Source organism: Grampus griseus (genome assembly GCF_964374135.1).
Source record: "Grampus griseus genome assembly, chromosome: 8".
In the NCBI taxonomy this organism is placed as follows: domain Eukaryota; kingdom Metazoa; phylum Chordata; class Mammalia; order Artiodactyla; family Delphinidae; genus Grampus; species Grampus griseus.
The window spans coordinates 57,954,231-58,098,409 of NC_139002.1; the positions used below are offsets into that span (position 1 = coordinate 57,954,231).

The 144,179-nt window shown below is 41.3% G+C and overlaps 3 protein-coding genes and 1 pseudogene across 8 annotated transcripts in view; 3 read left to right on the forward strand and 1 right to left on the reverse strand.

Annotated features, from left to right (window-relative positions):
- The first annotated feature begins 6,368 nt into the window (after positions 1-6,368).
- Positions 6,369-72,692, forward strand: RAB6A (RAB6A, member RAS oncogene family). Its single transcript, XM_082659934.1, has 8 exons — positions 6,369-6,925; positions 34,655-34,713; positions 44,458-44,511; positions 46,082-46,187; positions 48,003-48,114; positions 53,106-53,199; positions 69,554-69,620; positions 70,634-72,692. Exons 1-8 carry the CDS (start codon positions 6,856-6,858, stop codon positions 70,696-70,698), a joined length of 627 nt encoding a protein of 208 aa, XP_082516060.1. The 5' UTR covers positions 6,369-6,855; the 3' UTR covers positions 70,699-72,692.
- Positions 31,281-32,263, forward strand: LOC309825617 (zeta-crystallin-like; annotated as a pseudogene). The gene has a single exon. The product of its transcript is annotated as a zeta-crystallin-like (transcript).
- Positions 72,693-93,013: 20,321 nt separating the features above from the next.
- Positions 93,014-106,512, reverse strand: PLEKHB1 (pleckstrin homology domain containing B1). Of its 2 annotated transcripts, XM_082660571.1 has the most exons (8): positions 106,392-106,512; positions 105,101-105,176; positions 103,578-103,730; positions 102,863-102,965; positions 101,712-101,751; positions 98,965-99,069; positions 94,942-95,038; positions 93,014-94,339 (listed from the first exon to the last, which is right to left on the reverse strand). In XM_082660571.1, exons 2-8 carry the CDS (start codon positions 105,135-105,137, stop codon positions 94,203-94,205), a joined length of 672 nt encoding a protein of 223 aa, XP_082516697.1. In that variant the 5' UTR covers positions 105,138-105,176; positions 106,392-106,512; the 3' UTR covers positions 93,014-94,202. The 2 variants fall into 2 exon arrangements, with proteins under 2 accessions (XP_082516697.1, XP_082516698.1); XM_082660572.1 differs by lacking the exon at positions 98,965-99,069.
- A 31,321-nt stretch (positions 106,513-137,833) lies between these two features.
- Positions 137,834-144,179, forward strand: part of FAM168A (family with sequence similarity 168 member A) — a 228,392-nt gene continuing 222,046 nt past the window's right edge. For all 4 annotated transcript variants that reach the window (XR_014297086.1, XR_014297087.1, XR_014297088.1 and 1 more), the window contains exon 1: positions 137,834-138,026. The gene's annotated coding sequence lies outside the window, so the exon portion shown is untranslated. The remainder of the gene's footprint in view (positions 138,027-144,179) is intronic.

The following is a 144,179-nucleotide window of genomic DNA, read 5'->3' on the forward strand; positions in this document are numbered from 1 at the left end:
CTCCCAACTTAAAACATTATGGGTCTGGGTTAGAGATGTCACAGCCAGAGTTTGCGTTTTTACTTTTTCTTCTTGTTTTGGAACAATTTCAGAAAAGGAAGGAGGCAGAAACTCCTTTAATCTACCATCCTAAAACTGGAAGTTTGTTCAATTTTTCGGAATGGTGTTGCAGCTTATTGTCTCACTGGATAGTTTCAGCTATAAGCTACCATAATGATTTCAATATCTTTTGATTTTTATTTAAAATTCAAAAATCTGAAGAAATGTTCACTAATAGATGGTTTCTCTTAGCATCTTAGGCAAGTTACAATTTGGCCGTACAGTCTGTTGGCATTTCAGTGCAAACAGCATTGGTCTCATTTTTCTTTCCTAAGATGCTCTGTTCTTTACATAAACAGCAGTAGAAGCAGTTGTTCTCTTCTATTGTGAGAGAGATTATCTCTTAGTAGCAAGTGGAGTGATTCATTCTCCGGCACATCTTAGGGGAAACTTTATTATTTGTGGGGGTTAGAGTGTGGGGAGAGGAGAGTTCCAGCAATGTGTCAGATATTACACATTCTGGACCTACATAAAAAGAAGCAACCTCGGGGCTTCCCTGGGGCTTCCCTGGTGGCGCAATGGTTGAGAGTCCGCCTGCCGATGCAGGGGACATGTGTTCGTGCCCTGGTCCGGGAAGATCCCACATGCCGCGGAGCGGCTAGGCCCGTGAGCCATGGCCACTGAGCCTGCGCGTCCGGAGCCTGTGCTCCGCAACGGGAGAGGCCACAACAGTGAGAGGCCCGCGTACTGAAAAAAATAAAAATAAAAAAGATAAAAAAAGAAGCAACCTCTTCTCCCACTGCAATTTCAAAACCTAGAAGTAACACCTCACATCTAAGGCTCTGAGAAATCACATTATTTATAACAAGGACCATGATTCACATGAATGGAACAAAATGGAATTATCAAAAATAGATTTTGTAGATCATTCTGCAGCGAAAATATCTTGTAACATAGCTTATAAATTGGCCATAAACATAGGTAGAACAATTCCATTGAAGTTCTAACCGCCTTCTCCTCCACCTTGACTGAATAACATTTATACTTATACCATGGCACATCCTTGAATGTCAAGGTATTTGGAAAACAGGTTTTGACATGAGGCCTCCTATGTCTTTTTATTTTTTTTAATTGTAGTCCTTTTGAAATGAGACTTGCTTAAACATACCTTGTGTTAATTGTGCTTATTTAACTGGTCACCTTGAATTATTGGGCATTTGTCATTTTTATGCTTTGTGTATTGACCCACTATTATTTTTAGTAGCAATGATTCTAATAACTTGTGGAGTAGGTTAGAAGGGCTTCACATTTGATGGAATTTGAATTCCTGCCAGAGCTATTATTTGTCTCAAATATGAGCAATATGATTTCAGTCCTTTTACCTGGGCAGTTTTTCTCCTTTTATTGATTTCCTGCCTCTCCAAGAGTAATAAATCCTTTTTAGGGGGTAGTAAACAGAAAAAGACATTACAGTTTGGTAACCACTACTGTATTTTATATATATATATACACACATATATATATATACACACATACACACATGTATGTATACATACACACACACACACACACACAAGCACACACACACAGTATTGAGTGCCTAATGTTCAAGGAGTTGTGTGAGGTGTTTTAAGGGATCTAAAGATGAGAATGTCAGATGCTTTCAGCTGCAAGTAACAATGACAAAGACATATTATGAAGACATTAATACATATAAAGACATTTATTATTTTGCTAAAAAAAGTCCAGAGGAAGTCCAGTTCCAAGGTTGGTACAGTGGCCCAATGATGCCTTTTAGCTTTTTGCTTAGCCATCATCAGTGGTTGGCTTTTTTCTTCAGGATTATATATTAATGTTCACAAGATGTCTTTGCCCTAGATATCATGTCCTTATATAACCATATCCAATGGCAGAAAAATGGCAGTTTTTCCTCATCTATCTGTTCTCATCAAGGAAGAAAATTTATCTCAGAAGTCTCTGGCACATTTCCTTTGTATCCCACTGGCTCAGATCAAGTTAGGTGCCTATAGCTTAGCTGAAGGGAAGCTGGAAAAGTATCTGTCATTTCCAATATATATTGTGGAAATGTGTGTGTGCGTGTGTTTGTTGTTGGATAGGCAACAAATACTGTCTGTCATCAGGGAGTAAGATGAAATCTCAGTCCTCCCTCAAGAAGTTTTTTGTCTCTGGGGCAGAAAGTCAAGCTGTAATTATATTACAATTTTTGTGTGCTAGATTCCTGCTCATACTCATGGGCTTCAAATTAACAATCCCTTTTTTTTTTTTTTTTTGAGGTATGCGGGCCTCTCACTGTTGTGGCCTCTCCCGTTGCGGAGCACAGGCTCAGCGGCCATGGCTCACGGGCTCACGGGTTCACGGGTTCCGCCGCTCCGCGGCATGTGGGATCTTCCCGGACTGGGGCACGAACCCGTGTCCCCTGCATCGGCAGGCGGACTCTTAACCACTGCGCCACCAGGGGAGCCCCAATAATCCCTTTTAAACTGATCAGAAAAACAGCTCTAGGTACTTCCCTTTGGAGCTGCCAAAGCCGTCCTCTCCCATTGTCCCCAGTTTTTGGTTATGAGATCTGATCTGGGCATCTTTTTCATAAGTGTCGTAAAGGAATGCAGTATCAATTTACATCACATGATTTTAAGCGATGTTCTCTTTCCCCAAAACGCTCTTGCCCTTCCATCTCCACATGCTCAAATCCCATTCACCTTTTGAAGAAAACTAAAAATAATCTCTCTCATTTATTTCATTTATTCAGCAAATATCTGTTGCATGCTTGCTGTGGAGCAAGCACTCTGCAAGTGCTGGGGATACAAGACATGAGTTTTGACCTCATGAAGCTTATAGTCAGGTGGGGAAGACTGACAAATAACAAAAACAATTAAGTGATGGGGAAGAATAGGGTACAATGGGAAGACAGGCAGGAGTACTTACACTCTGTTGGAATTCGAGCAGACAGAGAGGTCTTTTTGAGGACTTTTAAAAGATGATACCTAAAGAATGAGTAGGAATGGGGACGAGGGAGGGAGGTGCACGTGTTCAAGATTAAGAGAAATCATTCAAGTGGAAGTGCTGGTGAAAGCACCCTTGAAAAAGGCCTCTTTAATTCCTCCTTCTCCCAAGTAATTTCTCCGTTTGATGAACCCCATAGCACATATGTAACTTTTAGACCATAAGATCTCTAAAGATAAAACATATGACTTACACAGAGCACTTGATAAATATGATTTTGGCTTCAGAGGAGAATGAGGCATTATATGTGTCAACGCAAAATGCTAAGTTAAAACATTAAAAACATCTGAGGTAAGAGGTGGATTATATCATATCGCTCTTCAAAATGATAGGAATAGCCTCACCTACCTAGGTGATTACAGAGACCAAAGCAGCAGGGAAGAATTGGTTCATAAAGTTCTGGAGGAAGTACAAAGTAATTATAGTTCCAATCCTCAGATGTTACTTTAAAGGCTATTTCAGGAAACATAATGAAAACCTGGTACCCATCAGAAAGAAAAAATAGCCACTCATTTTTGTTTGCAGAGCTTTTCTTCTTAAATATTGCCTTGGTATTGGCTGCTCTTTGTGTGTACTAGGGTTTTGGGTTACTGGTGGGGCGAGCCTTATCAGACCTGACAAGCTACTTTTAAAATCAAGTATTAAAAAAGAAAAAATCAAACATCCATGTCACAACTCAGGTTTCTACTGTTTCATTTTAGATGCATGATCTAAAATCTTTCTGCTGCTTGGCTGAGGGGAACTAGAAGTTAGTAAATTTTAATAGAGAAGTAGATTTGGGGGTATAGCTGTTGTCTTGATAGGCCAGAATAAATGAATATTTAAGAATCTCTTTTCCTCCCCTTAATTTATTCTAGTTCATTCAGCAATTCATCCTTGGGTTTGAGAAGGCACTTGTTTGATCCTGCCATTTCTACAGCTAAGTAAACAATAACCCTCAAATAATGAGAAAATGTACTTAAGTGTGTTTTGTGAATGGTAAGGCTCTATACACAATTTTAAGGACTTACTTTTTATTATTAACTTGGAACTATTTTTGATACCAATTTTTAAAAGCGTCCTTTTCAAGGCCAAGGATTACTTTTTCCAATGCTGTCCTATCGTATGGTGAGTTGTGGCTGAAGTATGGTAAGGTGTGGATTACAAATTCTCTAATTTGATAATTCTTAACCTTTATTTACCTTTTATTAATAGATCTTATTTTTTTAAAGTTTTAGATTTACAGAAAAATTGAGCAGGCAGTACAGAAAGTCCACATATACTTCTCCCCATCCCCAGTTTCCTTTATTAATATCTTACATTAGTACGATACATTTGTTACAATTAATGTACCAATATTGATACATTGTAATTAACTAAAGTCCATATTTATTCAGATTTCCTTAGTTTTTGCCTAATGTCCTTTTTCTGTTCCAGGATCCCATTCACCTTTAAACTTACCAGTTTAGTTATGTTAGTTATATCCACATTACTCCTAGTTGTCACGTATTCCTGAGCTCCTCTTGAGTGTGACATTAACCTTCATTTTTGGGTCATGAACTGGGTTGAAAATCTGATGAAAGCTATGGATTCTCTCCACAGAAAGATACACATGCTGCAGATGTCTGATTTAAGGGAGGCTCCCCCACAGCAGATTCAGAAGCCCTGCTTTAGAGGGAATGGGTGATCTTTTTTTTAAAATTAGTTTTTATTGGAGTATAGTTGAGTTACAATGTTGTGTTAGTTTCTGCTGTACAGCAAAGTGAATCAGTTATACATATACATATATCCACTTTTTTAGATTCTTTTCTCATATAGGTCATTACAGAGTATTGAGTAGAGTTCCCTGTGCTATACAATAGGTTCTTATTAGTTATCTATTTTATATATAGTAGTCTGTATATACCAATCCCAATCTAACAATTTAATCCTCCCCTCCCATAAACCATGTTTGTTTTCTACATCTGTAGAAAGGTGATCTTTTTATTTTATTTTTTAATATATTTATTTTTGGCTGCATTGGGTCTTCGTTGCTGCACGTAGGCTTTCTCTAATTGTGGCGAGCAGGGGATACTCTTCGTTGCAGTGCGCGGGCTTCTCATTTTGGTGGCTTCTCTTTGTTGTGGAGCACGGGCTCCAGGTGCGCAGGCTTCAGTAGTTACGGCACATGGGCTTCAGTAGTTGTGGCTCACAGGCTCTAGAGCACAGGCTCAGTAGTTGTGGCACATGGGCTTAGTTGCTCCGCGGCATGTGGGATCTTCCCAGACCAGGGCTCGAACCCATGTCCCCTGCATTGGCAGGCAGATTCTTAACCACTACACCACCAGGGAAGTCCCCAGGTGATCTTTCAATGTCCACTTCCCCACATCAGGGCCATGCTCTACCTCTAATTTGTTGTGTGACCTTTTTGCAACCCCATTTTCCTACCTGGGCCTCAGTTTCACCACCTGTGAAATGAAGGGTTTAGTTTACCTGACGTCTAACTCCTTTTCTATCACAGTAGAAGGTGGGGGTCACTTAAAACTGTCCATATCTGAGGAACAAATGTTGGTAAGAGAAGACCAAAGCAGGTCAAGCTAGGGAAGTGGATGGGTTTATCAACGAGGAGGTTGTGGAGGTTCAATTGGGGGAAAAGACAAAACCTGGGTTCCACTTTATGGCTCTGCGAATTTTGTAAATCATTTCCTTCCTGTGACCTTTAGCTTTCTTGTCTACAAAAATGTGGAGGCCCTGCTTCTGTTACGAAACTCCTGGGAGCAACAGTACCTAGTAGGGTATCGTCTGAGGAATTATAAGAAAAAAGATGGAGAAGGTGGGTGCAGAGGTGAAGGGCGTATCTGAGGACTGTGAGGCAGAGCTGAGGGCTGAGGAAAGAGGAACCTTCTGTACACCTTAGGGCCTTCCGACTTCACCCACACTTGGGGTCAGTTCCGCCTCCATTCTGGCCCCGTCTCCGCCCCAATGCCCTCCCCTCCCCTCAGGTTGCGACGAGTCACACTTCGCATGGCCGCCACGGTGAGACGCTTTCCACCGCAGGAGGGCAGCGCGCGCGCTCTGGCGCTGCCACCTCACTCGACAGCTCTGCCCGCCCTTAACCTCTTCCGATTGGCTCAGCCCGTAAGTGACATCAGTGCTCCTTATTCTACCCCGTCAGCTCCCCCAGGCTCCACCCCACCATCTCCCGGCTTCTCCCGACGCGAAGGGAAACGTAACCTCCCCACGTCTCCTCTGCCTGGGCGGAGCCGGGAAAGCAGGCTAAACCAGGAAGGCGCTGGCTGTGGCGCGCACGCGCTCGCACGCACGCACGCACGCACGCACGCCGTGGCTGGCTGGGCGGCAGGCTCGCGCCCGGGCTCGCCCCGCGCTGCGCCGCGCCACAGGCTCGCGCACTCAGCAGGTTGGGCTGCGGTGGCTGCAGCTGTGGAGCTGGAACGCTACGTGTGAGAGGTCCCAGACACGTCTGCGGCTCCGGCTCCGCCACCCTCGCCTCAGTCTCGGTGCCGGGTGCTGAGAGGGGAACAGCTCTAGCCTCGGGACCCCCGAGCACACCCCTGGCTGCTTCCGACACCGCCCTCCTTCCTTTCCTAGCTGCGGGCCTCGCTCGGTGCTAGGCGACTCCGAGTAGAGGCGGCGGCGACGGCTGCCTGTCTGTGAGAGGAGCCTTGTTCTCCAGCCTTGCTCCGCTGCCGGGCCCTGCAGGGGCCGAGAGAGCTCGGCGCCGACCCTTCCTCTATCCTCCCCGTGAACCGGTTGGAGCGGCGTCGGTCTGGGAGGTCTCTGGGCTGAGGCGGCGGCAGCTCCTCCGGCTCCATCATGTCCGCGGGCGGAGACTTCGGGAATCCGCTGAGGAAATTCAAGCTGGTGTTCCTGGGGGAGCAGAGCGGTGAGTGCGCGGCTCCCCCACTCCTGGCAGCTGGCAGTGGCTTCCCCGCACCGCCCCCAGTGCGGCCCTTCCGTCCGCGGAGGCTCCCTGCGGGCCTCGCGGTCGCGCTTCCTTCCACCCCCTAGCCCTTGAGCCTGTTTGCCGACCCCTGTTAGCCACGCATTCCTCTTCGCCATGATCCGTCGATCGGATTCTGACCCTTCCGCCCCCCACTCCGCCCGCTCCTTTCCCCGCCGCCCGGCCCTCTCCCGTGGATCTGCCCTCCCCACTCCTCACCCCGCCCAGCCCCAGCCTCCTGTCCATCCCTTTCTTCCTCCGGTCTCCGTCGTCTCACCGACGCCAGCTCCCTTCCTTGAGCCCCACCCTTGTTCCTTGCTCTGATCCCAGTTGCTCAGCTCGATGAGGCCCACCTGGGAAGCCCCACTCCGGGGAACCGGCCCTCTTCAACCTTGCGCCGGGAGGGTGGGATCTGGGCGTTGTTTTCCCCAGAGGCTTGGCCCCGAGAAGCGCGGATCTTGTGGAAGGCGGGGGGGGGGGGGGAGTCCTAGGAAATTCTTGGATTGTTTTCACCTAGGTGGGGAATGGGTCTGGGTTATAGAGGATACATATCTGAATTGGAGGCGACTTGATGGAATGGTTGGGGAGTGAGGGAGTGGCGGCGGCAGTAGCGGTTTTTGCCCCTTGGGTTAGGCTGTGGCCTGTTGGAAAACCTCGTTTTCTTCTCTTGACTTTCATCCCTGGCGATTCTTTTGGCTGTGTTCATGCTTTTCCAATCTCTGCCAGATGCTATGTCATGATCGTTTTACTTGGAATTTTTCACATCTCACCTCTCCTTTTTCTGCTTCAACACGAAGCGCAGTGTCTGATTCTCCTCACGGCGGTGCAAACAGGAATTACTGGAGAAATGTTAATTCCATTTCTTCTTGAGTATTTTCCAATTATATATTCAGGATTCCTTAGGGAGAGAAGGCTTTAGAATAACGAACATCTTTGTTTTGTAGGGTTTCCTTTGCGGATAGGGAGTAACAGAGTAGAGAAGGGATAGATTGATCATCCAGTTATCTAAATTCGATTCGAATATGTAATACCATTTTGGCTAAATGATTCTTTTATGGTTAATATTCCATAGTATCTGATGAGTGAAATTATTATCTCATATACTTGGTCAGGCTCCTGCTGTCGTTGTACTTTGTGTTAGGTATAAGCTTCTAATTTTCTGATGATTGTCTCTAAAAATTACTTCTTGTGGTAATTCCAATTTTATGCTGTATTATGCAAACTTCACACTCTGTAGTTTAGAGATTATCATCCTCCATTATTTTTCTCACACTTTTCCTATCTTTAAAATTGAGACATTGAGAGATTAGTTCCGAGTCATCAGACATTGAGTTACATGATAGGTGTTTTAGGTTAGGCTATAGAAGACATTTATTTCTTTTGATTGGAAGGAAAATAACTGATATAAATTCAGAGCTCTTATTACTGCTCTTAACTATTTATACTAATTTGTGTGGCATTAAAGTAGGTTAATAATAGTTGCAAAATTGCTTCCAGTTAGACCTGATAAATTGTTTTTCTCCTTTCATACATAATCTTTTCTCCCTGCCCTCTTACCAAGTCTCCTCTTTGCTTTTTTTTGCTATACAGATATAAACTTGTTTCTTCAAGTGACTTAGTAAGACCTATGAGATTGATCCCTGTCCAGGTATTTTATGACAGTTTCAGGACAGTGACATACATAAAATACAGCCTATTGGTCATTATTGATAAATAGGATCTAAAGTGCTTATTGTGCACTCAGGGATGTTAATGCCTGCCTTACATTGTGATGCAGAGCTATTTAGTTTGCATGAAAAATCCATTAATCTCTGTCCTAGAAAGTTTTTAGTATGAATAGAAATCATAATTTAAGTATCTGCAGGTTTCCTTTGAATTTCTTGGGTATTTATATTCTAATTCACATTGCAGAGTTTTATGGCTTCTCATTTCTTAGTTTCTTCAAGTCTTTACTAACTCCCCTTCCTTCCACCATAATTCCTGAAGCCATCTTAGATTTTTTTTTAAGTAGACTTGATTTTTTAGAACAGTTTTAGATTTACAGAAAAATTAAGAAGATCATGCAGAGGTTTCCCATATAGCCCCACCCAATATCCCATATTATTAACATATTAGTAAGGTACATTTGTTACCATTAATGAAACAATATTGATACATTATTAACTAAAGTCTATAGTTTACCCAGATTTCCGTAATTTTTATCTTTTTCTGTTTCAGCATTCAATTCAGGATACCACACTACATTGTTTGTCCTGTCTCCTTAGGCTCCTCAGTTTTTTTTAGTATTGTGTTTACATGCTTTTTAACTCTGTGGAACTGTGAGCTAAATTATCTTTTGAGGCTACTACATTGCTAAGTAATACCATCCAGTAGCTTTGGAAAGACGGATCTCTGTTTTCACAGGCAGTGTCTGTAGTTTTCTTATGCATTAGCAAAGGTCTGTAGAGTCAATGTCATCTTTTTTTCTTTTTTAAATTAATTTATTGATTTTTGGCTGAGTTGGGTCTTTGTTGCTACGCGGGCTTTCTCTAGTTGCGGCGAGCAGGGGCTACTCTTCATTGCGGTGCGCAGGCTTTCTCATTGCAGTGTCTTCTCTTGATGCGGAGCACCGGCTCTAGGTACACGGGCTTCAGTAGTTGTGGCTCATGGGCTGTAGAGCACAGGCTCAGTAGTTGTGGCGCATGGGCTTTGTTGCCCTTTGGCATGTGGGATCTTCCCGGACCAGGGCCTGAACCCGTGTGCCCTGCATTGGCAGGCGGATTCTTAACCACTGTGCCACCAGGGAAGCCCAGTCCATGTCATCTTGATTTAACTCTTAATGAATTTTTTATTTTTAGGTTTTAGAATTCTACAATTCAGCTTTCAAAGACTAATCTGTGGCAAAGCCTTGTTTGTTTCCTTAATGGCATTGACCACATTTCTATTTCTTACTTGTGTTTATGTTTGTCTGTTTCCCACAGCAGAATGCAGGTCCCATGAAGATTAAAAATTATTAATTTTTTTGTTCATTGTATCCCCAGTGCCTAGAATAGTGCCAGGCTTGTAGTGGATACTCAGAATGAATGATGGTTGAATCTAATAGTAACCAAAGCTAGTAGTCATCTTTGTTACGGTGAAGTCTACATTTTTTCCTTGCACATTTAATAGTTTAACAATAACTCTCTTTATTGGCCCCACATGCAGCTTGTGGGATCTTAGTTCCCCCACTAGGGATTGAACCTGGGCCCCGGCAGTGAAAGCGCTGAGTACTAACCACTGGACTGACGGGGAATTACCAACAATAACATTTTATACTTACATTATTTGATTGTATATAGGGATACTCCAGATGCTCCAGAGCAGGGATTACAATAATTTATATATAACCTTTACGGTGTAACTAAAAAAAACCAAAAAAACAACTGACCAGAATTTTATACTTTTGTTTTTGAGTTGAACAAAATTAGTTTTGTTAAAGTTATTGTTAAATTATTTGCTATTAGTATAACACCTAAAAGTATGTCAAATGATTATTAAAGACATGTTCATGGAACAGATTTGAAGTTAGGTAGACTTTTTTATTTAGCTTTTCAAAAACAAGGTTCTGGGACCTCCCTGGCGGTCCAGTGGTTATGACTCCACGGTTCCACTGCAGTGGGTACCGGTTCGATCCCTGGTCGGGGAAATAAGATCCTGCATGCTGCATGACACAGCCAAAAAAAATAAGGTTCTGTATTCTATAATGAAGATGAAGTGTTTCAGTGTATGAAGCCTCATATTGAATTAATGATATCAGTCTTGGTAATCTTCGTGTAAATTCTTAACAGTTTCTTTATATTTTAGTAGTATACATGCTTTAATAAAGAAATGTTGAAATACACAGCTTGAACCTGAAGTTTCTTTGAGCAACCTCTTTTGTTACCACCTTTGGCTATTGTCTTGAAATACAGAGGCAATTTTAGGAATGGTTTAGAGTAGAAGGTAATACTTACAAACAAATGTTATGAGTACAAATTAGGAAATGTAATTTCAAAAAGAAACACATACCTGGCCTGGTACTACTTATTTTTTCACTTTTTATTACCTTTTTTACATCAGTTCTTTTGAATTATAACGTGCTGTGTTGGGAAAAAGTGTCTTAATGTCAGAGACTAGGAACACTGAACAGTTTAGATTGGCTAGATCAGTGATCTTAAACTTTTTCTTCTCAAGAGCCTCTCAAGATGCTCTTACAAATTATTGAGGCTTCTAAAGAGCTGTTTATGTGGTTTATATCACTATTTACTGTGTTAAAAGTTAACTGAGAAAATTGTTTAATATTTAATTCATTTAAAAAGAGTAGTGTTAAATCCATTACATGTTGACATAATTTTAGTGAAAGAAAACTATTTTTCAAACAATAATTTAGTGAGGGAGTGGCATTGTTTTACATATTGGCAAATCTCTGTAATGTCTGATGTATTAAAAGTCATCTGCTTCTCACAGCTGCTTCTGCATTCAGTCTCTTGTAATATCACACATCACATAGGCTCTGGAAACTCCACTATACACTCATGAGAGAACAAAAGTGAAAAAAGCCAAATAACATCTTGATATTATGAAAGTGGTTTTGACCCTCAGGAGAGTAGTGGCCCAGCCAAAGGGTCCTGGGGATCCTGGGAGTTGGTGGGCTGCATTTTGAGATCTGCTAGTTTCTAGATGATATTAAGCCATTTGTATCTTGTAGCTTCATATTGCATTTATTTATTTTTTTAACATTTATTATTTTTGGCTGCGTTGGGTTAGTTGCGGTGCTTGGGCTCTTCATTGTGGTGCATGGGCTTAGTTGCCTCTGGGATCTTAGTTTCCCAACCGGGGTTCGAACCCACGTCCCCGGCATTGGAAGGTGGATTCTTAACCACTGGACTACCAGGGAAGTTGCCATATTGCATTTAGAACAGTCAAAAGGAGTTTATTCCATATCTTGTTTTGAAGTCTTAAAACTAATCAGTACAGCTAGTGATTACGAGCACAGAGTCTGGGTTTTATATTTTAGCCCTGCTCACTGACCTTGGGCAGATTATTGACTTCTTTATGCTTTAACTTCCTTATCTATAAAATAAATAATAGGACCTATCATATAGCGCTATTGTGAAGATTAAATTAGTTAATAAATGTAAAGCATTTAGAAGAGTGCCTGGCACATGTCTACTGAAAACTCCTACTCTGTCAATTATCAATAGTTTGATAGAGCCTACTCTTAAGAAATATACATTTCATCATGGAAGAAACATATAATACCTAATACAATATAGTGCAATGAGTGCAGCTGCTTTGAAAAGTACAGTTAAAAGATACAGAGAAGTGACAGGGGAGCATGGAGTTTCAGGGAAGGTATTGATACATTATAAATATGACTGACTAAAAGTTTAAGGATCTTCTAGTTGAAATTCTTGAATTAGAGCATTCCAAAGTTGGAGGAGACTTGAAGAAGTCACCCAATCCATTTCTCTTAGGGCTTTAAACTGGATTGCTGTTTTTCCCCTCTAACTTTATTTTTAACAGTTAACACAATCACATAGTTCACAAATCAAAATTATGTAAAAAGATATACTTTCAGAAAACTTACTGCTACCCCTGTTCCTGTGACCTCATTCCCCACCCCCTCCTCTATTAGTAATTATATATATATATACCATTATGTATATTCTGGGATTTCTTTATGCAGACACAAGCAAATATGAATACAATTTTTATTCTTCCTTACATACGAGGTATCAGATTTTATTCTGCATCTTGCTTTTTTTCGCTTAACAATAATTCCTAGAGATGTTTTCACATTAGTACTTAGAGCACTTTCCCATTCTGTTGTTTTGTTTCTAAATACAATTTTTTTCATTTAGAATAGTTTTAGATACACAGAAAAATTGCAGAGATAATACGGAATTCCTGTATACTCTACACCAGTTTCCTCTGTAATTAACAGCTCATGTGTACATTTTTCACAACTAATGTACCAATATTGATACATTATTATTAACCAAAGTCCATATTTTATTTCGATTTCTTTAGTTTTTTTCCTAATGTCTTTTTTCTGTTCCAGGATCCCATCTAGGATACTACATTTGATTTAGTTGTTAGAGCTCCTTAGGCTGTTCTTGTCTGTGACAGTTAAACTGGACCACTCTTTTTTGTTTGTTTGTTTGTTTGTTTTTTGCGATACGTGGGCCTCTCACTGTTGTGTGGCCTCTCCCATTGCGGAGCACAGGCTCCAGGATGCGCAGGCTCAGCGGCCATAGCTCACGGGCCCCGCCGCTCTGCGGCATGTGGGATCGTCCCAGACCGGGGCACGAACCCATGTCCCCTGCATTGGCAGGCGGACTCTCAACCGCTGCACCACCAGGGAAGCCCTGGACCACTCTTAAATTACTTCATTCTAAGAGATCTCCAGGAGAACATGTTTTGTAATTTTTAGTATTAAACTTCCCTGTTCTGAAATTCTCAAATCTATTCCCTTACTATTGTAGTTAAGTTTTTTCTTCTTAGGGAGGCAATATATACTGATAAAGACAGCTCTAGAGACAGTTACACTTTGGTTCTAATCTTGAAGCCCGTGTTTACAGTGTGATCTTGGACAGTTTATTTAACCTTTCTAAATTCTTTTCATTTCTGATATGCAGTACTAACCTAGCAGTGTTGTTTTCCCCATTCTCTAAATATAGATATTATACATTTTGGTTAGATCAGTATTTAATCTTCACATTATTGTTATTAGGTAATGGTATTCACAGCTGAGCTGTGTAGTATACTGATTTATTGTACTATATTTCATATATTTTTTTTGTTTTCCTTTGTGTCACTATTTGACTTGCTTTTTTCTTAATTATCCCCAAACTCTTTACCAGTAGTGTAGATCTCAGTTATTTGAATACATCAGGTTTGCCTGGGACATCTCTCCCAGAACCTTCTGACCTTGAGGGTAACTATTGTATAATAGTTACCCTCCAGAATTGATGTACAACTGTCAATGTGTGATCTCCTTTACTTTCATTTTGAGGGTTTCCTTCTCTCTTGTGTTGGATGGATCCCTTGTTTCTCAGATTACTTTTTTCTTCTTTGTTTTACTCATTACGTTGAATGTATCCACCAGTAAGTAGCTTCCTAATAAAGGGAACATGGGAGGAAGTTTTTTGAGACCTTGTATGTCTGAAAATGTGTTTGTACAACCTTTACACTGAAGTTTGGTGGAGTTTAGAGATTTGGGTTGGATATATTCTTCCTTCAGAAATTTGATGACATATATTGCCTTGTAGAGTCTAGTATTGCCATTTATGACTCTTGGTGTTTTGATCTTTCATAATGATGTGTTTATTTTCATTTTATGTGCTGAGTAATAGGTATAAATATTTTCAAACTGGAAACTTAAGTTGTTTATCTTCAGGAAATTTTCTTGACTTAACTAGTATGATATTCACCTCTCCATTTTCAGTTCTCTCTGGAATTCTTATTAGACCTCCTGGATTGATCCTCTAGTTGTATCTTATCTTGCCCCTTTTTCATTTGTTTCTGTTTTAATTCTTAAAAAATTTTCTCAACTTTCTTTTACCCTATTACGTTTTATTTCTGCTATCGTTTTAATTTCAAAGAGCTCTTTGTTTTCTGATTGTTTCTGTCTATAACATCTTTTTGATTCTAGTATCTTCTCTTGTTAAAATTTTTTTTAATTGAAGTATAGTTGATTTTCAACATTGTGATAATTTCTGCTGTATCTCTTGTCATTTTGAGGATATTAAAGAGATATATGGCTTTCTTTTCAATACTCAGTTTTTTGTAAATTGCTTTTCACTTATGTTTATTCTAGTTTCTCTATTTCTTGTTTGATGTGGTCCTCAAAGAACTAGTATTCTTAACTGTCTCCTTTTGTTTAAGAGTTGAGCACTAAAAATTTGATTTTAAGCTCTTTTGTGGGTTTATTGGGCTTCTCTGTAGGACAGTCTGGCTGAGTTCTTTTTGGGGGAAGAAGTCTCTGATGTTAGCTCTTTTAAGTCTTTTTGCCAGTCACATTTCCTTTTTTTTAAAATTAATTTTAATTTTTGGCTGCTTTGGGTCTTCATTGCTGCACGCAGGCTTTCTCTAGTTGCGGGGAGCGGGGGCTACTCTTGTTGCGTTGTGCGGGTTTCTCATTGCGGTGGCTTCTCTTGTTGCACAGCACAGGCTCTAGGCGCATGGGCTTCAGTAGTTGTAGCACGCAGGCTTCAGTAGTTGTAGCTTGCAGGCTCTAGAGCTCAGGCTCAGGAGTTGTGGCGCAGGGGCTTAGTTGCTCTGCGGCATGTAGGATCTTCCCAGACCAGGGCTTGAACCCATGTCCTCTGCATTAGCAGGTGGATTCTTAACCACTGCACCACCAGGGAAGTCCCGCCAGTCACATTTCTTAAAGAAGAGTTGTCCAGTGTCCTGCTGGAGAGGATAATATTGGTTGCCAGCTTTCTTGGAGCTGAATGGAGACAGGGTTTGAAGATAACATTAGAGTATATGAATTTAATTTACTTTGTTTTTTTTTTTTTTTTTGTGGTACACGGGCCTCTCACCGTTGCCTCTCCCACTGCGGAGCACAGGCTCAGCGGCCATGGCTCACGGGCCCAGGCGCTCCGCGGCATGTGGGATCCTCCCGGACTGGGGCACGAACCTGTGTCCCCTGCATCGGCAGGCGGACTCTCAACCACTATGCCACCAGGGAAGCCCTACTTTGTTTTTAATACAGTTTGTACTTCAGACTTCGCTTGACTCTTGTATTCACCAGTCCAGAAACCCTCTATTTTCCTTTCTCATAGCATAATCTATAATCTTCTGATGAAGTGGGAGAGGAACCTGGCTGTGTGGAATAGAGGAGGGGATGTGAGGGTGTCAGTCTCCCTTTTAAACAGATTTTCATCCATTCCTTTCATTTTTAGCACCACCTTTACCCTTATTTCTAGATGTACTTGGTGCCTACATTGGGGGGGTTCTCTGGCACAAATCAGATTGTTTCTCAGCTTTCCCCATTGTCAGTTTAAAATTGATCTTTATAGAATCTATTAGGTCAGGTACCACTTTGCATTTGCTTTCTAGCTTCTAACTGATTTTCTGAGAATCAACACATTTCGACATTTAGAATTGCTTAGGGTTTTCAGTTTCTGTTCTTTATTTTTCTCTTTTTTAAAAATAAATTTATTTATTTTATTTATTTTTGTCTGCACTGGGTCTCCGTTGCTGCGTGAGGGCGTTCTCTAGTTGCAGTGAGTGGGAGCTACTCATCGTTGTGGTGCACGTGCTTCTCATTGCAGGGGCTTCTCTTGTTGCAAAGCACGGGCTCTAGGTGCATGGGCTTCAGTAGTTGTGGCACGCGGGCTCAGTAGTTGTGGCTTGCGGGCTCTAGAGCACAGGCTCAGTAGTTGTAGTGCGCGGGCTGAGTTGCTCCATGGCACGTGGGATCTTCCTGGACCAGGGCTCGAACCCGTGTCCCCTGCATTGGCAGGCGGATTCTTAACCACTGCACCACCAGGGAAGTCCCTCCTCTTCTTTTTTAAAAGTACATTTTATAAAATTAAAACCAACTCATTTATATCCATGTTTATAGCAGCATTATTCACAGGAGCCAAAAGGTAGAAGCAATCCAAGTGTTCATCCATGGATGAATGGGTAGACGAAACATGGTTCTGTGTATACATACAATGAAAACTGATTCAGCCTTAAAAAGGAAGAAAATTCTGACACATGCTTTAACATGGATGAACCTTGGACATTATGCTAAGTGAAATAAGCCAATCACAAAGGGACAAATACTGTATGATTTTTTAAATTAACTGATAATAAGCATTACTGTTATCTCAACCTGCCATTGTGAGATTGCATAAAACCTTGCCCATACACCCCGCATAGACTTCTCTTTGAGATGAAGTCCAAGCTCTTCTGCCCTAGTCAGACCCTTTCAGAGTCTGGATTCTACCTTCCTATCTCTAACCTTATTGCTAGAACTCATCTTTACCTATTACTGTTAGACAGGTTTTTGTTTTTTTTTTTTAAGTTAAAAAAAATCATCATTAAGGTGTTACGTGCTGTACAGAACACACATCTTTGCATTTTAAGTTTTCTGTTCTAAGAATCATAGAATCTTACAGGTCATTTATGTATTTAATAGATGTCCACTGTGTGCCAAGCATAGAGCTAGGTCCCGGGAAATGTAGTTTTTAACAGATCAGGTATAATCTCGTTCTCTTCTTGTTTATGGTCTAGCAGGGAGCAGTAAAGTAGATTTAAATCTTTATATTTGTACCTTCCAACCTCTGTTCTTGGACCTCCCCTCCAATCCATCCTCCACATTGATATCAGAGTGAACTTTATAAAAATGTAAATCAGAGTAACTTCTTACTAAAAACAAAAACATCTTGACTGTGCTTAAAGCCACAGAATAGTACACTTAAAAATGGTTAAAATGGTAAATCTTATGGTATAGTTTATCACAATAAAATTTTTAAAAAATTGTAAAAACTCAAAAAAATCCCCACCTTTGCAGTTTTTTGGGGGTTTTTTTGCTTTTGTTTAAATCACTCTTAGAATAAGATCTTTCCAAATGATCTACATTGCTCACACTGAATTTTTTGGCTCCTCCCCATCCGTCCATTCTTGAGCATATCTCCCACCATCTCTCTCTGTTTCAGCCATACTGACCTTTTTTTTTTTTTTTTTTTTTTTTTTTGCTGTACGCGGGCCTTTCACTGTTGGGGCCTCTCCCGTTGCGGAGCACAGGCTCCGGACGCACAGGCTCAGCGGCCATGGCTCACGGGCCTAGCTGCTCCGCGGCATGTGGGATCTTCCCGGACCGGGGCACGAACCCGTGTCCCCTGCATTGGCAGGCAGACTCTCAACCACTGCGCCACCAGGGAAGCCCCGTACTGACCTTTTTTAAGTTATAACTCTTAACCAATCTCCATCTTGTTATATATTCCCTCTTCCCCTTTGTCAGATTAACTCCAGCTTATCCTTTAGCTTCAAGAAACTTCTTCAAGGCTTTGCTGACTTCCTCAGAGTGGTTTAGTTTCCCATTCTTTATAGCCCGTCAACACTGTCCTTCTCCTTGCTGCCTTTAATACAGTTGTAATTATTTGTCTGTTAAAATTTCTGTTTTCCATTTGTTCTGTAAGTTCCACAGAGGTAGCATTCATGAATTTATTGTTCATTGCTGTATTCTAAGCACCATTGCATAGTGCTTGGCATATAGTGGGAGCTCACTAAATATTTTCAAATAAGTGAATGATTTCTGATTTTTACCATACTTAGTTTCAGAAAGGCTTTGAGGTAGCTTGCTACCTCAAAAATACGCATAAAAGAGGATAATTAAAAGAAAAACAGAATAAGACAAAAAAACCTAACGTAGGAGAAAGGTTTGATATGCCAAGTATCTGGTATGAATCTGAAGAGTCAGTGGCTCAAGATGAGGAAAATGATAACTCGGAAAAGGCTATTGGATTTATCAAGAACTAATTGCTAATTTTTAAAAAGTGGTCTCAGTAGAGTTTTGGAGAGTCAAGAAGTCAGTCGTTGTAAATGGCATATTTGAAGAGTGAGTGTGATTTAACCAAATATGTTTTTGGGTTCTTAAAGTATTATTTAACCCCTTTATTATGGGAAAATTTAAACATATAAAAAAGTACAGAGAATAGTGTCATGAACCCCCATAAACTCGTACTCAGCTTCAACAATTATCCGCCACATACCAGAGTGAGTTGAAGAAAATCCCGTATATCCTATCATCGCAAATATTTTTGTATGATTGCTAAAAGATGAGAACTTTCTTATTGGTATATTCTTGACATTCATGGATATAGTTGCCCACAGAGGCCTTTATTTTTGGGATACTTTGCATTACATGGTTTGAGACTTAACATTTTAGGATGTCTAAATCTTTGCTATCAAATTGAACTTTCTCTGATGGAGGAACTGTCCCATATTTGTGCTGTTTAATATGGTGATGGCTACAGTGACTGAGAACTGATTTCAAAATTTTATTTCACTTTAATTTCAGTAGTCTCATGTGGCTAATTAACCCTTTATCTGTCTTTAACCATCCTCTTAAAACTGAAGAATATCCCTTTCAGAAATCTGTGCATGTGTACTTTAAATTATTTACATAATCAAGGTGAGTTAAGTTGATTATAATAGGGAAATAGAGCATGTGATGACTCATGAATTTAGACAGATTTTAGGCCACCTCTGGACTAAAGATATTTTGATCTGTAGTACTTAAGGCTGCATAAAATCCATTCTTAGATCTTTTAAATCTCTGCCCTTGGTGTCTAGCATAATGTCCTTCATACAGGCAACCATAAAATATTGAATCTGTCCAGTCATTAGGAATCTGAGTAAACAGGTCTTTCTTCTTTAAGCAGGTGACAGAAGCACTAATATATTGACATTAAGTAAATAGGACAAAACTAGATGGCTATTGAAGTTACTAATTTGCAAACCTTTTATGTTTGTTTATCAAGTTGTTTAATATGGAATGTTTCTTTCCTTTGGCCTGTGAAACTTCTATAGTTAATGTGATATGGGGGAAAAGTTATGGGGCAGGAGTTAGGGATACTGAACTGTGGTCTTTGCTCCGCCACCTTATACATTATGAGCCCTTAAAGCGTTCATTTTAACCTCTCTAGGTAAAATGAGAAGAATCTACCCATATAATATGGCCTGCATAGATGGTCCTCTGTAGGCTCCACCCAGGGACTTACTGTCAGCACCCTCTCATATATTCCTACCTATTTAATGCTCTCAGAGCTTTCAGAAATTGAGAGTAGTTCCTCTTCACAGAAAGACTGAGTACGTTTAGTTTTATTTATTTATTTATTTAAAATTTTATTTATTTATTTTTGGCTGTGTTGGGTCTTCATCGCTGCTCACGGGCTTTCTCTAGTTGCAGCGAGCAGGGGCTGCTCTTCATTGCGGTGCGTGGCCTTCTCATTGCGGTGGCTTCTCTTGTTGCAGAGCACGGGCTCTACACACGTGGGCTTCAGTAGTTGTGGCATGAGGGCTCAGTAGTTGTGGCTCACGGGCTCTAGAGCACAGGCTCAGTAGTTGTGGCTCACGGGCTTAGTTAGTTGCTCCGTGGCATGTGGGATCTTCCCAGACCAGGGATCGAACCCGTGTCCCCTGCATTGGCAGGTAGATTCTTAACCACTGCACCACCAGAGAAGCCCCCCCTTTTTTTAAAAAAAATTATTTATTTATTTTTGGCTGCATTGGGACGTTTAGTTTTAAATAAAGCATTCCTTTTGTTCTTTCAAAATTCTTTAGTTGAACTTTCCTCTCCAAAATATTGTACATTTGTTTTCAAAACCTCTGATACTGCAATAATTAGTCTTCTATGTGAAAACAATCTAAATAGTTATTTCAACCTCAGTCTGATTGATATTATTCTAAATACTGTGATGATTTATTTTTATTTTTCAGAATTTTTTCATTTGTGCCTGGTTATGGCTTGAAGTGTGTTCTTCCCAAATTCGTATGTTGAAGTTTAACCTCTAGTACCTCAGATGCAACTGGTTAAGGTGAGGTCCTCCTGGGGTAGGATGGGCCACTATACAGTATGACTCGTGTCCTTAAAAAAAGGGGAAATTTGGACACAGATATATACAGAGAGAATGCCGTCTGAAGGTGAAGGCAGAGATCAGGGTGATGCTTCTGTACACCAAGGGATGCCAAGGACTGCCAGCAAACCACCAGAAGCTAGGGAAGAGGCTTGGAACAGATTCTTTTCACAGCCCTCAGAAGGAACTAACTCAGCCAACACCTTGATTTTGGATTGTAGCCTCCAGAACTGTGAGACAATAAATTTCTGTTGTTTAAACCAGTTTGTGGTACTTTGTTACAGCAGCTCTAGCAGACTAATACAGTGCTTAATATCACTTTGCAACCAAATATAGAAATATAGCACCTCCTGACAGCTGTAATGGTTAATGTGTATTTCCTGTCAAACTGTCAATACTAGATATCAATTGACATTTGATTACTTAGTACAGATCAGACCCTGTTGTAAGTACTTTACAGTCTTAGCTAGTTTAACCCTTAAAACCAACCCCGTGAGATCTTTGGAGAAGTGGTTGATTTCAGGGCTGGGGCAGGGAAAATACAAAATAAGCTGGAGAGTATTCTGGTGCCAGAAAATAAGGAAGTGTTTATGAAAGGATGGGGGACATGTTGAAAGGGCACAGGAGCCAATGTGAAAGAGCGCCCAACAAGGAAAGTTGGAAATTTTTGAGCAACAAAATAAATAATGGTGATATTGGATTATAACCCACATAATTAAGATATTTATGAATACTTATTTAAATAAATAAATAGATAAGAAAGGACTGCTCTTATAGTAAATAGAATGAGGGAAATAGAAAATCACCGTTGGAATACCACAGTGCTAATTGCTACAGGCGAGATCCATTTGATGAATGCTAAAATTAGAGGGCAAAATTTTGCGAAGACACAGGATATTTGAATAATCTCAAAGTATATTCCTCAAGATATTTATTATTTACAAGGGGAAAAACAGTAACTTATGGTAAAGAAACTCTGTGGAGATTGCCATAATCAAGTGATCAAGGTTAACATCACTAGGAATAAGACATTAATATGACATCATGTATTTCTTTTATGATGCACTGAGAAAGGCACATCAGTTCTGTGGTGGTCTTGTCAAAAATGTATGACCTCGGGCTTCCCTGGTGGCGCAGCGGTTGAGAGTCCGCCTGCCGATGCAGGGGACACGGGTTCGTGCCCCGGTCCGGGAGGATCCCACATGCCGCGGAGCGGCTGAGCCTGTGCGTCCGGAGCCTGTGCTCCGCAATGGGAGAGGCCACAACAGTGAGAGGCCCGCGTACCGCAAAAAAAAAAAAAAAAAAATGTATGACCTCATTCTAATGAGAAAACATTAGACAAATCTAAATTGAGGGACATTACACAAAATAACTGACCAGTTTTCTTTACAAGTGTCAAGGTCGTAAAAACAGGAAAGACAGGAAATGTCACTGATGAGAGGAGACTAAGGAAGTTTGTAACTTTTCTGTAAAATAAAAAGTTGACATAGAAAACAAACTTATGGTTACCAAGGGGGAAAGGTGGGGAGGGATCATTTAGGAGTTTGGGAATAGAAGATACAAACTACTATATATAAAATAGATAAACAGCAAGGTCCTATGGTATAGCACAGGGAACTATATTCAATATCTTGTAATAAGCTATAATGGAAAAGAATATAACAACAACTAAATACATATATATATATATATATATAAAACAATCACTTTGCTGTATACCAGAAACTAACACAACATTGAAATCAAATATATTTCAGTGAAAAAAAGTTGAAATATTCCTATAAGATAGGTACTACTGTTATTCTTATTTTACCATGAGGAAATTCAGGCACAGATAGGTTAAATAACTTGTCTCAGTAGTATATACAGTTAGTAACTGGCTAAACTTGGGTTTCAGCTCAACAGCCTGGTTCTAGAGCTCCACTACTAAGACACTAAACTATACAACCTTTCCTTGATAAATTTTGTATAGGTAGAAGGTGTGCAGGAAGTAAGGATACTTTGGCGTTCCCAAAACCATGAGTGAAAAAACTGTAATCATCTCTGGAAGGTTGAGCTACATGAACTAAATGTTAGATAAGATTAAGTGTTTCTCAGGTATTTTGCTGTATTGGACTTTTGTAATTTATATGACAAAATTCTTAATACATGTAACTTACAGTTAAGTAGAGAGTAAGATAAACAAATTAGTTTTAAAATTCAGTGGCTTTGAGGACTTCCTTGGTGGCTCAGTGGTTAAGAATCCACCTGCCAATGCAGGGGCACAGGTTCGATCCCTGGTCCAGGAAGATCCCACATGCCGTGGAGCAACTAAACCTGTGCGCCACAACTACTGAGCCTGTGCTCTAGAGCCCGTGAGCCACAACAACTGAGCCCATGTGCCACAACTACAGAAGCCCACGCTCCTAGAGCCCGTGCTCTGCAACAAGAGAAGCCACCGCAATGAGAAACCCACACACCACAGCGAAGAGTAGCCCCTGCTCGCCACAACTAGAGAAAAGCTGTGTGCAGCAACAAAGACCCTACGCAGCCAAAAGTAAATTAATTAATTACAAAAAAGACAGTTTAAAAATTCAATGGCTTTGATAAAATTTGCTTTGTCAATGATTGTGTTACTGGCTGACACGTAATAAGAAGTAATAAGAATCACTTCATGTTGCTTATACACAAGGAAAATCATAGGTTTGTTTAATCATGGAATTAAAATGTGACATTCAAATGAGAATTGTCCAGTCACATCAAGAAGGCAAAAGTGCAACTGAAAAAAGTCTTTGGATTTGTAATATCTTACAGAAAAGATAATAGCTTGTTAATTTGCAATTCTAAGATCTGAACAATAAGAGAGGCTTAAGCTGAAACATAGTGAATTTTTTTTAACATCTTTATTGGAGTATAATTGCTTTACAGTGGTGTGTTAGTTTCTGCTGTATAACAAAATAAATCAGCTATACGTATACATATATCCCCGTATCTCCTCCCTCTTGCATCTCCCTCCCTATCCCACCCCTCTAGATGGACACAAAGCACTGAGCTGATCTCCCTACGCTATGAAACATAGTGAATTTAAGTCATATATATGGAAGAATTTCCTGACTAAAAAGGTTGTAGAAATATTAAGAGTGGGTTATGAAATCACCTGGAGATATTTCCTTTTTTAAACAGAGAAGTGATTTCTTGGAAGAGCTAGGCATACTCAGAACCAGGAGTATACCTACAATACTTAACAGATTTCTATTTTGTGTTGTATAGAACCATATTTGTTGATAATTAAATATTCTTGTTAGTTTTAGTTGGTCTTCCTTGCCTCAATATATGCTTCCTTTTATCAGAACTTCTTGATGACTGACTGAATAAATTTATATAATACAGAATAAATTATATGGCATGGGTTGGGAGTGGGATAGGAAGAAAAGTATTAGAACATAATGCTGTATGAAGTTTTGTGTGTATGGTGGCACAGGAGTATTAAGGACAAATGTTAAAATATTGTTGGAAGAAAAATGAATAGCCACAGTGTTCAGGATAAGATTAGTTAGGCTTTGATTGAAATGATCATTTAAATTGCCTTTATATAGGAGGATATAAAGAATGTACTATTAGGGATTTTGAAAACTATTTTGGAGAAATAAGCTTAGCTGAAGAGATTTGAATGAATACAGAAGAAATGCAAATACAGAAGGAATGCTGTTTTAAAATTAGATATGTCTAATCTTTCTATGAAAAGGAGCTATTTTAATTTCCGGAAACTAAATAGCTTCCAGAAGCTATTGATCATAAATGGGTAGTAATATATGAAAGGGTGCTAAAATATGTCTTTGGACAATGTAAAAGAGCCACCTAAGTGGACTATAAGTGGACTATACTCTTTCTCTGGAGTTTTGGGTTACCCTCAATACAAGGAAGATACAACAACTTGAATGCTGACCAGATGAGAGAGACATTGAGATCCTGATCTACTATTTGGAGATTCTGTCTTTTTTTTTTTAATTCATTCATGCATGCATGCATGTATGCTGTGGGTCTTAGTTGCGGCCCACGGGATCTTTTTTTTTTAGTTGCGGCATGTGGACTTTGGGGCATGCATGCGGGATCTAGTTCCCCAACCAGGGATCGAACCCCGGCCCCCTGCATTGGGAGTGCAAAGTCTTACTCACTGGAACACCAGGGAAGTCCCTGGAGATTCTGTCTTCAAAATGAAACAAAACAAAAACTACCTTGAACTAAAATATTAAAGAATTTATCCTCTATACCTAAATGTTATATACTTGTATTGTAAGGTATATGTATTGCCAGTTTTAAACCCCATGAGAGCAAAGACTTTATTTATTGTAATTTTTTAAAAATTGGTATGCTGGGGCTTCCCTGGTGGTGCAGTGGTTGAGAGTCCGCCTGCCGATGCAGGGGACACGGGTTCATGTCCCGGTCTGGGAAGATCCCACATGCCGCGGAGAGGCTGGGCCCGAGAGCCATGGCCGCTGAACCTGCGCGTCCGGAGCTTGTGCTCTGCAGCGGGAGAGGCCACAACAGTGAGAGGCCCGTGTACCGCAAAAAAAAAAAAAAAAATTGGTATGCTGGAAAATGTGTTTTACTAGAGTTGAAGGGAGGGTATTTTCGAGCTTTGTTTTTCTTTCTTGGGTTTTTAGTTTTGATTACTTCATTATTGTATTATTGAGAAATGTTTTTCCAAAGTCAAAACTTATTTGCTTAAATTTTGCTGTAGAAAAGTTAAGGTGCATATTAAAGGAACTACACTCACAGTTCAGAGAAAGACTTTTAATCGGTAACACAGACACTATGATAGTCTTAAACTGTTGCTTCGTCCTCCTTCAAAGCATGTGTCCCTTATTCTCCATGAAGAAAAACAAAAGGTGTATTTTTTTTTGAACAGACCAACCTATGATTGCTTGCTTTTTTCACTCTTAATGACAATTTTTAATGAACAGAAAATGTTAGTTTTAATGTAGATAGATGTATCAGTGTATAAAAATCTGATTTTTATGTCCCATTTTAAGTTTTTCCATAGCCTGAGTAATGAAGATAGTCTCCCCTATTATATTTTAGAAATTTTTTGTGTTTTGTTTTGCTTTGTCTTTCACATTTAGGTTTATAATCCAACTGAAATTTATCTTTATGTGTACTATGAAATAGATGTCAGATTTAATTTTTTTCAGTATGGATATGTAATTATCCGAGCATCATGTATTTAAAAACATTTCTTTTCCTCAGTTCTCTGCCATATCGGTTTTATAATGACCAACTGTCTATAAATTCATTGACCTGGTTCTGGAATTTCTATTCTGCTAATTGCTTAGTCTACCCTTGCAACAATACAAAACTTACTATAACTTAATATAAAAATTACTGATTTACCAGAGAGCAAATCCTCCCACCTTATTGGTTTTTTGTTTGTTTGTTTGTTTTGGGTTTTTTTGCGGTATGTGGGCCTCTCACTGTTGTGTCCTCTTGCGTTGCGGAGCACAGGATCCGGACGCGCAGGCTCAGCGGCCATGGCTCACAGGCCCAGCTGCTCCGCGGCATGTAGGATCCTCCCAGACCGGCGCACGAACCTGTGTCCCCTGCATCGGCAGGCGGACTCTCAACCACTGTGCCACCAGGGAAGCCCAAAGCTTACTTTGATGTTAGTATAGGTATACCACCTTTCTTTTGGCTAATGTTTTCATAGTATTTATATTTTTCTATCCTTTTTAATTAATTTATTTATTTTGGCTGCCGTGCCCGGCATATGGGGATCTTAGTTCCCTGACCTACCAGGGCTCGAACCCGTGTCTCCTGCATTGGCAGACAGATTCTTAACCACTGTGCCACCAGGGAAGTCCCTCTATCTTTTTACTCTCAACATTTTTGTATTCTTATGTTTCAGATGTGGCTTAGTAGTCATCTAGTTAAGTTTTGTGTTTGTCCAGTCTGATAATTGTTTTTAAAATTGGAACATTAGTACACTTACATTTAATATAATTATATATTTGGATTTAAAATAAATCTACCATCTTCTCAATGTGCTTTCTTTTTGTCCTGAGTGTTTCTTTTTCTCTTCTTGTGTTATTTGAATTTGTAGTCTTTTAAAAAAGTATTCCATATTCTTCATTAATTGGGAAGTTATACAATTTTCTTTTCTTTTTCTTTTTGTGATTAGCCCAGAAGTTGTGGCATGCAGCCATGACTTACAAAAGTTTACAGGTAATTGATTCCTTTACCCTTCTGGGCAGTGCAGGGACCCTGGCAGTCTAATTCTACTTACCATTCTTCCTTCTGACTTGACTTACTATGTGTACTTTAAGTGTGTGTGTGTGTGTGTGTGTGTGTGTGTGTAAAACCCCATAAGATGTTATTATTTCAGACAGTGATTATTTAGATTTTATTTTTACAAGGAAAACTTTTTATTGAAGTGTAACATATAGAAAAGCATACGAATCTTAAGTGTACAGCTTGAATGAGAAAAATTGCTAGTTATATTAACCTGAATATTCCCATCGTTACAAAATTATTTCTTACATTAATTAGTAAATTTGGCTTTCTGGTTCTAAAACCTCAGTTCACTGAGTTTTATCATAAGTGTGCCCCTGTGAGCTATATCTACTTTCATTTTTCCAAGAATGCAGACTCTGGACAACCTTAGTGAATACTGTCTACTTGACGGTTTCTTTCATTGATTATTTCATTTAGTGCTAGACAGGGACCAACATTGAGTGTAGCCATGAACAAGATAGATGAGGTTCCTATTCTACAGCTTATCATTTGTACGTTGGGAGAGGTAAACTATTAAATAAATGCACAAACAAGATAATATGAGTTAAGTTCCTTATATTGCCATTTTTTTCTTATTTTTCCCTGTAAGAAGTGGATCATGCTTTTCTACACTTAGATTTAAAAAGGTTTTGAGTAAAGTTAATGCTGGAAAAGCTAGTCTTATGCTAGTACTTATTTTGAACTTCCCACTGAACTGTTCTTTGAGGGTACAGATTATTTTCAAGTTATCTTTTTAAAAACATTTTTTTATTGAAGTATAGTTGATTTGTGTTAGTTTCTGGTGTAGAGCAAAGTGATTCAGTTATATATATGTATGCACGCATGTATGTATATATATTCTTTTCCAGATGGTTTATTATAGGATATTGAATATAGTTCCCTGTGCTATACAATAGGAGCTACTTACTTATTTCTTTACGATTGCATTGGGTGTTCGTTGCTGCACGCGGGCTTTCTCTAGTTGGGGTGAGCGGGGGCTGCTCTTTCTTGCGGGGTGTGGGCTTCGCATTGAGGTGGCTTCTCTTGTTGCGGAGCAGGGGCTCTAGGCGTGCAGGCTCAGTAGTTGTGGCTTGTGGGCTCTAGAACACAGGCTCAGTATTTGTGGCGCACGGGCTTAGTTGCTTCGCGGCATGTGGGATCTTCCTGGACCAGGGATCGAACCCATGTCCCCTGCATTGGTAGGCGGATTCTTAACCACTGCGCCACCAGGGAGGTCCCTAGGACCTTTTTGTTTATTTTATATATAGTAATTTGTATCTGCTAATTCCAAACTCCTAATTTATCCCTCCCCCAGCCCCCTTTCCCCTTTGATAACCATAAGCTTGTCTTCTAAGTCTGTGAGTCTGTTTCTGTTTTGTAAATAAGTTCATTTGTATCATATTTTAGATTCGACATATAAGTGATATCATTTGGTATTTGTCTTTCTCTTTCTGACTTACTTCACTTACTTAGTATGAAAGGTCCATCCATGTTGCTGTAAATGGCATTATTTCATTCTTTTTGATGACTGAGTAGTATTCCATTGTGTATATATACCACATCTTCTTTATCCATTCATCTGTTGATGGACATTTAGGTTGCTTCCATGTCTTGGCTAGTGCTGCAATGAACATTGGGATGCATGTATCTTTTTTAATTAGTCCAGCTCGTCATTTTATCCTTAAGATACATTCATAGATGAATGTTAACTTTGTTGTAGGAATAAAATAAAAGCCCTGCTGCTATCTAAAATACTTCTAGAAATACAATCTTAGGCTGAAAGTATTTTATTTTATTTTATTTTATTTTTTTGTCGCCCTGCATGCCTTGCGGGAATCTCAGTTCCCTGAACAGGGATTGAACCCGGGCCATGGCAGTGAAAGCCTAGAATCCTAACCACTAGGCCACCAGGGAGCTTGGCTGAAAGTAGTTTTGAGAGGTAATTTAGTTTTTCTCTCCTCCAGGCAGAACCACATCTGATACTGAATCCATAAGTTCATAATGTAACCAGGAAAGAAAAGTTCCACAAAACTGGTTTACATGAGCAAAATCTCAGGTTCCAAGGAACCTGTTATGCTTGAAGAATAACCAATAGCTTTCCATCATTGTCAGATGGTATTTGTGTTTGGCAAGGTTAGGAGATGAGACTAGAAAGGCTCAGCTCAAGTTTGAATGCCTGCTAAGGATCTTTAGCTTATGGAGACTGGGGAGCCTTGGAATGTTTATAAATTGTTGAAACATACCTCTGGCAGTATAGAGGATGGATACTTTGTTTGCACAGTGCTTTATTCTCTTGTTCACCCTCTTTCAGTGGTTGTAAACTCCTTTGCGTTCAAGGCCTTACTTACATTTGTTTTTCATTCTCATCCTCCAACCTCCTTGTTTCCTAGCGCTTGGAAGTTTTGGAATGAAGTGAGAAATAGTAGCCATCCAAGCATTAATATATTTGTTTATGTTTTATTCATCTTTGGTAAGAGTAGCCAGTGGGTCATTACCTTTATGTGAATATCTTTTCTGTCTTCACGTTTTGTGTAGTCAAATATTTTTTGTTTTTACTTTGGATGTCTCCATTTCATCATCCTGGAAACTCATATCACAGGTCTGATGCCTTTAACGTAAATATTATTATAAAGAAATAAAGCATATTTATTAAAAAAACAACTTTTGAGCCATAGATGTGAAATTACTTATTCAGCAAATATTTTATACAACCAAATTCATTCTCCCCATTTTTGAATGTAATTGTACAAGTGTAGTTGTAGTTCTCTTCTTTTTTTTTTTAATCATCTTTATTGGAGTATGATTGCTTTACAATGGTGTGTTAGTTTCTGCTTTATAACAAAATGAATCAGCTCTACATATACATATATCCCCATATCTTCTCCCTCTTGCATCTCCCTCCCATCCTCCCTTTCCCACTCCTCTCGGTAGTCACAAAGCACCGGGCTGATCTCCTGTGCTATGTGGCTGTTTCCCACTAGCTATCTGTTTTACATTTGGTAGTGTATATATGTCCATGTCACTCTCACTTCATCCCAGCTTACCCTTCCCCCTCCATGTGTCATCAAGTCCATTCTCTACGTCTGCTTCTTTATTTCTGTCCTACCCCTAGGTTCCTCAGAACCTTTTTTTTTTTTTTTTTTTTTTAGATTCCATATATATGTGTTAGCATACGATATTTGTTTTTCTCTTTCTGACTTACTTCACTCTGTATGACAGAATCTAGGTCCATCCACCTCACTACAAATAACTCAATTTCATTTCTTTTTATGGCTGAGTAATATTCCATTTCTTCGTTTTTTTTTTTTAAGCTTTAGGAAAAATGAAATCTTTATTCAGTTTAGGTCTTTAGAGAAAGGCTACTAGCTTTATGGAACTTCAGTGTTGTTGACTAGGTTCGCTACATTGGAGTAGTGTTAGCTTGGTTTAATTGATTTTCTGTTTTGCTGTAGAATTGCATCACCTAGATGAGATATTGCAGTGAGTTTTGCTTGCAGCTGAGCTTTTTCGCTATGGTCCCTAGGTACGTTTTTCAGGTGTCTTCATTACCATGATGGACTACAGGTAGTGTTGTTTTTGTGTGTTTGCTTGTTGTATTTTTATGCTTAACTTCTAACTAAAATCATAGCGTCTGATTTAAGGTACTGTTATTATCATAGCACATTAATCTTTTATAATGGCTTATTTTTGTGGGGGAAAATTAGAATATATAAATATCTTGTTGTCTGTTTCAGTATTATCTGACCAATATAACTGACCAGATTATGAAGCAGTTCATAAATGTTCATTTATATAGGTTGTAGAATAATTGAGACTTCTCCTTTTATGCAAACATTAGTCTTACAATCTTTGAATCCTAAGTATTCTTGAAGAGTATATTATGTGAGGAATTACTTTACCACTTACAGAAGTTATCTCTTAAATTAGTATACCTTGGTCTTTTAGAGGCCCAATAATTAGTTCCTCTAATCTTTAATAATCAGCCCCTTTTTTAGTTATCTTTGGTGCTCCAGTATTAAAATTATTATACATAGTAAAATTTACCATTTTAACTTATTTCTATGTGTACAGTTCAGTGGCATTAAGTATTTCACATTGTACAATAATCACCACAATGGATTTTATTTATCTATCTATTTATTTATTTATGGCTGTGTTGGGTCTTCGTTGTTGTGCGCGGGCTTTCTCTACTTGTGGCGAGCAGGGGTTACTCTTCATTGTGGTGCGCAGGCTTCTCATTGCAGTGGCTTCTGTTGTGGAGCACGGGCTCTAGGCGTCCCTTTCATTGGCAGGAGGATTCGTAACCACTGAGTCACCAGGGAAATCCATGATAGATTTTTAATAACAGCTTTATTGAGATGAAATCATATATCACACAGCCCTTTTTTCCATGGAATCTGAGGGAGCTCTCGCAGATTTTGATTTCCCACTCTAGGACTCGTATCTAGATCACCGTGGTGACTGAACAGAGGTTGATGAGAGCTATTAGAGTTTTTTAATTTGTGGACCAGAAGTGATGAAACTCCAGTCGGATGTTGCCATACCGATTCCAAAAGACCATCAGGTTCTAATCAAAGTCCAAGCATGTAGTGTAAACCCAGTGGACACACAAATTCACTCTGGTACCTACAGTAGAAAACCACTTCCACCTTATACTCCTGGATTAGATGTGGCTGGGATAACAGGAGCTGTTGGAGAAAGTGTATCTGCTTTCAAGAAAGGTGACAGAGTTTTCACTACCAGCATGATCTCTGGGGGCTACGCAGAGTATGCTCTGGCAGCCAATTACCCTGTTTACACACTGCCGGAAAAACTGGACTTTAAACAAGGAGCTGCCATCAGTATCCCGTATTTTACTGCTTATTGAGCTCTGCTCCACAGTGCCTGTGTGAAAGCTGGAGAAAGTGTTCTGGTTCATGGAGCTAGTGGAGGAGTTGGGATAGCAGCATGCCAGACTGCTAGAGTTTATGGCTTAAAAGTTTTGGGCACAGCTGGTACTGAGGAAGGACAAAACACTGTTTTGCAAAATGGGGCCCACGAAGTGTTTAATCACAGAGAAATTAATTATATTGATATAATTAAGAAATCTTTTGGTGAAAAGGAGTTGATGTGATTATTGAAATGTTAACTAATGTAAATCTTAGCAATGATTTGAATCTCTGTCACATGGAGGACGAGTAATAGTTGTTGGCAGCAGAGGTCCTGTTGAAATAAACCCACGGGAGACATCATGGCAAAGGAATCTAGCATAATAGGAGTTGCTCTCTATATATCCACCAAGGAGGAATTTCAGCAGTTTGCAGCAGCCCTTCAAGCCGGAATGGAAATTGGTTGGTTGAGACCAGTATTAGGTCCTCAGATTCCATTGGAGAAGGTGGCCCATGAAGATGATATGCAAAGCAGTGGGGCTACTGGAAAAATAATTCTTCTCTTAACCACTAATCATTTCATAGATTAATGAATTTCATAGATTAATCATTTAATCTATGAAATGATTAATCATTTCATAGATTTCCTATGGAGTTAGAGGTCTCTTACCTCAGTTTTATGTACACTGCATTTGCTTTAATTAGTATTCATTTGATTCAGTGAGTTTCTTATATTTAAAAAAAAGATTTATAAGGGCTTCCCTGGTGGCGCAGTGGTTGAGAGTCCGCCTGCCGATGCAGGGGACACGGGTTCGTGCCCCGGTCTGGGAAGATCCCACATGCCGCGGAGCGGCTGGGCCCGTGAGCCATGGCCGCTGAGCCTGCGCATCCGGAGCCTGTGCTCCGCAATGGGAGAGGCCCCAACAGTGAGAGGCCCGTGTACCGCAAAAAAAAAAAGAAAAAATAAAAAAACCGTTTCAACAAACAAGCTATTTTGCATTTCTTCACTATATATTTTATTTATAATGAAGCTCCTTTGCTTTTATCCACCACTGTTTCCCCCACCACTATTTTGCCTTTTATCTCTTCAGATTTTTAGATTTACTTTTTAATAGATTCTGATCAGTGTTAAATAATGTAGTATGTGTATTGTTCCTGACTTTACTATGATTGGTTCTAGGGTTTTGCCTTTAAGTACATAGGTATTCTTATATATAAAAAGTATTTTGGAAAAACATATACCAAAGTTGTAATGTTAGTTATGTATAGGTGGTAGGATATATGTAATTTTCACTTTGTTCTTGGTCTTTTCTGTGTTGCCCGCTTTATAACATGCATTTTGCTCTTTTATATAAAAAAGGAGGGACATTTTTCAAAACAAAGTAAAAACTGTATGTACTATTTACTAATGAAGAAATGCGTAGATCTACTCATTGCTCCAAAAAGAGACTTCTTCCCAAACATCAGTTTGCTTTTGACCAGGGTCTAGGGAAACTAGCTTTAGCTGTTCAACCTGCTATTTTAGATTCTTTAAAATAAGATGTTTGGGAGTAGGTGATTTTATGGGATTCTTCCTTCTTTGGCTCAGTTTTTTCCTCAGGTTTTCATATAGCACATGGATGGAGGACATTTTAAGAGGCCGGGATCAGGTCTCTAAAAATCAAAAGTTGAAATCAAAAGTTACTTAAATTCATACAAAACCATGAGTGACTAGGTATTGTTTTTTTTTCCTCCCCAAAGTATTTACATTTAGGAGAGCATTTGAGATATTTATTTGCTCAGTTCTTTTCCAATTGATATAATTTCTTGTATCATTTAGTATTTATTGAATCTATGCCAAGCTACTGGAGATATAGGAAAATTAGATATGGTTCTTGCCCTTGAACACTGTGCCCATTGGTAAGGATATTGGCAGTATACCACTATTGTTTACCTAGTGGCACTTTCATGTGGATTAACTTAAAAATACCAATACAAAGTAGTATGAATCTTTGGGATTGCCCTGCCAAAGAATAGAGATGTGATCCTGAAATGAGTTTCAAAACAATTTTCCATGTCATTTCATTCTTACTCTTAAACAGTCAAGTTCTTGCAGCCCTCATACCCCTCCTAGAACTCTTCATATTTAGTTTTTATGCTTCCCTAGATTAAGCTTTGATTCACTGAATGAAGTGGACCTGACCCTTATATTCCCCAGGTTACTGTCCGGGAAGTTAACTATAATTTCTTCCCAGTGTAATCCTAGTTCTTTTTGTTAGGGGTCAAGTAAATATCTGCTTACCTTTTGTGAATTAGAGATGTCAGCATAACTGATTGTTTTCCTCCATCTCTTCTCTTCATTTTCCTCACCTCTTAACTAAATAAATATTCTTTTACCTGTGCTCTCAGTTTGAGAGATTATCTTTTGTTTGTTTGGTTGGTTTTTTTTTTTTTATAAGGAGGAGGAGAGGAAAAGGAAGGGGGTGGGGAAGAAGAACTTATTTAGTTGTTTTGGCTGGGCTGAGTCTTAGTTGCGGCACACGGGATCTTCGGGATCTTCGTTGCAGCAAGTTTAGTTGCAGCATGTGGGCTTATTAGTTGCAGCCTGTGGGCTTCTTAGTTGCGGCCTGTGGGCTTCTTAGTTGCAGCATGCATGTGGGATCTAGTTTCCCAACCAGGGATCAAACCCAGGCTCCCTACATTGGGAGCGTGGAGTCTTACCCACTGGACCACCAGGAAAGTCCCGAGATTATCTGTTATTAAAGAAAGACATTTCAACAAACTCAGGCCTGTATGGTTTTTTTGTTTGTTTTTTTTTTAGTGGTTATGTAAGTATTCTCTTTTTATTTGTCACATAGGCCTGTATGTTTGTAAATTATTGTTAGTTGAACCATTGCAGATATTTCCCAATGAATTGAATCGCAGTTCTCTGTAAAAAAATTGCTTGAGAACCCAATTTAATGTGTTAACTGAATCAATCTTTTTTTTCCTTTTCATTTCAGTTGGAAAGACATCACTGATTACCAGATTCATGTATGACAGTTTTGACAACACCTATCAGGTATTTTGTTTATGCCAACCTACTAGTTGTCTCTTATGTGTTACAGGTCCTTTTAAAAATTCATTTATTTACATTCAGACATGGATATAAAAGCATTTTCTGTAATCTGTAAAATTCTCTATAAATACAAAGTATAACTGATGATGCTCATAGTCCTCAACTTTTTCATTTGATTTCTTTAGCTTCTCTTCCAAAATCTGTTGAAAGATTATTGCTAATACCATCTGGGATAGAAGTAAGAGTGATTATAGCTATTCTCTTGGAGAGATTTCCTCCAAGTCTAGGATTCTGTGACATTTTCATCTATACTTGAAGTCAAGAATAAGTGAGTACTATAATTAGAAATCATTAACAGAAGGAGATTTGGGAGTTCACACATATATGGAAAATTAAATAACTCATTCGTAAATAACCAGTGGGTCAAAGACAATCACAAGGGAAATTAGAAAATACTTCGAGATAAATTTAAAAAAAAACCCACAGCATACCAAAACTTATGGGATACAGCTAAAGCAGTGTTATAAGGAAAAGAATAGATACATTAAATCAGTAATTTAATCTTCTATCCTAAGAAACTAGAAAAAGAAAAGTAAACCTAAAGCAAGCAGAAGTAAAAACTACTTTAAAATGTAGGTTTTATTATTCAGGTGTGGTGAGGCCAACAGATCAGGAGATGATTGCCATTGTAAAGATAGTTTACTATACTCACAAATTGCAAGAGGAAGGGACACTCCAGGCCATATGAGGGGGGCACATGGAAGAAGTACTGGTATTGGTCAGGAGGTGAAGGGGGGGTGGGCAGGAAATGTAGGCACTAGCCTTTATTGGGATTTCTGTGGGAAGGATGGGTAAGACCAGGTAAGGAAATATAGGATTGCCTACTTTGAGTAATTTCAGTGGTCTCTGGGCTGTAGGGGCTGTTCCTAGTTGTCTGCTACTTGGCCCTAGGGTGATTAGGGCAGGGGAGTAATGACCCTGAGTGTGATAGAGAAGGTGGTTGGGGTATGGGTTTGGATTGGTTGGTTTTCATATTAAAGGCCCTCCACAGGCAAGTTTTACTTCTCTAGGAATTGGCAAACCCTGGGATGGCCAGTCCCTCCAGTATAAGGAAGGCTCCAGGTGTCAGGACAACAAAAATACAGAAAATAAAGACGTGCTTAATTCAGAAGCTGATAAAGATTAGAGCAGAAATATATGGAAGAGAGAACAGAAAAACAAGAAATTCAGTGAAACCAAAAGTGGTTAGAGAAGATCAGCAAAATTGACAAACCTAAAGGTAGACTAATCAAGAAAAAAGAAGGCTCAAACTATTAAAATCAGGAGTGAAGGAGAAGACCTTACAGAAATAAACAGGATTATAAGGGAATACTGTGAACAGTTATATGCCAACAAATTAGATAACCTAGATGAAATGGATAAATTCCAAGAAAGATACAAACTATCGAAACTAACTCAAGAAGAAATAGAAAATTTGAATATACCTATAATAAGTAGATAGAGTTATCAATCAAAAAACTTCTTACAAAGAAAATCGCAGGACTAGATGGCTTCACTGGTCAATTCTATGAAATATTTAAAGAACAACACTAATACTTCGTAAACTTCCAAAAACAGAAGAAGAAATACTTCCCAACTTATCCCATGAGGTCAGTATGACTCTCATACCCAAACCAGGCAAAGACATCAAAAATAAAACTACAGACTAATATCCTTTATGAATATAAACACAATAGTCCTCAGCAAAATACTACCGAACTGAATCTGGTAACTTGTAAAAAGGTTCTATACCATTTACCAAGTAGGATTGGTAGGTTAGTACCAAGATTACAAGGTTGGTTTAACATACAGAAAGTGATGTAATACGCTATATGAATAGAATAAAGGACAAAATCAGGGGAATTCCCTGGCAGTCCAGTGGTTAGGGCTCCACACTGTCACTGCTGAGGGCCCGGGTTCAATCCCTGGTCGGGGAACTAATATCCTACAAGCCACTCAGTGCGGCCAAAAAGAAAAAAAAAAGCCACGCAGTGTGGACAAAATCACACGATTATTTCAACAGACACAGAAAAAGCATTTGACAGAATCCAGTAGCCTTTCATGATAAAAACACTTGGCAAATTAGGAATACAAGGGAACTTTCTAAATGTGATAAGGGGCATCTCTATGAAAGACCCACAGCTAACATCAGACGTAATGTTTAAAGGCTGAATGCGTTCTCTTTAAGATCAAGAACAAGACAAGGATGTCTGCTCTCAGTTGCATATGTATCTAAGTTATATGTTTGTATGTATCTTAGTTTAAAATGCTTAATTGTGAAACGAAAATCAAAGAAAAAGCTAAAACGAATAAATTAGTAATCTTCATACCAGGTACTTTCACTGAGGCCCTAAGCACATTATAAATCTTTTTCTGTATTAACTTTTTTGCTGCACGGCCTGTGGGATCTTAGTTCCCCAATCAGGGGTCAAACTCACGCCCCCTGCAGTGGAAGCGCAGAGTCCTAACCACTGGACCGCCAGGAGAGTCCCTGTATCAACTTTCTGAAATATTCTTATTAAAATTTTTTAAAATCCCTTTTAATTGAAGTATTTTACATCTGTATTACTGTGTAGTTAGTATAAAAACTTGATTTCAATTATTTGTCTTAGGAGTGTATCAAATGTTGATCTGATTAAAGGAATGGTTAATTTCCATAGTAATTAACTGCCTCTGTCTCAATTATGAAACCATTTTTTATTTTTCAGAAAGCTTTTAGGGTAAATATAAAATCTGAATCCTGTCCCTTTTTTAGTATGTATTTTCCCATATTTGAAATATTTATTTTATTTCAGGGATATGCCTTCTGGTTTGAACACTAAGAAAACTGAAAAACTTGGGCATTTGTTTTCTAGGAAAAAGTTTGTCCAAATTTGTACAATTTGTCCAAAACCATCCAACTACTAAATGGTAGAACTAAGATGTAAACAAAGGTTTTTCTAATTGATCTTTGACAAAGGAGCAAAGGCAGTACAATGGAGCAAAGATAGTCTCTTCAACAAATTGTGCTGGGACAGCTGGTCATCCGCATGCAAATGAATGTAGACACAGAGGTTATTCTCAGAATGGACCTAAACACAGACCTAAATGTAAAACTCTGTAATAAGCTACTGGAAGGTAACATTGGAGAGAACCTAGATGATCTTGCATATGGCAGTGACTTTTTAGATACAATACCAAAGGCATGATCCATAAAAGAAGCAGTTGATAAGCTGGACTTCATTAAAATTAGAAACTTCTGCTCTGCCAAAGACAGTGTTAAGAGAATGAGAAGACAAGCCATAGATTTGCAAAAGGCACACATGACAAAAGACTTATCCAAAATATTCAGTGGGATCTTATAATCGATAGTAGTAAAGAATTATTAATTCCTTACATTTTGATAAATTTTGACAGATATGTACACCTATGAAGCTACTACTACAATCAAGATTAAGAACATTTCCATCTCACCCCCAAAGGAATTTGTTTCTAATTAAGCCTTTTATTAAAACCCATAACGATCATGAAACAGGAATGACTAAAACATAAACATGACATTTAAGAAAAGTCACTTCTTAAAAGCCAATGAATATGTATAGTATAAATTTTATTACATTCTTTTGAATATTTCAGAAATGGTTTAGTCACATCTTAAGACACTATAAAAAGAACAAGTTTAGAAATGAAAAAATAGTACAGTTAGCAAGAGTACTTCGGGTTTTTTTGGACCCGTTTATATCGGATATCCTCAATTTTCTAGGTCCCTGCAACTCTACAGCTTATAGCTTCACCTAGATGACCTCTTGCATACCATATTTTGATTCTGAGCAATGGTTCTCTCTCTCTTCAGCAGAGAAACTATAAATACCAGTCTTAGGGACTGAAGAAAGTATTGATGTCATTGAGCCATATGTAGAAAGTTCCTGAGAGTGTTGAGCTCATATCTTTGGGAGTGGAACCAAATACCATACGCTAAAAAATTTGAACTAGAGTCAGAGTCTTAGGCTAAAGAATTATGAGCTAGAGCCTGTAGTTGGAGTCCTCTGAGTATTTCTGAAGTATTTCATTTTACCCAAGTTCTCTGTGAAATTAAGGAGATATTTCCGGCACACCTAAAGTGCTGTTGCTACTTATGCAGTAAGACTATTGCTGCTGTTCATTCAGACATTTATAAGGGCAGTGATGTTGATGGGGTGAGGTTACATAGAATTTGAGAGATAAGGAAAGATTTTGATTCTTTGTGAAGAAGTTGTTGCTAGTGAAGCCAAAATATCATTGTACTTTGGCATTAATAGGAGATACTGATTTACAATGTAAACTACAAGTTTTTGTAAGAATTAGGTACAGTCCGAGGTATTATCTTAGTTTAGCTCTAACAGGAAAATTTGGATAATGTAGCACCCTACATCCTTACCTAGGGAAATCAGCTTGACAGCATATCAAGTATTAACTTGATATATGAAGAATTGACCATATGTCGTTAGCTGCAAACTTAGTTATCAGGTGAAGAGTTGTTCAGTGGATTATTTGAAGATTCCCTACCCCTACCTCCACCATACACACAAGAGAAAGACTTCTGAAATGAATAATTGAAGAGCTAGTCTCATAGCTAGAAATGTATTATTGAGCCGTATGTAATATATATCTGAAACTTAGTGAAGTTTTATTTCACAAAAAAGATAAATTTTATGTAATTCATAATTCATGCCCTATTTATGATTCCTTTGCACTGAATTAATTTCATTTGAAAAAGACTAAACTGGTTGGCCAGAAGAGTCCTTAATTGACCATATTTTGGTCATTATTTCAAAGTAAAGCAAAAAATCTAAGTTATCTGGGAAAATTATTTCTAGTTAGAGAGTCTGGAAGCGTTTCTCTTAAGTTGCTCTAGCATTCACCACTTCTTTTTCTTTTACCGATTATAAACCAACAGATTTTTCTAACAGTTTCAACTATATCAGTTTGAACCATACTACATTGCTATTTTTATCATTCAAAAATGGTATAATATTGGCCATTTTATATAGTTCAGCTTAATGTAAATAAGCTCGAGAAAGATTCCCACAGTTGGAGTAGTTTAATTCTTTTATTTGAGGAAGATTATATTGCTCAGAGTAACCTTAGAGATTACTTTGAATTTAGAGAATTTCTTATTCCAAAGGCTGTTACAAATCAACAGTTAAGTTCAGGACAGCATAGATAAAACAGTGAGTTTTATTTATTTATTTTTAAAATTTTATTTACTTTTGGCTGCATTGGGTCTTCGTTGCTGCGCGCAAGCTTTCTCTAGTTGTGGCGAGCTGGGGCTACTCTTTGTTGCGGTGTGCGGGCTTCTTATTGCTGTGGCTTCTGTTGTTGCAGAGCATGGGCTCTAGGTGTGCAGGCTTCAGTAGTTGTGGCACGTGGGCTTAGTAGTTGTGGCTTGCAGGTTCAGTAGTTGTGGTGCACAGGCTTAGTTGCTCTGTGGCATGTGGGATCTTCCCGGACCAGGGATCCAACCTGTGTCCCCTGCATTGGCAGGCGGATTCTTAACCACTGCACCACCAGAGAAGTCCAAGCAGTGGGTTTTAGACACTCTAATGAACTTGTCCAGAAAGATGGTGGTGGTGAATAAATATATCCTTAATCTCTTTAAGTTAAAGCTCTAGATTATTCTATACAGAATTCTAGATTATCAGTAGAAACAAAATCCTTAACTAGATGGACTGTTTTGCTGATTCTGTGTTTGATTTGTCTTTTTATTTTTGTTTAATTTTTAATGACTTTTTTTTTTTCCTTTTCCAGAAGTATTGTCATTTTATTTGGGGTGGGGGTGAGGTTCTTTTTTTTCACTGTGGTAAGAACACTTACATGAGATTTTACCTTCTTATTAGATTTTTAAGTGTATACAATGCAGTATTGTCATCTACATGCACAATGCTGTGCAGCAGATCTCTAGAACTTGTTCACCTTGCAGAACTAAAATTTTATGTCCATTTTAATGACTCATTTTTAAAATTCACAGACTCTACCTAGTTTCTGTCCTAATTGACAGAAATATAATATGGCACAAAGGTATCTAGGGGGGAAATGTATATACATATATTTTTTCCCACATATGTACATATACGTAAACATATTTTTAAATGGGATTCCCTTCTAAACTGGATTCTGTATCAGCATCTTCTTTCTGGGGTCGTTTTCCTTTCCTCATTCTTTTTATTTATCTCTGTTACTCAATTTTAAATTCTTTTAACTTCCCCACTCTTTTCTTCCTTTGGTCATTGCCTCTTTCAACTCATTATTTCTCTATTTTCTCTTGATAGAGAAGGCAGCAACCAGGCAACAGAGCTTTACGTGTTTGGACCACAGAAGGAAACTGATTATCATTGCTTCATACGGAAGAAAACTTGTTTTCCGTACCTAGTTAGTTTTGTATTGGAAAAATCATGTCCCATATGGAAAATCATAATGTTTATGGGTCTCTGGCTTCTGTGGCATCAGGACAGGTGACAAACCACTATTTATGGAGTCAGACAGAATAGTAGCTTACATCTGAATCTTTTATAAAATAGCTGTAGGGGTAAATAAGCACCATTCTAAGTGGAGAGCATCCAAATAAAATAGCTAAACAAGTAAAAGTTACTGTTATCTTGGCTCCAATATATTTGGATAACATTGTTCAATCTTGAATTGTGAGCTCCTTTTATAAGTACTCAGTTTAATTTGTTTTTTTTTCAAAGCAGACCCCTGCCCCCTCAAAACCAATGAATTAGTTAACATTTAAGATAATATGAAGTTGTAAATTAAGATACATGGGAGAATTTTCTCTTTGGTTTCTTCTGCAGTTATTGCCTTTTGCACTTTTTTAAGGAGATGAGCAAGAAGCAGCACTAATGTCTCATCCATCTTTTATGAAAATTTGAATTAGTTCCTCATCAGTAGCATTCAAGATGCTGGAAAAGCTGATAACGATTAGTTTCCCAGCCATCTCCTTTCTTTTCTTCCTGCTGTTGGCTTAATTCTTACAGCTGATCGACTTCTATGCTGTAGTAGCTCAGCTTGGAATAAAATTAACTAAGAAGAAGAGTAACAACAGGATGTTTTTCAGGTTAATCTTGATCTTTATAAGTTCAGTGGTATAACTGATGCCCCAAAACTAGGATAGTACAGTGCAAGGAGGGGACTGTTGTACATTTTATCATAAAGTCTGACTTTGTACTAATTGTAAAAACATTTATGTCTTGACTGTGAGATCTGAAAATGCTTGTTTCTATTTATAGCCATTAAAAATTATTTGGGGCTGTTTATAACAAACACAAAATAACATTGATAAGTGACATGAGAATTTTTTTTCATGTAAAAGAAGTCTAAAGGTAGTGTGTTTCAGCACTTGCGTGGCAGCTCCATGGTCATCCAGGACCAAGACTCCTTCTAACTTTCTTTTTAACCTGATCTAATATATGACTTCCATATTGAAATTTGCTTCATGGTTACTGAATGGTTCCTGGAGTTCCAGCCTTGGTAGCCACAGTTCAGGAAGAAAGACGGAGGGAAGGGGGGAAAAACCAAGAACGTACCTCCCGACTGAGTTAACCCCATTTATTTAAAGTTCAAAGAAGCCTGGAAAATGTAATTTTTTCTTGGGAAAAGTATGGTTTTAAGTAAATGTTTGATTGTGTTAGTAGGGAGGAAAGGGTAGATGGATATTTGTGTAGGTAACTACCTCTGCCACACTGTCTGAGTAAATGAGGTTCTACTGGTGAGATTTCTTAAATGCAGCTATGCCACTCCTGTACACTCCTGAGGTTTGTCAATTAGATGCTCTTGCAAAGTAATTCAAGTTTATAAGCCCATTGTCCCACCCTATGGCAGATATAATTTTCAGATTGAATGTCATAAGGTGGAATTAGTACTTAGGTTGTGTATTAGTCACATAGTTTGGGATAAAGGAGGAAGCATCTTCTTCTGTTGTTGTTGTTGTTTGTTTTAAAATACAAGTCCATGTGAAAAGGAGATCAACAAAACTACTCAAAAAAAATAAAGGAGACCTAATTAAATGGAGGGACATCCCAGGTAAATAAATCAGAAAACTTAACATTGTTAAGATGTCAGTACCAACCACCCAAAGCAATCTACAAATTCAGTGCAATCCGTATCAAAATTCCTACTGCCATTTTTGTAGAAATGAAAGACCTGATCCTAATTCACCAAGATATTAATAGCCAAGGTATTATTGAAAAAGAAAAATAAAGTTGGAGGACTCACACTTCCCAATTTCAAAATTTCCTACAAAGCTACAGTAATTAAAACAGTGTGGTAATGGCATAAGGGTAGACATACAGACCAATGGAATAGGATTGAGAACCTATAAATAAATATATATATCTCTTGACAATTGATTTGCAGTAGAGGCACCAGGCCCAACCTACAGAATAGGGGGAAATATTTGAAAGTTACATATCTGATAAAGATTTAATATCCAGAATATATAAAGAACTCCTACAAATCAATAACAAAATGACAAACTCAATTTAAAGATAGGCAAAAGACTGAATAGACATTTCTCCAGAGAGGATATACAAATGACCAATAAGCACCTGAAAGCATGAAAAGATGTTTAGCATCATTAGTCATTAGAAAAATACAAATCAAAACGACAGTAACATTTCACTTCACACCCACTAGGATGGCTATTTATATAGAAAAGGGAAAATAGGAATATATCACTAGTGGGACTTTAAAATAGCACAGCTGCTGCAGAAACTTTCCTCACAAAGTTAAGTAGAATTACCATATGGCCCAGCAATTTTACTCCTAGGTATATACCAAAAAGAATTGAAAACAGGAACTCATAGTAGCCAAAAGTGTCCATCAATAGATGAATGGATAAACAAATTGTCATATATCCATACATTGTAATTTGGTATTGCTTAATGGGTACAAAGTTTCTGTTTGGGGAGGTGAAAAAGTTCTGTAAATAGTGTTGACAGTTGTACAGTTGTGAATGTAATTAATGCCATTAAATTATACACCTAAAATAGTTAAAATGTCAAATTTTATGACAATTTAAAAATAAAACCTATCTTTATTATTTTTTTTTTAGAAAGTTTTTTTTTTTTTAATATTTATTTATTTGGCTGTGCCAGGTCTTTTTTTTTTTTTTTTTTTTTGCTGTATGCAGGCCTCTCACTGTTGTGGCCTCTCTCGTTGCGGAGCACAGGCTCCGGATGCGCAGGCTCAGCGGCCATGGCTCGTGGGCCCAGCCACTCTGCGGCATGTGGGATCTTCACAGACCGGGGCACGAACCCATATCCCCTGCATCAGCAGGCGGACTCTCAACCACTGCGCCACCAGGGAAGCCCAGAGTTGGACTTTTATTCCCAACTCCACAGCAGAAGCTTTGTGTCTTTAGACAAGTTATTTAACTTCTCCAAACCCCAATATTGTTATGTATAAAATGAGAAAAATAATGATGCTACTAGCTACTTGTAGAGATGTATTAGCATTAGAGATGATCATGTAAAGGGCTTAAAAGAATCTCTAATACACAGCAAGTGCTCAGTAGGTAGAAGCCATTATCACTGAAAATTTTGTTCATTTTTATTTGACTATGATATGTTCATATGTTTATTCATTATTTCTTCTACAATCATAATTCCCACTTGAACCCTAAACTGCTGACTGCCATTAAACTATTACTATTTTTAACTTCTTTGTTTTGTTTTGTTTTGTTTTGTTTTACAGGCAACAATTGGTATTGACTTTTTATCAAAAACAATGTACTTAGAGGATCGAACAGTGAGTAATGTTTTCAGTGTGCGATTTTCTGCAACACTCCAGGATAGAAAATTATGATCAAAACTATAATCGATGATTGTCACCATAAGAAGTACTTAGCAAAGTTGCCAAAGTTAGTTTACAGGCCTTGAGAAAAACTGTTATTATAGAGTGAGTAGTACTCAGCACTTTGAGTTTTTTATCCCCAAGTAGAATCCAAAGGGGAGAGAAAGCTGTTATTTGTAAAACTCTGATGGCCCTAGACTTGTTAAACAAAATTTTGTCTTGATTTGGAAAATTATAACAAATAGCATTGAGATAAGAATATTTTCAAGAAGAAATTAGAGCTGCTAAAGACCTTTTGAATACCACTCTTGAGGCATTCAAAAAGATTTCATTTGAATATCACACAGTTTGTGAACTTCAAGGTTTTATTTGTCAGAATATGATATGTACCAAAGTGACTATGAATAGAAAAAATTAATGTGCATTTACTTGTTAGATTTTTGTCTTCCATCTTTTGGAATACTCCTTTTAAGTGCAATATAAACCCTGTATTCTAGCCTGCTATCCCTTGAAGAGATTTCTGTCACCTAAACAGTGACTCTCTTAAATGCATTATTTTGGGATCTGTACCCAAAAAAGTTATCTCTAATGCTATTTCTTATAAGTTTGTGAGTTTTTTTCTTTTGTATGTTCTCTTTTATGTTTTAACATATAGCATTCTATTTCTTAAAATTTGAAAACAGAAACGGCTTTATGATGGTAAGAGAACTTAATGCTTGTTTTCAGGCTTTTCTTCCTGGAATGTAGATGTGAAAAAGTAAGAAAGTAAGGATATTTTTACGTAGGGTTGCAAAAAGATATTTCTCCTTTTTGCTAGATTATATACAGTGTTCTAGGAAGAAATGTGTGGGAGAAGCATAAGCACAGTAATCAGAGATCCAATTTCAAAGTGTTCTGAATCCAATAGAGAAAAGAGACATTTTATTTTAGTTTCAGAGAGGCTTGCAGAAAAGGGGATGTTGACAATGATCACTGACATTTACCTTTGTTTTTCCCTTTTATGTTCACTATTTGAACATTAGCAGTCTACTTTTGCTCTCCGGAACATATAGGATTCAAAGAGAGGTTACAGGGAGGGGGAAAAAAAGGAAGCTGTACTTCTGATTCTGTGAAATCTTTCATATTGCCATTTTTTTTTTGCATTATGTACCTTCAGAGCAAGCCAAATTTAAATATTATTCCCTTTTGAAAAAGGAAAGGAGTTTTGTGTTATTTTCATTCCTCACATCCCTGTAACCTTTTGCATGAGTTTCCTTTTACCTCCTTGTCACCCTCCTCCCTTTAAAAACATTATTTCTTTTTAGTATGAATTTGGTTTTTTTTTTTTTTTTTTTTTTTTCCCCCATCCCACAGATCAGGCTGCAGCTATGGGATACTGCGGGTCAGGAACGTTTCCGTAGCCTCATTCCCAGTTACATCCGTGATTCTGCTGCAGCCGTAGTAGTTTACGATATCACAAGTAGGTATTTTGCAACGGGTTGACCTTTCTTATTTTTCTTGCTTGTTTGACTGATTTTATTGTTAGGTACGATTGCAATTATGGGACACAGCAGGTCAAGAGCGGTTCAGGAGCTTGATTCCTAGCTACATTCGTGACTCCACTGTGGCAGTTGTTGTTTATGATATCACAAGTGAGTGGGGGGGGATTATGCATTTCTAATCTTTCAACCTTTAGCTTAGTTGCATGCATGTTCTTGTCTTGTGCTTGTTTTCTATACTGGCATGTAAAAATGAGTTTTATCATAGCAAACCTTATCACAGGCCAGCTAGGTCAGAGTATTTGCTTTGGTGTTTGTACCAATATGCCTTATTTCTACTGTGCCAGGTTTTTTTGCCCTGTAATTTTTCCTTTAGATCTAATTATGAATCCTCTCCAAGGCTTTCTTAGTATCCTATTATCCCTACACCATAATTATGGTTGGAAGAATGTCTCCTTTTTTATTTAACTTGATCTCAGATTTCTCTAAAATAAAATAATCTGCATTTAAGTCTCTTGCCAAGTTCTCCAGATCCTTCAAGGCTTCTGTTGAGACTGTTAAAAGCTTCCGCTAGCCAACTTTTCTCTGCTTTCCCCTTCCAGCCATCCTCTCTCTATAGAGGAAGGCAGAGAAAACATAATATGCAGTTTTCTATTAATCATTTTCATTTGAATGAAATCTGGATTCTCTGACTTATTTACTTGGTTGCTAACGAATTATACTTTCATTTCTCTCCAAGAAAAAAATTTAAATGGGAGACTAAAAAAAGTAATGGTCTTTCTTTTTCTTTTCCTTCAAGACTGACTAATAGTGCCTTTAGCTTTTTAAGTGACTGCAAATTTTGAATGGAGCATTGGTGACTGACAGGGAAATGCTATCTGATTAAAATTGTCTTTGTGAATCAGTTTATGATATATTAGGCAATATTAAGCATCATTCCGTATAGTGCTCCATAATTTATAGGAAGACCAGGATAGTACCACATCTTGGACGTATTTAAAAACATCTTACATAAACAATCTACCGATTTGAGCTAGTAATATTATTAGTATACATTTTTGCATATTTGCTCATCCAGAAATCATATCTACTTAACAATAATTGCAATGGCAGGATTATAAGAGGTTTGCATTCAGAGACTTTTTATTTTGGTTAGGTGCCAAATGCAGTCTTTCTTTTCTTGAAGCTTTTCTTTGGGTTGCTACTTGTTTTAAAAATGTATGTTCATTATTGTGCATTCACAAGTTTTGCAGCTTTAAAATGTTTGTGCTTACTTTAACCAAATCAAGTAAAACCTGGTGTATTTTTCTTTGAAATTTGTGCACATGCCATTAAAATATTAGCAAGTTGTTTTCTTTAGCTGCTGTAAGATGTATTGAAGTACTCTACTTAGAATCCAGGGCTAGAAAAGATGGATTTTGTTATAAATGATTCTGGTACATTAAACTAATAAGCTTCAAGTTAAAGTGATCACAAACTGAATAAGCAATGCAAACAGAGTGGTGTTGAAAGCTATTTAAAGGCTTTACAAATTTTGTGGATGTGTTGGGACTTACTGGCTGACATACTTTTGGAGATGCTTTCTTTGTCATGTTTGGTATGTTTAAGTAATCAAAAAAGCATTGTGGCAACATGACACCATACTATCTGCCATAGCTGTCCTTACATTAAAAAAAATTTTTTTTCAATTATATATAGTACATTATACTCACTTGGTCATGTCCAAAAATTTTAAACTATTATAAAAGATACCTTAAGGACTTTACTGCTGTGATTTGTTTAGATCATTGATATTTATACTCAGATAAAATGGAGTTATGTTGCAGGCACATTAAAAGTGGGTACTAATGTGCCAACCCCCTTCCAACTTCCAGTACTTTTTTCTTTTCCTCTTTTTTCTTTGTTTGGTCCTTCACTTGGAGCACTTGGAATAACACTAATCTCTCTATCCACCCTCCTATATACCAGATGTTAACTCATTCCAGCAAACTACAAAGTGGATTGATGATGTCAGAACAGAAAGAGGAAGTGATGTTATCATCATGCTAGTAGGAAATAAAACAGATCTTGCTGACAAGAGGTATGGAATGATTTCATTTGTATGGAATGTTTGATTTCTTTGTTAAGCAGCCTGTTATTTTTGTTAGTGAAAAATTGCTTTAAAAGGAGACATGTTTAATCCTTAATTTTATACCCCTGCCCCTTTTCTTTAGTGTGGGGACCTGAAATAGAAAGGTAAACATTAAACTCAGTCCCGGGAACTCCCTGGCGGTCCAGTGGTTAGGACTCTGTGCTTTCACTGCCGAGGACCCAGGTTCAATCCCTGGTCGGGGAACTAAGATCCTGCAAGCTGAGCAGCACGGCCCACCCACCCTCCCCACACCACACACACACAATAAAACACACATTAGGGCTTCCCTGGTGGCTCAGTGGTTAAGAATCTGCCTGCCAATGCAGGGGACACAGGTTCGAGCCCTGGTCTGGGAATATCCCACATGCCACGGAGCAACTAAGCCCATGTGCCACAACTACTGAGCCTGTACTCTAGAGCCCCACGTGCCACAACTGCTAAAGCCCGCATGCCTAGAGCCCGTGCTCCGCAACAAGAGAGGCCACCGCAGTGAGAAGCCCGCACACCACAACCAAGAGTAAACCCTCGCTCACTGCAACTAGAGAAAGCCTGCGTGCAGCAAGACCCAACGCAGCCAAAAATAAATAGATAAAATAAGTAAATTTATTTAAAAAAAAAGAAAACACACATTAAACTCAGTCCTTAAAGGAAACTAAATTTTTTGGGTTTGTGTAAGCTCCTGTGTAAATAACTCTTGTGTAAGATTGTTTACACGTGAAGCTGGTAACTATTTTGCATTTTTTAGGGCTCATAAATATGAGCAGTGTTCTGTTAAAGAACAAAATGTTTTACAAATCCTATCTTTAAAAAAGTATTCGTAATGATTAAATGCACACTCTTTTGGTAGTCTTCTTATAAATATTCATTATAATTCAGTGGTGTAGTTTTTTCTTTTCTTTTCTTTTTTTAATTGTATGGTTGAGCCAGACTGTGAGGTTGAACTGAATAGCTTGATTGTGATACCTTAGTCAAATGAGCAAAGACATATTCAAGTCACAGGATGCAAAATGTATTAACATTCACTGTAGAATCTGTGGCTTGAATATCTGCCTTTAGCATTCCTAAGTGATCTACTGGATATTCTTTCTGCTTTAAATAGTCTTGACCATTTATTTAATATTCGAAGCTTTTACTATTTATTATTTGTTTATTCATTAGTTGGATACTGAAATTCCAGTAATGAACTTTTGCTATTAATTATTATGTTACAAAGAAACCCAATATGTTCAAAGACTTATGAAATATTAAGCCCATTTCTGTCATGGTACCTCATTTGGAATTGTCAAGAAAGTCTTTGCTAATTTAAAAGTAAATTCAGCGTATGATTTCAACTTTTCTTTATGAAAATCATTTTTTGGACATGAATTGCCATCATAAATTTTCACTATTTTATTTATCTTCAGTATGAGAATTTGAAGATCATATAGGTATATATTCTTCTATATTCTTCTATATATTCTAGTGGAGAGTCGCTAGATATCTTCACTGTTAAATAGAAAAATTGTATATCTGAATTGTTTCCCTTTATAGCCAGAGTTATCTAAAAGGATGCTTACAAGCATCTGTTCTTTTATTGCATAATATTTGAGTATACAAATGCTAGAAACATCTAAATTATGTTTACAATAATTTTTCTTTAAGGTAATATTTGTCCATTGCTTTAGAATTAACATATTTCTCAGTAATTTTTGCCAGACTATCACCCTTCAGTTATTCACATTTAAAAGAATTAAGAGTCTTTAAAAGAAAGGTTTTTTTAATTTTAAAAAATAAAAATTAGAGTTTTGTTCGTTCCACTAAAATAATTGGGGGGGTTCATCTATTTTTATTATTTAAATTTTAATGTAATAGTTGCAGGAATTTTTTTTTAAATTGAAGTGTAGTTGATTTGCAGTGTTTCAGGTGTATAGCAAAGTGATTCAGTTATACATATATATATGTATTTATCCTTTTTCAGATTCTTTTCCATTATAGGCTATCACAAGATATTGAATATAGTTCCCTGTGCTACACAGTAGGTCCTTGGTGTTTTTCTGTTTTACACACAGCAGTGTGTATCTATTAATCCCGAATTCCCAATAAAATAATTTTTAAATGAGTAAAAGTTTTAAATTTTTTTAAAATCTTTCGGGGGCTTCCCTGGTGGCGCAGTGGTTGAGAGTCCGCCTGCCGATGCAGGGGACGTGGGTTCGTGCCCCAGTCCAGGAAGATCCCACATGCTGCGGAGCAGCTGGGCCCGTGAGCCATGGCCGCTGAGCCTACGCGTCCGGAGCCTGTGCTCCACAACGGGAGAGGCCACAACAGTGAGAGGCCTGCGCACCGCAAAAAAAAAAAAAAAAAAACAAGAAAAGATAATGAAGGCCAGGTCATGTAGGGCAAAAGTAAAGACTTTCCGAATGAGATTGGAGGGTTTGAGCAGAGAAGTAGCTTTTCATAAGTCACTGTTTGCTCTGTTGAAAATACATAAGGGTAGCAGAGAGGAGGCTAATCTAGACTTTATTCCAAGCAAGAAATGATGACTTGGACCAACATAGTGGTAGCTTTTGTGGTGACCAGTAGTCAAATTCAGATATTATTTTGAAGATAGAACTGTCAGGATATACTGATGCAATTGATGGCATGCATACAGATGGATGGAATATGGGATGTGGGGGAAGGAGGAGTCAAGGATGACACCTAGATTTTTGGCCTGAGTAACTGTCATTAACTGAGATAGGAGAGACTGCATAAAGAGACAGTTTGAGAGGGAATATCATGACTTGAGCTTTTGGTGATTTTAAGTATAGGATGGCTATTAGATATCCTAATAATTAGATGTCAGGTAGGCAGTTGGATATATGAGTCTGGAGTTCAGAGCAGCAGTCCAGGCTAGATATATAAGTTTGAGAGGCATCAGCATATAGGTGGTATTTAAAACCATGAGACTGCATGGGATTGCCAAGAGAGTAATTGTAGATAGAGAAGAGGTCCAAGGAGTAAGTTTTAGGGCATCTGAAATAATTGTTTTTAGGAAATTCACACTCTGAAGTGTTTGTGTTTGGGCCTAAACGTCTGCTGCTGATTGTCAACTTACTGTCAAATTAAGAAAAAAATGTGTTTTTTAAAAAATTTATACACACATAAATACATAGAGAACGAGTGGCTAAAACAAACAGATGTAGTAAAGCATTAATAGTTGCATTGTTATATATAAGAATAATTTTGGGGCTTTCCTGGTGGCACAGTGGTTAAGAATCTGCCTGCCAATGCAAGGGACATGGGTTCCAGCCCTGGCCCGGGAAGATCCCACGTGCCGTGGAGCAACTAAGCCTGTGCGCCACAACTACTGAGCCTGAGCTCTAGAGCCCGCAAGCCACAACTACTGAGCCCACGTGCCACAACTACTGAAACCTGCACGCCTAGAGCCCATGCTCCGCAACAAGAGAAGCCACGACAATTAGAAACCCGCGCACCGCAACAAATAGTAGCCCCTGCTCACCGCAACTAGAGGAAGCCCGTGCACAGCAACGAAGACCCAACACAGCCAAAAATAAATAAATTAATTACTTTTTTAGAAAAGAGTAATTTTGTTTTTAGAGAGTGGAGAAATTCAAGAATAACATCTTCTTGTAAACAAGAAGACAGTGGAATCTAGTACATAGGTATAAGTTTGGGGAATAAGGACAGTTCCTCCATAGTAGGATTAGACATAGAATATAAAAGGCACACACATAGGTAGATTGGAGGATAGATATGGTGGGAGCTTGTAGAAATTCTCTTTCATTGCTTTGGTGTTCTGTGTTGTAGGAAGCAGGATTTATCAGCTGATGGGTTAGATCCATTTAATTAGAATAGTTGCATATTTATTAAACACCTATGTGATTGCTAGGCACTAGGAATACCAAGATAAACAGGATAGTCCTGCACCTGAAGAGCTCACAGCTTGAGAGACACCGCTAATTATGATGTACTACAAAATTCCCTGTAAAAGAAGTACTAATTTGACTCACTTGTTCCACTTGTAGAAATCCACAAAATCCAACCTAAAGAAATGATCCAAAGTCACAAAGCACAAAGATGTTCATAGCAACATTTTTGACAGTGGTGTATTGGGTTGGCCAAAAAGTTCATTCGGGTTTTTCCATAACATCTTATGGAAAACCCAAATGAACTTTTTGGCCAACCCAATAAAATTTGAAAACAACATACATTTCTAACAGTTTGAGACTGGTTACATAAATTATGGTAGTAAATTGACAAATTGTCTAGCCATAAAAAGTTATTTTACATAAAAGTTTTTAATCGCAAAGCTTAAAGCTAAGAGAAAATAGCATACTATTAAGATTTTTAAGGTTAAAAAAATACAGGATGAGCTCAGCAGGTAAAAGTAAATCATTAAAAAATGCCTTTATAAAAACATTTGGTTAGATATACACACAGAAGTGCACAGATTTTTTTTTTTGAAGTATAGTTAATTTACAATGTGTTAATTTCTGCTGTACAGCAAAGTGATTCAGTTATATATATACTCATATATTCTTTTCCATTATGGTCTATCACAGAATATTAAATATAGTTTCCTATGCCGTACAGTAGGACCTTGTTGTTTAATCCATTCTCTATATACTAGTTTGCATCTGCTAACAAACTCCCACTTCATCCCTCCCTCCCCCCAGCAACCACAGGTTTGTTCTCTATGTCTGTGAGTCTGTTTCTGTTTCATAAAAGTTCATTTGTGTCATATTTTAATTCCACATATAAGTGATGTTGTATGGTGTTTGTCTTTTTCTTTCTGACCTAAGTGCACAAATTTCAAGTGTATTGCAGCTTGATAAATTTTCAAACTAGTCTTGCCTGTATAACCAGCACCATATCAAGAAAAGTTTTTTTCAGAACCTTGTTTATAATCTTTATATCATTATCTTTCAAAAAGATGAGTTTATCTTTTTTATTTTCTACAGGCAAGTGTCAATTGAGGAAGGAGAGAGGAAAGCCAAAGAGCTGAATGTTATGTTTATTGAAACTAGTGCAAAAGCAGGATATAATGTAAAGCAGGTAAGTGTCTTTTCAGTATGTGTGAGTTGAGGTTATCAAATTGAAAAAACATATTATAAAATAATTGTGTGAGTTTTCTGTTCTCTAGTGTAAGATTTTCTTCCACTTGACAATAGCAGGCCTCATGAATTAGCGACATATCACAATGAACAGTGAAAAATCTAAATGTGGCATAGTTTTGGAAAAAGAGAAAAGGCTTGCCAAACTTTTCAGATTGTTCATAGGACACGTATTTCATTTTGATTATAAGATTATGATTGTAAGATGATTGCTAGGTTGTAAACTCACCATACACTCACTACATCCCAACTGCATTGTTTCAAGGTAAATTTTCCTTATTTTAGTGTTTGATAGTAAGATTATGGTAAAGCAGGTATTTGCTTTCAGGCACGGTATTTTGCTTGTTGTTGTAAAAATACATTCTCGTTACTTTGTCCTTAATAAACTGCTGGTGTTTTAACAGAGTTTATAACAGGAGTGTTTTGGGGATAGGAAAATATGGGGAGATCTCACATTGTCAAACTGTTTTCTAAAAGATGGGGTAACCAAAAATTTGCCTGCTTAATTCTTCAGGGCTATGTGTCATATAGAGTAGTGGTCCCAGATTTATAGGATTTACCTCCCAATAAATTATTTTTTTAATTCTACATTACCAGTAGAGGGGTAAAGTAAAATCCTTGAAACTGAATAAGTAGAGCTTTATGAAAAATTCTCTATATTGTTTTCATTTTTGGTCGTCCCATCTCTCTTTGCCTTGAAACATATGTAAGTAATACTGAATTGTCACTAATTCCCTCCTCCTAGTATACTGTTCATTGTTATGGCTTCTAATTTAATTCTGTTGTGATCAGAGAATATACTCTTTAACATTTCAGTCATTTGTAATTTATTGAGACTTGTTTTATGGCCTAACATGTGGCCTGTCTTGATGAATGTTCCATGTGCGCTGGAAAAGAATGTCTTTCTGCAGTTGTCAGATACAGCGTTCTATAAATAATATAAATGAGGTCAAATCTTAGATAACACAGTTGATAGCCTTGTTCAAGTCTTAGATAGCCTTAGTAATTTTGGAGGGTAGTTCAATTAGTTACTGAGAAGGGGGTATTAAAATCCACAACAACAATATTTGTATCATGTGTTTTGTATATAGTTCAGTCAGCTTTCTTCTTTTTTTCCTTCGCCATGTGGGATTTTAGTTCCTGGACTAGGGATTGAACCCAGGCCCTTGGCAGTGAGAGCACGGAATCCTAACCACTGGACACCAGGGAATTCCCTAGTTCTGTCAACTTTTACTTCATGTGTTTTGAAGTTCTGTCTTTGGGTGCATACATGTTAGCATTGTTAACTGTCCTCCTAATGTGTTGACTTTTTTAATGTTAAAAAATACTGCTCTTTATCTCTAATAATATTCCTTTTCTTTATCTGATCTTAATATGGCCACACCAGCTCTCTAATTGCTTATTGTTCATATGGTATATCTTTTTCTTTGTAAAGTGGGTCTCTTGTAGATGGCACATGGTTGGAACTTCCTTTTTTTTCCTCCAGTCTGAAAGTCTCTGCCTTTTAATTGGAGTGTTTGGTTTATTTAGATTTAATGTATTAGGACTTATGTCTACCATTTGTTCTTTGTTTTCTGCTTGTCCCTCTTTCATTTTTGTCTTAATCAGATATTTTTATATTGTGTTTTAATTCCTCTTTTGATCTTTAGCTAAATTTTTTCATAACCTTTTTAGTGGATGCTTAGGGGTTAAACTAGAGTTAATATTATACCATTTCATGTGAAATAATGCACACTGTCCTTCGTGTTATTGTCACATTTTATATTTACATATATTATAAACCTCCATAATAAACATTTTAATTTTTCCTTTAAACAGTAATTAAGAGAAGAAAAAAGATAATCTTTTCTCTTTATCCATATATTTATCATTTCCAGTGCTCTTCATTCCTAATTATAGATCTGAGTTTCACCTGGTATTTTTCTTTAGCCAAAATAACTTTCTTTACTGTTTCTTATAGGGGTATCCTGGTGATAAATTCTCTCTGCTTTCACATACTCCAAAAGGCCATTTGAAGAATAATTTTGAAGAACATTTTGCTAGTTTTTGAATTTGGGGTTGACAGATTTTTTTCTTCCAGTACTTTAAAGACGCCTTTCGATTGTCTTCTGGATTCCATTGATTTTAATGAGAAGGGAACTCTAATTTATATCATTCTCTGTTTGTAATGTGTTGTGGTTTTTTGTGTGTTTTTTAAATAAATTTATTTATTTATTTATTTATTTATTTTTGGCTGTGTTGGGTCTTCGTTGCACATGGGCTTTCTCTAGTTGTGGCAGGCGGGGGCTACTCTTCGTTGTGGTGCGCGGACGTCTTATCACGGTGGCTTCTCTTGTTGCAGAGCACAGGCTTTAGGCTCACAGGCTTCAGTAGCTGTGGCATGCAGGCTCAGTAGTTGTGGGCCACGGGCTCTAAAGCGCAAGCTCAGTAGTTGTGGCGCACAGGCTTAGTTGCTCTGCGGCATGTGCGATCTTCCTGGACCAGGGCTCAAACCCCTGTCCCCTGCATTGACAGGCAGATTCTTAACTACTGCGCCACCAGGGAAGTCCCTGTAATGTGTTTTGTTGTTGTTGTTGTTGTTGTGTGTGGTACGCGGGCCTCTCACTGCTGTGGCCTCTCCCACTGCGGAGCACAGGCTCTGGACGCGCAGGCTCAGCGGCCATGGCTCACGGGCCCAGCCGCTCCACGGAATGTGGGATCTTCCCGGACCGGGGCACAAACCCGTGTCCCCTGCATTGGCAGGCGGACTCCCAACCACTACGCCACCAGGGAAGCCCTAATGTGTTGTTTTAAAGTATTTTTTCTGCCTCATTTTCTTCTTTTCTCTTCTGGAATACCAGTGGCACATCTGTTAGATGGCTTGATATTACCCATGCCCCCTGGTCACTGAGGCTTTTGCTCATTGTTTTTGATACTTTTTCCCTCTCTTTTTTTTTTTTCAGATTAGGAATTATTATTGATGTGTCTTCAAGTTCACTAATCCTTTTTCTGCCATATTTAAACTGTTAAGTCCATCCAGTAAATTTATTATTTCAGATATTGTAATTCAGTCCTAGATTTTTTTCATTTATTTCTTAAAACTTCCATTTCTCTGTCGGAATTCCCCATCTGTTCAATCATTATGGTCATTGTTACCTTCGAGTTCTTGAACATATTAACAGTAATTGCTTTGAAATTCTTGTCTGCTAATTCCAACATCTGGGTCAATTCAGAGTGTATTTCTATTGGCTATTTACTTTTTCTCTTGCCTCTAGGTTAGATTTTTCTGCGGTTTTTGTTTTGTTTTGGTTTGGTTTTTTATGTGTATCCAGTAATTCTTGGTTGTATGGTTGGCATTGTGTATGCGTAGAGACTCTGGTTTCTGTTATTTTTCTCTGCTAAATTCTGGGGTTGTATTATGGCAGGTTGTTATATTGCTGGCTGATCACCATGGACTTGTGGAGTCTTGAAGTTACGCATTGTTTGCGTGGATCTATAGAAAGCCTGAGATGTTTATCAAGCTTTTCTATCTTGGTGGGATTGAAACTCTAAACTGTATACCTGGAGCAGGCAGTAGCTGAAATCTCTGCTCATTTCTTTCAGCCTTCTAGCTGTTGCTTTCAGATGGGCTCCTTGGAATCTCTCCTACATATGTACCATTAAAGAGGTAACTGAGGATTTGCAGGAATTTTATGTGTAGATATTAGGGCTCCTACTCTTGGCTCCCTCCTTTTTGTTATTTTCTTCCTTAATACAGCCACTCTGGTAGTCAGTTGACACCTCAAACCTGTAAAACTCTAGTTTTCTGCTTGAGTTCTAACCACCCCATATTGTTCAAACTAGGATTGGCTCTTGGGAAAACCTGTATAAAGGTGACCCTCACCCAGTGAGTGTGGGTTCCCTTCTAGTGTGAATTCCTCCTAGTTTGTACCTGCTTTTTGTTGCTCTTGAGAGCCTTCAAATAGTTGTTGTCCACAGTTAGTAAATGCTATCTGCAAGAGTGTTAGTCCTGTATACGCTACTCTGCTGTTACCAACACTGGAGTCTGTATTGAAATTATGGGGTAAAAATTAAAATATCTGATAAATGAAATAACTGAGACTATTTAGCATGTACATACTTAGTTTTATTTAATATAGAAGACCAGTTTGTTCCACAATTCCATACAGAATTCCTGAATTCTGTATGTTATTGCTTATCTAAGGTTAATGTAAGTAGGTTTTTGAATTAAATTATTTGGTCAGTGAGTAACACATATCAACAGAAGTGATTATGAAGAAATAATCTCAAATTCCTTTTGAGGTTTTCTTTTTTTTTTTTTTTTTTTTTTTGCGGTACGTGGGCCTCTCACTGTTGTGGCCTCTCCCGTTGCGGAGCACAGGCTCCAGACGCGCAGGCTCAGCGGCCATGGCTCACAGGGCCCAGCCGCTCCGCAGCATGTGGGATCTTCCCGGACCGGGGCATGAACCCGTGTCCCCTGCATCGGCAGGCGGACTCCTAACCACTGCGCCACCAGGGAAGCCCCCTTTTGAGTTTTTGTTGTAGGTCAGTCATAATTCAGAAATGGTGCTAGTATTCAAAAATTTACCAGGCAAAATTTACAGTCCAGTCACACTCTTGGAAAACATTGAGAGTCACAGTCTTACGAGCTGTTAAGTAAGCATTGTGTATGTTTGTTCAGCCATGTGTCTGCAAAATGCAGTTACTTTTGATGATTGTGCATTGTACTTATTTTATTTGACAAAATCATGCTGTTCACCAAGAGGTACACAGAAGTCTTTCTGTATATAAGACATATATATCAGTACTGAAGGTACCATCTAGCTGTACTTTACATGTACAGAGATGTCTTTTTAATTTTCTGCTAATTGGATTCCTCCTCCCCACTCCCTCATGTACTAGATTATAATATATATAATAAAAGCTTAAAATGGGCTTTCTCTATTGCTCTTTTTCCTTTTTAAACAATTCTAGGAGAGATTTCACTAATGCATCATTTAATGTCTAACCGTGGTTCAAGTAATTGGACCTTAATGCCTGAGAACTTTGGCTTAAAATAAAACAAATTTATTCCTACCCAATATGGCTACTTTTTCTTATTATTTAAAGATGTTCTTTGATTAAAACCTTTTGCCCTTTAGTCTGCTTTAAGCATTTAACCCTAAAATCTTGTTTCTGTCTTAAAGAATATTTTGTAGTTTTTAAATAAAAGCTATCAGGGTTAGAACTAGAATATATAATAATAATCTAACATGATCACTTGTAGTATATAGGATATTTAAATAATGATTTTTATCCTTTCAATATTTCATTAAAAGACAGCCTAAGAAAAATTTACCCTTTATTTTTCTAAATTTGTTTTTAAAAAAGCAATAATATTGCTTTCTTTATGAAAGTTGTCTGGTGTTTAAATTGCTGAAGGAAATGGTAATGATAAGGTGATTATTTAAGGCTCCAACTCATTTTTCATCTGAGAATTAGTACATTCTTTTAATGAAGTATTTAGTGTGTGGGTGTCACCCTTATTATATTCTCTAATTTTACAGTACTGGAAAATGGAATAGGAACTGAAATGCTCCTTGATCTTTAACTTCTAAAATCATCCGTGCTTATCAGAAGAAAAAGATTCGTTTGAAAGAGAAGGGAGGACTTTGCGAGAAATTAATGGTAGCTGATGGGCATCAGCACTAACAAGTCAGTGAAAACTTGTGTACCATTCACAGTGGAGTCGTGTGTGTATGTGCACGCGCGTGAATGAAAATTATTTTATACCTGCTGAGAAAACATATTTATTTTAAGCATTGGTAGGGATGGTGTCTTTCCTACACCACTGAATCCCATGTCAACCACAGTTCTTGGCTCGTAGCAGGTCTTAATCTTATACTTTATCACATACCTTATTCCACCCGTATCAAGTGCCTACAATATGTAAGACCACTGTAGGTTCTTTGGAGAGCATAAAGTTATGTAAAATATGGTTCTTGACTTCAAAAAAACTTATAGTTGAAGAGAAGAATTACATTCTCATGAAAATTATGCAGTGAAAGGTAGATAGTACGTGATAAATGCATAGCAAATGCTACAAGATAGTAAGATCCACAGTAATTATTGAGATGTAAAATGAATGCTGGCACAAGGAGGTATATTTGTTGCAGAAATGAATAAGATCATATACAATTAGGATGATCAAGGAAGGCTTTGTTTAAAAAATGCCACAAAAGGGACTTCCCTGGTGGCGCAGTGGATAAGACTCCCTGCTCCCAGTGCAGGAGGCCTGGGTTCGATCCCTGGTCAGGGAACTAGATCCCACATGTGTGCCACAACTAAGAGTTCACATGCCTCAACTATAAGGAGCTTGCATGCCACAAATAAGGAGCCTGCAAGCCACAAATAAGGAGCTGACCAGCCACAACTAAGGAGCCTGCCTGCCACTACTAAGAGCCCATGCAACCAAATAAATATTTAAAAATAATAATAATAAAGATTATTTATTTTTAAAAAAAGCTACAACAAAAGAGCTAAACCCTTGAGGTGTATATTTGATTTGTATAGATAAGATTGATACTCCAAGGAAGAAGAGAAATTAATACATAATACAAATGACCTACTATGCATTGTATAAATATTATGTCATAAATATTAACTTTAAGACATTTCTTTGTTGTCTTCCTACCAGGCAGTTTACATACAATATGTAATGTTTATCTATACCCCTAATTTATCCTTTTGTGCTTTATATCCCTAACACAGTAGGACTTTAATATCACTAAATGTCAGGAAGCCACATACATGGTGAACATGAACTGGTTGAATGAGAAATTATTATATTGACCACGCTCTTTTTTTATTTTATTTTTTAAAGATTATTTATTTATTTATTTTTGGCTGCATCGGGTCTTAGTTGCAGCATGCGGGATCTTCGTTGAGGCATGCAGGATCTTTTGTTGCGGCGCGCAGGCTTCTGTCTAGTTGTGGCATGCGGATTTTCTCTTTCTAGTTGTGGCACGCAGGCTCCAGGGTGTGTGGGCTCTGTAGTTTAAGGCACGCAGGCTCTGGTTGAGGCACGTGTGCTCAGTATTTGTGGCACGCAGGCTTTAGTTGCCCCGCGGTATATGGGATCTTAGTTTCCTGACCTGGGATCGAGCCCACTTCCTTTGCATTGTAAGACAGATTCTTTCCCACTGGACCACCAGGGAAGTCCCTGACCATGCTCTTATTAAGTCAATTCACTCATCAGATATTTGTTGATCACCTCCTACGTGCCTAGTTCTGTTACGTTATAGGCAGTGGATATACAATGGTGAGCAAAATATCCTAAGTCCATACCATTATGAAGTTTACATTCTAGTATGGAAAGTTAGGCCATAAATGAAAATATAATACTTCATGAGGTTATAAGTGCTGTGGAGAAAAGTAAAAGTAAGGTCAGGGAGATAAAGAGTACTGGTGAAAGGGTTAAGATATTGATGTTTTGTAAAAGGTAATCAGGAAAAGACTGTCTGATAAGGTGATATTTGAACAGAGATCTAAAGGAATTGAGGAAGTAAGTTGTTTATGTATCTAGGGAAGAACATTCCAAGCATCAAGTGCAACAACAAGTTCAAAGGTACTTGGCATGTTTAAGGAATAGTAAGGCTGGTTCAGTTAGAGTGGAGTGAGGGAGGGGGGCAAGTGTTAGGAAATAAGCTTACAGAGGGATAGTTCTAGGGGACAGAGGTCTAAGTCCATGTAGGCTGTAGCAAGGATTTAGGCTCTAGGCTTTTATTCTGAGTAAGATAGGAAGCTATTGGAAGGTTTTAATCAGAGATTTGACATGTTCTGATTTAGGATTTAAAAGAAATCACTGGCTGCTCTGTGAAAAATAGGCTGTAAAAGGGTAAGGGTGGAAGGCAAAAAGATCCATTAAGAGCTGATTGCAAAAAAAAGAGAAAAAAACAGTAATAAAATAATCTTTCATTTAAGAAATGCTAGGCTACCAAAATTAAAATAGAGATCTAGCAAAAAATCAAAGTTAACAAATACTGAGCACTCATCATATGAGAATTGTGGTGTATAAAACACTCCCTGCCCTTACAGTACAAAGACAACTTTCATAATGGAAAATTTTCTGTATGTTGATGGAACTGATTAACTTAGCTTACTCTTTGAAGAATGGAATATCCTCTTGCTTATAAAGTACTTAGTTAATCTTATAATAAAGGTAAGAACTGGTAGCAACAATGATTTTACTTTGAAATCTTCATTTTACCCCTTTAAATTAAATACCTAAAATCATAGCCCAAAATATTCAACTTGAAAGTTTCTATGGAGAGCCAATATTCAGCTTGTCATCATCCCCAGAGCTAATTCCTGTAGCTGTCACTGCAACTTAAATATGCCTATTTCTCCTTAGAAATTACAAGTAAAATACCATACACCTGGAGGTTAGAGTGGAATTGATACCATTTTTCCAGGAAAAGAAAATATTCTGGTAAGCATCCTGAGAAGGATGCCCCAGAATGCCTATAGGAAGTGGATATTCAGTTAATCCAAGTGAGAGGATTTTAAAAAAAACATTACCAAATGTACTGGCCCCATAGTTACTCCTCTGTCATTTCTAATATAGCAGAAGCCTCTTTTAGCATATCATTGGCATTTAAAATATGGGTTCTCCTTTAATAATTATTTAAAACAACTTAAACCCCTAGAGTTTTTTCCTTCCTGTCTTACATATATTTATGTAAGGATAGAACTTGGCTTTTGTAAAGCATTTTTTGGCCCATTTTGGGATGTCCTAAGTATAGTATAAGTTAGTGAAATTGATTCTTTTATTGGGTTGGCCAAAAGTGCCTTTGGTTGTTAAATAAAAATAAAAGACATTTTTCATTTTCACCAAGAACTTTATTGAACAAAGTATTCACCGTTTTGTTCCACTACCTTCTGCCATTTTTCAGGCAACTTCATAATTCTGTTTTCCTAAAACTTTTTATCTTTTTGAGCAAAGAACTGTTCCCGGTGCCTTTTACAGTCTTCCAAGGATTTTTTTTCCATTAAGAGAATTTTGGAAAGACCAAAATAAATGGAAATCTGAAGGTGCAATGTCTGGTAAATACGGCAGATGAATCAGAACTTCCCAGCCAAGCTGTAAGAGTTTTTGCCTGGTCATTAAAGAAACATGTGGTCTTGCATTATCCTGATGGAAGATTGTGCATTTTCTGTTGACTAATTCTGGACACTTTTCGTCGAGTGCTGCTTTCAGTTGGTCTAATTGGGAGCAGTACTCGTTGGAATTAATCGTTTGGTTTTCCAGAAGGAGCTCATAATAGAGGACCCCCAATCCCACCATGTACACAACGTCACCTTCTTTGGATGAAGACCAGCCTTTGGTGTGGTTGGTGGTGGTTTATTTCACTTGCCCCACGATCTCTTCCCTTCCACATTATTGTACAGTATCCACTTTTCATCGCCCGTCACAATTTGTTTTAAAAATGGAATGTTTTCATTACATTTCAATAGAGAATTGCATGGAGAAATATGGTCAAGAAGGTTTTTTTTGCTTAACTTATGTGTAACCCAAACACATAAGCGATGAACATAACCAAGCTGGTGCAGATGATTTTCAGTGCTTTAATTGGATATTTTCAGTGTGTCATCTCTCTCCTGCATGGTGTAACATTGTTCTCAATTAATGTCTCGATTTGATCGCTATCAACTTAAACTGGTCTACCCGACCATGGAGCATCATCCAGGGAGAAATCTCCATCACGAAACTTCGCAAACCACTTTTGACATGTTTGATCAGTCACAGCACCTTCTCCATACACTGCACAAATCTTTTTTTGCGTTTCAGTTGCATTTTTACCTTTCTTGAAATAATAAAGCATAATATGCCAAAAATATTGCTCTTTTCCTTCCATCTTCAATATTAAAATGGCTACACAAAAATTCACCAATTTTGATGTCTTTTTTTAAATGCACGCTGATATGACAGCTGTCATATAAAATCTAACAAAATTATTTCGAATGAAGTTAAAGACAACTGAGTGCTACCAGAGCCATCTTACGGAAGAAAACGAACGAACCTTTGGCCAACCCAATAATTTAATTGAAATATTTTGAGGGAGCACCAAATTTTTCAAATACATTGATTAAATTTTTATGTCTGTGATTTTTGTATATCATAATAGTGTTTCACAAAGCAAATTCCTCTTCCCAAGATTGTTAGCTGTTTCTTCACACAGCCCTTTCCACGGTGCTTTCCATATAGAAAGAATTTCCATTTATACTAGGCAACATAAGGTAGTAGGAAAAATATGAACTTTAGAATCTCGGCTCTGCTATTCATTTGGTGGATGGCAAATACTCTCTTTAGCCTTAGATTTCTATAAAATGGAGATATTAATACCTTCCTCACAAGTTACTGCAAGGATTATGATGAGAAAATATGTAAAGTTAAGCACTCAGTATTACCTTTTTTCTTGCCTACATGATTTGATTGATTACTTCACACTCCTTACAGATTATTGTTACAGCACCCTCACAGCACATTAGAATCATCTAGAGATTTTGGGGGTTTTTGTTGTTTTTGGCCACACCGCGGGTCTTGAGGGATCTTAGTTCCCCGACCAGGGATTAAACCTGTGCCCCCTGCAGTGGAAGCGTGGAATCTTAACCACTGGACCACCAGGGAAGTCCCTCATCTGGAGAATTTTAAATGAAATGTACTAAGGACCTAGCCCCACCCAAACTAGTTGAATCTGTCTTTGGGGGTGGGACCCAAGCATCTGGTGTTTTGCTTGTTTTTAAGTTTCCTGGGTAATTCCAATGCACTATAGGTGTTGAGAACTACTGGTCTTGAAGGAAGGACTTCACACATAACCTTTCAAGAAAGCTTTCCTGAAGTATTTAGTTCTAATTCTCAAAGGTAAAAATAAAAGAGTGGGGGGACCTATGGGGTCATGTTAACCCATTTACTCTTCTGTGTCGAATATATTTAATTTTGTAGATAATGGAGGCTTGTTGCTTTCTTTGAGTGTATAGTTCTCTGGGGAATTCCCTGGCGGTCCAGTGGTTAGGACTCTGCACTTCCACTGCAGGAGGCACAGGTTAGATTCCGTCAGGGAACTAAGATCCCACAAGCCGCGCAGTGTGGCAAAAAAAAAAAGTGTGTATTTCTCAGATCTACCAGTTAATGTTCTGGTCCCTCTTTTTTTTTTTTTAATTAATTTATGTATTTATTTTATTTTTTGGCTGCATTGGGTCTTCATTGCTGCACGCAGGCTTTCTCTAGTTGTGGTGAGCAGGGCTACTCTTCTTGTGGTGCGCAGGCTTCTCACTGTAGTGGCTTCTCTTGTTGCAGAGCACGGGCTCTAGGTGCGCGGGCTTCAGTAGTTGTGGCACGCGCGCTCAGTAGTTTTTTCTGGCTCACGGGCTCTAGAGCGCAGGCTCAGTAGTTGTGGTGCACGGGCTTAGTTGCTCTTCGGCATGTGGGATCTTCCCCACCAGGTATCGAACCCGCGTGAACTGGCAGGCGGATTCTTAACCACTGCACCAACAGGGAAGTCCCTGTTCTGGTCCCTCTTAATTGTTATTTCCTCCCATTATATTTGCTTGTGTTAATTGAATCTTTGTTTTTAAAAAATCCTTTTTCATATTTGATTGGAGAGATTCAGTGGCATTTGTTTTTCCATCTAGTTGAAGTTTATCAGCGTTTTCCTTCACTGTCACTCTGCATGTAAATTTAAAATTCCTTTTATAATTCCTTTTTCTACAAGAAACTGAGTACATTGATTTCTTTTGTTTCCTGTTTTCTGGGGTCGGGAGGAGTCAATGGGCATAAGTGTTGCTAATTTTTCTTTTACTTGATTTAAAAAAACAGGCTTGGGCTTCCCTGGTGGCACAGTGGTTGAGAGTCCGCCTGCCGATGCAGGGGACACGGGTTCGTGCCCCGGTCCGGGAGGATCCCACGTGCCGCGGAGCGGCTGGGCTCGTGAGCCATGGCCACTGGGCCTGCGCGTCCGGAGCCTGTACTCCGCAGCGGGAGAGGCCACAGCAGCGAGAGGCCCGCGTACCGCCAAAAAAAAGAAAAAAAAAAAAAGGCTTTCTCAAATCTGTGATCATCTGCTAAATAGTATTATGGATAGTCATGCCTAAAGAATTATCTGAGGGACTTCCCTAGCAGTCCAGTGGTTAAGACTCCATGCTTCCAGTGTAGGGGGCGAGGTTTGATCCCTTGTTGGAGAACTAAGGTCCCATATACTGTGCAGCGCGGCCAAAAAATATTAAGAATTATCTGAGAATTCAGATGGAAGTGAACTCAAAGAAGCCAGTGGATAAAGGTACTAATCAACTATTTGTACTGCACTGTGTGCTTTCTGATGTGTTTTCACGTGCATTAGCCATTGTTACAACTAACATTTTCAAGAATATCTACTGCATGTCAGGTACTAGGATAACAAAGATGAAATATGAGCCTTGTCCTCCAGTGGTTAAAGTCTAGAGGGAAAGACTGGGAGGTAAATAGGCCATTATAATCAGTGTAATAAAAGCTCTGAAAGAAGAAATGCAGGGGACTTCCCTGGTGGCGCAGTGGTTAAGAATCTGCCTGCCAGTGCAGGGGACATTGGTTCGAGCCCTGATCCAGGAAGATCCCACATGCCACAGAGCAACAAAGCCCGTGTGCCACAACTACTGAGCCTGCGCTCTAGAGCCTGTGAGCCACAACTACTGAGCCCACGTGCCACAACTACTGAAGCCCCCGCACCTGGAGCCCGTGCTCCGCTACAAGAGAAGCCACCGCGATGAGAAGCCCATGCACCGCAACGAAGAGTAGCCCCTGCTCACTGCAACTAGAGAAAGCCCGCGCACAGCAACGAAGACCCAATGCAGCCATAAATAAATAAATAAGCAAACAAATAAATATATTAAAAAAAAAAGAAATGCAGGATGCTCTTGGAATATATAGAAGTGTTTAATTATATTGGAAGATGATGGGATTGAAGAAATCTGGGAATGGGGTAGGGAGGTTTTTCTCAGAGTTATCAGGGAATGGATCCTGAAGGATCTATCAGCTAGACAGATTGAGCTGGGAGCAGGGGAGGATATTCCTGTGTTATATTATGAGAATAGATAGATGGGTGTAACTCTAACAATACCCTCCCTGAAAGACCTCATTAGTTATGTACTTTTCACTAACTAGAACTTACTTTAATTTTTTAAAAAACCTCAAAACTTGTAAACCTCATTCTATTTTCACAGAAGGTAAACAGACCTTCCCTATGCCTCCCCCATGAAAAAAAAATTTCAATTTCTAAGCTAGCCCATAATAAAATATTCTTAGAAGCCAGAAAGATTATGTATCTTGAACAAGTAGGCAGTTTAATAAATATTTCATGTCCGAGCAAGCTATGAGATCTTGGGGAGGATTTCTGGATTTTCCTAAGTAAGAACATTTCAGTTCTGCTTTAATATTTTCAGATGATCTCTCCCAACCCCCCCACATTTTTCCTGTCAGTTTTACATAGTTTCTTAAAGCAGGATTTTATGCCTATTGGTGCTTTGCTGTAGTCCTACAATTCTTGCAGAATTTCAAAATATTCTGTTCCCTTAGCCCACAGGACCACGGGTTATTGCGACTGATACTCAATTCTGATAGGAAGAGAGCTACTGTATATGAAAGAGTTTCTATGTAGAAGATCAGCCCTAAGCATTTTACATAATGATTTCCCTTAATTTTCACAGTAATCTAGTCAGTTAAGTGTACTATTATCTTAAGCCCATTTTACAGATGAGAAAATTGAAAAACAGAAAGATGACCTGTCACCTAAGTGGCCTACCCAGAATGTAAACACTTCACCTTTTAGGTTTTAGCCATCTCACCTTAATATCTTTTGCTTTCAATATGTGATTTGTATGTCTTTGTAGTCATAGTAATACACTGGAATTATTGAAAGAAGTCTTTATGCACACTGCTTTTTTTAGTGCCTTCCTTTGCCAGATGAAGTCCATATTCTTTGCAGGTCTTTCTTAGTCTGGCTTTCTATATATATATATATATGTATATAGCTTCATTCTAATCCTTTTAAATATTGTGTGCTCCAGTCGGTCTGGACTACCTAACCATTCCTGAAAATCATTGCGGCCAAAACTGAATATCACCATTATAGAACGAATTTCTGGGATACAAGATTTGGTTTAGTGCCGCATTGTCAGCTGCTAGATTATTCCAGTAGTCACTATACTTATTTCTGGTTTGCAGTACTAAATAGATGGTTGTTTTCAGTTGATGTTGGAGGGGGAACACATTTTTTTTCAGGCTTTCTTATTGTCTATAAAATGTGTTTTTCCTTCATACTCTATATTCTTTATCTCTGGATGAAAAGTGATTTTTAATGGGTGTTAGACTTTTCCTGATGCATAAAATTTTGAGCTGACAAAGTTGACATTCTGCTTTTAATTCATTATCTAATACTATTACATAAAAACTTCAAAAGATTAGAATTATTGTCCAACTTTGCATGCATTAATTAATTATAAACACTTGCTAGTTTTGAAAGGGCATAATATTCTTCCTAAAGTTATCTAATGCACTATATTAACCTATTTCTGTGTTCATTTTGCCTTTGTAAATTTTAAGTTATTTTTGTTCATAAAATTAACAGCTTTCACAGACATTAATTATTGCAGCATTTATTCTTTTTCTTTTTTTTGCTGTATGCGGGCCTCTCTCTGTTGTGGCCTGTCCCGGCGCGGAGCACAGGCTCCGGACGCGCAGGCTCAGCGGCCATGGCTCACAGGCCCAGCCGCTCCGCGGCATGTGGGATCTTCCCGGACCGGGGCACGAACCCGTGTCCCATGCATCGGCAGGCGGACTCTCAACCACTGCGCCACCAGGGAAGCCCTAGAGTGCTGATCTGTATTTGAAACTGAGTATTCATATATTAATCCAAATGGACCCACCTTTATACAATTAATGTTACATTGATTTGATTGATGGTAATTTACACAACCACATGATCTTTGATCGTGCACAGTTTCTGATGTTCAAGTAAGCATTCTGCAATTTTAAGTCTAAAGCTGATTTTGGTTGAATATTGAGGCTAATGCCTAACTTTGGCACATCTCTAAATGCTACTAAACGTTACAGAACCAAGACAATTATACTTTTATTCAGATCTTCCTTAATCCTACCACATCATACTTATTGCCTACAGATAAAGATTTGTTCCTTTTCTATACTTCTTTCCCTAGACAGATTACTTATAGTTCCATTCTTTCATCTTTGGCCTTCTTTCTGTTTCTTCTCATTTTAATTCAGCAACATTTATGGAGTGCTTAAACTCTGAGTGCTTTGTATGGTATGCTTTTCAACCATGTGAAATCTTTAAAACTGCCTTTAAATCCCAACTCAAATGTCATTGCCTGAGGATCTTTCTCAGCCTCTTGAGTAGGGCCTTCTTACATCTGTATTGCCATATCATTTTCTACTTCCTTAGTTCATAGCACTCATTGCATTGTAACACAAGGAATGGTTTGAGTCTATCTCCTTTGCCAAACTGTGAGCTCCTTGAATCTAAAAAGCACAGCTTGTTCATTTTTGTGTCCCTAGAGAACTTTAGACAGTGCCTCAAGTAAGCAGGTACTTAGTATAAGGTAGTTAACATCATATATGCATTTTAATTTACAGGAATTTTACACTGCATGCCTAACAAAAAGAAATGATTGAAATAATCTGCAGTTTTACCTGCCATTCTTCCCAGTAAGTGGATAGCTAGGATTGGACATGAAGTAGAGAGTATGAATCTGTTGTTCCTTCAGTCAGTTTCTGTTCCCACATGCCTCTCAAAGTGAACATCTCACCAGGATTGAGTGTGGTATGGTGGTTTCTAACATAGTGATTTCCTAAGGATTTATCAAGGGCAATTTTGACTAGATTGACTTTCTCCATATGTACGCTAACTTTAGAACCTAACTCATTATAAAAGATAGGAATGCCACTATACAGTTTAACTAAATGAACATTCTGTCCTTACTCTGAGTTCCTGTAGTAGTTTGTTTTTATGACTCAAATGATATTTTTGCTCCTTAGTTCTTAGCTATTTGTTCATGTCTAATCTCACCCGTTGGAAAGCAAGGATCCTCTTTGTATTTGACATGCTGGTTTTCACATGATATTCATTTTTAGAATAAATAGACATTTTAATGTGCTTTCATTGTGCTAAGGTCTAAGGAATAACCCAGAAGCCATATCCTTTAACTCAACCATCCAGTGGTCATCCCTTTACTTGATACCTTTTGCTAAATTTTCCCTCCCAATTATCACGTCTCTTTTTCCACAGCTCTTCCGACGTGTTGCAGCAGCTCTACCTGGAATGGAAAGCACACAGGACAGAAGCAGAGAAGACAGTATCCTTTTTGTTTCATCAGGAAATTTTATTGTTACTACAAGTCTTTAGAGCCCCACTTGATTGGCTTAGGAATATTATGCCATTGCCTTTTACAGCCAAGAATTGATGGTTTAGGAGCAAAAAGTTTTTTTATAACGAATGAGATCTGGTTATCCAGTTGCATTCTTTGCAGGCTGCTGCTCACTACGATTAATCAATGAGAAGATTTGTGTTTGTTTGCTTGCTTGATTTTTAGTGAGCAGGAAACTTTTAACATCCCACCCTCCTGCTTCTTAATTTTGACATCCCTTGGCTCTGGGCTTTTTCCCCACAATATATATCATATTTCCTTCCCCTGCTTTTTCTATCATTTGAACTGTCTACTTGGCATAGGCAGGAGATAACTAAGTTTGGAGCTTTATCGTGGCCTCTTCTTTCAGAAATGGGACAGAATGAAGCACACGTAATATTAGTTATTTAAAAGAATTTTGAATTTTGATATTTTCCTTGTTTGTCTCATATTTACCTTCTAGTGTTTTTCCATATACAGACAGTTTTATTAAGCCATAGAATTCATAGCACTTTGTATTCAGCTCTTCCCACTTCTGAATGTTTTATGTTTTCTAAGCCTTTATTTTAGCAGCATAATGTGTTCTATAGAGTTGAAGCCCCATTATTTATTAAATTCTCTCCCTGTTGTGGAACTCTCTTATAGGCTATTTTCAGATTTTTATTATAGATAATTTTTTAAGGAACATCATTATATGATTTTTTACTCCTGTAGAATAATTTCCTTAGGATAGATTTCCATGAGTAGGAATTAACCTTATTCTGAACCTTGCTGCATATAGGAGATATAAGCAAGTTTATTCCATATGAGCACCTTATATGGTGAGTGAGCTATATAGAAAATAGTGGCTGAGTAGTCTCTGAAGCCAAATAGGAATGGAAGGGGATCTTAGCAGAATTGTCGATGTTTAGCAGAATTGGAATTGTACTTTCCCATTTATAGTTCCTTAGCTTTTGTTTCAGTGATTGACATAAAACTGGAAAAGCCTCAGGAGCAACCAGTCAGCGAAGGAGGCTGTTCCTGCTAATCCCCCATGGCATCTTCAACTTTCCTCCAGAAGCTCACTGCTTTGGCCCCCTTACTCTTTCATTGACTGCAGTGTGAATATTGGCTTGAACCTTTTCCCTTCAGTAATAACGTATTGCAATTCAGCATTGCTGCCTGTCTCTTGGAGATGATCTATTAGCTTCACAAGCACAAAAAAGTCAGTGTCTTCATTATTTATATTTTACAAAAAGCCAAACAATTGCAGCATATTCCAGTGGTAACTTTAAAAATTAGATACATTTTCTTAACATTTTTGTTTCCTTTTTAATGTTATGAGAATGTACTTCAAAATGATGGAAATCTCAACAGTATGTGGCTTGGTTAAGGAGCAGTTGTTCACAGCAGCACTTGCCTACCTACTTGATCTCTCCCTGCTTTACTTGCTTGTTCTTTACCCCATTTCCTATTCCAGTCCTTCCTCCATCAAAACAAACAAGAGGGGGCAAAGCAGTAGTCAGACCAAGCCCATTGGAATTATCCTTCAGTTTTAGCAATACCACTTGTCTCAAGATATCCAAAATTATTCTTAAGCACTGATATAAATTAGTTAGACCTTAATTGAGGTCAAAACTCAACTATCATGGTAGGCAGTGCTGGAATAAGGAAAGGGTTCCGGTGTGTCTTCAGAATGAGTCCTAATGAACATACTGAGTACTTACAAGTAAATGAACATAAAATATATTTCTGACCAAAACAAATGATTCTTTCACATGTTAGACTCCGGGAGAGAAAAGTAAAAGTGCTTCAGAACAGGTTTTAAATATTTAATTCTTCTACGATCTGTTTCTTCCAGGATTTTAAATTTGTCAAAATCGAGTTCTTCTGTTTGTTTAAAAAACAAAACTAAACTTTTTTAGGCAATAGATTTCTCTTGGGTTTTCTTTTTCTGTCTTCCTTTTCTTTCTTTCCTTCTTTCTTCCTTCCTTTCTTTCTTCCTTTTTTTTGAAATGCTGTGCAGGCAAGGCACTGTAGTAATCAAATTCCTTTAAGAAGAACCAGTGGAAGAATTTAAATTTGGCACTTTGATCGAAACTACTGTAACTAGTAGAAACAATGATATCTAAACCTTACCAACTAAAGAATCCTCAAGAGAATAGCAAATACTTTGCCCAGGACAATTGAGGTCAAATTGAAAGTGGAAACAGTTTTCTTATAAGCCCTAGAGGCAGATCTGAAAAAGCATACATAGAAGAGGGAAAGGAGAGAATGAAAATAAAACTTAATATGCAGATTTATGCCTTATTTTTCAGCATTTTTTTATGTTCTCTCAATCCAGTTTTGCTTTTTATTAGATCTGTATAGTTTGCTTAATTCACTAGTGATTTAATTTTATATTTAAGCTACAATTAATCTTTTTTCTTTGGTGATATTTATTTCTTTGCCTTTTTTAAAACTACTTTCAATTTTTAGATATTTTATTTAGAGCTTCATAACAATGGCAATATGTATTTCCCTTAAAACACTGCAAACAAATATACTAGGAGTGCACCATTTTAATCTTTACTAGTTATTGTGAGATTGCTGTGTAAGTTAATAAATACATTTGTAAATACATTGTTTGCAAGAAGAAAATTTCTGAGTTACAGCTCAGGAAAAGCCTGCTGAATTTATGTTGTAAGCATTACTTAACACAGTATAAGGATGAAAAGGCAACAAAAATATCTTCATACTTCCTCATCCCCTCATTGCAACAAAACCCTTAACTGGGAGAACCTTATTCCTTCCCCTCTTCCTCCTCCACTTCCCACTTATTGTCCAACCTTATAATATTCAGAGAGCACTTGGATTATGGGTCTGAATAGAGAAATGCTTTCAGATAATCATTAGCCCACATACCCCAGTAACTTGTACTCAAAGACGGGATGGAGTTGTAAAGTGCTTTTATAATACAATATTATTGTTAAAGGCAAGGGTTGACTCTTTTGTTTTATTTTGACATGGCATGTCCTGAAATAAATATCAATTCAATATGGCGATGGGTCATATTCTTTATTTGGAAGAAGTTGTGATTTCTGACATGGGGGTGATTGTGTTCCTACACTGTAGCATTTGATTCTTTTTAATGTATATTTAAGGCAGTAACCAGTTAATGCTGCTTTTAATATTGGTCTTTTTATTTAGCTGGGGTTCTTCAACCAAAGCAGTGAAGTGTGTTCATAGTGCATTCTTTTTTTAATAAACACAGTTTTGCTGCCCCAAAAATGTATAAATAAACACAAAAGAAAACATTTATTGACTTGGTTTCCCATTCCTGCCAAAGTGATGAATTACCATATGCTACTTCCTCCCTAGGACTATAAAGGGAATGTGGAATCCAGAAAAATAGCAAAACAACAACAAAACTGAGAAACCCCTGGGGAGTCACAAGACTCTTTTCAACTGTTGAGGGTGAGGGAAAGTGGCTGCAACTTGAAAGATAGGGCTGGGCTTCCCTGGTGGCGCAGTGGTTGAGAGTCCGCCTGCCGATGCAGGGGACACGGGTTCGTGCCCCGGTCCGGGAAGATCCCACATGCTGCGGAGTGTCTGGGCCCGTGAGCCATGTCCGCTGAGCCTGCACGTACGGAGCCTGTGCTCCGCAATGGGAGAGGTCACAACAGTGAGACGCCCGCGTACCGCAAAAAAAAAAGAAGAAAAAAAGAAAGATAGGGCCACTGGTGGAGGCAATAATAGGATGTGTTAAGAAAAGCAGTTTAAGTTCTGCTTATGCATCCTCACTCCTAACTCCACCTTTGCCTTTGGACAGGGGTGGCAAACTGCCCTTGCACCAAATCCAGCCTGCTACCTGTTCTTAAGTTATGTTAGACCTCAGCCATACTTTCTCACTGCAAAGATGGAGTTGAGTAGTGGAAACAGGCCTTAGGGTAAACCACAGCTCTCCCCTGTACTATAGAAATGGAGGCCACAGCCCAGACTACAGGCTCAGCGGTAATGTCAGGGCAGTATAAAATCCCTGAGAGGGAATTTCCTGGTGGCTTAGTGATTAGGATTCCATCCTTTCACTGCCGTTGCCCCAAATTCAATCCCTGGTTGGGGAACTGAGATCCTGCAAGCCGCGCAGCGCAGAAAAAATATAAAAAATCCCTGAGAAGTGAGGAGCTGATGAAACTAGGTGGGGAATAACCTGCCTGCCTTAGGCCTTTCACTCACTCTTTACCCTTTCAAAGCATCAGTTAGTGGACTGTGATCTAGGGAGACTGCCTCCTGCAAGAGCTGCTTCTTCCTAAACTGGGTTTAAAGGTAAGGCCTTGAAATAAAGTTTGGTGAGATGATACTGAATGGGAACAATACATGTGGTCTTGTGGTACCTAGAACTCTGTCCCAAGGTTTGTCCTTTCCCCATCTTAAAACTTGACATTCTGGTCTTTGACCCTTGCCCAGTATACCATCCCAGAGTTATAACCCATACCCCAGGAGAATTTGGACTCATAAGTCAGAGCAGTTGGATACCTGAAAACTTCCTCAAAAGAAAAAGTGAATACCATTTGAAGCAGAACTACTTGAAAAGACAACCAATAATTTAAAGATGGCATGATAAATATTGAAGAGGTAAAATACTACCAGTATGGAACAAGAATCATAAAATAATCAAATATATTAAGTGAAAAATATAATAGTTGAAATAAAAAACACAGGTAAGTAGTAGACTGGATTCTATTCATTGAATTAGTGAGAACGTTCAATTGAACTCTTTCATTAGAAAGCAAAGAAACAGAAAAATAAAGATTAGGAGGAGAATAGTATATATAGCAACATTCAGAAATTCCAGGGAGATGAAAATCAGGAAAATTAAAGTACTGAAAACAAAGAATTTTGAAGATAGTATTTGTGACAGGCATATGTGTATCTTCTGAATGCAGTTTCTGAAATGGTATCTGCCTCCTGGTACTCATACATTTGCATTATCCTTTTCCCTTGAATATAGGCTGCACCTGGTGACTTTCATCTAAGAAATAGGACACAGCAAAAGTTACATCACTTTGAAGGTTAGATTATGAAAGACTGTGGCTTTTGTCTTGTTCACACAATCTGACTCATTTGCTTTTATGCAGCAATCTGCCACGTTTGAGCTGCCTGTAGAGAGGCCCAGCAGCAAGGAGCTGAGGGCAGCCTCCAGCCAGTGACGGACTGAGTTTCTTCTTAATAAGACAGCCTGGAAAGAACTGAACAAAAAACAAGCCACAGACAAAATATTTGTCGATTGCATGCTTGATAAAGGACAAGTATTCAGAGTATATGAAGAACTCTCATAACTTGATAGAAAAGACATAGAAATTGCTTGATATCATTAGTCATTATAGAAATGCAAATTAAAACCACAATGAAATACTACTACATACATATCAGAAAGGCTAAAATTTGAAAGATTGGCCGTACGAAGTGTAGGTAAAGATGAGGAGCAACTAGGAATTCTCATACACAGCTACATGAGATTTTGGAAAAACAGTTTGGAAGTTTCTTTAAAAGTTAAATATACATTTATATATAGTAGCTATTCCACACCTAAGTATTTACCCACAAGAAATGAAAGCATGTGTCTATACAAAGACTTGCACACAAATGTTCATAGCAGTTTTACTTGTATTAGCCAAGAACTTGAAATAACCCAAATGTCCATCAGAAGGTGACTATGTAAACAAATCATGGTACATGCTTACTGTGGAATAGTATGCCATAAATCAGAATGAACTGTTGATACCAACAACATACCTGAATATCAGAAAATTACCCTTCGTGAAAAAAGTTGGACAAAAAATGTAAAGTATATATTTTATGTTTTCACTTATATAAAATTCTAAGAAATGCAAACTAAACAATAACCCTCCTTTTCTCCCTTTCTCCAGTCCCTGGTAACCTTTCTGCTATCCGTCTCTATGAATTTGCCTATTCTAGGTACCACATATAACTGGAGTCATACAGTATTTGTCCTTTTGTGTCTGACTTCCTTCACTCAGCATGATGTTTTCAGTGTTCATCCATGTTGTAACAGGTATCAGATTTGATTCCTTTTTGTGGCTGAATGATATTCCATTGTATGTATATACAATATTTTGTTTATTCATTCATCTGTTGATGGACACTTGTGTTGTTTCTATCTTTGGGCTATTTTAAATAATGCTGTTATGAACATTAGTGTACCAGCATCTGAGTCCCTGTTTTCAATTATTAGTGTATAACCTAGGAGTAGAATTGCTGGATCAAGTGATAACTTTTTGAAGAAATGCTAAACTGCTTTCCACAGCATCTGCACCATTTTACATTATCACCAGCAATGCATGAGGGTTCTAACTTCTCAACATCCTCATCAATACTTTTTATGTTCTGATTTTTTTAATAATAGCCATCCTAATGGGCGTGTAGTGATATCTATCTCATTGTGGTTTTGATTTACATTTCCTTAATGACTAATGATGTTGAACATCTTGTTTACTTGGCATTTGTATATATTCTTTGGAGGATGTCTATTTTGTTAAGTTCCTTGCAGGCTGTTTTACTGAGAAACTTTGGAGATATGTCTGTTCAGTCCTTTAACCATTTTTAAATTGGATTGTTTATTTTTTGTTGTTATAGGAGTTCTTCATATAGTCTAGTTATTAATTCTTTGATAGATACATGGATTTACAAATATTTCCTCCATTCTGTGGGTTTTCTTTTCACTCTAAGAGTGTCCTTTGATGCACAAAAGTTTTAAATTTTAATGAAGTCCAATTATCTTTTTCCTTTTTTGCTTATGCTTTTGGTGTCATATTGGAGAAATCATTGCCAAATCCGATGTCGTGAACATTTTTTGCCATGTTATTCTAACAGTTTTATAGTTTTAGCTCTTAAGCTTAGGTCTTTGATCCATTTTGAGTTACTTTTGTAAATGGCATAAGGTAGGGGTCCAACTTCTTTTGCATATGGATATTGTTTTCCTAGCAACATTTGTTGAAGACTGTCCTTTCCTCATTGAATGGTCTTAACACTCTTGTTGAAAATCAACTGACCATATACGTGAGGATTTATTTCTGGATTATCTTTTCTGTGCCATCTGTCTATGTGTCTGTCCTTATGCCATTACTACACTGTTTTCATTACTGTAGCTTTGTGGTAAGTTTTGAAGTCGGAAGTATGAGTCTTGCTGCTTTGTTCTGATCACTTTGGGTAGTTTGTCATCTTAATATTAAGTCTTCCAATCCATAAACACAGGATGTCTTTCTGTATTAGTCTATCCGGGCTGCTATAACAAAATAACACAGACTGGGCAACTTATAAAGAACAGAAAATTTATTGCACAGTTCTGAAGACTTGGAAGTCCAAGATCAAGGCACCAGCACAGTCACCTGGTGAGGGCCCTCTTCCCAGTTTGTTGCGAGCACCTTCTTGCTGTGTCCTCAGAGGGTGGAAGGGCTGAGGGATCTCTCTGGAGCCCCTTTTATAAGGGCACTAATCCCTTTCATGAAGGCTTCACCCTCATGATTTAAGCACCTCCCAAAGCCTACTTACTAACACCATCATCTTTTGGAGGATTCAGTATGTAAATTTTGGGGGGACACAAACATTCAGACCATGCATTCTGCCCCTGCCCACTCAAAATTCATGTCTTTCTCACATGAAAAATACATTCATTCCATCCCAGTAACCCCAAAAGTCTTAAACCTGTTCCAGTGTCAATTCAAAAGTCTAAGTCGAAATTCTCATCTAAATTAGATATGGGTGTTGACCTAAAACAAATAGACTCCAGGTTATTTCTCCAGCAAATAGGGGTTTATTCAGAATCAGTGGAGAATTGCAGTTTGGGGTCTGCAACCATGGCAAGTCCCTGCAAGGCAAGGAAAGGAGAATGCTTTTATAGAGGGGAAAAGGAAGTTGGGAGGACTATGAACAAAGCCCATGATTTTTCATTGGCTGAGTCCTTGCCAGGAAGGAAGACTAGTCTGTCTGCTTGTTGGGCTCTGCTGTCATTGCATGGTTTGAGAGCTCCCTCTTCTGGTCTCCTGACTATTTAATTGAAGCTTCCGTTTATTAATTTTTTTAAAGTCTTTATTGAATTTGTTACAACATTGCTTCTGTTTTATGTGGGGGGGTTTTGGCCACGAGGTATGTGGGATCTTAGCTCCCTGACCAGGGATGGAACCTGCACCCCCCGCATAAGAAGGTGAAGTCTTAACCACTGGACCACCAGGGAAGTCCCTGTTAATTTTTTACATGGATGAGATTCAGGGTAGATTCAGCTTATGGCAATTGGTTTCCAGCTATGAATCCATGAAGTCAAACAAGTTATGTGCTTCCAAAATACAATGGTGGGACAGGCGTAGCATAGATGTTCCTATTCCAAAAAGGAGAAATAGAGAAGAAAAAAGGGATAAGAGGTCCCACGCAAGTCCAAAACCTTAAGGCACACTGGGGCAGGGACCTGCACTTTGGACTAATGGGTGGCCCCACCCCAGCCCTCATGGGTTGGAGTCCCGTGCCTGTGGCTCGAGAGGTGGAATCTCATGCCAGTGGCTCTACCAGTTTGGGGGTTTGAGGGTAGTCCCATCCCCACAACTCTGCTGGGCCTTGCTCTAACAGGAGCTCTCTACTGTACCCAAAAGCGGCCCTCTGTGTTGCACATCAGAGGCTCCAAAACAGTCCATCCTTTGGAATCTGGGTGGAGGTAGCCACATCTGGTGCTGAGGACACTGACAAGATTTACTACCTGTGCCCTCTGGAAGGACCATCGCCATGGCCTGCACTACACCTGGGGTAGCTGAGGTGCCAGGTACCAGAATTTGGGGAGGGGGGAGCAGAGCCTGGGATGTGAGTGCCAGGCAGCAGAAGCTTCTCCTTTGAAATTGTTCTGCCCCACATGCCCTTTCAGTTTGGGACTGTGATGGGAGTGCCTTCGGGGTCATTCTTCTATTGTCTTGGATAATAGGTCCTGTCTTCTTTTAGATGACCAAGCAATCTCCCCATTGTCTTGAATAGCTCCCAGCGTCTGTTGGAGTGGTAGATCCATACCAATCTTCTTATCAGATCCTGCCACACACTTTGCATTCTCTCTCAAATGAGTTTTCTTATTTCTTTCAATATGGATAGGCTGAGAATTTTTCGAGTTTTAAATTTCTGCTTTCCCTTTCATTAAGAATTCTACCTTTAAATGATTTCTTTCTTCTCACATGTTAAAAAAGAAACAACAGACCCAAAATGGAGTCACTTGTGCTAAACCCCATGTCAACAAACCAAGACTTAATACCTAACCTAATTGCAGTTTCAGCCTCTCCCTGGAATGTGACCTTTAACCACTTGACTTTTGAATTACCTGGTCAGCACTAGTGAGATAACCCACCCAATAGATCCCATCTGACCCCATAGGAAGGTCACCTTGCCTAAAACATTGTTCTTTGCTAGAAACTTCCTTTTCCCATTCCCTGCTGCCTGTAAAAGCCTTCAATTTTATACAGCTCCTCAGAGTTCCTTTCTATCTGCTAGATGGGATGCTACCCAATTCATGAATCATTGAATAAAACCAATTAGATCTTCAAATTTACTCAGCTGAATTTTGTTTTTTAACAGATGTGGTGGCAGCAATTGGACTGAGGAAGGACGCTTCTGATGGCTTTAGGGACATAAAGAAACACAGGCATACCCACGAACCCTTTTGAGGTCTCCTTCTCGCCATTTCTGAAGATTGGGGGTAAGTTCCCCTCAGTTCTGAGCTCTGCTCTCTTTCCATCGAGCTCCCAATCTAACTGGCTTTCCACTGTTCCCCATTTTGAGTGGAAAACCCCAGGATTTGGTTGTATTCCCAGATTCCACATCAGGGACTATTGGTGGTTTCTGGCCAGAGTCACACTGGGTCTGACTTAAAAACCAGACTGGATCCAGGCTTAAACTGGACTGGGTCCATTGTGTTTTGTGTAGGTAAAGGCTATTGCTAATGGAAATCTTGGAAGCAGCCACAAAATTGGTGGGCATGCGTTGAGCATGTAAAAGCTAATAGAGCACTTGCCACCGACCCAAAGACTCCTTTGTTAGGATAAGCTGGTTATGGAACAGGTTAGATTGACACTAGGCCACCTGCCAACCTCAAGAAAATTTCCATGCAACAAGGTACACTGTAAAACATCACACAATTCCCAATTCAGCTGCACATCCCTTTCAAGTATTAGTTTAGGGGACTTCCCGGGTGGTGCAGTGGTTAAGACTCCATGCTTCCAATGCAGGGGGCCCGGGTTCAATCCCTGGTCAGGGAACTAGATCCCACATGCATGCCACAACTAAGAGTTCACATACCACAACTAAGGAGCATATGAGCCACAACTAAGACCCGGCGCAACCAAATTAAAGGAAAAAAAAGGTATTAGTTTGGGTCCAAGAGACCCAAAATCTTAGCTAATTAATTATTTAATAAAAATGGTATCTTTAAATTCCAAAGTGTTGAGCACACCACCTTCCAGCCCAACTGCTTAGTTTATGTCTAAGAACTATGGTCCCGCAAGCCATAGATATCTACAAAAAAAGCAAAAATCTTATTGAAAACAACCTAGAATTACAAAGTCCATTATTACAAATGTTCCAATTCAATAAGATCATTTAAGGGACTTCCCTGGAGGTCCAGTGGCTAGAACTCCACACTGCTTCCACTGCAGAGGGCACAGGTTTGATCCCTGGTTGGGGAACTAAGATCCTGCATGATGCACAGCGCAGCCTTAAAAAAAAAAACAAGCAAGACTGTAAACAAAATCTGCCAAGCTAGTAGCCTTGCTGAAGGCCCCATATCTACCCTCGAAGGAGGGCCCCCAAATGGGCCCCTCCCTGAGTTGACAAGACTCTGAGGGATTTTTCTGATAAACTTCTACATTAATCTCTTAAACAGCAAAAAATTTAAAATTAAATTAATGAAGAATCTTGCCAAATTCTGATAGATACCAGAGCCTACAGAGTGGCTCCTGGGAAAACTGGCAGAAGCCAGCAAAGAGTGAGAATTCTTACCAGATCAGCTCTCCCAAATCTCTGTCTGTGGTACCCGGTTGAGAGAGGAGAAATAAATTTTACACTGTCCCTTGCTTTCCAAATCCAGACCCATTTGTTATTGATTCTTTCTCTTCCAGGGATAGGTTTGTTTTTGTTTTTTTTTTTGGCCGTGCCACACAGCTTGCAAGATCTTAGTTCCCCAACCAGGGATTGAACCCGGGTCCATGGCAGTGAAAGCACTGTGTCCTAACCACTGAACTGCCAGGGAAGTCCCTCCCAGGGATAGTTATTGCCTTCTTGCTTATCTTGTCTTGAGTCTTAAGAACTTGGCCTGGCTTTCTGCCTGCCTCGGACATACAGGTTGTCAGTTCCTTCTTTTGGCTACTTTTTGGGAGTGACTCTGGATCTTGGGAAGGTAGTATCCTTTGTACCCTTTTTGATTCCGCTTACATCCAAGGAGGGGTTGTTCAATACTACCAGAAATATTTACTGTTTGTCCCAGCTAGAAACTAATAAAATATTTAAGAGAGTTTTTTAGGCCTTCTCCCTTAAGCTAAAATAAAACTATGTAAACAGTGGGAAAGAAAAGCCTTAAATTTTAAAGCCTTGTGGAAAGATTTACTAAAACATTCCAAAGACACAGAGCTCTAATCCAGAACATAGAAATCTTTTGATTTACATCTAAGCTGGAAATCTTCCTGATATATAAAAAAGCAAACAGAATTCCCTGGCAGTCCAGTGGTTAGGACTGGGCACTTTCACTGTCGAGGGCCCAAGTTTGATCCCTGGTCAGGGAACTAAGATCCCACAAGCCATGCAGCATGGCCAACAAAAAAAAATAAAAATAAAAAAGCAAATTGAAGCTAATGTGGTTGTGTGGGTGGACCAACTTATGATGTCATTTAAGTTGCAATGCGATTCCTTAATAAACTAAAAGCAACTGTCCTTATCTTACAGATCTTTACAAAAACAAAAATTTGGCTCCAGAAACAATTCACTGTTTCCTTTTTAACAATTAACCTTGCCTATTCATCTCAAAAGACTTGTAACTATGGTAAAAATTCTGGCCTTAGGGAACAAAAGTCCTTCCTGGAGGAGCTTGCATTTTTTTCCCCCATGCCTTTTGTATGTAAATGTTCTACCTGGTCCTCTCGGGGGTTTTGGGGGGGGGGGGTTTGGGGTTTTTTTTGTTTTTTGTGTGTGTGTGTGTGGTACACGGGCCTCTCACTGTTGTGACCTCTCCCGTTGCGGAGCACAGGCTCCGGACGCACAGGCTCAGCGGCCATGGCTCACGGGCCCAGCCGCTCCGCGGCATGTGGGATCTTCCTGGACCAGGGCACGAACCCGTGTCCCCTGCATCGGCAGGCGGACTCTCAACCACTGCGCCACCAGGGAAGCCCGGAACTCTTGTTTTTTATCTAGACCTTCTCCTTGAAATGCAAGCTTCAGGGAGTTATTTCTTAACAGAAGGGGGGAAAAAAGGGGGAGGGGGGAGAGGTCTTCTCCAGAAACATTAGTAGAAAAAGCTTTAGCCATCTGAGCAGGTAAACTTAACTTATTCCATAAGCTAGTGAGTTTTGCATTACCATAACCTGTCTCATGGCTAAAAGTTTTAAATGAAAGCTATAAGGTCTCTGTTTGTGTCTCTCTGTATTTTTATGTCCCCCCCCATATCTATATCTGTGTGTGTGTGTGTATATGTGTGTGTGTGTGTGTGTTTGATGTATTTTCTACCTCTGGGTGGTATTGCCAAAATTAGTTCATAAAACTCTTATTTGATTGGCTTAAAGAAAATTAAGCACTTATGAATTAAGTATTCCTAAAAATCTCAGAAATATAATAGAGATTTAAATGTTTTTTCAGGTTCATATGATCTAAGATTAATCTTTAGTAAATGAAAGCTAGTTTAAGTTTGTTGGTTTAATTAAAACAGGCATGCCTTTAGAGTTATCAGCATTAAATATAATGTTCTTATTCTACCTAGATGTACTGAAAGTTAAGTGAGCTCATGTTGTCTCTGTTATAAAATTTGTCAACAACAACAAAATAGCTTGGGATGATGGCTGATTTTGTCTAATGTCTCGTGAAGTTTTTATGGGTAATCTAAACATAGTTGTTAAGCAATAAGAATCTGTTCTCCTTGTAATAGGGCACAGTTGGAAACATTAGCTATATTACCAAGGCTTTGACTGGAACGTCACATTTGAGAGAGATGTGCATAGACTCAAATATGACCAGACAGCTTTAAGAAACTGTTGACTTGGGAATTCCCTCATGGTCCACTGCAGGGGGCATGGGTTCAATCCCTGGTTGAGGTACTAGGATCCCACAAGCTGTGTGGCGTGGTGAAAAAAGAGAAAAAAAAGGAAACTGTTGACTTTATAAAGCCAATAAAGCCCCTTGGGAAAATTGGCCTGGTATTCTGCTTACAGGGTTCCCAGCAGCCTTAAGAGGTGAATAAGGAAGGTCATTGCTTGGCAGGCCCAGGAACCTCAAGATCTTTGTGGGGACGTTGAGAAGAGAAGAATTCACCCAAACTGATGGTGAGTTCTTGGCTTGGCTTACTGGCCTCAGAGGCTGTAAGAGTGCAATCTGAGATTCCTTATGAAAAGTTTCAGCAAAGCAAGCTTAAAAAGAGCCTATATGGTCAATTAATATTCTTGTTGCATTTATGTAAATAATCAAGACAAGTTTATTGCAAACAAATTAGTTTTACTATGATTATGTTTGGTAAAAAATGGGGATAATTGTAGAGAGAAAAATTATATTTGCATCTTTGTAGATACTCGATTCTAGTCCTGTTAATTGTCTTTAAGGTTTTAGTTTCCTCAAATATCTGGCTATGATTCTCCAAACTACTGTTTCTAATTTTTCCCCACCCTTCTGATTAGGAATCACTAAGAACAGACTGCCCTTAAATTTCCTTGGAAGGGACTATATTAGGTCTTCCTCACTATCCAGATAGCAGTTAAACTTCAGGGACTTGAACCTTGGGTACATATCTCACAGCTAAAGAAGGCACCACCTGACATCTGGTCCTGTGCAGATGCTGGAGACCTCCAAGTCAAGTTGACAGGGAAAAGAAGTAGCTAACATCGATGTAGACTGCTTCCACCTCAGAACGACTTCCTACTTTAACATGAAACCCTTTCTTCTTTTCTCTTTCCTTTACTCTGGCATTGGCCTGGAAAGATAACACCATAACCCGTATCTCCCAGGCCATTGCTAAGGGGAGTAACCTTTCCAACTGCTGAATTTATCATCAAAAAATCCAATCTGTCCACTAACAGTGCCACCTTAGCAGAAATGGTTTGTGCCCTGACAGGCTTTATCCTTATCTGTGATACTTATCATTCTCCTTAGGCCTATGAATGCCTAGATGGCTGGAGCATAACCAGAAAGTGCCTCTTACATTATCTAACTATGCCCTTAACTGTTCACAAGCTGAGATGCCACATTGGTCAGCCCCCTGAATTTATTGTTTGTTTCGTTTTTTTTGCGGTACGTGGGCCTCTCACCACTGTGGCCTCTCCCGCCGCAGAGCACAGGCTCCGGACACGCAGGCTCAGCGGCCATGGCTCACGGGCCCAGCCGCTCTGCGGCATGTGGGATCTTCCCGGACCAGGGCACGAACCCGTGTCCCCTGCATCGGCAGGCGGACTCTCAACCACTGTGCCACCAGGGAAGCCCTGGTTTTTTTTTTTAATGTAAATTTATTTATTTATTTATTTTTGGCTGTGTTGGGTCTTCATTGCTGCACGCAGGCTTTCTCTAGTTGCAGCGAGCGGGGGCTACTCTTTGTTGCGGTGTGCAGGCTTCTCATTGCGATGGCTTCTCTTGTTGTGGAACACAGGCTCGAGGCACGCAGGCTTCAGTAGTTGTGGCACGTGGGCTCAGTAGTTATGGCTCACGGGCTCTAGAGTATAGGCTCAGTAGTTGTGGCAAATGGGCTTAGTTGCTCTGTGGCATGTGGGATCTTCCCGGACCAGGGCTTGAACCTGTGTCCCCTGCCTTGCCAGGCAGATTATTAACCACTACACCACCAGGGAAGTCCCAGCTCCCCTGAATTTATATCTTCAAGTTAGAAAGGACCTACCAGGAGGCATTCATGATTCAGGATTGATGTCAAAATATTGGCTCCCTGTATACCAATGCCAAAATGAGATACGGAGACAGAGTTTTGGAGGAAAAAGAAAGGGTGGCTTTATTCTTTGCCAGGCAAAAAGGGAACACAGCAGGCTAGCGCCTCAAGAAATGTGCCCCCCCCCACCCAGGGAATAGGGAGAGGTCTTATAGTCAGGTCTTATGGTCAGGGGTATGGGGTAAGGATCAAGGCAGTAACAGTCTTGCATTCTTCTTCTGCAAAGTTTCAAAAGGGTGGGGTTGCTGATAAGATTAGGGTATGTGCAGGGTCTCAGGTAGTCAAGGTCTCCTAATCTTGATGAGCTTCTCTGGTCCCTTTATTCTTGCCTCAGGTGGTTTCCTGACTGCTCCTCCCGTGATTAGCAACTGTTCCAAATCTGCCCTTTGGAACTCAGGGAAGGTCATGGAAGCCAGAGTCTTGCCTACAAGAAATGGGAGACAAAAAGGCCTCCATGCCCAGGAGCCCCACAGGGCCCCCGCTCGGTTTCAGGATTTGCTTCCTTTGGCAGAGCCCTAATTCCTAATTAAGAGTAAATGCAAATAAGGCTATGATAAGGAACCTCTCCTTAACAATGAACATATTGCAGAATCTGCTGCTAAAACAATAGCTGTCCAACAAAAATCAAACTCTGGCTGAAGTTGTCCTTGATAATAGGATAGACTGATTATTTTTTAGCTGAACAAGGAGGTGTTTGTGCTATGGTTAGCACTACTTGCTGCACCTGGATTAACAATTCTGGGTAAGTTAAAACTCAGCTACGTAAGATTACCGAACAAGCCTCTTGGCTTCAGAAAGTGATTTCTTCAAGTGATCTTTCTTTGACTTTTAAATTTTGATTTGTTTGGGTCTTGGGGACCATGGCTCCAAAGTGTACTCCAAACATTGGGAATTATCCTGAACATAATAATTACAGTAGTCCTCCTGGTGTGCTGTATTCTCTCAAAAGCTTTAAATGCATGTTTGCAGCCACGTACAACCAAGCAAATGATCTCCCTAAGACTGGAATGCCAGAAAAAATATGAAGAAAATGACTGGCTAAAAATGGAGCCTGGTGACTTCCCTAGTGGTCTAGTGGTCTAGGAAATCTAGTGGTCTAGAGTTCCACTGCAGGGGGCACGGGTTCGATCCCTGGTTGGGGAACTAAGATCCTGAATGCTGTGCAGTGTGGCCAAAAAAAAAAAAAAAAGACCTGTGAATATACACAAAGGCTCAATAAAAGCTACAAGACTACAGAATGGTAGCTAGGAATGATGCTAATACCTTAAATTTTGATCGTATCTCTCAGGCTAAAAGTCTGATCAAAAGGGATGGATTGTTAAAAAAGAAACAACAGACCCAAAATGGAGTCACTTGTGCTAAGCTGTGTGTCAGAAAACCAAGACTTAATACCTAACCTAATTGGAGTTTCAGCCTCTCCCTGGAATATGACCTTTAACCAGTCAATCTGGAATTACCTGGCCAGCACTAGTAAGGTAATCCACCCAATAGACCCTATCTGTCCCCCCTAGGAAGTCACCTTGCCTGAAACAATCCATTTTTTGCTAGAAACTTCTTTTCCTGCCCTCTTCTGTATGTAAAAAAGCCTTCCATTTTGTATAGCTCAGAGGTTCTTTCTATCTGCTAGGTGAGATGCTGCCCAATTTATGAGTTGTTGAATAAAGCCAATTCATTTTTTGTTTTTTTGTGTGGTTTTTTTTTGGCCATGCCATGTGGCTTGCCAGATCTTAGTTCCCTGACCAGGGATTAAACCTGGGCCCTAGCAGTGAAAGTGCCGAGTCCTAACCACTGGACCACCAAGGAATTCCCAAGCCAATTAGATTTTCAAATTTACTCAGTTGAATTTTGTTTCTTAATACACATTTTACCATAAGCATTCAAGAGAAGCCAGGCTGTTCCTTCAACATTTTGCTTTAGAAATTTCTTCAGCCAGACAACAATTTCATCACTTACAAGTTCTACCTTTTACAAAAAACTAGGACACAAACACAGTTCATCCAAGCTCTTTGCCACTTCATAATAAGGATTGCCTTTTCTCCTGTTTCCAGTAACACATTCCTTATTTCCAACTGAGACCTCATTAGAATGGTCTTTCCCATCCATATTTCTACCAATATTCTGGTCACAACCACTTAAGTATCCTCTAAAAAGATTGAGGCCCTCTTTACAGCTCTCCTCTTCTCCTTCTGAGCCCTCATGAGAATTGCCCTTAACAGTCATTCATGACAATATAGGCTTTTTCTAGCATGTACCTCCAAATTCTTCCAACCTCTGCCCATACCCAATTCCAAAGCTGTTTCCATATTTCTAGGTATTTGTTATGACAGCAATCCCACATCTCGGTATTAATTTCTCTTAGTCTGTTTAGGCTGCTATAAAAAGATACCACAGACTGGGTAGCTTATAAACAGCAGAAATTTATTGATCACAGTTCTGGAGACTGGAAGTCTGACAAGATCAGGGTGCCAGCATAGTTTGTTGGATGAGGGCCCTCTTTTGGGTCACAGACTTCTTGTAGTATCTTCACATGGCAGAAGGGGCTAGAGATCTCTCTGGAGCGTCTTTTATCAAGGCACTAATACCATTCATAAGGGTTCTGCCCTCATGATTTAAGTACCTCCCAAAGCCCCATCTATTAATACCATCACCTTTAGGGGATTAGGATTTCTTTATTTTTTTAACTATTAAACAATTTTTATAGTTTACTCTTTTAATTGAAGTATAGTTGATTTTCAATGTTGTGTTAGTTTCTCATGGGATTTTATTTTTTAATTTATTTTTTAAATGATTATTTCTTTTATATATTTATTTATTTATTTTGTTGCACTGGGTCTTAGTTGAAGTAGGCGGGCTCCTTAGTTGCGGCATGTAGGCTCCTTAGTTGTGGCATGCAAACTCTTAGTTGTGGCATGCATGTGGGATCTAGTTCCCTGACCAGGGATTGAACCTGGGCCCCCTGCATTGGGAGCGTGGAGTCTTAACCACTGCGCTACCAGGGAAGTCGCTCGTGGGATTTTAATGTATGAAATTTGGGGAATACAAACATTCAGACCATAGAACTTTGCATTTATTTATATCTTAATTCTTTTCAGCAATGATTGGTTGATTGATTGGCCATGCCATATAGCATGTGGGATCTTAGTTCCCTAACTAGGGATTGAACCCACACCCCCTGCACTGGAAGCACAGAGTCTTAACCACTGGATCACCAGGGAAGTCCCCTCAGCAATGGTTTAGGTCTCAGCATACAAGTGTTTCACCTCCTTGGTTAGGTTTATTCCTAAATATTTTCTTCTTTATATTATTGTAAGTGGAATTTTTCCCCTTAATTTCCTTTTCATATTGGTTAGTGCTAGTGTATAAAATGCAACTGATTTTTGTGTTGACTTTTGTATCCTGAAACTTTGCTAAATTTGTTTATTAACATTTTTGTGTGTGTATGGAATATATAGGGTTTTCTACATTTAAGATCATGTCATCTGTGAATAGAGATGATTTTACTTCTTCCTTTCCAATTTGGATGGCTTTTATTTCTTTTTCTTGTCTAATTGCTCTGGCTAAAACTTCCAGTAGAAGTGACAAAACTGGGCATGCTGTCTCATTTCTGATCTTAGGGGAAAGCTTTTTAGTTCTTTCACTATTGAGTATAATATTTGCTCTTGGTCATCCAATTTGTTGGCATACAACTGTTCATAGTATTCTCTTATAATCCTTTTTATTTCTGTATAATTGGTAGTAATGTCTTCACTTTTATTTCCAATTTTAGTCATTTTAGTCTTCTCTTTTTTTTTTAGTCTTTTTTTTTTCCCCTTAGCTGAAGTTTGTCGATTTTATTGATCTTTTCAAAGAACTGACTTTTGGTTTCATTGAATTTCTCTATTTTCTTTTCTTTTCTCTATTTCACTTATCTCTGCTTTAATCTTTGTTATTTCCTTCCTTCTACCAGCTTTGTGTTTAGTTTGTTCTTCTAATTCCTTAAGGTGTCCAGGTAGGTTACTGAGATCTTTCTTCTTTTTAATGTATGCATTTATAGGTATAAATCTCTCTCACAGAACTGCTGTCAATTTCCTGATATACTGACTCTTTATCTTTATAAAATGCCCCTCTTTATTTTTTTTTTATAAATTTATTTTATTTATTTATTTTTGGCTGCATTGGGTCTTTGTTGCTGTGTGCAGGCTTTCTCAAGTTGCGAGTGGGGCCTACTCTTTGTTGTGGTGTGCGAGCTTCTCATTGCAGTGGCTTCTCTTGTTGCAGAGCACAGGCTCTAGGTGCGCACGCTTCAGCAGTTGTGGCTCACAGGCTCTAGAGCACAGGCTCAGTAGTTGTGATGCATGGGCTTAGTTGCTCTGTGGCATGTGGGATCTTCCCAGACCAGGGCTTGAACCCATGTCCCCTGCGTTGGCAGGCAGATTCTTAACCACTGCGCCACCAGGGAAGCCCATCCATTGTATATATGTGCCATATCTTCTTTATCCATTCTTGTATCAATGGACATTTAGGTTGCTTCCATGTCTTGGCTATTGTAAACAGCACTGCAATGAACATTGGGGTCCATGTATTCTTTGGGACCATGTTTTTCTCTGGGTATATGCCCAAGAGTGGGATTGCAGGATCATGTGGTAGCTCTAGTTTTAGTTTCTTAAGGAACGTTCATACTATGTTCCATAGTGGCTGCACCAATTTACATTCCCACCAACAGTGTAGGAGGGTTCCCTTCTTTCCACACCCTCTCCAGCATTTATTGTTTGTGGATCTTTTTTATTTTTTTAAGCCTCACAGCATGTGGGATCCTAGTTCAAACCCATGCCACCTGCATTAGAAGCACGGAGTCTTAACCACTGGACCACCAGGGAAGTACCTGTTTGTGGATTTTTTGATGATAGCCATTCTGACTGGTGTGAGGTAATATCTCATTGTAGTTTTTTTTTGGCTCCATTGGGTCTTTGTTACTCTAGTTGCAGTGAACGGGGGCTACTCTTTGTTGCAGCGCAGGCTTCTCATTGCAGTGGCTTCTCTTGTTGCGGAGCATGGGCTCTGGGCACGTGGGCTTCAGTAGTTGTAGCACGCAGGCCCAGTAGTTGTGGCTCGCGAGCTCTAGAGCACAGGCTCAGTAGTTGTGGCACATGGGCTTAGTTGCTCTGCGGCATGTGGGGTCTTCCTGGACCAGGGCTCGAACCTGTGTCCCCTGCATTGGCAGGCAGGCGGATTCTTAACCACTGTGCCAGGGAAGTCCCTGATGCTTACTCTATGTGGCATATCTTTTTCTTTCTTTTCTTTCGTTCCTTCCTTCCTTCCTTCCTTCCTCCCTCCCTCCCTCCCTCCCTTCCTTCCTTTCTTTTCTTTTCTTTTCTTTTCTTTTCTTTTTTCTTTTTTCTTTTCTTTCCTCTCTCTTTCTTTCTCTCTTTATTTTTTTCCCGGCCATGCCACACAACTTGCGGGATCTTAATTCCCCGACCAGGGATCAAACCCAGGCCCTGGCAGTGAAAGTGCTGAGTCCTAACCACTGGACTGCCAGGGAATTCCCTGGCATATCTTTTTCTGTTCTTCTACTTTCAACCTACTTGCACATTTTAAAGTGTATCTTTTGTATAAAGTTATATAGTTGGGTCTTGCTTGTTTGTTTATTCTGACAATCTCTGTCTCTTAATTTATGCTTTTTGTCTACTTACCATTAATGTAATAATTAGTATGTTTGGATATAGGTCTGCCATTTTGGTGTTTGTTTTCTTTGCTTCATCTGTTTTTAAATTCCTTTATTGGCTTATTTATTTATTTACTTTTTTAGAAATATTTACTTATTTGGCCGTGCTGGGTCTTAGTTGTGGCATGTGGGATCTTTTTACTTGCAGCATGCAGACTCTTAGTTGCGGCATGCGGACTCTAGTTGTGGCATGAGGACTCTTATTTGTGGCATGAGAACTCTTAATTGCAGCATGCCTGCGGGATCTAGTTCCCTGACCAGGGATTGAACCCAAGCCCCCTGCATTGGGAGCTTGGAGTCTTACACACTGGACTGCTAGGAAAGTCCCTCCTTTACTGGCTTTTTTAGCTTAACCTCTTTATATTTTCATTGGTTGCTCTAGGAATTCTAATGTGCATCTTTGACTTATCAGCATATACTTAATATTGTACACTTCACATAAGGAAAAGGAAACTTGTCATAGTTTAACTCTGTTTTCCTACTTCCCCCCACTCCCCTTGTCCTCTCAGCAATTTTTTTGATTCACTCATGATTTTGCGTATACTTAATGGATAATTAATTCTCACTGAATAGTATTCCATCTTGTGAATGGAATATATCAATGGATCCACCTAGTCTAGAGTTTGAGCTTTTGCTTTTATTACACTCTTGTACCTATTATTTTTGGGGTGAACATATGTACCCATTTTTGTTGAGGGTACCTAGGAGTAGAATTGATGGGTTAAGAGGTATGCATATGTGTGAGTTAACTGATCAGTTTCCAAAGCAGTTGTACCAGTTTACCCTTAAACAAGATTTCTAATTGTTTCACATCAGTACTTAATGTTATCTACTTTATCTTTAGCCATTTAGTTGGGTGTGTAGTGATATCACATTTTAATTAAAAACTTTTAAAAACCACTGTGCTGACCAGACAAAACAATATGTGGGCCAGATGTGGTCCATAGGCCACCTCCAGATTAAACTGTGTTGTCTGTGAGAATTAATGTTTGTCTTAATATGTGTGTGAATAATTTAATAATTGTCTAGTGAACAGCTGGAAGATAAAAAATTCATGCTGCAACCATCAGTGGAGAGATTTTGAAGCAAACTGCACCTGGAGCATCGATTTGCATCTTTCTTGCCCTTTTTGGTGGGGTGAGTGGAAATAACCATGGTATCATCAGGACCATGATAAATGTAGCCCTAAGACCATAGATGCCCAGAGAAAAGAGCCCTTAACCCAGCTGTGGGAGGTTCTCTATAAACTGGTCCATCCACTACCACTCCTCACCATGCAACTTGCTGTGACATGAGACTGTTTCCTGAACTTCACAGTGCTCTCAAGACCAAAATGTTTTTAGGCCTCTGTTCATGCCATTTCTTCCATCTGTTCTTTCTCCTTTCTCTGTTTGACAAACTCCTACTCATCCTTCAAGGCTCACCCTAAATTTTCACTTCCTGTCCCAAAGCTTTCCTCAGCCCCCTTGGCACAGTTGGATACCTCTTCCTCAGAGCTCCCACTGCACCATGTTCCTATCGAACTTCACTGAATCATTGCTTTTTGTTTATGTATCCCTCTAAGTTGGTGTCTGGGAATGTGGCTGAGGTGGATACCTGATATTTTTGCCACCCAGCTCTCACCTAGTCATCCTACTTCTGGGAACAGTGCCCTTAATTTCTTTTGGGACACTACCCCAACCCTGCTCTAAGCTCTGTTATTTTAGACCATCTTTTCCAGATCACAGTAGATTCAGAGATGGCCACAAGACCCAATTCAGGCTAATGTGCAACAGTTTGAATAAAAGTTCATGCCAGGACTTTTATTCATACTGTTGGAGGAAGAGAGGCTCTCTTGGCTAGACTTGAACCAAGGAGGGCATTAGTCTAGAGCTGCTGAATATCACTGCAACCTCTGAGCCAGCCCAGTGGCTGTAAAGATGGAAACAAAGCAAAGTCTAAGTGATAATATTTGAGTCCCTGGACCAAGCAGTTTCTGGACTTCTCAGGTATGTGGCCCAATATTTTCCCTTCTTGGGATTAAATCAGTTTGAGCATGGGGGTTCCTGTTACTTGCAGCCTCAAAAGGCCTGAAGTAAGATGGTTGTTTCCTTCCCTGGCCACCTTTGTCTCTATGAGTCTAACTCATTGATTCAACTCTAGAAGGATGGGAACCTACTGGAAAAGACCTCACCCAACACCACAGGGCTCTCAGAAAGCAGGCAGGGCATAACCTGGATCATCCATCAGCTCAGATGACAGAGATTCTGATGCAGCCTCTCCTCTCAAGCCCTCAGGAACAGCCAACTTCAACCTGCCAGCTTATGGGTGGGGAAAGCAAGATACAGAAATGTTAAGTGACTTGCCCTAAATTGCTCAGCTAACATTGCTGCCACCAATTCTACCTGACCTCAGAATCCACACTTTTCTCACTATACCAGAGAAGGTGCTAGTAGGTGCTGAGTCATAGAGGTGTTCCAGGGAAACAGGGCCCCCCTGGGGGAACAAACAAAGCCAGAGTCAGGGCTAGAGCCAACCACACCTTTATTAGTCTCTGCAATAGGGCAACTGGAGCCCCTATCTACAAGGGAACCTTAGCAGGCTACTCTGGCTACTGGGCAGGGATGTTAGCATTTCTACTAGTGATTGGGACAGGATGGGGGAGGAGACTAGAAGGGGACCAAATGGGGAGACTGCGGGGCCACCTGCAGGGAGGCACATGTGGGGCCTTCAGGACTGAGACAAAGGTGGACCAGGTCCCAGAGGTGAGCACTGCCATCTCCCCAAGAGTGAAGGAAGAGACAAAGCCTGAGATGCTGATAGCTACAGCTATGGATAGGGGGCCAAGCTTTTGGGGAACAGAAATGCATTTCTTGATGGAGGCACCAACCTAGGGCGAGTCACAAAGAGAGCTCACCTGCCCCCCAGGAAGAGGACCCCAGGTTCAGCTCAATTGCTGCCCCAGGCACCTTGACATGGAAAACAGGTGCTTTCTGAACACTGAAGGAACAAAGGATCCAGAAATCTGGTAGCTGGGAAGGATGAGGCTAAACTCAGGGAGTGTTTTGGGTTTGGGAATTAAAACAGGCAATATATTCATTATGGTGCAATCATGAAACTTCCCTCCAAAAAGCTCACACCTCCCCCTTAGCCAGCAACCTCCTTAGCCTGAAGGGCCATCATGATCTGACCCCTGCCCACACCCCAGCCCAAATGAACTCCCATTCAATTCTTTGGATGTGCCGTTATGTTCACGGCTCTGCACTCTTGCCAACAACTTTACTCCTAGCCTACCTTCCTCACTTTTTGCCATCATACTGTCAAAAGACTGATAACTCCACCTTGTAAAGTGTTTGTTTACTCCAGTCTGCCGCACCAAGCTTGGAGCTGCCAGGGGAAAGAACCTGATTCCTGTGTCTCCAGTGCCTGGGCAACTTGAAGACCCATGAGTTGCATTTTCTGTGTCCTGGCGTGTTTGGGGGAAACATATGTGTCTATAACGGATTTCTGGGGTGTCTAGCAGTAGATAAAAGAAATTTGAGCTATGTTTGTGCCTGGGATGATAGCTTCTGATGTGCAGGGTGAGGGTGGGGAGTGGGAGGAACGATCCGAGCCCAGAAGGGGCTAATGGAAACTAAGGGGCCAAGTGGGACAGGGTTTGGATGGTGGAGGGTGGGACCAAGCAGGAAAGGGGTCTTTCTGGTCTACGCGCAGGGTCCAGGGCTCAGAACCAGCAGGGCGACCACATGAGCGAGCCGAGTGCTGCACCTGTGGCGGCTCCCGCAAGCATGCTCATGGCCAGGGGGGCGCCCGCGCTGTAGCAAGGATCCTCCCGGACCACTACGTGCGTCACGCCGGGGCCTGCGGAGAGAGAGCCCGTGAGGACCAGGGACTTAAGAGGAGGGAGCAAAGAGATCATCCGCCTCCTTCTGCTAGACTCCAGCCCAAACCAAGATAAGGCGCTGAGCCCACTCTCCTGCTCCCCAGTCGGAGAAACTGAGGGCTTGATGCGGGAAGGACGCGCGCTCTGTTCCCACGGCTTCTATGCCCTGGATCTGCTACGGACGTTCTGGGACCGTGGGGCTAGGATGGACTGGCGAGGAAACCCCGGGGTCTCTAAGAAACTCCAGACTGCACCTGATGATGGATGGGCCTTCCTAACCGCCAGACCCTGGAGTGAGAGGAGGTAGCCTTTCCCGAATTAGCCACCAGGGGTCGCTACCAGCTCAAGAATGGGTATTGCTGAGCAGCCAGCGAATAGGGACCGGCCTAGAGAAGAGGTCAGCTCTGGAGTGGGGAGGGGCTCTGGTTCAAGAACCGTTCTGAGTCATGGGATGGGGAGGGGGCCTTGCGGAGGGTCCCACCTGGGAAAATCCATGGTCACTAAAAGGGTGGGGCCTGGCCCCTACTGATAGACCAGGGGCGGGAATTGAGGCAGGGGGAGGGGTGGGCCGGAGACTTACCATAGGTCGGTCCATAGTAGCTGCGGACATATGTGGCGTCGTGACCGTTGGGGGGCACCACCCCATAGTAGTTCTGGTATGGGCTGTAGATGCGCACCTGGGGAGCCCTGCCTGGTCAGCTGCCGGAGAGCTGGGCCCGGCTTTTGTCCCCTCCCCCCCACACCTGGTTCAGGCCCTTCTGGGCCCACAGAGCCACCACACCAAGTTTACAAATGGGTCCCCAGATACCAGCAAGCTCCTGAAGAAAGACCCTACCTCCCCACAAGGCCCTTGTCCTCTAATACTTCAGCCCCTCCATCCAGCTCCCAGCGATGCCATTTTCCTGCCCTGGCTTCCTACCTAGCACTCCCCTGATCAAAAATTCTCCATGGCTCCCTACTTCCTTTGATAGATAGTCTAATATTTGGTAGCAGCTCTCCAGTGATGACACTTGGAGAAACCCAATGGACTTCTCTACTCTCCTGGTTATGGAGAGGGGGGCCTGGGCTTTGGCCAGGAAATAAAAGGGGGTTGTGGAGGAAAGAAGGGAAAGGAAAGGTAGAGGTGGGAAGTAACTAAAGTATTATTAAGCATCCACCATGTTCCAGGTCCTAAGGGAGATGCTGACATGTGTTATTTCCTCTCATCCTTACAGCAGGCATTATTCACTCTACCACACAGCTGGGGATGGAGGCTCAGAGAAGAATGGTCAGTGTTCTCTCTGGGAGGGAGGAATAGACTGTCTGCCCTCTCCCCTCCCCCATTAGATTTTTACCAACCCCTCAAAGCCTAATTCAAAAGTCACCCACTCCAGGAAGCCCTTCTGGCCTCAGAAAGAATCCTTTCTTCCTGAGTTCTCTGTGGACTATGCTTGTGCCTCTTGTTCCTAGCCTTCCTCCTGGCCTTTCCTGCCTGCACCCTGAATGTGAGCTACCTATTGGCAAGGGCTTTGATTCATTTGTGTTGCCAGCAGGGCCTAGGGAATAGCAAGGACTAATAAATATATGCTGAATTAAATGGAAGCTCTTAATCCAAGACCCTCATTTTATCCATGGGGAACAGACTTGGAACAGACTTCTTAGCCCCCTTGCACCTTATATCTCTAACTGAGCTTAACACCTAAATGGTCCAGGTGGTCCCTTAAAAGTCCAGGTGTCCAAACTTAAACCATCTCAAAGTAATTTCATCATCCTTCGATCCCCCCAAACCTGCTCTTCTGTGAATGCTTTCCTCTAAACACCACCACCATGTACTCAAACCAAGACATCAGGTTGGCACCGCTGTCTTCACACACATCTTCCACATCATATTAGCCACCAGATCTCATGATTTTATCTTCTGAATATGCTCTTCTGTCCATCCTCTTGCCCAGTGCCAAGAGAATAAGCCATTGGTTTATTGGAAATTGTGGGCGACCTTGAAAACACTTTTCAGAGGAGTGGTTGGAGGAAGAAGCCAGACTATGGAGGACTGAAGAATGGTTGAGAGAGGAGGGATGGAATCAGCATGTCATGACATCTCTTTTAAGAAGTCTGGCTGTAAAGGGGAGTCCTCCAACCACACCTGTGATTTCAGGTATCCATGCCATTTCCCTTTGAAAGGGATTCCTTTCTCATCTTTTTAAATTCAACTACCTAACCTGTCTTTTAGACTCAACTCACATATCACTCTCCCTGAACCTCAGGTTCTGTTAGGGTCCCATCTGGGCACCCACGGCCCTTAGACTTCCATCATCACAGCACCAACCACTCTATGGTGTCATTGTTGTATCCCTGTGAGGTGTCTCCTCCATCAGACTTGAAGAAAACACCTCCTGCCCCCAACAAGGGCAGGGACTGGGTCTAATCAGGCCTGACTGGAACATGGTAGGTGCCTAATGTATTGAATTTATCTCAAGTGAGTCAAATACAGGGTCAGACTGGAACTAAGGTCACCCAACTCTAAGTCCAGTTTCAAGTTAGGTACAATGACCAGACCCAGAGCAATGCAAGAGGCTCAGACAAACAATGCTCAGTCTCAAGTGACTTCCCTTACTGTGCTCCTTCCCCAAGGGTGATCCAATAGGGCTTTCTGGTAGGGGTGACCAAGATCTGAGCTCTAAGCCTGGAGGGGCTAGAGAGATCTAAGCACTCAGAGCCCCAGTTTTACTGGTAGGGAAGTTGAGGTCCAGAGCCTACATCTGCCCTGCACTGTAAGCCGGTGGGCTTGTCCAGGCCCTGGAGAAAGTAGAGAGCACCATCTCATGTCTCTGTGGGGCACCTGTTTCTACCCTCCAGGCCTAAGAAGCCCAGAGGCAAGCTCATGTGGGTCACCTGGCAACGGGGCAGGGGATTCCCCAGAGACCTCACAGAATCTAAGGGTTTGATCCAGATCCTCTCCCTCTCCAGGCCCAGCCCCTTTTGTAGGTGGGGACAGGGTCAATCAGGAGGTCACATGCAAATGGACCCCTCACCTCAGAAAAGCTCAAGTTTATAGCTTTTAAATTCAATTTTTAGGCATCCCCACTTTAAACAAACTTTTATCCTAGTTTGGGTATGGGGGATGCCTCAATGCTGGGCTGGGAATCCCAGCCCTGCCACTGATGAATTAAGTGACCCCGGTCATGTTATGTAACCTCTCAGAGCTTTAGTTTTCTCATCTGTAAATGAGGACAGTCTTTCCTACACTGCCCACTCCCAGGGCACAGTGAGAATCCAGCAGAACCATGTCTATGCATCTAGGTGGTCCTAGCACTTCTGGGCTCAGTGGTTCTGCACATCAGAATCGTCAGGAGAAATTTTTTAAACCATAGATTTCCAAGGCCCCACCCAGAACTACAAAATTAGAGCATCCAGAAGTAGGATCTGAACATCTGAATTGTTCTTAAGTCCATAAGCGATTCTAATGCACAGCCACATTGAGCACCACTGTGCTAGCTGACCACAGGTACTCTAACCCAAGCCCCCTACTGTGCCCACCCCAGGTCAGGCTGAGTGCTGGAGACAGAGAGGGGATTCATCCCCAAATCCTGCTTTCCAGAAACACTGGGGAGAGGGGTGTGTGGCAGGGAGACAGACACGGACTAAATTATAATGCGCAGTAGTGAGGCCATAACAAGCGGTTTTTTTACTCCTTCCTTCCTCTCTTTATTCATTCACTCATTTGCCCATTCAGTGACTACTGCTTGAGGCCTACTTGTACCCCACCCTCATGCACCAGGAATAGGAGGGTCAAAATAGACTGTCCCCGGGCTTGCCTGGTGGCACAGTGGTTGAGAGTCCGCCTGCCAATGCAGGGGACACGGGTTCGTGCCCCAGTCCGGGAAGATCCCACATGCCGGGGAGCGGCTGGGCCCGTGAGCCATGGCCGCTAAGCCTGCGCGTCCGGAGCCTGTGCTCCGCAATGGGAGACGCCACAACAGTGAGAGGCCCGCGTACCGCAAAAAAAAAAAAAAAAAAAAAGACTGTTCCCATCACTGAGCACTCATTGTGCACCAGCTGTATACCCAGCACTGTGCCAGGTTCCACAGGGGCAGAGCTGACCTAACCTGATCCTTGCCTTGAAGGAAGTTCCAGGTCTCCTGGGAGAATAGAGACAAAAATATAGGAACTAGAAATCAGGCAGAATGAAGACAGGACTAAGCACTAACGCAGTGGGTTGTGGGAGGGAGCAACAATGTGTGGAGGTCTGGGAAGTCCTCCCTGAGGAGGTGGCAGCCTTTGAGGTGCATCTTAGAGGATAAGCATCATTTTGTCAGGAAATTAAGGGTCTTTGCAGCAGATAGAGCAGCACATGCAAAGGCTGGAGAGACAGAAAAGGTTGGGCATAGCTGGGAGCAGGGGGTTGAGCAGAGCAGTTGGAGCGCAGGGGATGAGGGGGATGAGGTGGGCAAGTCTGGCCCAGGCCAGATTCCGAAGGCCTTGAAAGCAGAGCTGTGGTTGGTGTCCTATGAATGATGGGGAGCCATGGAATGTTTGTGAGCAGGGAAGGGATGTGACTGGGCCCACTGCTGGAGGCACATCCTGGTGCCAGAATGGAGGCCGGGAGGGCTGAGCCAGCACTTACCCAGATCCGCCTCTCAACATTACAGGGGCTCCACGAGCAGGTCACACACCTGACCTTGGGGCAAACCCGGCGGCTCCTGGGAGGGACGGTGGCTCCAGCTGGGGCCTGCTTAAGCCACAGAAACCCAAGAAGGGGAGGGAGGCGGGTGTCAGAGGCCCTCTACATCTGGAGAGACTCAGAGCTCTTCACAGGCCCTAGCAGAGCCCTCTGCCAGCTGGGCAAGGGAAGGGGGTATCCTCTTCTTCCCCAGCCCATGGTAATGGTGGGAAGCTCAGAAGGGGTGGTGATTTTGCTGAAGTTACACAGAGAAGACGGATCAGTAGTGTCTCTCCAGAATAGCCCACCTTCGCCTGTTTCAGGCTGCTGAGGCCCCCAGTCTCCAGGGAGGACAGTACAGCTCTGATCTGCCTGCCCACCCACCTGCACCCAGCACTGGCCCCACAGCCTTGCCCCTGACTGTGCCCCCGGCCCTGTGTCAGGGGCTCCTCCTGGAGCCTCCACCCAGAGTGGGGTATAAACCTGCAGGATGTGGAGGGACAAAGCACAGGTCACTACAGGACAGACAGACACAGGCATGAACACTAAGAGATGGGCAGACACTAGTACAAAGACACAGAGGTACAAACACACCCAGTTCGAGCAAGCCTAGGGACCAGAGGGATGCGCGCGTGTGTGTGCACGTGTGTGCGTGTGTGCATATGTGTGTGTAGAGCGGGGGGAGGTGGAGTGGAGGGTCAGAGTAGAGAGATTTAGGAAGCAGAGCAGCAGGAAGGTGGATAGGCAGAGAAGACACAAGGCAGCTTCATAGAGTCACAGAGTACAGAACGGTCAGCCCTCACCTCCTTCCTCCTGCCCCTCTTGGGTGGGACTGGTCTGCCCTGCGTAAGTGGGTTTGGAGCTCAGAGCCAGGTCCCTCCACCCTGATGACCACTGCCCCAGCCTCCACCCAGAAGCCTGAGTCTGCTCCAAAGCCTGACCACAGCCCCCCTGCTTAATGCCCTTTATTGCTCCCCACAACCCTCAGGATAAAGTTCAGTTCCTTCCCCTGGACTTCAAGGCCGTTTGTGACATGGCTCCTCAGAGGTCATGTCTCCTATTTCTTTCCCTCCACACCTTACCCTCCAGCCAGTCCAGACTCCTGGCCTTTAGACACACATGTGTGCATATACACACTTGCACGTACCACTTCCCCACCTCTGCTCGTGTAGCTCCTACTGCAGTTAGTGCCCTTCCCTCAGAGTCTCACTGACCTAGGTTCCAGTGCAGGCTCTTCCACTGACTTAAGACGATGAGACTTTGGACGAGTCAATTCCCCTCTGAACCTCAGCTCCCCAGCTATAAAATGGGACTAAAAATACCAACCCCTACCCCTTCTTATTGAAGAATAATGATACAACCAATGCCGGGTGGTCAAGCACAACGCCTGGCCCTCAGCAGGTGAACGCCTGAGGGAGTTCCTAAATGCATCCCAGTCTTCCCTGCTACTTCCCAGCGGACTTTTTTTTTCTAGATGAGAAGGAGCTCCACCGTGCCACAGGTAGAAGGAGCAAGCACAGAATCTGGGGTCAGGCAGATGGGGGTTGAGGCCAAGCTTGGCCACCCGAGCTCCTCAAAACCACGCCTTTGGGCAGCTCCTCAAAACCATACCTCCATCAATCACTAAGTTCTGTTGATTCTACCTCTTAAGTGTGTCTTATCCTCATCAGCTTGTCTCTGCCAGCAAGGCCTTAGTCCAGACCCACAGGCAGTCACCTGCACACTGTCCCAGCCTTCTAACAGGTCTCTGGGCATCCACTCTTACCCTCTACAATCCATTCCCTACCTACCAGCCAGACTATCTTTTTAAAACTACAAGTCTGGTCTGATCTGCTCATGCCGTTCCTCTGCTTAAAAACTTTCAGTGACTTCCCAGTATTCTTAGCGGAAACCACTATCCTTAACAGAGCTTTTAATGCCTGGCTTTGCTAACCCTCCTTCCCCCACGGCTCTCTCTCTCCCTGAGATCCAGCCACCCCAGCCTTCCTTCTGTTCTTCAACTTGCCAGCATCATAACCCCTCTCAGGGCCTTTGCACCTGCAGTTCCCTCTGCCTGGAAAGCTCTTCCCTTCACCCCACCCCAGCCCTTTCACCCAGTTGATTTCTGTTATCCTTCAGGTCTCATCTTAAGCCTTGTCTGGACTCCCACCTGGATCAGGCCATCAAGGTGGATGCACATTGAATGCACTGCAATGGAATCACTAACTCTGTAATTTGTGACTTCACGTCTAGCTCCCCATTAGGCTGAGTCCAGGAAGGCAGGGCCCACATCTCCTTAGCTACCCTCTGATCCCTGGTCCTTGGCACAGTGCCTGGCACATAGTAGGAACTCAGTAAATATTTGTTGTGTGGATGAATAAAACTCAATCTTATCATCTGCAGAGAGAGAACAATAATCCCAACCTCACAGGACGGTTGAGGGGAGTAGCTGGTACTGTAACTATATCACACCTGACACATAATACTTGCTGGACAAAAGATAGTTCCTTTCCCCCTGCTCACATGCCACCCCCTTCAACAAGCCTTCTTGGAGGCCTCTCTCTCCCTCTTCCAAGCACCAGTTGGATGTCTTCTGTCCTTTTCCACTCGGGACTCAGTCACTCAGATATATGGAAATTGAGAACTGCTGGCTGGCAGAGACCGAATCTGAGTCACCCATGATTCCATGGCAGGTAGGGGTGGGGAGGAGACAGGGAGGGAAGGGGGCTCACCGGGGTGGAGTTCGCCTCCAGCAGTGCCGTCTTCCATGCTCTGCAATGCAAACCCACCAGACCATGAGGAGGGAGTTCAGGAGAAAGGAGATTGGGCCCCACATTTTAGACTTTCCTCCCCAACCCAGCCTCTAGCCCTAGTCTCTTGTGAAGGGGGAGATCCTCTTGACTCCCTCGGGTAGACAAAGGTGACCCCCTCTGCTGCTCCAGTCACATAGACAAGCCCTCAGTTGAGCTGCAGCCTCCTAATGCATTCTTAGTCCATCGTCTCTTTCCCTCTAGAAATTCCGGTTCCCCCATCTGGACAAAAGACAGCTGGGCTTGGGTGGTCCCTTAGGAGTTCAGATTCTGACATGCCTAGGCTGCTGGTTCTCTGGCTGCAACCCACCTCCACATCCCAAACCTACAAACTCAGTTCCCCAATGCTCTGACCCCAGAGCCCCGGGAACACCCAGTGGACACCGGACAATTGAGCCTTTGTTGGTTGCCATGGCACCTGGCTGGGGTGGACAAGGCGGCTCTGTGCTTTGTCTACCCCGAGCTCAGCCTCCCCGACTCCCACACATCCCATCTCTTTCACTCTCCTGTAGCACAAAGGCCAACTGACCCTCCGCCAGAGAGTGGGAAGGGCAAGAATGTGAGTGAGGAAGACACGCCCCGTCTCTCAGTGTGGATCTGCATCTCACATGGGGGGCCCCCCCGCGGGCTGCCTCTGTTAGGCAGGGTAGGGTCTATCCCTCAGATCAGAGTACCCCCTGCCCCAGGCCATCTTCTAGGAAGGGAGTGAGAAGGAGGGCCTCTGAGGATGCCATGGGGCTGTCTGTTCCTTTGTATCACCCCCAAGCGAGGGCTCACCTCAGAGGCTGCTAGATGCCCAACTCTGAGTGACCAGGGACCACACACCTGAGGTAGGTATGCACACCCCTCCCCCAACAGTCCTGAATTCATCCCTAACCATATCAGTTTCCTGGATACCATACCGATCACCATGAGCCATTCAAATCCACTCTGCCCAGACTCCACTGAGACTACCATGCTCACTGGTCTTTGTCCCCTTTTCCTACCTTTAGGGAACTAGAGGCCCAATGAGGAGGAGGCGTCTGGTCATATTCCTCAAGATCCCACCCCATCTTCTCCTGGGAACCACTCACATGGCATCATCCTGGGTCTCTGCACACAGGTACAGGCGGCCACCCTCTCGTAGGTTCACGATCAGCAGGCCATCTCGGCTTCTGCCCTCTGGGGGCTGCACATCTAAAGGCAGACACACATATATGGGGTTTCCACAGGGCACAGGCCCCAGGTTTCCCCAGTAAACCAGAAACAAGCATAGGAATTGACTTCTCTGAGTCCTTTTTATTGGCCACTGCCAACATCATCTGATCCCACACACTTTCCTTGGGATTCTGCTCAACTCTTTAGACCCTTCCACCTTTCCACATTGCCTGCTTCTCTAGTTAGGTATATCTATCTCCCAGTTTCCCTGTATAATTATGGCCTGAGCCTTGATCAAGGAGATTTGCTGTGTGACTTTGGGCCAGTCACTTAATTTCTCTGAGCCTCCTTATTTCATTTCATCTTTTTCCATTCCTAGCACGGGAGAGGGTAAGAACTGTGTCTGACTCACCTCTGTGAACCCGGCATAGGGCCCAGGTCCAGCACAGAGTAGGAACTCAATAAGGAACTGATTTCTTAATTCACACCCACATGAATTGGAGGTGATAGAGGCCCAGAAGCAATGTCTATGGAAGGCCTCTGAAAGCCGCAAAGAGCCTTCCACCTGAGAAGAGCAGGTGTTCTCAGGCAGACACAGTGTGGGGGCCGTGGCCATAGTCACAGTGCCAGAGAGAAAGGGGCTCTGCTTACCGTGGCACTCTTGGCCTATCTTTATGTCTCGGACGTTGAAGCGGATGAGCACGCGGTCCTCCTCATCCTGCGCAGTCTCATCTTGGTAGTAGCCCAGGGTTCCATCCAGCCACAGGGCAAACCAATTCCGCTTCCAGCGGCGGAGGATGGAGCCTGTGCGATATTCCAGACCCACCAGGCAGGCTGATCACAGAGCCTGCTGGGGGGCAGGAGCCCTGGGTGGGTTCCCAGAGTCCCCTTACCCCCGGCCCCCAGTGTTATAACCACCCCGTCCTTGCCCGTCTACTCCCTGAAATGATGGCAGGGCCTCTGTCTTGCTCACCCATTGCCTCCCACTGGGCCTAACACATAGTCAGGGCTCCATAAATGTGCTGAATGGTAAATGAATGATCAGATTCTTTCCTTGGGGGAAGCTGGAAATCTTTTTTTTCTTTTTTTAAGTGTCACAAGACATGGAGCACCTCCACAAATTTAAGTTCATGTCCAATTGAACATTTGTTTTTATATGTACAGTTTGTCAGAGAAAAAGCGTTAAGTTGTTTTTGTATGAATGCAGAATATGATTTATGCAAGAATTAACAAAACAACTAGTCATCAAGTGCTTGCCTTAAGGAAACCCTTAGTTTCCATTGCATCCATTCTGCTGAGGGGTGTACAATTATTGCTTATAATTGTGAGCATACTTGAAAAAAAAGGCCAAGCCCCAGGTGACAGTCATTTGTGTAGTGTCTGCCTCTTCCACCAAATGGGGAGCAGAGGGATTGGCCATAGCTCACCTCACCTGTCCCGGCACCCAGCAGGACCTGGACTCAGTGTTTGCTGAACTGAATGAAGTGAGTACGGGTCATAGGGTGTGGGGAGCTCCTAGCCCGGGACAGCTCTGATTCAGATCATGACTCTGGTCAGAGGTGGGTCTGAGCCCTAGCTTTAGACATTCTGTGACTGGAAAACTTTACAGAAAAGGGTAAAGACATAAGAGATCTTCCTAGAGCTTTACAAATTCCAAAGCACAGAGGCATTTTTCATTTTGTTCTGCACCTTGTTCTGTGGCCAGCCCTGGGTATGCGTGCTGTGGACACACAGAGAATTAAACCCAGTCCCTGCAGTTGAGGTGCTCACAGTCTGGAGCCAGTATGAGGTGGGGGAGTGGTGAGGCCCACAGGTAAAGACGGTTATATATTTATCAGGGCTATAACAGGGGCATGTATGAGGCACTGGGAACACACGAACCCAGCTTGGTGCTACAGCAGGGGCTGGGGTAGTGAGGAGAGAAAAGGCAGAGAAGGCTCCTCACAGAAGGGGACATCTGAGCTGGGTTTTGAAGAATAAGTAGTTTACCAAGCAGTCAGGAATGTGAAGGACATTCCGGGCAGAGACAAGAGTATGGACAAAGGAGGGGAGGATAAAAAGGGCATGATTTCTTGGGAGAAGGGTTCACTGTGCAGGTCCAACAGGCCACTTTCCTCATCCCTGCCCCTGGACAAGGTGCAGGACAGATGAGGGCTTGGCCCAGGGTCACTCACTCTGTCTCCACAGCCAGCCGCCCCTCACCAGGGCCATTTCCTCAAAAGGACTTTCCAGGGCAGAGTCAGGCGAAACCTGTCAGAGGAGCCAAAGGACACACGGGCCTCATCAGCTGCTCCACAGCAGCTCCTCAGAGAAAAGCCCCCACCCCTGTCGTCCCTGGGGGAGCCACCGAGGAAACGTTTAAAGGAGTGTGAGTAAACAAAGAGGGCAAGCCTGTCTGTCTCCTTCCCATTCTCTGCTCCAGGCACATAATCGGAGCCCTGTGCTTGTAGGGTCAGCAGGGCAGCCACCCACTGCGCTGGGGTGGGGCTGGGGGTCAGAAGCCTGGATTCCAATCTCAGCCCCATAACCTTGACCAAGTCCCTTCTCCCTGGCCTCCACTTCCAGATCTGTAAAAGCATGTCCATCGGGCAGGTAGAGACTGAAGTGACGAACTCTTAAAATGTTAGAAACCCTGGAATTTTGAAACGCTGGCAGCAGAGAATATTAGAATCATGGCAATGAATGAGGGACTTTCATGATAAGAGAAGCCTCCCTCACATTTGAACCCCACCAGAGCCATTTACAAAGTGCATAAAATAATAGTTCAACAGCAACTATGATTGATCGAGCACTATGTGCCAGGTATACTTCTCAAGTGCTTTCATCTAGTATCTCGTTGAAGCCCTACAATAATCCTTGTTATTCTCAGGAAACTGGGGCCTGGAGAGGTCCAGGCACTTGCGCAGATTTGCTTGGTTATTAAGCAGTGGAGCCAGGATTCACACCCAGCAGTCCTGGCTTCTAACCATTATTCTGGTAGGAGCTTTTAAAACTCCCGATACACAGGTCATACCCACTAATAATTAAATCAGAATATCTGGGGGCAGGAGGTAAGCACTGATAGTCTTCCAAGATACCCAGGTGATTCAGTGTACAGCAAAGTTTGGGCCCCACTGCAACTCTATTGAGTACTTTACTAGATGGGTAGGATCTTTCCTCCTATTTTACAGATGGACAAACTAAGCTATAGCATGTGACTTGTCCATGTGTGTGACGGAGCTTGGATTGGAATCCAGGTGCCCTCTGTTCTTGAGCGCGGCTTACTTTTGAGCTGGTGCCTTCGCCCCTCCCCCCACTAGCTCACACCTGTTGCTGCGCAGCAAGGGCTGGCTGGAACACCTGGGTTGGAAGGCCCGGGCTTGTCCCTGCTTCTCTTGCTGCTCCCTCCCATCTTCAGGCTCAGACACAGGTCAGATAAGACGGCCAGGTGCAAACTCCCTCTCCAACCCCCCTTGATGCACCCACCTGTCTACACCTGTTGCGACGCTGCTGCCAAAACGGCCGCTACTTGGTGCTGCGGCCTCCCAACCCGCTGCGCCTGCGCTTTGTGCGCCCCAGAGCGCCCGGGGCTGTTCACTCCCCAGGCTGCGCCCGGGGTCTAGCTGCCTCGGGACCCCGCCCTCCGGTCCCGCCCCGCCACCGGGGAGGGGGCGGGGCGTGTAGAGATGTGCGACAGGAGGCCTTCTGGGACTTGTAGTCTGCAGGCCTAGATATGGGTAATCAATATACAGCCTCTCGTGGGTGGTAGCCCTGTGCCCAACTGGAGCACAGGTGAGAGGCCGCACCTGCGATTTTATTTTGCTATTAGTCATTATTTTGTTCATTCATTTATCATGAAATACTTTTTTCCCAAGAATCTTGACCTCTAATTTTCTAGAAAAATGTAAATTACGAGGAGAAACCAGGCTCCTAGCTTTGCCATGTTTTCTTGATACTTAGTTTGTGCCTGGCACCGGGCGTTAGTGGAGGGCATAAAAAAGCATCCGACAAGGCCCTTCCTCTTCTTTTCCCAGCTTCCCGTCTGGTGGAGGAGACAACATAAACACACAATTAAAGCACAGGGCATGGTTTGACAATGGGAAAGAAGACTCTGACTTTGACCAAGAGGTTCAGGAAGGCTTCCCAGAGCAGGCTGGAAGAGGTCTTGAAGGATGAGTATGAGTGTCCAGTATTTCAGCGTGTTTGGAAGGTAGAGTGCAGGGGTGGGAGTGGGGAGGGCATGGGGATCAGCAGGTGATGAAGCTGCAGGGGTTGCAAGGATATAACATGAAAGTCTTGGATGACAGGCTCAGGAGCTTGGGCATTATGACATAGTGACTGGAGCTTGGGCTTGCGGGTTTCAAGGTGAGGAGTTAGGTGATTCAATTTATGGGTTGGAAAGGTATTTCTAGGACAGTCAAAAATGGATTGAAAGGGGCCCAACTAGAGAAAGAAGACTGTTTCTCTATCTACCACCACAGTCTGTTCCTCCAGGATCATTTCCTTGAATAGCTCAGCCCTACAAACCCCCACCTAGGAGCAGACCCAGGATGTCATTCAGAGGATAGAGCTTGTCAGGGCCTGAAAGATCCCTTGAGAATGGAACCCACCCTGCCCTGGGCCCTTTATCCTATCCCAGAGATCTCTTTCTTACCGGAGTTGCAGGGCTCATGGTTCCAGGGCAGCCAGAGCAGCATGTCTCAGAAGGCTCCTGCAGGGGGACATTTCCCTAAGCGCCTTGGAGATAAGGGGATCAGGAAGGTGCTACCAAGTGGAAACCGGAAGGGGGTGTCAAAGAGAGGGGGCACATAGATCCTAGAGAAAGTCGTCCTTTCTCTCCAGTTCCAGGCCCACCTACTGATCCCCTATTTGACCTTCAGTTCACTGGATAACAAGTCATCTGTGATTCTGAGGTGGTCTTGGACTAGCATCGCTCAGATTCCCGGTGGGGGGCGAAGCCAGCCCTCCTCCCTCGGTTGGGGGCGGGGCTCAATCCTCCTCCAGCCGGGCTTGACCTGCCATCACCCCAGTCCTGGATGCACAGCTTGGCTCTTTAAGCTTCCCTGTCTTGCTCCTGGTTTTCTGTAATCCTGACCTCAGGCTAACCCGGTGCCTCGGACCTCCATGCAGTGCGTGCCTTGCTGGGGGATCCGCCAGGGCTGATCCTATCTGCCTCTGAGCTCATCCCCTCCATGCCGCCCCAGGAATCAGTTCTCCTAAACCACGCTGTTTTCCATCCTTGTGTCTCTCTGGAATGTCCCACCCCTACCTTCTCCAGACTACAGTTGCCGCTGCTACTGCAGCAAGATGGAAAGGAGGGAGGGTAGGGTGGAGCTGGCCTCAGGGAATCTGGGTGCTGCCCCTCTTCCCTGCTCTCCCTGCTCCCCTTGGTGGCTCCTTCAAAGAGGGATGGGTCAGGGGAACAGTGCAGAGAGCTCCCAGATGACATTCTCTGGATTTAGTAACAGATGGAAAGAGAAGATTTTCCAGCATCAGTGTGGAATTCAGGGAAAGGTCTCCCCACTCCCCAACCAAAGATGGGGGCGCTATGACGAGAAAAAAGGGAAAGGGGAAAGGATGTTTGGCAAACTAAAACCACAGATGCCACTACGGAATCTAAACGCAGCATGACCTGACATAAATCTCTAAAATGTTGGTCAATGACCCTCTTTGAGAAGCTGATAAATGTTGTAGACGCTGCCCAGGAAAAAATACACACACATCACATTTTGCATATAATTCCTGGGGCTTCATAGACTCCTGAAGCTATGACGATTACTACTGAGATTGTTTTTAATCTTCGCAGCTGTGCAGATGGGTGGGAAGAGTGTGGATTGACAAGTGAGAAGTGCTGAGAGCATAGTAGGACACAGCTTCAGCAGTACTGGCTTTGAGAGGCTGTTTAATTAACTACAATGTATTGAGACCAACAAGCCAACAAGTTAACTTTTACATTTCTGTTGTAACTGTAGTACATAGAGCCATTAGCAGAGAGAAGAGTATTTTGCTATTTCAAATGTCTCTGGTGGATGAACAGCTCATGGATAATATATTGGTTAGAGAATAGTGGGCTGGCTTATCAAATTAAAATTTACTGCTTACATTTTCTAGAGAGTATAATATAATGAGAATAACTTATATTATCTCCATTTATCAAAAAATTCTGAAATTTATATCAAAATGCAACTGGAGCAAAACCTCTTATGTAAAAGTTTAAAAATAATTTTAGTGAGATATAATGTACATACTACGAAATTCACTCTTTTAAAGTATACAATTCACTGTTCTGATATATTCACAAAGTTGTGCAACCATCACCACTATCTAGTTTCAGATCATTTTCATCACCCCAAAAAGAAACTTGTATGGCCAGGCCACTCAAGATGGCTGTTCTCTTACTCTGTGAATCCCCTGCAGGACCGGTGCCTGCTTCACCTAAACCCTACGCAAATGACTGACCTTCCTACATACTTGCCCCAGGCCCCAGCTGGTAGTTGTTCTTATCAAAGAGGCAGTGATACTGGTTTCCCTGGTAACTAATGAACCCACCTGACATCAATTCCCCTATAACTGGTAATCTTCCCTTACCTCGGGAGCGAAGACTGCCACCATATCCTGCCCGCCATCTGCCGTGCATAGTGGGGTGCCACTCCAGGACCTTGCTTCGGACGTGTAAGCCCCCCCATCCATTAAACCATCGATGTCTCTGTTGATGACTTCGGGCTCTTTCTTCAGTCTTGAAGCTGGGCAAGCACAGGCCGTGTAGGCCTGTGGGGCGCAGCCCAACAAAACTCTGTATCCTGGGACTTACCTAGCAGTGCAGTGGTTAAGACTCTGCGCTTCCACTGCAGGGCGTGCGGGTTCGATCCCTGGTTGGGGAAATAAGATCTCACATGCCATGCAGCCCAGCAAAAAAAACACAACAAAACAAAACTCTATATCCTCTAGCAGTCACTCTCAATCCCCTTTCTCCCCAGCCCCTGCCGACCACTACTTTGTATGAATTTGCCTATTCTGAACATTACATATGTAACCTTTCATAATTTGCTTCTTTCACTTAATGTTTTCTAGTTTCATCCATGTTGTAGCAGGTATCAGTACAGCTGACCCTCTGTATCTGCGGGGAATTGGTTCCAGGACTCCCCAAAACACACACACCAAAATCCTCGGGTGCTCAAGTCCCTTATATAAAATGACATAATATTTGCATATAACCTACACACATCCACATCCTATACTTTATTGTTTTTAATTTATTTCATTTTATTATTTTTTTTTTTGGCTGTGTTGGGTCTTTGTTGCTCTGCGTGGGCTTTCTCTACCTGCGGTGCGGGGGCTACTCTTCGTTGAGGTGAGCGAGCTTCTCATTGTGGTGACTTCTCTTGTTGTGGAGCACGGGCTCTAGATGCGTGGGCTTCATTAGTTGCAGCACGGGGGCTCGCTAGTTGTGGCTCACGGGCTCTAGAGCGCAGGCTCAGTAGTTGTGGCGCACGGGCTTAGTTGCTCTGTGGCATGTGGGATCTTCCTAGACCAGGGCTTGAACCCGTGTCCCCTGCATTGGCAGGTGGATTCTTAACCACTGTGCCACCAGGGAAGCCCCACACATCCTATACTTTAAAATATCTCTAGATTACTTATAATACCTAAAACAATATAAATACTGTGTAAATAGTTGCAAATACAATGTGTTTTTACAACTACGTAAATTTGCCTTCCCTAGGCAAATTCAAATTTTGCTTTTTGGCACTTACTGGAATTTTTTTTTTTTTTTTTTTTTTTTTTTTTTTTTTTTTCAGTACCCGGGCCTCTCACTGTTGTGGCTTCTCCCGTTGCGGAGCACAGGCTCCGGATGCGCAGGCTTAGTGGCCGTGGCTCACGGGCCCAGCCGCTCCGCAGCATGTGGGATCTTCCCAGACTGGGGCACGAACCTGTATCCGCTGCATTGGCAGGCGGACTCTCAACCACTGCGCCACCAGGGAAGCCCTGGAATTTTTTAAAATATATTTTTGATCTGTAGTTGATTGAATTCACAGGTGCAGAACCTGCTGGTATGGAGGGTTGACTGTACTTCATTTCTTTTTATTGATGAATAACATTCTATACCATGTTTTATTTATCCATTCATTAGTTAATAGACATTTTCGGTTTCTACCTTTTAGCTATTATCAACAATACTGCTATGAATATTTGTGTACAAGTATTTGGGTGGACATATGTTTTTATTCCTCTTGGGTATGATATTGCTGCATCATATGGTAACTGTTTCACATTTTGAGGAACTGTCAAACTATTTTCCAAAGTGGCTGCACCATTTTACAATCCCACCAGCAACCCATGAGCATTCCAGTTTTTCTCATCCTCATCAACCCTTGTTATTGTCTCTCTTTTTGATTACAGCCATCCTAGCAGGTGAAAAGTATTGTCTTGTGGTTTTGATTTGCATTTCCCTAGTGATCAGTGATGTTGAGCATCTTTTCATGTGTTTATTATCCATTTGCATATTTTCTTTGGAGAAATGTTTCTTCTCCATTTTTCAGTTGGATTGTTCTTTATTGTTGTAAAAATTTTTTTAACTTAAAAAATGTAGAAAATTTTCATATAACTTTGAAAAAAAAAATGAAATGGTCTTGCAGTGTTTCAGAGGTTTGAGTAGAAAGAAGGGTTACTTTCAGGCTCAAAGAACCTGGAAGGTAAAGTACTTCCATTTCATGGACAGGAATGTCCAGAGAAAAACCCAGCCCATGAGGGAAGATAAGAAGGACAGCAATCTCTTAGTGGAAAGCCATCCCCGAGGGCTTCATCCAGGCTTGTGGCTTGGGAGGCAGTTAGCTTTGTTTTATGTCTAGGCTATAATACCCATTATTCAATCAAAATGCTAATCTAGGCGTTACTGTGAAGGTATTTTGTAGATGTGGTTAATCTCTACAATCAGTTGACTTTAAGTAAAGGAGATTATCCTTGATGATCACCCAATTAGTCAAAGGGCCTTAAGAGCAAAATGGAGATTTCCCTGAGGAAGAAAACTATATAGTCTGTGGACTATAGTCTCAGCCCCTGACTGAGAGTTTCCAGTCTGCTGGCCTGCACTACAGGTTTCAGGTTTGCCAGCCCTCACAACTGCATAAGCCAATTCCTTGAGATGAATCTTTTTATATATGTATGTATAGCCTACTGGTTCTGTTTCTCTAGAGATCCCTGACTAATACAGGGAGGAAGATGTCTTCTTGTCAGGAACTTCCTGTTTGAATGTATTGGAAACACCAGATTTGGGAATGGAGGAAGAAAGCCTGGCAGCCAAGGAGAGGGTCTGAGGGGAAGGGTGTTGAGACCCTCCTATCTCAGAAGAAACAGCACCCCATGCCCAGAGATGAGGGCTTGCAAACGCTCCCTGGAAAATTCTCCATCTGGATCATCAGATGCATGAGGAACCACTTCTAGAAGCTCACTGTTTCCACTGTTGTTTGTCTCATATCTGCAATGTTTTGTCTTGAGATGAAGAGGTTTCTTTCAGCCTCCTGTGCTCTTGTCCAGTGATCAGGACCTTTTGGTTCCAGGGAGATAATTTGGTTTTGAGAACAAATGATGCTTTCCAGCTTTTCGTAAAGGTCTTTGATTTGCTCTCTGAAGGTCTTCAGCTCTTCATTTGCATGCTCATCTTGTCATTTGCTTCAGAACTTTCCTCTTCTTGTTCCAAGTAATGATCTTCCTGGACAGATAATTTCTCAAGAGACTCCATTTCTTTCTCTTGACAATGTTCAGTCACTTCATTTCCTCTTCCCTGAAGACTTTGATATGCACTTTTTCAAAAGTCAAGATTTGCTCAGCCTGAATACTTCTAAGATGATTAGTCATGTCGGCTTTTTTGTTTCCTTCTTTAGCAATGTTGATGTAGAATTGATTTCTCCCTCCATCTTGGATGTTTAAATGCACACTCAACTTTTCAACATCAGTCAGTTTCCTCCTGGCTCCTCTAGTCTGGTCATAAATACTGTCTCCACTTCCCAAGTCCAAGTCATTATCTGTGTTCTCTTCTCCAAGGGGAGCTGTCAGGTCTTTCATCTTTAGCCAACATTCCTCCAGAGACTTGACCTGACTCTTCACACATGCCCTGGAATTCTGTATGAAGGTCCTGAGTCTTTCTTTTGTTGCCCACATAGCATCAAGTTTGCTTTTTCCACTTGTATTTTTGATGGATTTGGTTTCTGCTTCCAGAGACAGGATCTTTCTCATGTTATAAGAGATTGGCTTATCTTGATATGAATATTGAAGTTTTTCTTTTCCTAGCTGGTTTGCTATTAAGCATAAGATGGACTAAATCACGTGGTTAGGCATTTCCAGGGTGTCAGGCACTTCTTTCATTGCAGTGTGAAACTGACAAGGCCTTTTATTTTATTACAGCTATTGCTGAATTGTTAATAGTGTGTTCCTTGACTCTTTGTACAAAAAAATTCTGCCTAAAACCAAGAGAACTGTTAACACATATACTGTCATGGCACATGGAACCAACTCCCATTGATGCCCAGGAGAGTGAGACGTGGTCTCACATTGTCAGGTACTCCCGCATAGAACTCTGCAGCGGCTCCCAAGTTTGCCAACAGTGCAGCTCCGTGTCAGGACAAAGCCCCTCCACAATATCTAGGCTACACAGAGCCCCCTCTGCTGTTACCAAGTCCCTCTGGGAGTGGAGAACACTGAGCAAGCCTGCATCTGGCAACTGGGCAGACTGTGAATGAGAGGGTCAAGGCGGGACAAGAAGAATACAACAGCCCTGTGTCAGATACCCTGAATACAACAGACTTGTGTCAGATACCCTGATACACTCAACCTTGTCCAGGGCTCCTTCTTTTCTCTACTTAAACCTCTCCTTCTGTGGCCCTGGCGGCCTCATCCTATTCCCTCTGCCCAGAAAATGCTGTCCAGCTGTGGGCAAGGCCCATCCTGTGGTTACTTGGCCTCACCGCTGTCTCTGTGTCCCCTGTGCCCAAGGCAGAGCTTGGCACAGAATAGGTGCTCAGTGCTCCATGAATATTCTTGGAGAGAATGAATGAATCAGTGAACAGATGAAGGAGGGACAAAGCCATCATTCGCCATCCCTGCAGATTCACACGTCACACTAGCTCTGTTGCCTCAGGAGATGGTTCCCTTAGGAGAGCTTAAAACTCCTTTCCAATCCAGTGTAAGATGGTGGAGAGAAAGGGGCAGTGGGAACTCTGCCCTGGGCTCCTCATTCCTGGGCCACTCCCACCCGGCCATCATGTGTAAATTGGGACAACAATGTTGTGAGGAGTAACACAAGTTGTGAGGAGTAACACAAGAGTAGACATAGAGCCTGGCAGGTAATGGGTTCAAAAGAGTTTAGTAAAATTCCGTCATCCAAGGCATTAGCAACTCCTTCCATTAATCAAGTATTCTGTTATTCCACCCAGGTTTAGCAAGAGCATTGAGATAAGAAAACAAAATAGCAGTTATAAACTTAAGAAAAAAAGAGATAAAACTCTTTTTACTGTTAACAGTATATGCCTGGTAAACATTAAGAGACTCTAGTAAAAACTGCTAGAATTAATAAAAGAATTGGGCAAGGTGACTGTATATAAAATAAACAAAAAGTGCAAATGCTTTTTTTTTTTTTTGAGAAAACTTCGTATCGAGGTATAAAAAGCAACCGTAGACTGTTAGCTCCTCTCTCCTTCGATTCCCTCCTCTGGAACCTGGCGTCCCCAGGCCTGGTTGGTTCCGCAGCTCGCCAATGCTGAACATATTTCTGGGGGCAGAGCGGTGGGTAGGGAGAACTATTTTATCTGGCTTTTGTAGTTGTTCTCAGCAGAAGCACTCACTGCCAAAAGCTGCTCTATCGCACTTGGAAGCAAAAGTGTCAATCTGTTTTTTTAGCTCTTAGAATGAATACTTACAATGAAAATTGGAGGGAAAATTACATTTGTAGCAACCAAAACTATGGAATACTTCAGAAAACACTTAACAAGAGAAATATAGAACCTATAAAGAGAAACCACCAAATCTTATTAAAAGGTATAAAACTAGACTTGAATGAGTGAAAAGACATGCTGCATTTTTTTTTTTTTTTGCGGTACGCGGGCCTCTCACTGTTGTGGCCTCTCCTGTTGTGGAGCACAGGCTCCGGACGCGCAGGCTCAGTGGCCATGGCTCATGGGCCCAGCTGCTCCGCGGCATGTGGGATCTTCCTGGACCGGGGCACAAACCTGTGTCCCCTGCATCGGCAGGTGGACTCTCAACTACTGCGCCACCAGGGAAGCCCTATGCTGCATTCTTGAATGGAAAGATATAAATTCATAGAAGTGTTAATTCTCCAAAATTACTATATACATTCAATTAATTCCAGTTAGAATACTAACAAATTTACTTCATCTTTTTTTTTTAGGAATTGACAAAAGAAAGTATGAAGAATAAAAGCAGAGGAGATATTGCCTAAACTTGACCTCTGTTCACTGGTGTCGAGTAGAAACAAGGAGACAGAGTTTTGGGTGAAGTAGAAAAGAATAGATTTATTGCTTTGCCAGGCAAAGGGGGCCACAGTGGGCTAATGCCCTCAAAATTGTGTGTCCCACCCTGGAGGGGGTAGTGACGAGTCTTATAGTGTTCAAGGAGCAGTGCGTGAGCAGCTCATGGGCATTCTTCTGATTGGTTGGTGGTGAGGTAATTGGGAGTCAACATCATCAACCTTCTGATTCTAACCTGCCTGGGAGTCTACGAGCTTGTGGGCAGCATACGGATATCTTCCACCTGGTAGGGGTTTCAGTATCTGCAAAAGAGCTCAAAGGACATGGCTCAGAATATTATCTGTAGCCCTTGAGGAAGAACTAAATGTCCTTGACTTTGTTTAATGGCTAAACTATTATTATTTTGTCCTGCTTGACTGCTTTCCTTTCTTTCTGCATCTTCTCATTTCTCTGATTAAATTTATTCTTTTTTTTTTTTTTTCAGTACTTGGGCCTCTCACTGTTGTGGCCTCTCCCGTGGCGGAGCACAGGCTCCGGACGCGCAGGCTCAGCGGCCATGGCTCACGGCCCCAGCCGCTCCGCGGCATGTGGGATCTTCCCGGACTGGGGCATGAACCCGTGTCCCCTGCATTGGCAGGCGGACTCTCAACCACTGCGCCACCAGGGAAGCCCTATTAACTTTTCTTGAAACATAACATACCTACAGAAAAGTACACAAATCATAATGGTGCAGCTTGATGAAGTTTCACAAAGTAAACATGCCTGTGTAACTAGCACCCAGATCAAGAAACAACACCAGCCTCCTTCACGCCCCCTCCTAGCTGCTGACCACAAGGAATATATTTATATTTACGTATATGTATTTGTAGTTATTTTTATTTACATATATTGTATTTATTAACAGAAAAGTAGTTTGTTTTCCTCCCCACTAAATGCATTTAAACACGTATTTAAAGAAAGTCATTTTAAAGGCACATCAAGTTATTTGCCTTCACCAGGGCACCCACAAATCTCCATCTGGCTCTTCTGCTGCAGCGGAGTAAAAGCATCTTGAGGTGTTCCTGGTTGTAGCCAAACCCCTGCAGTTGGGAAGGTGTGCTACTGCCCCCTTGGGGCCATACTTGGTTTCTGCATCCAAGCTGGGCACCCAGATCAGTATAGGACTTTACGATGCTTTAGCCAAGGTGAAGAATTAGATAAACTGGGCTCCATTCTGGACTGGCATTTTATTTATTATTATTATTATTATGTTTTGGCTGCACCATACAGCTTGCAGGATCTTAGTTCCCTGACCAGGGATTGAAACTGGGCCCCACCAGTGAAAGTGCCGAGTCCTAACAACTGGAGCATCAGGGATTGCATTTTAGAGCAACCCTTCTAGTTGACAGTCCCCTGCTTGAGTAGCACCTGTAAAGGTACTCCAGGGGCTAGTAGATGATGGCCACCAGCAGTGGTGATTGTCCTTCATGGGGAGAAGATGGGTTAAGATGGGGAGTAGGGAAGGGCAGCTGAAGGTTCCTCCTGAAAGAGCAGCCAGCTTCGACTAGAGACTGGCTTTGACATTCTCAGAACATGGTATTTGGGAGGACCCTGCGTGGGCCCAAATGGCTGAAGCCCTGAAGCCCCACTTCTCTGGAGCTTCTCCCTGACTCAGGTCCTGTGGGAGAGGTGTGGGAAGCTTCAGTAAAAACCGGGGGGCATGGCCACGGAAGCCCTGGACTTCACAGGCTAGGACCCACCAGTGTGAGCAGGCACAGAGAGGAAGATAGGGGCGAACACACAGTGCGATGGAAAGCAGTGGAGGGTTTTCGACAAAGAAATGACATCACGAGGGCTTCCCTGGTGGCGCAGTGGTTGAGAATATGCCTGCTAATGCAGGGGACATGGGTTTGAGCCCTGGTCTGGGAAGATCCCACATGCTGTGGAACAACTAGGCCCATGAGCCACAACTACTGAACCTGCACATCTGGAGCCTGTGCTCCGCAACAAGAGAGGCCGCGGTAGTGAGAGGCCCGTGCATCGGCGATGAAGAGTGGCCCCCGCTTGCCACAACTAGAGAAAGCCCTCGCACAGAAACGAAGACCCAACACAGCCAAAAATAAATAAATAAACAAATGTGGGTTTAAAAAAAAAAAAAACACTTCTCTAATAATAAAAAAAAGAGAAATGACATCACGTGATTTATGTTTTTAAAAGCTCACTCTTTTTTTATTCTTTTTAAAATATTTATTTATTTTGTTGCGCCAGGTCTTAGTTGCGGCTCACAGGATCTTCATTGCCACACGTGGGCTCTTTGTTGCAGCATGTGGGATCTAGGATCGAACCTGGGCCCCCTGCTTTGGGAGTGCAGCGTCTTAACTACTGGACCACCAGGGAAGTCCCTCAAAGCTCACACTTGGGAGGTGAAAGGAACTGGTGATTTCTTGAGGTGAGACCTGGTAGATGAAGGGCCACGGAAAGTGGATCCGCTGGGGGGGGTCTCTATGAATAGATAGTGCTGCTGGAGGCCTTGTCTCCTGCCTCTCACAGCTGGGGCTTTACCCTGCAGCTTGAGGAGCGGGTCTGGTTGAGAGGACAGAGCTAGTTGCAATCAGTTGATGTTGACAGTGGTCAATTCTAGTTTATGGCTACTTTACTGTCCCTATCTTACAGTTTCCTCTTTGCCTGTCATGCAAACAAGTTATGGGACACACACCACTAGGCCTACTCAGCAGGGCAGTTATAAAAGAGGGTAAAATAGGGGAAGCTAACAAGCAGAGAAGTCAGGCACAGGCAATCCTTGGAATTCTCATTACCCACTGCACTGTGGCCCAGTAGAAAGGGACTGTTCCAGCAATGCTGAAATGGAGAAGGAACATATTTTGCTGACATGAATGATTTTTACTTGTTTTTTGACTTTTTTTTTTTTTTTTGGCCACACCCCGCGGCTTGTGGGATCTTAGTTCCCCGACCAGGGGTTGAATCCGCACCCTCAGCAGTGAAAGTACAGAGTCCTAACCACTGGACCACCAGGGAACCCCAGGAATGATTTTTAAAAAGTAACTTAAATAGAGTGGATATGGGGAAGAGAACAGCTATGTGTCTATGTCACATTGGAAGCTCCCCTGTCGAGGAAGTAAACTCGTTAGAAAGGGGGCGCTCCTAGAACGCAACAGCTGACACCACTGGGCTCATAGAGACATGCTGAGCTGACTGTCTGGGGGGTGAAATGAGCCTCCATTTAAGGCCATCCAGATATATCTCTTTGTAGACTTAAAAAGATATTTCGTATCAATTACGATGTTTTTGGCTGTAATTAATTCTTCCCAACGGAAAGTGACTAAAGCCATAGAAGTTTTATAATCTTGTTTCACAGGAAGTCAGCTGCACAGCCCCTGGTTTGACTCAGTGGCTCAATCTGTCACTCAGGACCTTGCTGTCTCTCCCCTCAGCCACCCTCCCTGGCAACATCTTCCTTCAGGGTTGTAAGACGGCTGCTGCAGATGCAAATATCACAGCATTACACAACAACCTACAAAATCCCCCCACCCCACCCTGCCCTTGTCTCTCTCTCTTTACTCTTCTTTTTTATCAGGAAGCGAAATCTTTCTTAAAATTCTGCTTCCAACCTCCCACCAGGAGACCTCCCCTTTCATCTCACTGGTCAGAAGAGGGGCACACAGACTCCACTAAACCAACTGCAGGGGACAGAGGCTGGTTTGGACAAGTCATGATTCATCCTATCAATGGGGAGAAAGAGAGAAAGCCTGTTGGGAAGTGACTGCCTGTGTCGGCCATTATGTTTTTTGTTCTCGTCTCTCATTACAAAAGTCGTATATAATCATTGCAGAAAATTTGGGAAATCCAGAGAAGGATAAGAAGAAAATCTCCTAATATTCTACCACCCAAATCCAACCACTGCCTTATCCATTTTGCACTGGTTTTATCCTTCTCTGCACTCCTCTCCTCCCAGCTGCCTCCATCCTCATTTTGCACCAGCCCAGAAATCTGCCCGCCCACTCTCAGGCACACAAAATGTTGTTGTAAGCCATGGCCCTGAACTTGTTGCTCACTTTTTTTTTTTTTACTTAAAAAAAAAAAACCGAGGGCTACCCTGGTGGCACAGTGGTTGAGAGTCCGCCTGCCGATGCAGGGGACACGGGTTCATGCCCCGGTCCAGGGAGATCCCACATGCCGCGGAGCGGCTGGGCCCGTGAGCCATGGCTGCTGAGCCTGCACGTCTGGAGCCTGTGCTCCGCAACGGGAGAGGCCACAACAGTGAGAGGCCCGCGTACTGCAAAAAAAAAACAAACAAAAGAAACCCCCAGGTTATGTATAATGGATGTGTATGGTTTAAAGAATAATGATGTAATGAGCACTTGTGAACCCACCATTTGGCTTGAAAACTAAAGCATCACTAATACCTTAAAGTCCTGATCATCCCCTCCTCTCCCTTCCTGAATTTACCTATATTGGTCGACTATTGACACAAAATGCCAAGTGTTGCCTCAAAATTCAATGAGCATTTGTCTCACTCTCATGGTCCACAGGTTAACTGCTTTGCACTAATCTAGGCTGGGTGGTTCTGCTTCAGGTTGTGGGTCAGCTGGATTTGGATCCAGTCTGCTCTACGTGTCTCATCTTACTTGGATCAGAGTCTACCTGGGGCCTATACTTTCGGCAGCTCACTGAAGCATGAGAGCCACGTCCAACGGCACAAGCACAAGGCACTGCTCATGTTATATCTACTAACAGCCCACTGGCCAAAGCAAGTCACATGGCTAAGCCCAACCTCAGTGGGGCGGGGAAGTGCAGTCCTTCACAGCAGAGGGAGGTACAGTGAACATTTGCTAAACCATAATCCAGACTGTCACAAGCATGCCTTTTGTTTTCTTCAAGGCTTTACCAAATAGGGATGTATCTCTAAATTATATTATTTATAATACAATATATATAATATTACATAATATATAATACATTTATATCAGTTGTTTTCTTCTGTTTTTGAACTTTGTACAAGTGGATTCAGGGTGGATATGTTTTTTCTGAGCTACTTTTCTCCTGCTTCCTCCTAACTTGCTCTCTCCCTGTTTTATCTGTGAGGATGTTGGTTATGAACACAGACACCATTCCCAGCTCACTTAAAGGAAGGGAATTTATTGGAAGGGTGTTAGGTAGTTCATAGAATTGGTGGGAAAGCTGGAGAACCAGGCTCAGGAAGCAGACAAGATGCAGATCAGGTAGTGGCCTGAGGCTGGAGATGGAGGAGGAATTCCCTGTAAAGGGGTGCAAGGAAACTTTGGGCAGTGATGGAAATATTTTGTATCTTGATTATGGCAATGGTTACACAGGATATATGCATTTGTCAAAGTTCATCAAACTACATGTTTTATTTTAATTTATTTTTTTAAATATATTTATTTTTGCCTGTGTTGGGTCTTTGTTGCTGAGTGCAGGCTTTCGCGGCGAGCGGGGGCTGCTCTTCGTTGCGGTGCGTGGGCTTCTTATTGCGGTGGCTTCTCTTGTTGTGGAGCACGGGCTCTAGGTGCGTGGGCTTCAGTAGTTGCAGCACGTGAGCTCAGTAGTTGTGGCTCGCAGGCTCTAGAGCACAGGCTCAGTAGTTGTGGTGCACGGGCTTAGCCACTCTGCAGCATGTGGGATCTTCCCGGACGAGGGCTCGAACCCATGTCCCCTGCATTGGCAGGCAGATTCTTAACCACTGCACCACCAGGGAAGCCCAAACTATGTCTTTTAAATGGGTGTAGTTTATTGTATGTGAATTAGACATTAAGTTGATAATTTTAAAAAAAGGACCTGCTTCATTTAATAATCATTTTTAAAAGTCTGTAGTGGCTAGGGTTTGAGAAAGCAACTGTGGGGTTCTCCCCAGACCAGTGTTATATGATTTGGGGTGATATTTCTGTCTCCATACCTGGTTCTGTAGGCCTCTTGTTGATTCTGTGAGATCCCTGATAGCATTTTTTGTTTTTTGAATATAACAGGTTTATTGAGATATGTCTCAATAAACAATTCAGTGCTTTTCAGTATATTCACAGAGTTGTTCAGCCACCACCACAATCAATTTTAGAACTGTCACCACCCCAAAAAGAAAGCCTGGATTCTTTAGCAGTCCCTCATCATTTCCCTCTAGTCCCCTGTATTAGTTTGCTAAGGCTGCCATAACAAAGTACCATAAACTGGGTGGCTTAAAGCACCAGAAATTTATTCTCTTGCAGTTCTGGAGGCTAGGAGTCCAAAATCAAGGTACTGGCAGCACCACGTGCTCTCTGCAGGCTCTAGGTGAGCGTCTGTTTCATGCTTTTCTCATAGTTTCTCATGTTGTCGGCAATCCTTGGTGTTCCTTGGCTTGTAGGTGCATGGCTCCAACTGCTGCCTCCATTGTCACATGACATTCTCCCTGTGTCTTGTGTTTTCACATGGCATTCTTTCTCTGTGTGTCTCTTTGTGTGTCTATTCTCTTCTTATAAAGACATCAGTCATAATAGATTAAGAACCCACCCTACTCTAGTGTGACCTTATCTTAATTTACATCTTAATTACATCTGCAAAGACCCTGTTTCCAAATAAGGTCACATTCACAGGTACAGTAAGTCCCCTACATACGTACGAATGAGTTCCGTTCGAGAGTGCATTCCTAAGTCCAATATGTTCATAAGTCCGACAAAGTTAGACTAGGTACCCAGCTAACACAACCGGCTATATAGTACTGTACTGTAATAGGTTTATAATACTTTCCACACAAATAATACATAAAAAACAAACAAACACAAAAAGAAAAACATTTTTAATCTTACAGTACAGTACCTTGAAAAGTACAGTAGTACAGTACACAGCTGGCATACAGGGGCACGTTTGCATCTTTGAAAGTTCGCAACTTGAAGGTTCGTAGGTAGGGGACTTCCTGTACTAGGGGTTAAAACTTTAACATATCTCTGTGGGGGACAATTCAACTACAAACTCTCATCCCTAGGCAACCACTAATCCACTGTCTGTATTTATGGATTTACTTACTCTGGACATTTCATATTGATCTTGGGTGGCCTCAACCTGCAGTGGCTTGAAGCAGGATCTGAGTTCCCTGACAAGAGACTGAAGCCAGGCCACGGCAGAGCAAGTGCTGAATCCTAACCACTAGACCACAAGGGCCAGTGGCTAGTGACAAGGCCCTGGCTTGTCTGCTTTGGAGAAATGAATTTCAACAAAGAGATGGAAAGTAGTGAAACAAGTAAAGTGTTTATTAGAAGGAAAAAAAGGTACATGTGGATAGACACACATGGGTGGGCTCAGAGAGAGAGAATCACATCTTTGTGGTAGTTTAAATCATTTATATGGGGCAGTTCTTCTGGGTTTCCTCTGGCCAATCATCTTACTTTGCGTGGCTCTGAGTCCACATTTGGTTTAACTCAGGGTCCTCCCCTGTGCATGTGCACATCTCTTAGCCAAGATGGATTTCAGTGCAGAGACCTATGGGAAGGTTGATACCACCTATTATGGGGTTGTGCCCCCTCCCTTTTTGACCCCTAAGGAGGCTTTCTGAACATGTGTAGTCAAGGAGGTCTCCTTGCCCTCAAGAATGAGAAATACATGGTCTCTTTATCTCTTATCTGAGCAGGACTCAGCTCCTCCTTGCTCCTGCCATTATCTTTATCTTGGAGTATCTGTCCACAGGGGACAGATTCCAGCTGCTCAGCCTGGGGCCCATCTATCTCCTGCCTCAATATAGGTGTTATTATACAATGTATAGTCTTTTGTGACTAGTTTCCCTCACATAGCATAATATTTTCAAGGTACATCCATGTTGTGGCGTGTTGGATCACTACTCCATTACTTTTTATTCCAAATAACATTCCACTGTATGGATATATCACATTTTGTTTATTCATTCATTAATTGATGGACATTTGGGTTGTTTCCACTCTTTGGCTATTATGAATAGCACTCTCTGAATATTCATGTACACATTTTTGCATGGACATATGTTTTAATTTCTCTTGGGTATATACCTAGGAGTGAAATTGTTGGGTCATATGGTAACTCTATGTTTAATCTTACGAAGACCTGCCTGATTATTTTCCAACGCAGCTACACCATTTTCATTCCTACCAACAATGTATGGGGTTTCCAATTTCTTCACATCCTTGCCAACACTTGTTGTTATCTGTCTTTTTACTTATTAGCCATCCTAGTGAGTTTAATGAATATCTCATTGTGGTTTTGACTTGCATTTCTCTAATGACTAATGATATTGAGCATCTTTTCATGTGCTTATTCCCATATTTTTAGATAAATCTCCTCTCTTAAGGGCCAGAAATTTTTGTCATGTTTTTGTTGCTTACAATTGTGAATCCCAGAAATGTTCCTGAAGGTCTCCTTGAGAGGTGTCTGTCTTCTGAGTTGGTTGTGGGCCTAAGAAAGGGGTTCTCTAAGGGTTTTTTGAGTCCTCACTAAGGTCCCTGAAGATCCCATGGGTACAGAAGTTTCATTCCATGGAGACACTCCAAATTCACCAAGGCCTTCAGGGATGAGAAGCTGTTTCCTAACTCATTCAATCATTCAGTAAACACTCACTGACTCTCCCTACCTGTCCCTTGTCTGGCTCTGTGCCTGGGGTTCCGCCTTCAAGGAGATCATCATCTGCTACAGAAGGCAGATGTGGACATAGCTGGTCACTGCTCAGAGTGACCAGTGCTACTGCAGAGGAGAAGGCAGGGGCTCTCTGTCCCTGGGAATAGGAGGCTTCTTAGAGATGGAGACAGCTGAGGTATGAATGGGAGATAGCCAGGTGTCAGGGCAGGGAGTGTGGTGGTGATCAAGGAAGGACTCAGTCAGAGGGACAGCTTTGTATTAGTGGTGATATACGTTCAACTGCTGTAACAGTGATCCTAACCGACATAAACAGATCATCTTTAACAGTTCAAGGTAAGCAGTCCAAGTAGGAGTATAAATTACCTATTTCTTCATAAGAAATTACCCCAAAACTTAGTGGCTTAAAACAGTAGAGATTTGTTGTCTCATGTATTTTCTGTGGTCAAGAATTTGGAAGTGGCTTACCTAGGTGATTCTGGCTCAAGGTTCTCATGAGGTTGCAGTCAAGACATCAGACAGGGCTGTAGCATCTGAAGCTTAACAAGAAGCTTGGGTGTTGGTGGGAGGTCTCAGTTCCTCATAATGTGTATCTGCTCTCATGATACAGCAGCTGGCTTCTGCCAGAGCAAGTGATCCAAGAAAAAGTGAGACAGAAGCCACAAAGCTTTTTTTTTAGTCTCAGAAGTCATACTCTGCAGGGATGTGAATACCTGGAGGTAAGGATTATTGGAGGCCATCTTGGAGGCTGGTTTATGTAATCTGCCTTCTTAACTCCAGTGATTTATTTATTTATTTGTTTGTTTATTTTTGGCCATACCATGCAGTTTGTGGGCTCTTAGGTCCCCAGCCAGGGATTGAACCCGGGCCCTCGGCAGTGAAAGCGCAGAGTCCTAACCACTGGACCTCCTGGGAATTCCCCTTAACCCCAGTGATTTATAGCTCTCCTACATGTAACACACTCTCACCCTCCTCCAGCTCCCTCAAAAGACTCATCCCATTACAGCATCAACGTGGAATCCAGAATTTTGTTATTTTAGTCCAGTTCAGCTGCAGATGAGGCTCCTTGGGAGTAATTCCTTAAGTATTCTTATCAAGTACAGTTCTGCTTTATTCGAACACTAGCAAGAGAGAGACAAGTTATCTGCTCTCTACCCACCCAACATACAATGATGGGACAGGCCTAGGACAACTGCTATGGACTCTCCTACTCGAAAAGGGAGGAAATAGGAGGCACAAAGGAGCCACTGCTCCATAGCAATTCTGAAATCAAGCAAGGCACATTGATTCTGAAATCAAGAAGTTCCATGATTCAGACCCAACCTGCGAATACACTGTGGGTCTCTGAGTCATCTTTTTTTTTTTTTTCCCATGAACGTTAGCCTGTTTTTGTAGCTAAGTAGTTTTTTCAGCCAATTTCTTATTTGTACAAGTTTAGGAGTCTAAAGCCTTCTTTTCATCTTATATCATCTCTGTCTCTTTCAAATGTAGGCATTTGAATTTGTGACACATGGTATAGACAAAGGTCTTATATGAAAAAATAAAATCTGCATTCAGGAAACTAGGAGTTCAGCGTGGCCAAAACATTTGGTGTTCCCTGGGTTTCTTTCTGCTAGAATGTCTAAATATACTCACAATTATTGTCTAGTTATACATCAGCCCTCACACCCAACTGTGAGAGCCTCTAGGACAGGGCCTCTTTCTCAAAGAGAAATGACAAATCCATAAATATGGTAGATTTTCACACAACTCTCTCAGCAACTGTTAGAATATGCAAATTGAAAAATCAATAAGGATAAATAAGATTTGAATAAGATGTTTAAAAATTTTGACCTAATTGACATATATAGAGAACACTGGATCCAATAACTATAGAATACAAATTCCTTTCAAGTGTATATGGAATATTTATTGATACGCTAGGCCATTACATAAGTTTAACCAAATTTCAAAGAACTGAAATCATGTAGAGTATGCTCCATGATCAGTGTTGGATTACAGTAGTAATAAATTTTTTTTTAATTAAAAAAAAAGGAAAAGAAAAATGTTTGGAAATTGAACAGTATACTACCAAATAATCTATAGGTCAGCAAATAAACCACAATAGAAATTACAAAATATTTAAAAACTTGTGGAATGCAGCCAAAGCAGTACTTAAAGTGAAATTTATGTTTTAAATGTATGTAGTAGAAAGAAAAAAAATTGCTGAAAATTAATTATCTATATATCTACCTCAAATAGGTAGGAAAATCACCCAGAAATTAAAACCAAATAAAGTAGGAAGAAAATAATAAAGATGAGAGAAGAGTTAATAAAATAGAAAACATGAAAGAGAGCATCAAAAGAACCAAATGTTAATTCTCTGATAAGACTCCTAAAACTGATACATTTCTGGCAAGACTGATGAATGAAAAATAGAGGATACCCAACTATCACTTTAGAAATGAAAAGAGTGTGTCATCATTACCAATTCTACATTCATCAAAAAGATAACAAGAGGGGAATTCCCTAGTGGTCCAGTGGTTAGTACTCAGCGCTTTCATTGCCGAGTGCCCGGGTTCAATCCCTGGTCAGAGAAGTAAGATCCCACAAGCCATGCAGCGAAGGTATTATGAATAACTATATCCCAACAAACTTGAAACTTCAGATGAAATGGACAAATTCCTAGAAAAACAAAGCCTATTAAAATTGACACAAGAAGAAATAGGAGGGCTTCCCTGGTGGCGCAGTGGTTGAGAGTCTGCCTGCTAATGCAGGGAACACGGGTTCGAGCCCTGGTCTGGGAGGATCCAACATGCCACGAAGCAGCTAGGCCCGTGAGCCACAACTACTGAGCCTGCGCGTCTGGAGCCTGTGCTCCACAACAAGAGATTCCGCGATAGTGAGAGGCCCGCACACCGCAATGAAGAGTGGCCCCCGTTTGCCACAACTAGAGAAAGCCCTCACACAGAAACGAAGACCCAATACAACAAAAATAAAATTAATTAATTAATAAATTCCTACCCCCAACATCTTCTTTAAAAAAAAAAAAAAAGAAATAGGAAAACTGAGCAGTCCTGTTTCTAATAAAGAAATTGAATTAAAAAAAAAATCTTCCCACAAAGAAAACTCCAGGTCCAGATATTTCCAGAGAATAGGAAAAGTGGAAGTACTTTTTGACATATTTTATGTGATCAGCATTACCTAGGTACAAAAACCTAACAAGAACATTGTGAGGAAGGAAAATTACAGGTCAAACAGAGATGCAAAAATTCTAAACAAAATATCAGCAAAACTAAACCAAGATCTATAAATAAGATAATATGGGACTTCCCTGGTGGCACAGTGGTTAAGAATCTGCCTGCCAATGCAGAGAACACGGATTTAGTCCCTGGTCTGGGAAGATCCCACATGCGAGGAGCAACTAAGCCCAAGAGCCACAACTACAGAGCCCGCATGCCACAACTACTGAAGCCCGCTAGCCTAGAGTCTGTGCTCCGCAATGAGAAGCCCCTGCTCGCCTCAACTAGAGAAAGCCCGAGTGAAGCAACGAAGACCCAACGCAGCCAAAAATAAATAAATAAATAAATTTATATATTTTAAAAAAGATAATATTACACAACGAAATTTTGTTTATTCCAGGAATACAAAGTTGGTTTGACATTTGAAAATTAATATAGTTCACCCCATTAACAGAATAAAGTTTTAAAAAATCGCAGATCATCTCAAGAGATGTAGAAAAATAACATTTGATAAAAGTCACTGCCCATTTATGGTAAAATTCTTTTCAAACTACGCATGGAAGGGAACTTCCTTTATCTGATAAAGAGTAGGCACAAACAACCTACAGCAAACATCATGCTTTCTGGGAATATATAAAAATCTTTCCCCCTGAGATGGGGATGAGAACAGGGTGCCCACTATCACAATTTCTATTCAACATTGTAGTAGAGGTTCTCCCAATAGAATAAAAAGAAAACTTAAAAGATTAGGGGCAATAAAAGGTAAAACTGTCATCATTTGAGGGCTTGGTCTGATTCTTCTGCCAGGGCCTGGCACAGAGTAGGTGTTTGGTGAATAACTGCTGAGTGGACAGATGGAGCAATAGATGGACCATGAGAATGTTAAGTAATGGGCCCCAAGGCAGGGGCCTTCACTATGGACACTGGCCACTACACAATCAGTAGAAAAAATAAAACAACAGTGAAATCCCATACAGTGAGAATTTTTATTGATGAAAAGTTGTTGGAAGAATCACAGAAATCTTGATAAAATGCAGACCAGCCAAGTCCTGTCTCCATTTCTATTTTCTCTCTAGGAGCTTCAGCAGAGAGGTCAGGAATTTGGCCCACTGTTTTGACCCTAAGGATGTTTTTGTCTTGTGTTTATAAATGCAGATTTTTAGATGAAATTATATCATATTGATTACTTTTGTCTGAGATAATATTCCCCAGAACAAATGCCATTAGGTCAGTTCAATACTTTTGATTTTTCTACACAGCCTATTAAATCTATTTCCAACCTATCCATATTCACTTAAACTGAGCTACAATTATCTTCATCTGAAAAACAGTTTTTTATATAAATTTTATAATGATGATATGAGTTAGTCAATTAAAAAGATCTATATCACACTTTAATAATTATAGCTTCTGCCATCGTAAGGTATCATCTGTGGTCATTATTTCTATGTTTTATCAGGTCTACTTTTCCTGGGACAAATTTGCCAATCTACATTTTGTCAAGAAGATTTATTTGATTTTTCCATCAAGTTTTAGTCAATACGTAATTTCTCTGTGTGCAATTTACTACTGTCAGTGTTATTTTTTTTCTCTTGATTATGTAGTGGGTACAAATCTTACTCCACAAACTTAGGGGAGTAAGAAATGACATTATTTTATTCAATTTAAATCAGATTAAGTCCTGGTCATTATTTGGGTTCCTTCCCTTCCAAAGATCTGGGGTGTTAGGCAAGAAAAATATTTGGGGAGTCTCCTTCCCATGCTTAGTGGATACCAATAGACTTCTGTCTACCATGCCACCTCCAGAGAACAGGCCACACACATGTCCAAGCCCCAGACCTTCCTGGTTCTAGGAATCTCCTCTCTTTCACTGCCTTCAAAGGCACTGGCCTTCTTTCCTCCACCCCTTAACACCCCCCGCCCCCAGCATAATCATTTCATGGCCTTTCCAGAAAACAGCCTCCCAGACTGTCTTGGGTGAGAAACAGACAAATTTCTCTTCCCCTTAATTTATCTATTTAAGTACTGGAGTATTTCAAGGGAAGTTTAGGAGAAAGCAAAATGCCTAGAAGAAAATATGAGAGCTGGAAAGGATCGAGTTGGTCTGGGAGCACAGATTTCTCATTCTCTTTGAAATCAGTCTTGATGGACAAAGGAGGTCATCCACAATATATAAAGACTTTCTAAAATTAGAGAAAAAAAGAACCGCCTCCCCCTTAAGACCACAATGAGAGCAGACTGGTGGGTACACAGGTGGTTGCTATTCTGTCCTCAGACCTTTTCCATCTCTTGGACTTCATTAACGTAGCAGGCCCTACATATTTGGGCCAAGCCCCAGCCTTTGAGGGGTATCCTGGTTTCCAGGCTTTTCCCTCCTGGAGGTTGTCCTGTCTCCATCCTGCTCTCTCTGCACTGTTTTGTTTAGCTAAAGTGTATTCTCTGAGAAGTGCTAAGATTGCTCCATCCTGAGACAACTTCTCCTTGCCTGAACTTGCCACTCTGCTCCATGCATCCGGTCATCCACAAGTGCTTTTTGTGAATCTTTCTGGAGCTTTCCTCCTTCACAAAGAACAAAAAAAATACAGTTGTAAGCAAACAAAACAGAAGGCAAAATACTTGTCTCTGTACAGAGCTTAAGGGTTAAAGAGAAATTTACATTAGACTCTCAGAACAGCCTTGTGAGGTGTATGTGAGTAAACTTTCCCAAGGGACCTCAATCCAGAATGGAATTTGATGACTAGAGTGCCAGTGACCCCTGTCTTGCCCCCTTCCCATTCCCATCCTTGCGCAGCCATTGCAAGAGTGTCTGTGCAGGGCAGCCTATTTCTCTGGCAATGCAAGGAGCTTGCTTTGCTGGTGATCTTTGATGGAATAGGTTAGCAAGGCCAAGTCAGAAGCTGGAAGGAGGCCTGCTGAAGCTCCAGGTACAAGAGCCCTGACTGCCTTGGGGCCCAGGTGACTGCACAGCACAGAGCTGGGGAGAGGACCCATCTCTCCTCTTCTGAATGGAATCTGGTGCTCTCCTGAACCTGAGGCTGAGCTAAGGGGATGTCAGCACAGGGCACAGGGGAGCTGGGCCAGGGTTGAAGGAGCATGGGATTTACACAGGGAATTTTTTGTTTCCCTAGACCTTGAAGTTCATGAAATCTTGTTTGTTTTGGCTCACAACTCAGAACCCAGAATCCAATATGGTATCTGGCAAATGGTAGATATTCAGGAAAAGCTTGATGAATGAATAAATGCATGGACATTATACCTGTGGGAGTGGGGGTTGGAGGGGCTTTGTAGGGGCACAAAGTCCTGTGCAATGTGACTTAGTTTATATTCATTCACTTGACAAATATTACTAAGTGATTAATACAGGCCTGGCACTGTTACTGTGTTGGGGATACAGTAGTAAACAAAATAGACAAACATCCTGGCCCTCATGAAACTTATAGTGTCTTGAAAAGAATCTGCAGGTGGCAACACTATCCTTATACTTGACCTCTTGGCCTGGCTTAGGTGTTCCCTCTGGGCTCCCACAGTCCCTCACTTTCTTCCACCATGACACTGATCACATTGGGATATAACTGTCTGTCAGCAGATTCCCCTAGACTGTGAGCTCCTTGGGGACAAGGCCATGTTCAATTAACCCTGGGGCCCTAGCACCAGCAAAGGATCTGGGGTCAGTACCTTAAGCTGAATGAATGATGAATAAATATCAAACATGGTCCATCTTCTTCCACAGGGGTCCACAGACCCCAGCTGGAGGAACCTCAGCTCTTCTGGGAATAGAAGCCCTTTGTTCTTACCCTTTTTATGGAAGGCTTACCCACCTTCTAGTTGAAATGAAAATTGGTGGCTCCCTCCCTCCCCCTTCCCCATCATCCATACATAACTCAGAAAAAAAAGGAAAAAAAGGAAGGAAGGAACAAGGGGAAAGAAAAAAGAAAGGAAGAAAGAAAGAAAGGACGGAAGGAAGAAAGAAGGAAGAGAGGGAGGAAGGATCTCTCCTGCTCTCTGGACAAAGCAAAGTTATGAAACTCCTAGGGGTCAGGCACTGAGTTTTCCGTGAATTAACTCATTTCACCCTATAGGGAGATAATTTTAGCCACATCTTACAAGTGAGGACTTGGAGGTCCCGTAAGGAGAAATGATTTTCCCAATGTCATAGCCTCTAAGTGACTGAGCTGGGTTATGAACCCAGGTCTGGCCTACTCATATCTGTACATTTTGTATGACACCAGAGTTCTTCACACTGATTTGAAGTATGAGCCATCCCAGGAGGCAGGAAAAGAACTAAGAGTGCAAGAAGGATTAAGAACAGAAAAGGCACAGATTCAAAGACAATGGATGTTAACACCAGTTTTCCATAGCTGCTGTTAGAGATGACAGATTAAGTGAAACTGAGAAACATTTCCCAAAATAGGTTCCTCTGAATCTATTTGGGGGACTTAAGATATTTGCTAATTACTTGATTATGTGGGTTTCCAGTTTAATTGGTGTATTAGTTTCCTCCCTGCTGTCTTAGCAAATTGCTACAAACTGGGTGACTTAAAACAACAGAAATTTAGGGCTTCCCTGGTGGCGCAGTGGTTGAGCGTCCGCCTGCCAATGCAGGGACCACGGGTTCGTGCCCCGGTCTGGGAAGATCCCACATGCCAGGGAGCGGGTGGGCACGTGAGCCATGGCCGCTGAGCCTGCGCGTCCGGAGCCTGTGCCCCGCAACGGGAGAGGCCACAACAGTGAGAGGCCCGCGTACTGCAAAAAAAACCAACAGAAATTTATTCTCTTACAGTTGTGGAGCCCAGAAGTCTGAAATCAAGGTGTTGGCAGCGCTGGTTCCATCTGGAGGCTCTGAAGGAGAATCCCTCCATGCCTTTCTCCTAGCCTCTGGTGGCTGCCAGCAAGCCTCAGTGTGCCTTGCTTGGGGCCACATGCCTAATCTCTGCCTCTGTCCTCACATAGCCTTCCCCTTGGTGTTTCTGTGTTTCAGATCTCTCCTTTCTCTTATAAAGACATCACGCATTGGGTTTAGGGTCCACCTAAATCCAGAACTGATTTCATCCTGCCTTCTTTACTGCCAAGACCTTCCTACCAAATGAGGCCACATTCACAAGTCTGCAGGTATGGGGGTTAGGACTTGGACATATCTTTTTTGGGAGATGCAATTCACGACTCAACGCACTATAATTGGTATGCTTTTTGGGGGGTTAAGTTTATCAACATGAGCAGCTTTATGTAAAAGATTCTCCTAAGTGTAAACTTTCCTCCAAATTCTCTTCTAACCTTTATCACTAACAACCCTCACCTTGGTCAGCTCTTCATAGCTTGTAAAGCATCTGGTGCCTTAATTAACTATTTTATCTACCCTGGGAGTTCTGCAAGGTCAGCCATTTTCCAGATATGGAAATAGGTGCAGGAGGGGAGGGAATGTGAGGACACCCAATCCTGGCTGAAGCGGCATTTGAACCCAGGATGTCAAGGCTCTTTCTTCACTGCTGCTGCTGCGCTGGAGCTTTGGTAGCTGTAATCAGTTTTTGCCGATTCATTTGTAATTTACTTGTGCCCTAAATTTTATTTAATGTGCTCTTTTCCATTGTCAGTAATTTTTTTCAGCTTTATCGAGATATTTCCCTTGTCATTTTAATTGATTATCTATAGCGTCTATATACATCATGTTAATTGATTGATTCATTCATTAATTCAACCACCATTTACAGAAGCCTTACCCTGTGAGAAGCTTCAGGCTGAACTGAGCTCTATGCCACAGAGATGAATGGGACCACCTTGGTCCTTGTCCTTGAGGGCAGTAAATTGACAATGAACATCCAGTGTGAGCTGGCTGTGGGAGCTGAGTGGCTCCTAACCTAACTGGGGGGTCAGAAGAGGCTTCCTGATGTCTGAATTAGGTCTTAAAGGATAGGCAGGATGCAATGTTATTCCTTTACTATTGGCTATTAGAATTAAATATTAGGGTGGGCATTTGACATTCATCTACTGAATGTCAGGAGTGTGCTATTAGTTTTCTAGCACTCTTCCAAGCTGGCATAACAGGTTTATATATCAGCCTTCATCACAAATGGCAGAAACATCCATTTGCCCAATGTTGGGTCATTTACAAAACATTTTCACACTCCTGGTCTCATTTGCTGTCACAAAAAGCTCTTTGAGAATGCTTTGTTTATACCCACATATTCCTCTTGCTTTGTATCCTAGTCAAACTCAAAAATTTTAATTTTCCAACAAGATAAAGTGCAGGGACTTCCCAGGCGGTCCAGGGGTTAAGACTGCACTCCCAATGCAAGGGGCACAGATTTGATCCCTAGTTGGGGAACTAAGATCCCAAATGCCATGTGGCTCAGCCAGAAAACAAACAACAGGATGAAGTGCAAAAGTTTTAAAATTAAATCAGATAATTTTGGAAATTATAATCATTCAAATTGCACTGAGAATTAAACCAGGGCCTGGTTTCTGTTCCTAACATGGCCAATATCTCCTTCTCTGGGTCTTAGTTTCCTCTACTATAAAATGGCCATGTGAAGGAAATTTAGGCTGTAGGATTAAATGAGATAATGGATCTTAGACCCCAGCACAGCCCCTGGCTCATTAAAGATTTGTTCTCCTAACATAGTCTCTAACATCCATTTTCCTGCAATTCTGAGGCATTCTTAAAGTAATACTCCAGCCCACACTTGTGTGCCAAGGCTCCTTCCTAAAGAGGTGCTTTGAGAGAGAGAGCTCAAAGCCGGCTCATTAACATAGCTGGGACAAAACCATTTCACAGTCTGAGTCAATCAGATAGTAACAGGCAAAGGATAATGTTTTGACACTGTCATTTTGTCCCTGAGTTTGTTTTTGTTGGGTTGCAGAAAAAAAATTGGATGGGTAGAAATAACACAAAATAAAAATGACAATGGCTAAAACTACACGTGGTAAAAATTTCTTATGGATGGAAAAGCAAACTGAATGATCCCATCTTTGTTGGTAACATTGAACATTGCAAAGTTGACCCCTGGGAAAATTCCACTTGGTAGAAATAATCAACACAAAATAAAACTGCCAATGGCTCAAATTGCTTCCAAGAAAAGGTGGACTTTGTGGAAATAATGACTAGAAATTTCATGACAGCTGAAGCAATAATCAGTAAAAATCGATAAAGATAAAAGATAACAGATGAATCAAATCTTATAAAACTGATAGAGAAAAGGATATATCTTATGAAATTTCAATTTAGAAAAAAGTCTAGGAAAGTCAGAAATTGTTTAACTGTGCTATATAGAAAATTTATCAAGAAATTAAATTGGCTTAATAGAGCAAATTCCTTAAATACTTTAATAAATTCATTAATAATAATATAATTCTGAGTAAAAAGTTTACATGCCAAGGATTAGATGCAGGGATTTGGAGAGAGAGTTCTCAAATTAGATGAAGGGTTGGATTGTAAGTGGCAATTTACAGTCTTCAAAGCACTTTCATACCCACTGTTTTATTGGACTCTCCTAATAACGTTATGAGGTGACACGCCAGGAATCATCCTTTCATTTTACAGATGTAAACATGAGGTTCAGAAAAAAAAAAATTAAGGGACTTACTAAAGGTCACCCAGCATGCTCACGGCAAGGTCTAATTTAGGATCTGATTACCAGATTCCTAGTCTGGTAAGCTTCCTCATACCTATTCCCGTAGCTCAGATACGCTTTCCTCGCTGGACAGATCCGTCCCTTTTAATTTTGATTGCCCATCTCCCACTGTCTGCCAGTTGGAGAAGTGGAGAAGAGGAGAAGGAATGAAGTGGGTTTAGAAGATGGGATGGTCAGTGCAACACTCAGAGAGGGGAAGGGACTTAGCCCACACTTCATAGGCACATTTCTTATTATTCTCAGAGAAGGGAGCAGAGGATATAGGAATTTTGGGGGGGAGGGGACCTGGAATTTTAAGGCTGGGAGAATAGGATGAAAAATGAGGTAGTTTGAAAAAGACAGTGCCTGACGTATTTGGGGAAAATGAGTCATAAGGCATAGGAGTGTAATTAGATTTAGGTGGGGTGAGGCTGCTGAAGAGATTGCAGCAGGACTATGGACTAAATTAACCTTTGATTCAGGCAACCTGGGCTTTCTCTGATAGGCCTGTGCTTCTCCAGCGGGCTGGCTAGCGGAGCTCGAATGTTCTGGTGTTTTCTTGCAGAACGGTGAGGCATAATTACACAAAATCTAAAATACTGTAATTGAATACTGGATTTATGTTAAGTCACAGATCATCTGATACTATATTCCATATTCTAGAAGAGCTGGACACAGAAGGAAACAATTTTTTTTTTTTTCACGTGCCATGTGGGATTTTAGTTCCCCCACCAGGGATGGAACCCGTGCCTTGTGCAGTGGAAGTGCGGCGTCTTAACCACTGGACCTCCAGAGAAGTCCCAGAAGAAAACAATTTTTAAGTGTAAGACTTATTTCTTCAGTCTATAGACAATGCTTTGTTTAAATATTGCTTTGTAGGCCCTTTACAATAACTTTATTTCTCTCTCTTCATTCCTCTTCCCCACAGTGATCTCTGGCTCACAGATTAGAAACCATCGCTAGAAGAATTCAGACACAAGGAAAATCAGTATGCCTAAAATATATGTTCTAGGGAAGGTAGGACTTTGGCTTTAGTTTCAAGAATGAGTAGGAGAAAAGGAGGAAATTGGTGTGGAAGGACCAGAAGAAGGAAAAATTTGAGAAGAGACAATGAAAATTGAGAAAATCCTCCCTACTAACTTAATGTTCTTTTGTGAATTGTAAGTGATCACCATTATTTGTTTTACTTATTTTTATTTATTTATTTATTTATTTATTTATTTATTTATTTATTTATTTATTTATTTATTTATTTATTTATTTGCGGTACGCGGGCCTCTCACCGTCGCAGCCCCTCCCGCTACGGAGCACAGGCTCCAGACGCGCTGGCTCAGCGGCCATGGCTCACGGGCCCAGCCGCTCCGCGGCATGTGGGATCTTCCCGGACAAGGGCACGAACCTGTGTCCCCTGCATCGGCAGGCGGACTCGCAACCACTGCGCCACCAGGGAAGCCCTACTTATTTATTTTTAAAATATTTGGCTGCACTGGGTCTTAGCTGTGGCACGTGGGACCTTTGTTGCTGAGCGCAGGACTTTTAGTTGCAGCATGCAGGATCTTTTAGTTTCACCATGCGGGCTCTAGTTCCCTGACCAGAGATTGAACCCAGGCACCCTGCATTGGGAGCTTGGAGTCTTGGCCACTGGACCACCCGGGAAGTCCCCACCATTATTTGTTTTAATTAGTGGAAATGTTGAGCTCCCAGAAAAACCAGACAGACCTCGTTTTGGAGCACCACTGAGGGCAATAGAAAGCCATGAAAAGCTTTTAGGTAGCAAAGACAGGTTGTTGTTGGATTTGAAAATTATATTTTTTGAAAATAGTTTTATAGCTTAAAAAGTTATGTGCTCTTTTTAAACAATTCAGGCAATATGAAAATGAAAATTACTTGAAATCTGACACTCTTTACTCCAAGATAATCACAGATGTTATTCTGGGGAACCTCTTTCCTGAAATCTTTCTATGCTTATAGAACATTGTCTCAAGCTTCATATAAATTAGATCATTCTAAACTTGCTATCCTCTTATCAATTTTTTTCTCTCGAGAATAAATTGTGAATAGCTTTTGATGTCAAGAAAAAGATCCATATCATTATTTTAAACAGCTGCTTAGTAATGCATTGTTTGTATATATAATTTAACCAGCTCCTGTTGAAGGACATTTACGTTTACCTCATTGTAATCAACAATCTCAGATAACAACCTTATCCATTCTTTTCCAAATTGTTTGATTATCTTTCTAAGGTAAATTCTTAAAAGTAGCGGAGCTGGGTCAAGAAGTACGCTCTTTTTATATTTGGGTTCAAGCTGCCAAATCGTCTACAGTTTTGCAGGGAGAGCAGAAGGAGGCTGCTGCATTAGCTCTGGTGCGAGACAGTGGCAACGGGTATTGCGAAGAAAGTACAGACTTCCAAGTGATCTAGCCAATGTAGGCCTGTTCTCGGTGGGTTGACATATTTCCTTCCTTTTTTCCTCTCTTTCACTTCTTTTTCTTAACATGGAGGAAGAACTGAGAACTGCATCTCCCAGCATTTCGCAAGGACCACACTCCCTGGGAACTGTAGTACCGGGTCTGAGAAGGGTCCGGAAGGAGGGCGAGAGTCTGTGGGCATGCTGGGAAATGTAGTCCAGCGGGAGGTGGTGCTGGGGCTCCGTGTGGTGAGGTGTGCGCGCGCGTAAAGAAGGCGGAGACGCCGCTAAAAGCGTCCCTTGGGGGATGGGGCCGCTGTGGTGCCTAACTTGCCTCCTTTGTGGTCTTTGAGTCTACAAAAGCCACCCGCGGATGGTTGGCTTTATTCCACTGTCCGAGACCAAGGAGGGACTAGTCCCTCCGCATCGGGCGCGCGCCGGGAGGCGCCGGCTGCGCGCGGACCGGAGTGGGGCATGCCGGGAGTTGTGGTCCCGGCGGGCTGAGGCTGTGGGACGTGTCGCGGCACTGCGCTGGCTCCTCCTTCCCAGCCCTTCTCAGCGGTCCCCCGCCCCTTCCCTCAGCCTCCTCCTCCCTAGCCCGCAGCCCAGCGTCCCCTCCCCCCACCCGTCGGGCTCCTCGGCGGCTACTGCAGAGGATTCAGAGCCGAGTCGCTGAGAAGGAGGAGGCTCCCAGTCCCTGCGCGCCATCCGCCACCTTACTGGACACGGGCGAGGGAGCGAGAGCGTCGCCTCTGTAGCCTTCAGAGAAGACAAGGGCATCGCCGCTTCAGCTGCCGCCGCCGCCGTTTTCGCCTGCAGCAGCTCGCCGGTGAGGAGATCACCCCCCCACCCTACCCCGGTCCGCTCTCCCTGAGCCTGGGCCGGTGGTACTGGGGAGAATGAGAGTGGGGACTGCGGAGCCCCTTCGCGGGTTGGGGGAAGGGGGTTGAGGTCGCGATGGAACGGCGGGCTGGCTGGGGAGACTTGTCCAGGCGCGGGCTGGGGGTGGGGTGAGGGTGGGACACAAGCAGGTTGGAGGGGGAGAGACAAGGGAAGGGGACTTTTAATGGGAACGATCTGGGACAGGAGCGTGGGGTTGTAGGGTTGGGGTGGAATTTGGATGGTTTTGGGCGAAATGGATGTTGAGACTGGAGTGGGATGGCTTTTAATGGGGGAGGGGACTGACTGAGGGTGGTGGATTTGGGGTTGGCCTGGAGCAATTGACAGCTTGGGATCTGGGCCGGGTTGCGGGGTAAGGGGTTGATTGTAATAGAGAGTGCGACTGCAGAGTTGGATAGGACCCTGGGGGGTGACTAATTCAGGAGGGTGGAATTTGGGGTGGACCTAGGGCAGGCTGATAGAGGTGGTAGGAGCCGTGGGTGAGGAGGGGCTTGGCATGGGCTGAGACCTGAGCTTGAAGTGGGCGCTTGCCATCTGGGGGTGGTGGAATTTGTTGAGATTTTATGGAATAGCGTGGGTTAGGAGAGCAGAGGAGGTAGAATTCGGGGTTTTCCTGGGGAGTGCTTATGGAGGTTGGAATAGGAGCTGGTGGGGGGTGGGACTTTGAATGAGGGGAGTGTGAAGGTGAGCTGGCAGGAGGGGGTAAAGTAGAAGTTAGGCCCAAAATGGGCGAACAAGGATTGGAATTGGGCGGGGAGGGGAAGCGGGGGAGCACAGTGGGATGGGATTTAGAGTGATCTTAGAACGACTGGTGGCTTCCTGGGTACAGGGTGAAGGCAGAGGGCACAGAAGATGCTTCTGGGCTGGACTTACTGAAAGAATAGTGGCAGGTGGTGAGCAAGGTTGGGGGATGGTATCTTGAAGAAAATGTCCCTTGGCCAAGGTGGCAGAGGGAGTTTTGGAGCAAGAATGTCTGAGATGAACTGGTAGGACTGGAGAGGTGGTTGCTGATAGTGAGGTAGCAGATGTGGCTAATTAAGGAGTGGGAAACCTGGGGTTGTTCATATGGAGGGGGCAGGGAGGATGGAGAGGGGCAGTGAGCAGTGCTGGGAAGAGGTGGATTGGATGATTCTGAAGAAGGATTGAGATGGCCTCCAAGAGACACAAGAGGGTTGGGGGTTGGACTTAAATGGACAGCTTTGGAGGCTGTGGTTGGGGAGAGAGAAGGTACATAAAAGACTTTTCTAGAGGACTTCTTAAGCTGTTAGTTTTTGTTTGTTTCACTTGTATTAGTATCATATTTGGAAGTAAACCAACACAAAGGGTAAAGTTGAGAGGGGCTTCAGTTAAGGTAGAATTGAGGAGGGGAAAGTATCTTCTTTCTTTTTTTTTGAGGAGGGAAAAGTATCTTCTATTATTCATGTATTATAAAAAGAAAGTTGGGGGAGAAAACCCCACTCCAGTAACTAAAGATGAAGAAGATGAAACTGGAATGTGATAGATGTCTTTCTATTTGACGTCTCTGCCTTCTCCTTTCCTCTCTCCTCCAGGTGCATTTAAAAATTAGTCCTGGAATTTGGTATTAAATAGATTTGATGAGCTTGAGGTGGTTAAGGGAGCATTCCTTGCTTGAGAACTGATGAATGAGACTGAAAAATACAAGGCTGAATTTATTTCCCAGTCAGGCAACGTGCATGTATTCAGAAAGAGCTTAGGCCTTTTTTTTCGCCTCCTCTTAAAATTGATTGCTTGAAGACTCCATTTATTGGTGTCCTGGTTTGCAAGGCAATTAGGCCCATCATTGTATTGCAGGCTAATAATCCAGAGATGAATCTTGGTACCACCGTTTTATGTAAACAGAGAGAAGACAGAAAATATGGAAATGTCATAAATATTCATTGGTGAGATAGTTTGGTATTTTCATTTGATTCTCTTTTGACATTACCTGATAAGATTTAAAATAATTGGACTATATTTCTGTAGATGGAATTTTCTTCTAAAGGAATTCAGGTGGTTAGAATTCTGTCAGATGTGGATAAAAACATAAAGAATCATTTTTATTTTATTTTATTTAGGAGATGTAAGCGTATTCCATTAACTACAAAAACAATACTTCCATCTATTCATCAGAAATTTTATTTAAAGCTTAATGATATGCTCATTCTCATGGCAGAAGAGTGATGCTGGAAAGTAGAGAAGGGTGTTAATGGAGGAAACATCTTTAGGAAAATAGTTTTCTGGACTTAATTGCATTAACTGTGATATGTTAAACCTGAAATGGCTGTTGATTAGAGCTTAGATTGGGGAAAAATGGGGAGGGATGTAAGGCACCAACGGGATCAAAATAATTCTTTTTTTGTTCAAGCTTCAGGGTTCAGCTTGTAAACAAACCATTTTCCTTGGCCTTCACAATTGAACACATGAAAATACCCAATATTAAGAATCTTTTTTTTTTTTTCGGTACGCGGGCCTCTTACTGTTGTGGCCTCTCCCGTTACGGAGCACAGGCTCTGGACACGCAAGCCCAGCGGCCATGGCTCACGGGCCCAGCCGCTCCGCGGCATGTGGGATCTTCCCGGACCGGGGCACGAACCCGTGTCCCCTGCATCGGCAGGCGGACTCTCAACCACTGCGCCACCAGGGAAGTCCCAAGAATCTTTTTTTTTTTATTGTAGCTCCAAAATGGGCAGAATGATTGAAGGTTGGACTTATCCTTGGAATTGAAAGTGTTTTGTTATGAGGAAGCTTTCCGTATTGCAATAAAAATCAGGTTTGAGCAGTTACCCATAATTTGATGAGAGAGTAATCTAACTAATGCAAGCATTTCTCCTCATAACTTTACTCTGGGGTCCAGACGTTGCTTTTGTGGATCTGCAGGCTTGATCTAGAGGTGGGATATTTATATGAAAGCCCTAGCTTTTGAGAGCTCAAAATGGAAAGTAATCGCTTGGGAGAATTGTCTTGGTGGATTTTCTTTTTCCCCCTCACAGCTGTGTTCACCTGTGCAGTAGAAATGTATATAAAGTGTTTTAGTAACTTCACCTCATTTGATTCTTCCAGTATTCTGGTGAGAAGGGGAGAGCAGTGGAGGTATTGGTAGACAGGTACCTTGGTAGAATGAATAGCTTGTTAATTTAGAGGTTGAGAGTCCTGAGTTCAAATCCCTTTTCTACCACTTGATAACCTAGTGATTTTAGTAGTCATTAAAAACCTTTCATACTTAGTGGTAATGGTTGCATAACATTGTGAATGTACTTACTTCCACTAAATTGTACAATTAAATACAGTTAAAATTGTTAAAAAGTGAACAAAAAACAGTTGTCAAGGAGCTTTCAGTGTCATGGGAGAGATAGATGATTTAAATGTCGTGAGAAAAGTGAGGCAAAACTAACGTAGTGGTCAAGAGTGTGGGTTCTGAAGTTTGTCCACCATTTACTACTACCTATGTGACCTTGGGCACAGTGGTCTCATCTGTAAAATGGGCATAAGAGAACTAATCTCATAGGGTTGTTTTGAGGATTAAACAAAAGAATCCATGGTAAGCATTTAATACAATGTGTTACATTGTACACATTAAAAATATTAGATGTTATTATTATTAGATAGAAGAGGCTAGAATGTGAATAGCCTTGTGTGTCCTACCGTTGAGTTCTTAGTATTATGATCTATTATTTAGTAAGGAGGTATTACTTTGTATTATTATCTCACAGTTTATCTGCATATTACTATGTTGGTACTATAGTCTAGGAACTTAAAAAAATATATATTTATTTATTTGGTTCTGCCGGGTCTTTGTTGCAGCTCGCAACTAAGCCCATGAGCCTTTATTGAGGCATGCGAACTCTTAGTTTTGGCATGCATGTGGGATCTAGTTCCCTGACCAGGGACCAACCCAGGCCCCCTGCATTGGGAACGCAGAGTCTTAACCACTGTGCCACCAGGGAAGTCCCTAGTCTAGGAACTTTAAACAGTAAAGTACTAAACATATATTAGTTGTTAGTTTCCTCATCTATCAAATAAGAAGAAAAACTGCTGAGAGGTAAAATGACTTGCTTAAGATTACACAGTGAGTGGAAGAGTTTGGGTTACAGCCCTGAAATTCTGATTCTTCAACCCTGTTTATATCTTCTTTTTAAATTGTGAGATAAACCATATGTATAAAAGTGCATATAGTATAAATCTTTAATTTAAAGAATGATAGCAAATTGAAGACCTATGTTTTTGCTACCCAGTTTAACAAAAAGGAGATTTTTAGTACCTTTAAAGCTTCTTGTGATTCCCTGCCTGATTGAATCTCTGTCCTTCTCCCTCAGAAGTAACCACTTTCCTGAATTTTGTGTGAATCATTCCCTTGCTTTTAAAAATAGTTTTACCAAACAAGTATGTATCCTAAACAATATATTTTGTACCTTCATAACTTTATATAAATAGAATCATAGTGTTAAGTATTTTTCTGTGACTTGCTTTTTTCTTATTTATTATCCTTATTTTTTAATTTTAAAAGAGCTTTATTTCTTCCACCATTAATTAAAATAACATGCTCATAGCAGAAATTGAAAATTACAGAAAAAGTAAAAGAAGCAATATTATTGTCTATAGTCCCATTACTCAGCAGCACTTCTTATTTGTATGTATATTATATATACACATATAAAAATATATTCTTTATTATATGTCTGTAAGTATGCGTGTACATACATATATGGGTAGTCTAGATGGCAAGAGGAAGCCAGTTTGCATTTATGGATGATCAGATTATCCAGATGTGTATCAATCATACTTGGAAGTAGGAATGGGAGAGGGTAGTAGCAGCCTTTGTGAGCTGTGAAAGAACAGCATCTTAAGAGTTTTTTCTTATTGGCGGATTTTTTATTTACTAGATACTGATTCTTTTAATACCAGCTTAGAGCTTCATGTCATGTTTTGGCAAGTCACGTAACTCTTCTGATCAGAATTTCTGTGCATGTTTCTTTTTGCAGAAAGGCAGCCTGGTACATTGGTCCTCACCTGATTGTACAGGAGGGTCTGTCCTCTGATGTACAGAGTGGACCATGAATAGGAAGTCGTTAGTTATGCATATCAGAAGTTTAGCAACCTAAACCCCAAGAATTTTTTGTCTAAGAGATGTGAAATCCAAATGCATTAATAATCTGTTAGAGTTTCAGTTTACTCTCCTGTAAAGTGGGGCTCAAATGAGGTAATAAATGTGAAAATACTCTTTAAACTGTAAAGCACTATATAAATGTTAGTTGGGTTTTTTTTTTTCCCCCCTCTCTAGTTTACAAAAATGAAATCAGGGCACCCCACACAGAGGTGAAAAGCTTGTCATATTTGGTTTATTGCCTTTCCAAAGGGTTCTTCTCCCAGTGGAGGAGGAATACGTGAAGATCAGTTCACAGTTTCTCCCTTAAAACTTGAAGATTGTTGGATATAGTGGGACAGAGAGGGTGCTAGAGGACTTTCTCCTAGTGAATTTATGGGACCTGGTTCTACATTAACTGTGCTGGCTTGCTCAAAATGAAACAATTGATGCTTTTTGAAGTGGAGAATGCAGTATACAACGTTTGCTCTTCACTATCCTGACAAATACAGTCATTTCCCTCTTAGTTTTCTACCTGTAACTTATTACAAGGTAGAGTAGTACAGTGAGATGGATTATTTATGCATATGTAAAAGAGAGATAATACTCAGTTATTGGGTTGTTAATGGATTATATGAGATAAGAAGGGCAAAGAACCCAGAACACTGAATGGCACATAAGTAGTTGATGCTTAATATGGTAAATACTACTGTTGTTATTTTTATTTTACTTATGAATTGTTTACAGCTAACTTTTCCTCCAGGCTATTATTTTATTATTCAGTGTTTTCCTGCTGCTATATCTCCCCTTACTCATTTTACATTTGGAATATAAATTTATTTTAAAATTATCATAAGTAAAGCAAAACAAAGAATGTAAATCCTCAACGCATTCCAAGACCAAGGAGCTAGTAGTCGGTGTGTGACAGATATGTTTAAGACATCTGTTCAACAAGTATCTATTGAGTGGTTATTAGATGACAGTCAGGGAGTGCTGGGAGTA

Coding starts and splice junctions, on each gene's coding strand:
- PLEKHB1 (XM_082660571.1), bottom strand. CDS start 105,137: ATGGCCCTGGTGAGGGGCGGCTGGCTGTGGAGACAGA. Junction 102,966..103,577: donor GATAGGCCAAGAGTGCCACG/GTAAGCAGAGCC, acceptor GTCTGCCTTTAG/ATGTGCAGCCCCCAGAGGGC. Junction 101,752..102,862: donor GAGACCCAGGATGATGCCAT/GTGAGTGGTTCC, acceptor TTTGCATTGCAG/AGCATGGAAGACGGCACTGC.
- RAB6A (XM_082659934.1), top strand. CDS start 6,856: ATGTCCGCGGGCGGAGACTTCGGGAATCCGCTGAGGAAATTCAAGCTG. Junction 44,512..46,081: donor TGTACTTAGAGGATCGAACA/GTGAGTAATGTT, acceptor TTTTATTGTTAG/GTACGATTGCAATTATGGGA. Junction 46,188..48,002: donor TGTTGTTTATGATATCACAA/GTGAGTGGGGGG, acceptor CCTATATACCAG/ATGTTAACTCATTCCAGCAA.